The sequence below is a fragment of the Medicago sativa genome, chromosome 1 (genome assembly GCF_051527215.1).
Source record: "Medicago sativa cultivar Bolivia chromosome 1, Bolivia_mono, whole genome shotgun sequence".
In the NCBI taxonomy this organism is placed as follows: domain Eukaryota; kingdom Viridiplantae; phylum Streptophyta; class Magnoliopsida; order Fabales; family Fabaceae; genus Medicago; species Medicago sativa.
In genome coordinates, this window is record NC_140749.1 from 73,420,768 (window position 1) to 73,559,155 (window position 138,388).

Here is a 138,388-nt window from a genome sequence, read left to right on the forward strand (position 1 = left end):
AGAATGATGTTCTTGTTGCTGTTAATTCTTAATCTCCATTAGAGAGCAGAAGTCTCACATAAAAGAACCTGAAAAGAAACAGGAGGAGTTCATGATGTCAGTCTCTGAAGCAGCCAGGCCTTTTCTGGGAGCAAGAACCGACAGATTTGTGTATGAGATTCAACTATTTCTTGCTTCAGGATTGAATATTGAAGCTTATGATGCGGTTTATATTCAACGATTAGGATGGAGCTCACCCGGGGAAAACACTGAAGTTTCTCAAAATGAATTGGTTGATCGCACTACTGTGATTCCATACCTGTACATATTTGATGATGACTCTGATGGAACTGAGTAGATTCCTGTTTGTTTTATTTTTCTCATTTGTTTGTTGTAATCCTCGAATGGCGTGGTAGTAAATTTTACATATACGAAAGAGCGATATAATGGGTTTGGATCCTCTCTAGTTATAGTACAGTTCCCCATCCAAGGACCAGAAGTTGTTTACATATACTTTTAATGGGTTGGTTATGTAGCAATAATTTTCACTTTCTTGATCTTATGGAGTTCCAAGTTCTAACAAACAATATTGCTGGAGGATTCATTTTCCGCTATTGAATATTTAAAGCCTGATTCTTTAAGCTTTTACCAGCTAGCTAACAATATTTGCTTAGAGGCTAACTTAGATTTTGGACTTATTTCAACTTCACAAAATTGGCTTATGAAATGAGAATTGTCTGAGCTTTACTAACTAACTATAGATAAGCCATATCTCTGTTGGAACGTTAAATGAATAAATTACATGTACAAAACGCAATAAAGAATGATATGTAAAAAAAAACTAAGTCTTTGGAAAATGAAAATAGTGTAAATGAGTAAAAAGTTAAAATGAATGCAATAAAGAATAATATGGAGAAAAAAAAACGCAATATCTTTGTTGGATACACAGCAGGACAAAACAATTGGAAGGTGACTGTGCCACTGACTTTTGGATTGGCCAATCAAAATTTGATGTTTGGCTATCCTCAAAACTCAATCACACGGGCAGTGAAACTTGTACCGAGAAGAGAAGCTCCTTAATCAATCATTGCAAGTTTGTAACCCACAAAACAAGGGAAGAGGCACTGCTGTTATCATCTGTGGGTGGTTGAAAACGTAATACAGTAGACATGGAAACAGCCTCAGAATATGGAGCATTCATGGAGAAATTTATTTTACCACCAACTTCTTCTTCCCCTGATCTTCCTCTGAATTCACTCACCTTTGCAGTCAAAGACATGTAAGTAAGCTGTATAACTTTCTTAAGATTCTCAGTATCAAAATTTTCCTGACCTCAAAGTTTACTCATATTTCATTAACTCATGTATTTGAATCCATGTATTTTGAACTCGATGGAAGTTTTTGTTTGCTTTTGTCAAACAGATTTGATGTGAAAGGGTATGTAGCTGGATTCGGGAATCCTGATTGGGCAAGGACTCATCAGGCTGCTACTTCTACTGCTCCAACAGTTTTGGCTGTCCTGAGTGCAGGTGCCACTTGTGTTGGTAAAACTGTCATGGATGAAATGGCTTACAGGTTTGGTTTTTTCTTTCTTTTTTTCTTTTTCTGTTGGTCAATTTTTTCACTCAGTCTAAAGAATGGTTGAATTTTATAATCTTTGAGCATTATTTTTCATTTTCTAAGGGACATCTTTTAACTCTAAATGACATTTAATGCAAAACAAATGATGATTTATGCTCACTGTCATACTTCTATAAATTGTGACTTTCTTGTCTAAATCAAGTTGGAAGTTGTACAACTAATTCTGACTGAAGAAGTAGGTTATGTTATAAGGACAGGCTCTTCTAAATGTATTTGTTTCTGAATAATGCCACTAAAAGGTGTATCTAATCTTTAAATTTCTAAGTTAAAACTATGATTACCTTTAAATCTAATCACAAGGGTGGATACATCTATACTTGCTCATTTTACTTATAAGCTTATCTGTAGGTATTTTTTATTAGGTAAAATATGAACCGAAGAGTAGTTGTATCTTTTGGCGTTGGGCATGTGCATATGTTAAAAATGTTACTTCTGTTAATTGTATAACACGGTACTCTGCTCTGGCAGTATAAACGGAGAAAATATACACTATGGCACGCCTAGAAATCCTTGTGCAGAAGACCGAGTACCTGGAGGATCTTCTAGTGGCTCTGCTGTTGCAGTTGGTGCAAAGCTTGTGGATTTCTCTCTAGGTCAGCAATTCATCCATTTCATTAGTTGTTTTGAGCACCACTCAGTTAATAATCGGAAGTATTATGTTTTTCCTTTAAATGTAGGATACTCTTCTGCTCCGTGGGATTAATAATCTTTAGTTTTTGTTAAAATCATAGGGACTGATACAGGAGGAAGTGTAAGAGTTCCTGCATCATATTGTGGGATTTTAGGATTTCGTCCTTCTCATGGCAGAATCTCCAAATCAGGAGTTGTTCCAATGGCACAGAGTTTTGATACTGTTGGTAATAATCCACAATTTTGGTGGCTCTATTAAATCTCTTTTTTTGGGTGAATTCGTTGTTCTAGAGGTATGGAGAATAACGGTCACACAGTAACATTGACAGCTATATAATAGTACTTTTCATATATTTTATTTTAAAACATAGAAGAATTGTTCCTAATGACATCAATTTAGATATTCTCTTGATGAATTTAAAAGTTAGTTTCTGTTTCTCTTAAATGTATGTATTTTTCCTTCGAAAATGTAGCCTCACAAGTTGTTGAGCCCTTGTTCTCTAAATTGATATTCTTATTCTCATATTCAATCTAGGATGGTTTGCTAGGGATCCAAAGATTTTAAGTGCAGTTGGACATGTACTTTTGCAATCGCCACCCATCACACCCATTAGACCTACTCAGATTATCATTGCAGAGGATTGTTTTCAGCTTTCAAGTGTTCCTTTCAATGTAGTTTCACAAATTGTCATCAAAGCAATACAGAAGTTGTATGGAGGTAAATGCTTGATCATATGTTTATTTTATTAATATCAATTCAGTGTAATTATATGATATTTATAAAACAAAATTTGAATGTTTCATCTCCATAATGATGTTTGATATGTATTTGGAACAATTTATTTTACTGCTAATTTTCGTTGCTGTATACACTACTGCAGATGGTGTATTAAGGCATGAAATCCTTGGTGAATACGTGAAGGCCAAAGTTCCGGGTTTGAAGCATTTCATGAGTGAAGAGAAAACAGACGAAGTATACAACATTCCATCACTGGCTGCACTTTCAAGTGCCATGCGATTGCTTCAGAGGTATAGCTCACTGCTCCATCCCTACTTCAGCAAAGATGACTTTTATTCTTCTAGTGATTGTTGATGTTTCCTTTAGTTTAAGTCCTTGATTTTTTACTATCTGTGACATAGGTATGAATTTAAGAATAACCATGGTGAATGGATCAATGCAGTCAAACCTGATTTAGGTCCGGGAATTTCGGAACGCGTATCAGATGCCATACGCACAACAGAGGAGAATATTGATATCTGTCATTCTATAATAAGGGAGTTGCGTGATGCTCTTACTTCTCTTCTTGGGGTATTTTTCTCTCTCACACACACCTTAATCATGCAAAGAAGCAGATTTTTTGAATCCTCAAGACATACTGATAAACAACAGATTTAACAAGATGTAACATATCATTGCTCTTGATACAAATTCACTTCTTAGTCTTCAATCTCACTTTTGGTGTATATATTTGAGTCTCTTTCAGTTTACACATTTATTTCAAGAAGTCTATTCATTTGTCAAATTAAAAATCACACCATACCTTTTGTTTTTGGTATCTAGCACATAAGCTTGTTTGTAACAATACACTTCTACATATGAAGATTGTAGGTTCACACAAAGAATCTCCTTTATGCAACCATTTTCACGATAAAAATTAGGGTTAATTATGTTTCTAGTCCCTATAAAATAGCGACCTTGTAAGTTTAGTCCCTACTTAATTTTAATAGTATTTTTAGTCCCTATAAAAAAAATTTACTTATAATTTTAGTCCCTGCTAAAACAAAGTTTGATTAATTATCCTTAAACTCTTAAATTTTTGAACGATTTTTTTGAGACAAGATTAGAACACTATGAAAGGTTCGTTTACTAAAATTTAGAATTTTCTGACATGAAATGAATTAAATATGAATTTTTTAAAACGACAAAAATTAAAGATAAAAAGTAATAAAATCTGGATGTAGAAATCAAGTTTTGCGATAATTTTTTGCGGACGAACTTTTAGTAATGTTCTAAACATGTCTGCAAAAAATTGTTCAAAAATTTAAGAATTTAAGCATAAATTAAACAAATTTGAATTGAGTAGGGACTAATACTCAGTGCAGAAAAACAAAATTAGGGACTAAAAATGCTATTAAAATTAAGTAGGGACTAAACTTACAAGATCGCTATTTTATAGGGACTAGAAACATAATTAACCCTAAAAATTATAGTAGGATTGTCATCAGTAAGTTAGTCATAGTATACCTTCTTCAAAAAGTTATCTTCATACTACTTATGAAGAATTTGAAACAACCATTCTTTGTCTTCAACTCATTCTTACAGTTTATGTGAAAATTTCAGGATTTTGGCGTTCTCATGATCCCCACAGTTCCAGGTCCTCCACCTAAACTACAAACAAACTCATCAGACTTGGAAATTTTTCGCGCTAGGGCTTTTAGCCTTCTGTCAATTGTTGGAGTTTCTGGATTTTGTCAGGTTGTTCCTATGCGTGTTTGTGAAACACTTAGACTCCTATTTCTTCATTATTTAAGTATGACCTTTTTTTCTCAACACTTTGCAGGTAAGCATACCATTAGGGATGCATAATGATCTCCCTGCATCAGTTTCTCTGGTGGCCAGGAATGGTGCAGATGAATTCTTGCTTCACCTTGTGGAGAGTATTTATGGTAACATTGAAAAATAGGAACCAGCAAAGCTGACAAGATGATTAAATTACTTTTTTTATTACTGCAAGGGAAGTAATTGTAAGCAAATTTTTATACTCAAATTGAAGTGAAGAAGTTTTTTGAAGTCTGGAAAACATTTGAGCAAAAGACATCTTTTAGTCACTCATTTTTTGTGTGCATGTTTGACCAATCAATTTTGTGACTTCTTAATGTGAGTGTCAAGAATTGCATAGCCAAATTATAGAAGGATGAGAGAGAGAGAGTAAAATATGATTGGATGAAGATGAATATATGACATGTCTTGATATGAACAAGAGGTGTCAGCTCAATGATTTATAACTTAATTTTATAAGTTCAAGAAACAGAGTTTGAATCCCATTTGATGACATTAATTTTATAAGTTCAAGAAACAGAGTTTGAATCCCATTTGATGACATCAGAGATAATCGAACCTGAGACTTTGAAGAGAAGCACACTCGCAGGTCTCAAGTCGATACCACTGAGTCAACCCAAGTGGGTTAAGATGTAACATATGTTAACCTTGTATATATTCCACGACAAGAGTCAATTCAACAAGTTTTTTGATCTTAATACATGATGATCTGCATATACTTTTACATACATTTCTCCAAAAATACATATTATAGGTTTCTACATTAAACACATACTCCTCCCAAACCCCATCTCTAGCAGCTCAGAGGGGCTAAGAGAGTTACACATTTTGTACCATAATACACTACTACTCTACTGTTGTTTCTCCACTCATATAATAATATCACTGAGTCTTCAACCATTCACCACGGTTCCACCTGAAAAACATATTAATCTTAATCAGTAAACTTCTCCAATTAATTAATGTAAACATCAGAAGCAAGAATTTAAGCATGTTAATTACCATTGGGGTGAAGGACTTGTCCAGTAAAATAAGAGGAACATTGGTTGGAGGCAAGAAAGACATAGGATGGAGCAACCTCAATAGGCTGACCAGCTCTTTTCATAGGCACTTGACCACCAAATTGAGCAGTTTCTTCCTCCTTAAAAGATGCTGGTATTAATGGTGTCCATATGGGCCCAGGTGCCACTCCATTGACCCTTATACCCTTGCTTACCAGCTGAAGTGATAGTCCCCTTGTAAAAGCCACAATTGCACCTTTGGTAGATGTATAGTCTAATAGCTTTGCATTTCCTTTGTATGCATTCACTGATGTTGTGTTTATAATGCTGCTCCCTTCCTTCATGTGCTTCAGTGCATGCCTGCACATATATGGTACAATTATATATACTTGATGTTTACCGATGAATAAGCAACGTCGTAGATACTATGGATTAATCGAATATAACCACATGTGTTGGACACGTAACATAACTTTTATCAGAAGTGTCAGTGCTACAGAGGTACTGACCTTGTCATGAAGAAATATGAGAAGATATTTGTTCTGAACACCCTCTCTAGCCTTGACTCATCAATCTCCTCAACTGATGAGCACTCATATTGCTCAGCAGCATTGTTAACAAGAATATCAATATGGCCATAAGCATTAACAATCTCATCAACCACTCTCTTGCAATTCTCATCAAAACCCAAATCAGCTGCTACAGCCATTGGATCCTTAGCATCAGCACTCTTTGCATTCCTTATCATTTCTAGTGTGTCCTTAGCATCCTTGTCTTCATCACCCTTTACATATGTAAATGCAACCGTAGCACCTTCTAAGGAAAATAAATTGCATACTGCTCGTCCAATTCCAGAGTCACCTCCTGTTATTACAGCTACCTTACCCTGAAGTTTAACACAAGAAAAATAACATGTATAAACAAATTAATTAATCGTTTGTGTACATGTATTTATGCATAAACTATTTTTGTAAAAAATATAAGAAATAATTTGATACAGGTTATTTTTCTAAGTTATTATGGATTTTTTTTATTAGAAGTTGTCCCGGACATATCATAAGTTTCTTATATAAACACTCTCAAATAATTTTAACTCAAATAAATCAATCCAAATATTGTAAATAATAGATAAATAAATCAACATCAACCCAATGGTGATACTCAAACTTACTATTAAAATAGGTCTATGAACCTTGTCATATATATTAAATCAAACAAATAACTGTTTTGATACTCAAAATTATAAGCATCAAATATAAAATCCTCAAATTGAAAAAGAAATATTTTAAATTAAGAATGATTTTCACATTTTGTAAACAAGATGACTCAATTGTATAATTTTTTTAATTTGGAACAAAATGGTGATTCAATATAACTATATGAATTGGTTGGTATGGAAAAAAAGGTGACAAATGAAGGTGAATATATATACTTGAAGTTTGTTTGATGGCTTGTAGTCAGGGCAAGTAAATTGAGGCAGCGGATCCATAACATGTTCCTTCCCAGGCTGTGTCTCTTGCTTTTGTGGGGGGAATTTCTGTTCACCTGAAGCCATTCTTACAAACAAGTTTTTTGGTGAAGATATTGAGGGGATTTTCTGAGTTGATGGAAAAATTGGAAGAAATTGAGTCTTGTTTTTGGGAGGCAAATTACACAAAGTGGAAATGGTTATTAGTGATCTTGATGATGAACAAAGTGTGCGGTTAAACGTATACTGCGTAGTGAGACACTTGAACATATTGCACGTGTAGCATAGTACTTAATTAGTTATGACATGCAAATCAAAGAAGTTCTTATAAGGATATGAATATGCCACGTGGTAGACATTGGCAAAGAGGTGTTGACGTGTCGTGTGGTTCGCATGTAAAGTGGACTATATACATGTGTGTAGAAACAAAGGTTTGGTCTTGGGTGCATAATTCAACTTTTTTAGGGTATATTTCAATTTTTTGTAGTTGATAAATACATCTTTATAGATATTATCAGTGCAATGATAATTCTTATGCTATCTTTTGCCGGTCCAAATATATAGTTTATATGGACTACACAAATAGGACATATTAACCGAAAATGTGTCCCTCCGAAAAAATGAAAATGTGGCATTATATTGATCTCACGTCAATGCTACGTGATTGGGATCAACTTAATTCTTCTTGAGGGCTAATTTGTCAATAATTGCCTAAAAATTTGATGATTATTGTCGTTGCACAATTACAATTATTGACAAATTTACCCATAACATTTTAAAAATGTTATAGGCTAAATTAGTCTTTAGTAAGTTGATATAGGACAAACTATATTTGTCATGTCACAACCTCTAATGACATAAGTTAGAAGAAGAACCATTTTGAATGAACACATTTTCATAAATGTGTTAATTTGTCAATTTTAAAAGATTGAGGTGGGTATATAATATAGATGTAAGTTAAGTTAGTTCTCACAAGATTTAGCTTAAATAGGTTTTAATTGCTAAAAATTTGAAGACTTTCTCTAATCTTTTGCCTGTTATATGTTAGAGTCATTGTTACAAGAAAGAGGAATGTGAATTTTTACTTCCAAAAATTGACTTCAGTCATATTGGAATTTCATCATATATGTTTACTAAATGAAATAATTTTAAAATGCATGATCCTTATCTGTCGGCACCGGATTTCCTAGGAGCAAGAATAATATTAGCATAAAAGCCCCTCTAGGCTCTAGTTACAAGCAAAGTATCCATAAAGTGAAGAGTATCTCCCTCTAATGAGAAAGCATAATTTAAGATCAAGGAAAGAGTACTCCCTCCCACCACACCTTTACTTAATTACTATATTTCTCAATACTTCTCCGTATGAATAATTTATAACTTCACTAAAATATATTTTGCTGAGTTCATCATTTTATTCTTTTTCCATTCTCCACACCAAAGTTTTTTTTCCACCACTGGGTTATATATATATAATGTGTGATGATTGTCTTTCACATTCATGTATGATCATATTGTAGTTGCATATATAGGCCCTTATTGAGAGGGTATTCTTCACTCCAGTCCAACAAGTTCTATTAATTTTACCCCATTTTGTATTCTACTACCATGTCCTCCTTCAAACATGGTCTTGGTCTCTACCTTCTTCTACTTGTCTTTTACCACAACCTCCTTACAAGTCCGGTGACTTGTGCCTGCGGAGGTAATACACTACAGTGTCATGCTTGTTTAATTAATTACTAGTTTAGTCCTTTAAATTTACAAAATAGCAATTTAATCTCTTAAATTAAACAATGTTGGTCAATATAATCTTTTTTTTTTTTTTAATTTAACACCGCAATTTTAAAAGTTATATTATGCGCTTGTCGTCATGCAGTAGAAGATTGATCAAATCAATGTTAATATTTTTCATTAGTATTAATGAATGTTCACTAAAGAGATATATATCGATGGAACGACTAAATTGATAAGGTTTCTTAATTTAAGGAACTTTTACTATTTGGTAAATTTGATGTGCTAAATTGATAGATGTTTGTAATTTCTAGGACAAAAATTTCATTTACCAAAAAATAAACTAGCTTATATACATTCTAAATATAATGTCTAATACCTCTCCAAAAAAATAATATAAACTCTAATATGTGTGTATTTTCTATCTATTTTCCATGCAGAGAAGGAGAAGGATCTACTTCATGACATCAACACTTACAGAAAAGTTCTAAACCTTCCTGTCCTAGAGAAAACCGACAAGTCGTCATGTTTAGCTAACAAAATTGCAAATGATCTAGAACATAAACACTGTGCAGAATTTCATAACTATTACCCTAATATACCTGGTAAAAACCCGACAATTCCTAACTTCGAAAAGAGTGTTGGGAAGTGTAAGATCAACATCAATACCACAAAAGATGGGGTCATTATGCCAATGTGTGTGCCTAAATTGGACCAAGATGATTTGTTTTCTAATTATACTAAAAATAGTCACTTTACAAAGTATTTAAATAATTCAAAGTATATTATAGCAGGGGTTGGTTCTGAAGATGATTGGATGGTTCTTATTATTAGCACTAACACAACTTCTGGAAATTTTTCTTCTGCTAATTCTTTGCTTGTTGGAGCTTGGAAGGGTCAATGGTTGTTGATGACTACATTATTCCTGAGTGTGTTTGTTTTTATGTTCAACTAAATTTATTGTTCTTTTGTGTTTTGTTTCTTGTGTGCTACATTTGATGGAATTTTCTTTTGATTCACATATATTTCTTTGTTATTGGGACACGATTTTTCTTTTTTGTATTTCATTGTATATTGGATTTGGAGTGTTCTTTATTATTATTTTTTTGGGCAAGGATTTGTCAATTTATACCATTTTGTAAATCTGTTGATTCATATCTGCTATCGCAAATATCAATGTACTTGTAAGGGGTCGTAAAATATTGAGATCAGGATTTGCTTGTTAATATTTGAAAATTATAAATTGTAATCCCATGGTTGATGATATAAGTATATCTGAGAATTTTTTAATTTACATCTAGGTGAAATATATTTTGTCAAAAAATCTTAGTGAAATGCATGTGATCAGGAGATTATGACTTCACTTCAACCAAACACATTAGGATTGTTTGATCTTGATTGAACAGTTCAATTTTTATATTCAAATTTGAGATTAACTAAAAATTACCTGTCTAGATTTGTCGACTACAGTCAAACTTCACTAATACAAATCCCATCTGAACACAAATCGAATTGTTATTGTTTCAGTTTCTTGTCCCTAGTTACTTCTCTCATACTAATTGTCATTTATGTAGCAAATGTCAAATGAAATAGGTGAGGGTTTTATTTTTTCACTTTTAATCCTGTCTATCTATATTATTCTTAAACTGTTATTGTAGCTCGCTATGTATTACTCCCTCCGTTTCAAAATGAGTGTCGCTTTAGCCAAAAAAAATTGTTTCAAAATGAGTGTCGCTTTGAGTTTCCAATGCAATAATAAGTTTTTCTTTTCAATTATACCCTCCAATTAATACTCTGCACACTACTTCCAAAGTATTACTTTTAAAACTAACCAATAGTTAATAAGGATAATTTGGTAAAATAACCATCCTCTTTCTCTTAATCGTTGCATTTCTTAATATGTGTGTAAACACCTAAAACGACACTCATTTTGAAACGGAGGGAGTAATAAAGATGGACGAATTAATAAAATCAATCAATATTTAAAAGTTTTTTTAGCAAGTTTAAAATCTAGGGTCATGCTAACTTGTACCTTTAGGATACATGTTAAGAATTCAAATATTTATTATGAAAAATTAATTCTTAACTTGTTGAGAAATAAATAGACACAATTTCCAATACATAATTTCTATTTTTGATATCTTAACATGTGTCTTAAGGACACAAATTAAGATTTCCCCAAAAACTAATATAGATTTTTTTTTTTAAAATCGCACATTCAGTATCTTAAAAGTTTAAAGTTATATTTTCAATATAAAAAATGTTTTTTTTCTTTCTAAAACTCGGTATCCGATAAAAAAGCATGTGAATTTCGGTGACTTAGGTTTTATCATATTGATGAAAGTTTTAGTGTTTAGCCATAGATCACTAGATACAAATTATAGCATATCATCAGTAACAAAGAAGGAACAGGAAATTGTGTACCTTTGAATTAGGTTGATGAAGGATAAACGTAGACAACTCCGACAACTATGAGAGGGATAACTACCCTCATTCCGTCTAGCTCTAGGTTTTCACCATGACATTCAGCATAATTAACCGTCTGATGGGATGACGAATAAATAGCTAAACGGCTGAGGGCAGGGACCTCTCATTGGGCTTATCTAAATGGTCCAACCCATCACGGTCCATTTAGTAACAATAGCCCAATCACTCAAATTCATCAACTAATTAATGTTTAACACAATAGACCATAATTTATAATATAATATTAACTTATAATAATTGATTATTGTCAATCCATAATTGATTAATTAAATAATTAATCCAACAGTATCCCACTTGGATGACAATACTCAATTACTAAAAGAATTCAAAATTTCACTTGTCATAAAGAATTTGGTCAAAGCACTAATAAATCAAAAGAGAAGTGAGCTTTAATGCTGCAGAAATTGAATCCGATAGGAAAACAAATCATACATATCAAAGATTCATTTTTCTAACAAATGATGATTTTATAGTGACACGTTTGAATTAAAAAGAATGTGTCACTAAAGAATAGCCCAAGCATTTTAAAAAATGCTATAACAAACTCCCACTAACCCAAAATAACATAGACTTGATCAAATCATTATGAGTTACAATACTCATATATATAAGTCTGTGGTTAGTGGTTCTGCCAATGAGTTTTCAATATTACAGAAGTCCTATATCCACATAGGTATAAGAATAATAATTACTTATAGGGATAGCCTATTAAGAGAATGTAATTACATTTAATCAAAATCGATAAATGTTCTTTGACATTCAATTAATCTGAGTTTTAGAAAAAATGTGACTATGAAAAACCATAAAGAAATAGGAAATTCAAGAATCTCCAAAATGGATTAACATAGACACTTAGATTAAAGAAAAATAAGATGTGGATTAATGTGGTCACTAAAATATCAATACTGAACGAACATTTATGATTACGTTAGATTATAAGTACTACAAGAACACAATATCATACTCAATAGGAGTATTGATATTATAAATTGTACTTATTCAACAATTAATACTCTGTACTTATTATACATTGTGCTCAGTTTTTTTCTTACTTAGTGACTAACGTATTTTTTATTCTTTTTTTTTTCTTTGTCAAAAAGAATAAAAAATACAACTTGGAATTAGAACTCATTAAAATAGTAAAATATATAACTTGTTTCTAATGTTTGGAAATTAAGCTGAAGCTATTAAACGTTTAGTTGCATTTTTTTTTTTGACAAAAACAAAACGATATTCATTCATTCAAATCGATAGAGTACATCAAATACAAACATCGCTAAAAACTTAAAGGGTGAATCTGCGAACAAACTCACAACACCCAAATTAATAGCATAAAACGGCAAAATGCCTTCCAAAAATATGATAAAACCTAAGTCACTGAAATTCACATGCTTCCGAATCTGCAACGTTGACGCCCAAATCATTTGTTGAATTTGTAATTGACTGATGCCGATCTTTCAATTGGAACTAAACGAACACCGCGACAAGACGCGAAATCAAACGCCACACAAGACGACGAACCACACAACGCCGCACTTAGACGACGAAATCACAAAAAAAACACAAAAGAAGAAACTTGATCTATGTGAAAACCACTTATTTAGATTGAAAGAAAAGAGAAAAAAGATGTAGAGGGGGTGATTCTAGGTCAAAAAATGATCTAAAACCACCCCTCAACGATGAATGAAGGGGAAAGAAAGTTTAGAGAGAAGTTGGAGTTTCTCTCACTAGAAAGGTTAGAACCGAATAGTTTGAAAGAGAGGCAAGGTTGTGATCGTTTAGTTGCATTTTGTTTCTTGTTTGATAAAATTTTAAAAGAGGAAAGCAAATATTCAGAAAGCTTTGATCCTCCACATGATCGGAATATGACGGGTCGGTCGGATTTTGCTTAAATTAATAAGGTATACAATGGATCATTTACAATGTTGGTCTACGTTAGACATTTTAATAAGTTAAAATTAACATAATATGTCCAAACAAAACAGATGTTTTATTAATGAGGGGACCAAAACAAAACTCCAAAATTATTTAGAGGATCAAATATGCAATTTAGTATTTTTTTTAGGCTAAAATATGGTTTTGGTCCCTGCAAATATGCCTCGTTTTGGTTTTAGTCTCTGGTAAAAAAAAAATTTGTTTTTGGTCCCTACAAAATTTTTTGTTTTTTAAAATAGTCTCTGACCCCATTTTTGTGATGATTTGCATACATGACACATGATGACTGAACCCATTTTGTAGTTTTTGGTCCCTGCAAAATATTTTGTTTTTTTAAAAAGGTCCCTGCAAAAATTTTTGTTTTTGAAAATAGTCCCTCCAGGGACTATTTTCAAAAACAAAATTTTTTGCAAGGACCAAAAACAAATTTTTTTTTACCAGGGACTAAAACCAAAACGAGACATATTTGCAGGGACTAAAACCATATTTTAGCATTTTTTTTACACAGTCATCCAATTAAATTGTATTATAGCCACATTCAGCATGGTTTTTGCTAAATTTCCTCTCTCCCCTTACAGTTGTTTTTTCAGCGTTCTTCTGTTACTCACAAAGCATCCCACTTCTCCAACCTTCTCCACTTCATTGTTTTTCAACCCTTCCCGTTTCTATGTTCTCAATAATTCCCTGGTATAACATAGTTTCTGCACTTTTTTTACACAAAAAGTTTAACAATCTGGTGCTGCATTGCATCTACGTTGAAATTTTTGTTGAAATGTGAGATCTAGAGGGAGAATGTGGGATGAGGCAGCTTCCAAGTATTATTTTAATTTAATAATATAATAATTATAACATGGCAAAATGGATAAATTTGATTGGTTGGCTGTGTAAAGCATGCATTACACTATCAGGCACATGCATCATGTGCACTCTTCATGATCAATGTGTAAATAGATAATTGAGTAACTTCCTTGTTTCTTTTTAGACTCTATTAAATAAATTACTTTTTTTGTTGCAGATAATTGCATTCTATTCACTAATTCAACCATGTCCTCCTTCAAACATGGTCTTGGTCTCTACCTTATTCTACTTGTCTTTTCCCACAGCCTGCTTACAAGTCCAGTTGCCAATGCATGGTTTGGCCGCCGAGGTAATACAAATTTATTCATGTCATGTTGCATCTGATTTGCTATTACATCTGGTTTATACCGTCAAACTTATTGAATTTATTTTAAAGATAACTTAGTCTAATGTACTTAGCATTGATGGAAAGTTTACAAGTGATTGAATGGTTGATTTTTTCTTTACAAAAGAAAAAATTAGTTTGTTTTTAGAAAATATTATTTTTTTGTTACTTTTCTTATATGAAATGCCTCAATTTAATTTTAGGTTTCTGGTGGATACCTTGGTGGGGATGGGGGGATAAGGAGAATGATCTACTTCATGACATCAACATTTACAGAAAAGTTCACAACCTCCCTATCTTTGAGGAAAGCTACGATGCATCTTGTTTAGCCTTCAAATTTGCATATGATCTAAAAGACAAACATTGTGAAGACTTTCATGATTTTCATCCTAGCAGAAACCCCAACATTCCAAATTTCCAAAAGAGTGTTTGGAAATGTGACATCACCATGAACACCACAAAAGATTGGGTCCTTATGCCAGTTTGTGTGCCTGGATTGCATGAAGATGATTTGTTTTCTAATTACACTAGACATAGTCACTTTACCCGGTATTTGAATAATTCCAAGTATACAACAGCAGCGGTTGGTTTTGGTGGTGATTGGAATGTTCTTATAATTAGCACCAAAACAACTTTCGTAGATACCAACACAACTTCCGTAGATTTTTCTTCTGCTAGTTATTTGTTTGATGGTGCTTTGAAGGGTCATTGGCTAGTGATGATGGCTACATTCTTGAGTGTGTTTGTTTTTCTATTCAACTAAACTAATTGTTATTTTCTGTTATATTTCTTGTATGCTTCATTTGGTGGAATTTTCTTTTCCTTTTTATTCACTTATGTTTTTTGATATTGGGACAAGTTTTTAGTTGCATTTTTTTTTATATTAAATTTGGAGTGTTCTATTATTTTGTCAAGTTGTTGATTTAGGATTTGTTGTCGCAAATAGCAATATGCTTGTAATGGATCATGAATATTGAGATTGAAATTTGACTATATCATATGCTCTTGTTAAGTGAATGACTCACATTACTACATGCTTTAAAAATTCAAATTCGACTAATGGTACGACTAAGTTTTCGATTTTATTAACCCACTTGAGTTGGCTTGATGGTGTCGGTTGGGACCTTGGGGTGTGCTCCGCTTAAGGTCTCAGGTTTGATTCTCACCCCAGTGCCAATTTCAATGGGCTAGTTTAGCTTCTTCAATTTTTTTAATCAAAAAACGTTAATAAATTAGCAGTTATGTCAATTTCTAGGAATTGAACTATGGACCTTCTAATTAGAACTCATTAAGCATACCTGAGAAAGATGGAGGACTCTGGAGGAAGTATGAGGGTTCAAGCCTCCAAGTTTGGTCATAGATGATGGATATTGCCACAAACACAGTTGGTTATGTTTTGGATTTGAACTAAAGTCATGACCACTTAATATCTCTTTATGGTGTCTATTCCATTGTAAACCACAAACCTGCATCAGCATGAGGCACGATACTTTTCAAATAATTGGAAGCAACTATCATTCAGCAAGAAAATATAATGGATGCATCTTTCCAAATGACAAAATAGTGTTTTTTTTTTGGTGAATAGGAATTATTAATCCTTACCTGAGTTTGGTATCTATGCTGCAAATGTTGGTTCCCTTTTCTACATTCCACAACTTAATACAACTATCGTCTGTGCCGCCTCCAGAAGCAAGCACAGCTGAGTCATAAGGGCACCAAGCAAGAGCTTTGACTGCAGCACAATGGTCCTTAAAACACTGCAAGAAACTTGATGAGTTCATCTTATTTGCGTCCGACACATAGATGTGATTTTCATTGCCACCACTTGCCAATAAATTGCCACTTTTCGGCCATTTTAAACTTCAAACTTCTGCTTTGTGTGCTTATGAGAATGCTTAAGGTACAAATGAACTTAAATGATCTCAAAATAAAATCATATTACATCAATTTCTGCCTTCTTCCTCAGAGAAACCGGAATTCACGTAATTATGGAAAAACAAAACTTTGCTAAGTAGCGGACATCATGTTCACATAAAGAAATTCAGTATTTCGAATTGATAAAAGTTGGTGCAATTGATCTTTACAAAAAACTATATTACGAAAACTTCTTATTTTACTGATTTGATGGTATGAACATTTCTATTTAGATTTGCTCCTCACCAACTTTTGAAGGATACAAATCACATAATTAAAGAGAAATCTACAAAGATTGACAACCAATATAACTTTCAATTCCAGATCAAAATTGTGTCGTTTACAGAAACACTTTTCCTTGAATTGTTGATCCAAAAATAACTGACAATCCAATACAAACAATGAAGTTACATTCACAATCCATTCTAGATGCAGAGCCGTAAAACTGAATAACTAAACCCAAAAAAGCACGGATAAGTTGACCAGTTGCAGAAAGTGAACAAACCAAAATAAGTACCAAGCTTCAATCTAAAGAACCGATAAAAAACAAAGCAAACACAATACATATACATATACAAAATAGTGAAAAAGAGAATGAGAACCACAGTGGAGGCTAGCGTTTCATAAAATACTAATAACCTTCAATTCCAATAGGAAAGTTGAGATGCTCGTGTAAAAGGTGCAAATTCCAATAGTAAAATAGAAATCTTGATAAATCTTTTTCAAGTTTAAGTTCATCAAAGTGAGGTTGACTACTCATAAATATTTATCAGGGATGATGACATAGAAACATTCATTTAATATATCAAATGCAGAAAAATGTCTCTTATAATTAGATGATAATATGTGCAAATGTGTCTGCTTATATTTTACAAGTATTGGCAACATTTGGTTCAACAATTTTCATCCTTGTTAATTTATCTGTTTCTCTCCTTCTAGTTATCATTCAAAAAGGTTTAAGAAGAAAGAACATCATCGTCAAAATCATTTGAAAAAGTAGTTTTTAAATGGTGAAGACAGAATTATAGAGATATGGATACCAAAAAGAGAATCATAATTATACTTAAAAAATGTCATGACAAAAGAAAACCTAAAAACTGCGTACAATTAAAAAATAATCCTAAGGTTTGTCTAAGATCTTCTGGATGAAACTAGTAAGGTTCTTGATAACATCAGTTGTATCCACATGTCTCTGATTTGATGTTTCCATAAACTCTTGTTGCCGCTGAACAATTTTTAAGAGTTCCTTCCCTTGTGACTACAGCAGAAGATCTAGAAGTTGTAGGACGATCAAACTGAAGAAGTTCCTTAGGAATACCAAATGAAGATGCAACAGATTCTCCAGACTGAAGAAATTCTTTTCTATTTACATCATCATCTAATACCTTAGATTTCTTGGAAGGCACTTGATTACTTAAAGGTGCTGATCTCTTCTTTGACTCAGGAGCAGTGATGGCAGTAGTTTCCTGTGCTATTTCTTCTTCCATCTTCTTCATATACTCCTTTACTATATCTTTGTTGTCCTCGTCGTAATCTTCATAGCGAACAGTTGGAGATATGTAATTTGGATTTGCTCTGAGAAAATCTTCAGCTATAATTTTACGGTACTCCAATATGACTTCTTCATTGTCTTCTGGAAAAATGACAGACAATAGAGGCGATGTACCAATGGGTGGAAGTTCATCAATTGATGTTCTTCTGGTCACTCTCCGAGTAGAATCAGATGCAACACTCTTTTTCCCCTTTCTATTTTTCGTTGTTGGTGTGGCAGAAGCTTCTCTTCGTTTTACTTCATCTTCTTCTTTAAGAAGTTTTTCCACAACATCACGTGAACGAACTTTCAACCTTGCCAAAGTTATTTGGTTAAAAAGTGGACCAAAAGAGGGTTTTAAGGCTTGTACGATACTGAAGTCTTTGGATCTTTGAAGACTATCAATGATTCCAAAAGTTTCTAGACAACCAGAAATCACTCTTCCAAGAGGGATAGTCTTAACCTTTCCAGATCGTGAGGACCAATAAGCTCTCTTCAAAAAATCAAGTATCAACTCAGGAAGATTGATACTTATCTTTTTGGCAAAGTGCCACATGATAAACTTGTAGCTCCGAGTTACTATTTTGGAAGAATTTCTTAGAGGTAAGATACATCCAGAGATAATTTTATATAGAACCTTGTATTCCGGATTCAAGTCCGAATAACTCTTTCCGTTTGGCTTCTCGAAAATTATTCCTTGAAGTTCCTCTTTGATTTCTTCCTCATTCCATTCATCAGAAAACTTTACACCTTCAGCATAACACTTAATAACCTGTGGCAAATATTCCAAAGAGATTATAGCCACCTTTCCTTGAACATAACCACAGATGCTCCCATTATCAACCCTTGCACTCATCCAAAATTCTTTTACAAGCTCGGTGTAGATAGGTTTCTTTTCTGCACAGAAGTATTCCATCCAACCCATATCCACAAAATTTTCTCTGAAATCAAATTCATTTGCAGCAAGATCATATAAGTCAACCCTTGGTTCCAGTAGAACTTCTAGTTCTTCAAATTCCATATTAGTAGTTGTTTGTGGACTTCACACGATACTTTTCTATGAACTTATGTATTGTGGAAGAAAGGGTTTGGCAAAGTTGTTTGTTCCTTCACCCGCAAACACTCTCTATAATATATAAGTAGTTGTTGGTGGAAGTAATTGTTGGTATTTTTCACGCGTATCAGTATGTATATCTTTTATGGATTTAAATCAAGCCTATTTTTCGGTCACTCGATCTCTTTAATTTTGTTTCAAATCTTTTTTAAAATCTATTTAATTTTGTTTCATATCTTTTTTAAAATCTCTTCAAATTTGTTTCATATCTTTTTTAAAATATCAATTATATAATATAAGAAAAACAACAAGCAAGCTTATCTTTCTTAACTTAATTTAGGGTCGTTAAAATATAGGGTTTAGGCCTTAAAATTTTAGCTCGGTTTTTTTTAAGGCTTTTTATCCTTATGGTAAATACCCTACTAGGGGAAGCTCGTAGAAGCCACAAGTAATCTGTTTGGCCCGCATAACTTTTTTTTGTTGACAAATTGGCCGGCATAACTTAAAATGCTAAATATATAAATTTGTACTCCCTCCATTCTTTTTTTAAGTGTCGTTCTAGTGCGGATTTTTCGTTCCTATTTAACTGTCGTTTTGGTATTTTAAGGGTATGATTTGTCAACTATACCATTTGTCAATTACTCTTATCTTTTTCAATAAAACTAATTAATGCTATATATTTGAAAAACTAAAGTTTGTTTTTTAAAACAGTTTGTTTCTTGTTATCTTAAAATTTAAACAAAATTTTATTACATATAATAATGGTTCCGTGAATAGTTAAAATTCTATAAATAAGATGAGTAGTAGTTGTTAAAATTTTCAAGTGCAACTGCAAAGTAAAAGAACAAATTTGAGAGAAAAATAAAATAAAAGATGTCATGAATGTTCAAAATGACGAAAGAATGGAAGGCTCATTGAAAATTGACTTAAATTAATTAAAGAGGTGTGTACAATATTTAGAAAATTGTCAATTGTTTGTTATGAGAGAGCGTGTGAAAAAAAAGGAATTTGTTGGATAAAAAGATAGTAACTAACAAATATTTGTTACGAAAGAAATATAACATATTAAATATATTGTAAAGAGAAAGTGTGTGCAAAAAAATAGAAATATATTGGTGGATTAAAATAAGGGTATAATAGAAAGAAAAAGTCTAAAAATACACTTCGCTATTTTGGTGTTAATATTCCAAAACGACCCTTAAAAAGGAATGGAGGGAGTAACAAATATCTCTCTCAAAACACAGAAAGAAGTAACAAATATCTATCAACCTATGATTTAAATCAAAATCTCTGTTCCAATAAATTAGTATCAACTATGATGTTATATATTCCTATGCCCTAAAACTTTTTGTTCCTCTTATTCGGCTCAACTATTTATCATATTACTAGACCATTGACCCGTGCTAACGCACGGGTCATATCGAAGGTAATATTTGACGGTAATAGGTAACAAAAGAGTTTAGTTGAAGGTCAAAATATTAAGAAGCATATACATTGGTACTGTACCATAACATAATATTTTCATGACATCGTTCTTGGTACTATAACATAACATAATATTTTAGAAAGTAAATATTTGACATTAAATGAAAAACTGTAGAGGGAAATTAGGCGAGTGAATTAGGTTAAAATCAGGTTTAATTTTGCGAGACGGGTTAAGATTTATAAGTAAGAGAAAAAATAGGACTTAATTTTCGCATGAAATTAGAAACATAATTTGATTGTAGATAAACATTAATGCAAAAGTGTGGAGGGAAATTAGGCGAGAGAATTAGGTTAAAATTGGGTTTAATTTTGCGAGACGGGTTAAGATTTATAAGTAAGAGAAAATTGTCAGGGGCTTAGTGGTGAAATTGTTGAGAAAAAGCCATTAAGACCCGGGTTCAAATCCCTGCAAAGGCTCTTTTCAATAAAGATTTTTTAGATTAATTGGGTGGAGAAATGAGGGAAATTTTGAGATTAAAATTAGGGTTTAATTAGGGTTAAGGATAGCTTGACGGGTTAACATTTATAAATAAGAGATAAGAGATTTAATGATTTGTTTAAAAGGGCGATTGATATTGGATATCAATCAATGGAAGCAAAATTAAATCAAGAAAATTGTCAGTGAGAAAGGAAAGAAATTTTGAGATTAAAATTAAGGTTTAATTAGGGTTAAGAATAGCTTGACAGGTTAACATTTACTAGACTTTTGACCCGTACGACGCACGGGTCTTGTCGACTATAATAAAGACCAATGAATAATCTTTAACCCGTAAGATCATGGGGTCGATCAATAAATGCAAATAGCAAATATAATCTTTAACCCGTAACATCATGGGTTGATGATCAATAAACGCAAATTAGATTATTAGAGATACAATATTACAATCAAATTTGTCTTACTATGTCCTTCAATGACACTTGAATCTTATCAAATTTTACATTTTAGTTTTGAAAAACTAATCATTTAAAAACAGTTATTTTATTTTATCACAATATATTATTGGGGCATTATCTTCTCATTTTTTTTTTAAAAAAAATTAAAAAGAAAAAAGATAAAAAGAATACAATACTATTATATTGTTGCACGGGTCAATTTTATTTATTACTTTTATAGTTAAACATCAAAAATTGACTTGTAATAATTGTTTTAAATTACTACTTAACATGAAAAACAAAGTCACTTCAATTAATAGAATTTCTAAATTACACGTACAACTTTAAAAATAATAATTACACTTTGATATTTACTAAAAGTAATAATATTTTTTTTCCAACCAAATACATATCATATCTGTATATATCATAGAATTTAATAATAGAAGAGATGAAATTAGGGTAGCCGAGTTTGCATGGAAATTAGGGTATCCTTATTTATTAATTTTGTTAAGTCATCAGCAACTAAACCTAATATTTTCCCTCCTAATACTAACCCTAATTTTTTTAGGTTTTGTTATTTTTACGTTTTGTTACATCCTTATTTATCTTTATTTATTAATTTTGTTAAGTCTGCAGCAATTTAACCTAATTTTTTCCCCCTCATTTGCAAATTAGGTTTGTAATTATTTAACCTAACAAATTCCATCTAAAAAAAAATGCATCCCACCAATTTCATTCCTACCCTCTTGCCTTTTTTTTTGAAGCAAATATTTTCTACACTTTTAGGTTTGCAATTATTTAACCTAACAAATTCCATCTAAAAAAAATGCATGGCACCAATTTTATACCTATCATCTTGCCTTTTTTTTACAATATTTTGTACACTTTTTTTTTTTGAAGGAAATATTTTGTACACTTATCCTTATTTATTAATTTTGTTAGGTATGCAGCAATTTAACCTAATATTTTCCCGCTCATTTGTTGTATTAGGTTAGCAGTAATTTAACCTAACAAATTCCATCTAAAAAAATGCATTGCACCAATTTCATTCTTATCCTCTTGCCTTTTTTTGACAATATTTTGTACACTTTTTTTTAAGGAAATATTTTGTACACTTATCCTTATTTATTAATTTTGTTAGGTCTGCAGCACTTTAACCTAATATTTTCCCGCTCATTTGTTGTATTAGGTTAGCAGTAATTTAACCTAACAAATTTCATCTTACGGGTTTATTGATCTAATTTGTGTTTATTGATCGACCTATAATCTTACGGGTTAAAGATTATTCATTGATCTCTATTATAGTCAACAAGACCCGTGCGTCGCATGGGTCAAAAGTCTAGTTAATTTTGTTAAGTCTGCAGTAACTAAACCTAATATTTTCCCTCCTAATACTAACCCTAATTTTTTTAGGTTTTGTTATTTTTACGTTTTGTTACATCCCTCAAATATATCCTTATATCCTTATTTATTAATATTAACCCTAATTTTTTTAGGTTTTGTTATTTTTACGTTTTGTTACATCCCTCAATTATATCTTTATATCCTTATTTATTAATTTTGTTAAGTCTGCAGCAACTAAATCTAATATTTTCCCTCCTACTACTAACCCTAATTTTTTTAGGTTTTGTTATTTTTACGTTTTGTTACATCCCTCAAATATATTCTTATCCTTATTTATTAATTTTGTTAAGTCTGCAACAACTAAACATAATATTTTCCCTCCTAATACTAACCCTAATTTTTTTAGGTTTTGTTATTTTTACGTTTTGTTACATCCCTCAAATATTTTAACAAGCAACAAATTTTACTACTAGGAAGGGATTTACAATTTATGTAAATTTGTTTCTGTCATATCTAATTGTTTTGGATTTTTTCGTTCTTCTATTCTATTGTAGTTTATGTATAAGTTATTCAACTTACCATCAATCTAATTTATTCGGCCATGTAAATTTGTTTCTGTCATATCTAATTGTTTTGGATTTTTTCGTTCTTCTATTCTTATATAGTTTATGTATAAGTTATTCAACTTACCATCAATCTAATTTATTCGGCCATAATTATGTTAGTTGTTTTGGGAGTTAAACATATTACTATAACAAGCAGTGGTAGGATGATTTACAGTAGGATAATGATAATTTACAAGGAAAATTATCATTAAAACTAAGTGCACAATATAAATGACATAAATATAGAATCATGACAGATATTTTAAACTTACATACAGAACTGATAGGAATCAAAATACATTTGCTTTGTTTCAGTAATTTATAATTTGTGTGGTGTTTTTGCCAAAATCTCTTTCGTTAAAAAATTATGGATTGCTGCTCAATGTCGCTAAAAATATTTTGAATCAATTGCACAATCTGTTTTTATAGTTGTATTTAAAATTATGACATTAAAATTATAAGTTGGGATTGTACTGTAAAATTTTGCTTTTGTCTACTACATTTATAATGTCCTAAAAATATTATTAACAGATGACAATGAGGACTGTATTAACACCACTTCAAATGTAGTGTATAAGGAGATTTTTCAAAATGGGTGAATAACCATTGTATGTTCTTAATTCTTTTATTATCTATGTAATGGATCATATCACAATATATTAGCTTCTCCATTTTTTATGATCGGGCGGTAGCATGGGTAAAAGTTCTAGTTCTATTTGTAAACGTATTAAATAAGTGTACAACAACTTGTCAAAAAAAAGTCTACAAAAACAATAGATATATATACAAATGATGACACAACATGATAGGAAAGAAAAGCGAGGAGAAATAGTAGGGATTGCTGCATTTTAGAGGAAATTTGTTAGGTTAAATGGGTGCGCTGCATTTTTTTAGATGGAATTTGTTAGGTTAAATTGCTGCTAACCTATGCAGCATTTTAGAGGGAAATTATTAGGTTAAGTTGCTGCAGACCTAACAAAATTAATAAATAAGAATAAATTTTTTGAGAGAAACACGGTTTAGGGCTTGGGATATATAGCCAAGTTTACATGGAGATTAGGGTTAGTAAACGTATTAAATAAGTGTAGAAAATATTGTCAAAAAAAGGCAACAGGATATGAATGAAATTGGTGCGATGCATTTTTTTAGTATTAAATAAGTGTACAAAATAAATATTGTCAAAAAAAAAGACAAGAGGATAGAAATGAAATTGGTGCAATGCATTTTTTTTTAGATGAAATTTGTTAGGTTAAATTACTGCTAACCTAATACAGCAAATGAGTGGGAAAATATTAGGTTAAATTGTTGCAGACCTAACAAAATTAATAAATAAGAATAAATAAGAGATAACTAACGTTTTGTTCCCTAAGATTATAAATAAGACCATCCCTCTTTTTATTGGAGTAATAGTCTCATAATTAGTTACTGTGGCCTATCGTGTAGATGTAACAAACTTTAGTTTTTCTCTCAATATATACTGATGTACTCTTGGTTCATAATAATATATATTGAATAACCTTTATTCACACCTAACATCCCTTTCTATACTTTTGCCCTTACTCTCACGCACATAAATTCATCAGATATCTGAGTCCATTCTCTTCCTTCAATTTTTCACCGTGTGGCCTAAAGCACTAATCTTGCAAGCACTTCGTGAGACCGTAGAGTTTTCGTGCTAGGAAGAAAAACACGTAAGGTAAGGAAAGGTTTTAAATTAGATGAATTAAAGGAGTTTTTGTTGTTCTAAAGGAAATCTTGATTTTGATGTTCATATTTGAGCCATGTGTGAATTTTCTCATGTCTAAATACTGAAAGTTGAACTTTAATGTATTCATGTGGAAAATATGATTTTTGCATGCAATAAGTGACGAAAGTTTTAATCTCAAAAAACTTTATACATGCAGTGTCGTGTCTCCAAGACTTTTGAGGCGGCCTTAGGCTAAATTTCTTAAGAGAGTACTTGATAATATAACATGAGCACCATGTATTCGATATTCCTCTTGCTTTATGATTACTGCGGCTAACACACTGACTAATGAATAATTGAATTACTTATTTTGCAGATAATTGAATTCTATTCACTAATTCAACCATGTCCTCTTTCAAACATGGTCTTGGTCTCTACCTTCTTCTACTTGTCTTTTCCCACAGCCTGCTTACAAGTCCAATGGCCTATGCCAGGTATGGCCGACGACGAGGTAATACAAACTTATTCATCTCATCTTGCATCTGGTTTATACGGTCAAACTTATTTTTGTGTTACTTTTCTTATATGAAACACCTCAATATATTTAATTTTCATTGTAGGCTACTGGTTCATACCATTGACACATAGACATAGGAGGAGGTATGATCCAGATGATGATCTACTTCATGATATCAACACTTACAGAAAAGCTCTCAACCTCCCTATCCTTGAGAAAAACTACAAGGCATCTTGTTTAGCCAACAAAATTGCATATGATCTAGAAGATAAGCATTGTGAATACTTTCATGATTTTCATCCTTTACCCGGTATCAACCCCGACATTCCAAACTTTCAAAAGAGTGTTAAGAAAAGTGACATCAATATCAACACCACAAGAGATGGGGTCGTTATGCCAGTTTGTGTGCCCGAAATGCACGAAGATGATTTGTTTTCTAATTACACTAAAAATAGTCGCTTTACACCATATTTGAATAATTCCAAGTATACAATAGCAGGGGTTGGTCATGATCTTGATAAGATGGTTCTTATAATTGGTACCAACACAGCTTCTGGAGATTTTTCTTCTGCTAGTTATTTGCTTGATGGTGCTTCAAACGGACGTCATTGGCTACTGATGATGACTGCATTCTTGAGTTTGTTTGTTTTTTTGTTCAACTAAACTGAATATGTTATTTTCTGTTCCGTTTCTCATACACTTCATGTAGTGGAATTTTCCTTTCCTTTTTATTCACTTACACTTATTTACTATTGGACAAGTTTTTGTTTTTGTTTTTGGTATATTGGATTTGGAGTGTTCTATTATTTTATCAAGTTGTTGATTCATGATTTGCTATCGCAAATAGTACACTTGTAAAGGACTTGAATATTGAGATTAAGATTTGATTGTTAATATTTTGAAGGTAAATTATAAGTTCTATGCATTAATGTGGGATTTTCTTATAGTAGTTTACAATTTACATCTTAGTGAAATACAGGGTGTGTTGTTTCTTGTCTGTCTATCTATACACATAAATTGAGTTGTTATTAAATTATTGTTTTTTTTTTTTTTTTTAAGTTGTAGGTCCCTATTTGAGTGTTTATGTCTTCTAAGTTGTGAAGCCCCGATACTTCAAAATGGATGACGTACCGTATCCCCTGCGTATCTTGCACCGATACCTGCCCGATACTTCCCGATACGTATCCGGAGAGTATCCAAATATTAAATTTTATTTTTTTAAAAAATAATTATCCGATACTTCCAGATACATCCCGATACGCACGGATACTTGTGTTTTTTATATTATTTTGATTTCTGTTTTTTTTTTATAAAAAAATAAGAATAAAAACATTATATTACTATAATATATATACATTTCATTTATCTTTCTTTGGTGCCAGTACGACCCACACCACACCACACAAACTATTGCATCTTCCCCTTTCTAAAAAATTAGGGTTTCAACTTTTTCTTCCAAAGTGGTCTCCGTCCACTTTGGCCACCGTTGAACTGCTCGGCCATTTTCTTGTCAAGGAAAGAAGATGGATATAAGAAAGGACAATCAAGAATGTGGGATATTAGTAGAGATGCGCATGAACCGCTTGATGATGTTGGAATTAAGTTAGCAGAGTTGTCTTTGGATGAACCGGATTTGGAAGCTGATTTGTATCTTGATGATGGGAATGGAGGAGAGGAGATGTAAAAGTTAGTTACATGTTAGTGTTAACTCTTAGCACTGATGGGTTCTTTTTTGGATATAGTGCTTCTTTTTTGAATCGATATAGTATAACACTAACAATGTTCCTTTTGGATATAGTGTAGCATTGATGTATAACACTAATGATGCTCTTTTTGGTATATATTGCATATGTAATTGACTAATGACCACTCTCTTAATCGTCAATATTATTTATATTTATGTTAATGTGCTACGAGCCTGGTTTCTTGTGTTTGTTAATATATTTGCATATTAAAAAAATGGTTATAATTATATTGTACATTTAATTATATAATTTTTTTTACTAACGTATCCCAGCCGTATCGTATCTTGATTTTTGAAATTTTTCCGTATCTGCGTATCGGTGCAGTATCGTATCCGTATCGTATCTCGTATCTGGGCTTCACAGACATAATTTTTGGATTATATTTATAGTAACTTATAACCTTGTATAATTAAAAAGGATCGTGCTATTTGTAGCGAAGAAAAAGCTCCCGAACACATCACGAATAAAATACAACCATTAGATTGTTTGTCATTTGACTAAAAACATGGCTTGATGAGAGTAAAAGGGATCCTCCGCCAATGTTCCGCAAATCGAATGTTAACTCTCTCCAAGTTTACCGAGTTTACGTTTTTAGGTACCAAAATCATGTTAACTCGGAGGTAAACTCGATTTCTGGTAAAATCGGAAGGTTTGACGAGTTTGACCGAGTTAACACTCGGTAAACACGTGTAAACTCGACCGAGTTTACCGAGTTTACATCTAAAAAAAATTGCCCTTTTTTGGGCCCATTTTTTTCAAAACCCAATTCCGTTTCTACAAGCCCAAAGACTGAATAGTTACCTTTACAGTAACACGTTCCTGAAATGAAACGTTTCTTTTTCTTTCTTCTCTGAGTTCTCAAACCATGAACAGGGGAGCACATACCAGTTAGGGTTGCAATTCTGGCAGTGAAAATTCAGTTTTTGATGCCGATGATTGTGACGTCGGTTATGGTTGCAGTGGTGGTGTTTGTTGACCTTCTGAAGAAATTAACTAGTTTATTTTTTAGGGATAATTATATTGACCTCCCTTAAGGTTTTTTGAAATGTAACACACACCCCCTCTATTTTTAAAAAAGGCACTAACCTCCCCTTAACACCAATTCTGTTATAACACCAATTCTGTCAACAAACCTTAAGGGAGGTTAATACAATTTTCCCTATTTTTTATATAGTTTTATTAACAACTTTAGGAACTTGTGAAACTTGCTTTTTTGGATGGTTTTATGGATGACTTAAACTTAGAGACTTATGAAACTTATGATTCTGTGCGTTAATTCTTGTATTGTGATGCTAACTTGAGCATAACATTTTATTATGGTAGTTTGATATAATTTGCCTTTGTAATTAAGTCATCTTTTGCACTATTGACCTATTTACAATATTATATTAGCTTATATATGTCATCTATTCTATTCTTCTATACTATATATAAAGAAAACTATCCCTTTCAGCACTTTTGAGTTGGTTTTTTCTTTCCAAAAATACCCTCAATTTTCAATACAAATAACACATGTAACAAATAGATAAGAATAAATTTAAATATTAAAACAAATGTAACAAATACGATATGAATATATATTTTTTTGTTTTTTTTCCTTTATCATTTAAAAAGTGTAACAAACTAGATGAGTATATTTATTCTTACTTTTTCATCATTCCACTTATACCTTTAAACAACTTTTTCTATAATAAATTGTTGTTGGTGTCATTAAAAAAAGAATTTAGATTATGTTTTTGTTATATTGTATTATTGTCGGTGTCGTTGAAATAGATAATCATGGTTAATTTGATTTTATAACTTGAACGCAACAAACATTTATATTTTTTTAGTTTTAATCAAAATCAAAATTTCATAAAAAAAACACCGTTCATAATTTTCAAACGTTAGCGTAATAAAAAGAGTGGAAAGACGGGCACGTGAGTGTCCGTCTTTTCGCTAGTGCGTATAATAAATTTTATATAATTTTAATTTTAGGTAAACTTGTACGAGTTCTCGAGTCGAGTTTACCTAGGCAAAACGAGTTGAGGTAAACTCTCGAGTTGTAAAACTTTGCGCCTATCTATACACATAAATCGAGTTGTTATTAAATTATTGTTTAATTTTTTAAAGTTGTAGGTCCCTATTTGAGTCTTTATGTCGTCTAGACATATTTTTTGAGATTATATTTATAGTGACTTATAACCTCGTATAATTAAAAAGGGCCATGTTATTTACAAAGGAAAAACAACACATCACGAATGAAATACAACCATTAGATTGTTTGTCATTTGACTAAAAACATGGCTTGATGAGAGTAAAGGGACCCGCTACCAATGCATGTTGCTTGTCGTGATGCGATACATATCTTTATCCAATTAAAAATGATACGTTACATAATCGTCGTTTATAACTTATATTTTTTTGGTTTTTTTATAAGTTAATTCAAATAGTTTATGAGTCCGTTTGTTACGGATTAAATAAAAGTGAGTTTGATATAAAATAATTTAGAGATTATTTTTCAGAGATTTTATGAGAAATCGGAATCTATTTTGTGTTTGTTTACCTTAATAAAAATCATTTTTTAAAAACAAATAATTTAGTTTGTTTGGATACAACTATATAAAAGGAATTTTTCTTACAAAATTAGTTCAATCTTTTGAATCATATTTTCTCTCTCCTCTAAAAAAAATCTATTTTCTGAAAAACTATACTAAACTGCTTCTCATTTGAAGCCGTTTTTAACTTTTTTTTGGATTCTGATATTTTTTTTTAAAGATGTAACAAATGGATGCAATACTTGCAAAAGTGATTAGTTTTTAAAAAAAAAATGATTTTTTTCTTAAAAATACTATAACAAACGGGCTCTATAACTTATCATTTTTTTCTCAATTTTATCAATATAACTTAATTGGAAAAAAAATAAATATTTATTAAATATATATTTTTTTATGTCATTTCATAATTATAAATTAGTTAAACCGTTTATTTATCAAATACTATACACTTATATTCATTAAATCGACATCTATGGAGATGTAAACAAATATGATTGGTCACATTCTTATAATCCCATCTTTTATTTTTGATGATAATAACCTCATATTTACTACTATGTACTTATCTTTTGATCCATGACCAATAATCTGCATTTTTTTTTTGTTAAAAAATTAAAAGTAATATATACAGTCCACAGGGATGAAATTAATAAATTTACTTTTATCTGGACAAATAATATGAAAGCTGTAGTGGACTGGTTGTTCCATTCAATCAAATGAAATCAAAGCATTCATGTAAATCTATTTAAATTCTATTTTATGATTATCACTCACATTGATTCATTCATAAAAAAAATATAAAATGCGCAGTGGTGCCATCACACATTAAAGTTAGCATTAACATTTAACACTAGATCTATCATTAAAAAAAAACATTTCTCACAAAAAAATAAAATAAACGCTATTCGCACCGAAAGCCATAACCGAGAGAGAAAGAGAAAGCTCGAATCTCTCAGCTATGGCGGAAGATGAAGAAGACGATGAAAGCTTCGGTGACTTCTGGATTTTTTTTGGTATATTGTATGAATGTGTATGAATTTTGTATGAATATTGACAGAACATAACAACATACTCTCTATAGTTGGAACAAATATTGTACACTAATGAGATAAAAGTCAAAAGAATATTTACATTGATTAGGCATAATTAGTTTTCCCATTATGCAATTGTAATTCCTGTATATATTACATGTTGATAATCAATAAAGATCATCGAAATATTTTCCTATATGGTATCATCAGCTAGGTTTTCGATCAGCCTTCTCTCCTAGCCACCACTCAAATTCTTCCGCACCACTCAAATTATCCCTCACCTGCAGCCATGGCAGCCACAACATCTGAAGCAGCAACCCAACAACCCAAATTCCACACTGCTTTTGGAATCACCAACGTGAAATCCATCATTCCAATCACGTTGGATAACGATTCAAGCCTCTATCTCTCATGGTCTGCGATGTTTCAAGTTCAAGCTTGTGTTCATAACGTGCTTGATCATATCATCCCTCCCACCGATGAAAAAGAAAAACAAACAGCAGAAGCAACAAAGAAAAATGATCCCGGTCTTTGGAAACGTCTCGACGCGGTCGTTTTGCAGTGGATGTATGCCACCGTAACCCAGGATATTCTCAGCTCCATCCTGGTAATCAATGATACTGCTGAAAGTTGTTGGAAAAGAATTGCTGCTATGTTTCAAGATAACAAGCATTCGAGAGCAGTCCACCTCGAACATCAATTCGCCAACACGCACCTGGAAGATTTCCCGTCAACAAAAGCATATTGCAATCGCCTGAAACTCCTTGCAGATCAACTCTCAAATGTTGATTCTCCCGTCAACAACACTCGCCTTGTGTTGAAGATGATTTCTGGACTGACAGATTCGTATGCAGGTTTCGTTACATACATTCAGCAACACGATCCCTTGCCGACGTTTAAAACGGCGAAATCCCGATTGGAATTAGAAGAATCCACCATGATTCAACGTGTTGCACGCGAATCCGGCAACCAATCATCTCCGACAGCCTTACTCATGAAATCAGAAGATGCGAAATCATCTCCCTCTGCCTCTCCTGCCAATCCCGTGCAATACCCTCCCAACAACAACAACAACAACAATCGCGGCAACAACAACAATCGGGGTAGAAACAGTAACCGCGGTAACAATGGGAAGAACTCTGGTAGAGGTGGTCGTAGTAACAACGGTGGCGGTGGCTCGGGTGGATCTCAGAACTACGGCGGTGGAGGACGTGGTCAGTATCCTCAATGGCAGCAACAATTTCCTTGGCAACAACAATGGCAACAATACCCTTGGGCTCCTCCTCCATGCCCTTACCCATCTTATTGGGCTAAACCCAATGCTGGCCCAAAACATCAACAATCTGGTATTCTTGGACCAAAACCCCAACCTGCTGCTTTTACTGCTACTGGACCAAGCCCGACAGATATTGAAGCGGCTCTTCACACTCTTCATCTTGCTCAGCCTGACCCATCCTGGTATATGGACACTGGAGCAACATCTCACATGACATCTACAAATGGTAATCTCTCATCTTATTTTAATTTGAGCAAAAATAATAGTATTATCGTAGGAAATGGCCATTCTGTTCCGATTCATGGTTTTGGAAATGCTAACTTATCTCCCCCTCATCCTCCACTAGCTTTATCAAATGTCCTTCATGCACCAAAATTAATTAAAAATTTAATTTCCGTTCGTAAATTCACTACCGATAACCATGTTTCTGTTGAATTTGATCTGTTTGGTTTTTCTGTGAAGGATTTTCAGACGGGGATGGTTCTAATGAGATGTGAGAGTCAAGGCCAACTATATCCTATCACCAACATAACCAAAAATAAGACTGTTTTTCCTTCCGAGTTTGCAGCTTTATCTACTTCTGTTTGGCACGACCGTTTGGGTCACCCAGGAGCATCTATTTTAGATTCTCTTAGGAAAAATAAAATGATTGATTGTATTCCTAATTCAAAAATAAATTCAACTTTTTGTCATTCTTGTCCTCTTGGTAAACATGTTAAAATGCCATTTATTGACTCACATAACTCTACTTTTATGCCATTTGATATATTACATAGTGATGTATAGACATCTCCCGTATTGAGTACTTCCGATCATAAATATTATGTGCTCTATTTGGATGACTATTCAAATTTCTTGTGGACTTTCCCAATTTCACACAAATCGCAAGTTTTTTCAACTTTTGAAAATTTAAGAGCATATATTAAAACTCAATTTCATCGGGAAGTGAAAAATATTCAGTGTGATAATGGTAGAGAATATGTCAATGGTCCCTTTCAAAAACTCTGTGAAGCAAATGGAATTTCATTTCGTTTCTCGTGTCCTCATACTTCTTCTCAAAATGGCAAAGCTGAAAGAAAAATCCGTTCTATTAATAATATAATTCGGACTTTACTCATTCATGCTTCTTTACCGCCAAATTTTTGGCACCATGCTCTACAAATGGCAACTTATCTACTGAACATTTTACCAAATAAAAAGTTGAAATATCAATCACCTCTCAAAATTCTTTTTCAAAAAGATCCATCTTACACTCATCTACGAATTTTCGGTTGTTTATGTTACCCTCTTTTTCCATCAACCACTATAAATAAACTCCAATCTCATTCCACCCCATGTGTCTTCTTAGGATATCCTTCAAATCATCGTGGGTACAAATGCTATGACTTATCACTAAATAAAATCATTGTTTGTCGCCATGTCATATTTGATGAATCATAATATCCTTTTTCAAAGCTGCATACTCTCAATCCAACCAATTATCAATTTCTTGATGATGAAGTGTCACCTTACATAAACCACTTTATCACACAAACTACCCCAGGTCCAAGGACACCAAACATCACTCAACAAAACCCTCAACCACCTGCTCAACTAGGACCGGCCCCAACTTCCCCCGTGTTTCGGTCACAATCCCAACCTGACCAAACACACCAAACTGAAATACCTACATCAGACCAACCGGCCCAAACTTTGCCTTCCACATCTACTCCACCAAATATACCACCTCTTGCTATTTACCAATCTACCGTTAGTTCTGACAACAAACCAGTTACGAGGAGCCAACATGGCATTTTCAAACCAAACCAAAAATACATCAATCTCCACACCGAAGTCACAAAATCTCCTCTCCCTCGTAACCCTGTTTTAGCACTAAAAGACCCGAATTGGAAAATGGCTATGGATGATGAATACAATGCTCTAATTCAAAATAAGACATGGGATTTAGTGCCCCGTCCACCTGATGCAAATGTTATTCGTTCTATGTGGATTTTTAGGCATAAAGAAAAATCTGATGGTTCTTTTGAGAGGCATAAAGCCCGACTTGTAGGTAACAGTGCAGGTCAACAGGTTGGCATAGATTGTGGAGAGACCTTTAGTCCGGTTGTCAAACCAGCCACCATCCGAACAGTACTCAGTATTTCCTTATCTAAAGCATGGCAAATTCATCAGTTAGACGTCAAGAATGCTTTTCTACATGGTGAACTCAAAGAAACAGTGTATATGCATCAACCTTTGGGCTTTAAGGATCCAAATCTTCCTCATCATGTCTGTCGTCTGCGAAAATCTTTGTATGGGCTCAAGCAAGCTCCAAGAGCGTGGTACAAACGCTTTGCAGATTATGTATATTCTATCGGATTTTCTCAAAGCAAGTCAGACAACTCTCTTTTCATCTACCGGAAAGATACACACATGGCCTATCTTCTTCTTTATGTGGACGACATCATTCTCACTGCGTCTTCTGATGATCTTCGCAAGTATATAATATCACGACTCAGCTCTGAATTTGCTATGAAGGACTTGGGACCGCTAAGTTATTTTTTGGGTATTGCAGTTACTCGACATGATGGTGGGTTGTTCTTATCTCAGAAAAAGTATGCAGATGAAATTCTTGAGCGAGCAGGCATGTCATCATGCAAATCATGTCCCACTCCGGTAGACACTAAACCGAAGCTTAGCGCCAAGACTAGCACTCCCTATGAAGACCCATCATTATACCGTAGCCTTGCCGGTGCTCTACAATACCTCACTTTCACAAGACCCGACATCACATATGCGGTACAACATATATGTCTTTTTATGCATGACCCTATGGACGATCACATGCACTCTCTTCGACGCATTTTGCGTTACATTCAGGGAACTAGTCACTATGGTTTACATCTCTATCCATCATCTACTACATCGTTGATCTCTTACACAGATGCTGATTGGGGAGGATGTCCCGACACTAGACGCTCTACCTTCGGTTATTGTGTTTTTCTTGGAGACAACTTACTATCATGGTCGTCCAAACGTCAACCCACATTGTCTCGATCTAGTGCTGAAGCTGAATATCGTGGAGTTGCCAATGTCGTCTCTGAGTCATGCTGGTTACGTAACCTACTTCTCGAACTACATTGTCCGATACACAAAGCTACTATGGTGTACTGTGATAACGTTAGTGCCATATATCTTTCTGGTAATCCTGTTCAACATCAACGTACAAAACACATCGAGATAGACATTCACTTTGTACGTGAGAAAGTAGCTCGTGGTCAGATACGCGTCTTGCATGTTCCCTCGCGTTATCAAATTGCGGATATATTCACCAAGGGTCTTCCCCTAATACTCTTTCAAGATTTCCGAGACAGTTTAAACGTACGCCAACCTCCCGCTTCAACTGCGGGGGTGTGACAGAACATAACAACATACTCTCTATAGTTGGAACAAATATTGTACACTAATGAGATAAAAGTCAAAAGAATATTTACATTGATTAGGCATAATTAGGCATAATTAGTTTTCCCATTATGCAATTGTAATTCCTGTATATATTACATGTTGATAATCAATAAAGATCATCGAAATATTTTCCTATAAATATGAAGAAGTGGTGGAAGGAAGAAGATGAAGAAAGAAAAAAAAATTGGTGTTGGTGGTTCATTGTTGTATACAATAGACATCCAATCGAATGGTTAAAATCATATCAAAAATATTAGACATTCAAAAACTAACGAAGATGACCAAAAAAGGTAACGGAAGAAGACATAAGGGACCAATTTGAAACGTTTTTTAGTTAGGGGACCATTTTGAAAAAAAGAATTAAGTTAAGGGACCAAATGATGTATTAAACCTATTTTATTTAATATTAAAAAGTAAATTATATAATAGTTGCAAGAGTAATATTTAAGCGATCAACATTGGATTTTCAACAAAAACCATTTTTTACTGAAAAAAAAACATATAGTGATTGGATTTACTATAAATAATAATTGAATTTGAATTTGCTTGATTGTAGCATACAGTGATTAAAAAAATGTTCGCTTTTTTATAATTTATAATTAAATTAATTACTTCAATCTTTTAAAATTATATAATTATGAATGAGTGTATAAATTATTGTTAAAATTTAATGATAGAGTTATTGTTGGGACCCAATTAATAATTGTTTTGAGGTGCCGAGTTTGAGAGATTGTATGTTTATTAAGTATTAATTATGAAATAAATGACGTGTATCCTTGGCACCCGTTTAAGTACCCAATTGGAGTGTTGTGTTGTGGATGGAAAGAGAGAGAATGTGTGCGAACAAAAATAGAAACATACTGATGACTTAAAATGGGGGTATAATCGGAAAAAAAAATACTAAAAAAATCCACTTCTTTTAATTTAAGTCTACGGGGGATGTATTTGATTAGGATTCTAAGAGATTTTAAAAGACTTTTTAATTATGAAAAAGTCTTGTGGTATTCAATCAAGACTCTTTGCAATTTAAAAAAAGTCTTGTGGTATTCAATCAAGATTCTTTGTCATTTTAAAAAAGTCTTGAGGTATTCGATCAAGACTTTTCATCACTTAAAAAAAGTCTCATGGTATTCAAAATCATTCAAATTTCAAAGGATTGTTTAATAAATTAGATTTTGATGGATTTTGTGAGATTGTCTAGTGAAATTTTAACAAAAAAAAAGTCTTTCATGAAGACATAAGATTTCTTGGGATTGTTTTTTTTAAAAGTTTTTACTATCTCTTTCTTATCACTCTCTTCCTTCTCTCTTCTCCCTTCCCTCTCCTCTCTTTTCTCCCTCCCTCTCTCTCTCTCTCTCCCCCTTCTCTTTTGTCTCTCTCTCTTCTCTCTCTCTCCCTCTCTCTCCTCTCTCTCCTCTCTCTCTCTCTCTCTTCTTCCTCTATCTTCTCTATTTTCTCCCTTCTCTCCTTCCTCTCTTCCCCCTCTCTCTATCTCTCATAAAAATAAAATAAAAAATAAGAGCATGTATTCAAAATATTATGATAGAGAGTGTGTTGTAATCATTTCTTTTCAATGAGTCCTTAAAAATTCATAAAATCTTTTGAAATCTTATAAATCCATAAAATCCTTTAAAATCTTATGATGTAAATCCATTGAAATCCAAATTGAAAATCCTGATTGTCTTTTAAAATCATGAAAGTCATTAAAATCCTACAAAATCTTTTAAAATCTTTGAGACTTTTTTAAGCAAAAGTTGCCCTTCAAAATCCTAATCCAATACACCCCCCTACTATTCTAAAATGACACTTAAAAAAACGGATGAAGTGTAAGATTTTTTTGGTCTGAATTTTTCATTATTCTAGATTATACCCTTAAACAATTTTGCTTTTTACCGCGCTAACATGTATGTATATTTTATTATGTTGTTTGTATAATTTTGATTGAAATTTTAAAATTTTAATATTAATGGAAATTATTCTTACATCGATTTATCTACAAATTATTGTCAAAGCATATAACAAAATTATTTATCAATTCGGCGTATTTTGGTATGTCTGTATATATAAAAAAAAAAATTAACGATCATTTTCTTATTGATTACATATTTCTAGTGACATATGGCATATACTTGATCTAGTTTGTTACATTTTTTTTAAGGATAAAGGAAAAAGAATTGGACATCTACTCATATCGTGTTTGTTACACGATATATTTTGTGTGGTAACAAAAAAAATTGCGTTTGTTACATTTTTTTTAATATTTGAATTCACTCTCATCTATTATCTTTTTAAAATGATAAGGAAAAAAATTGGACATATACAATTTGCTTTAATATTTAAATTTACTCTTATCTATTTGTTATAAGTGTTATTTGCATTGAAAGTTGAGGGTAATTTTGAAAGTAGAAAAAATATATATTATATTATTTTTGAGGGGATATTTGTTATATTATTGATAAAAGATAATTATATTATTGATAAAAGATAATTATAGTTTGTTATTTTTTTTTGAGAGGATAGTTTTTTTTGTGGTGGCCGGGGTTTGAACTCCAGATCTTGCATATATTATGTTTTGTCCCTACAACTGAGCTAAGCTCACGAGAACAATTTTGAGAGGATAGTTTGTTATTATTTAAAAGTCACGGACATCTATAAACATATAATTTAAATAAAAAAAATTAGTTTGTTATTCTTTAATTTTTTTAAATTTAAATCAAAATTTATGTTCCTATAAATTAGTATCAAACATCCAATCATATGCCCTAAAACTTTTTGTTCCTTTTTATTTTTCTTTTTTGACAAACAAACTTTTTATTCCTCTTATTCGGCTCAAATATTTATCATAATATAACAAACTTTTTTCTTTTTTAATAAATATTATAACTAACTTTTTTTTCCTAAGATTATAATTATAAATAAGACTGTCCTCTTTTGCCCTTACTCTCACGCACATAAAGTCATCAAATATTTTTGAGTCCATTCTCTTCCTTCAATTTTTCTCCGTGTGGCCTAAAGTTCTTTTTCTCTTGCAAGCACTTCGTGAGACAGTAGAGTTTTCGTGCTAGGAAAAAAACCGTTTAAGGTAAGAAAAGACTCTAAATTAGATGAATTAGAGGAGTTTTTGTTGTTCCACAGGAAATCTTGATTTTGATGTTCATATATGAGCGATGTGTGAATTTTCTCATGTCTAAATACTAAAAGTTGAACTTTAATGTATTCATGTGGAAAATATGATTTTTATGCAATAAGTGATGAAGGTTTTAATCCCAGAGAACTTTATACATGCAGTGTCGTGTCTCTTTTGAGGCCTTAGGGTAAATTTCTTAAGAAGTCATTGGCATTAATTAATTTTTCGAATTTTCTTTAATTTTTGAAAATCAGGGGCTTATACTCTTTGTTTGATATATATTCTTATTGATACTATGGATAAACATATAAATATAATAGATACTAAAAAGTAAATGGAAGGAAAAAAACCGATGAAAATATAGAACCTAGTAATGGATAGAATTGCATATGAAATACACGACAAGTTCATGTTTGTTATCTTGCTCGAGAATTCACTTCAAATTATGATATGAATATGAAGATATATATATGCTCGAGTGAATAAATTGATATGTGAAGGGGCATGTTATAATATGAAGTAATTTTTATTTTTAGATTCAGTATATTTGTAATATGAATCTGTGTCTTATGATCTTGGTGAATATTGAATACAAAATGGGACAACAGGAAGCTGGGGTTTTAATTTTGGTGTTTGTCATTATTCCTCTTGCTTTGTGAATATAGCTAACATACTGACTAATATGCACCATCAATTTAAACTCTATTGAATAACTTCCTTTATTTATTTATTTATTTTGCAGATAATTGCATTCTACTCATTAATTCAACCATGTCCTCCTTCAAACATGGTTTTGGTCTCTACCTTCTTCTACTTGTCTTTTCCCACAGCCTGCTTACGAATCCAGTGGCCTATGCCTGGTTTGGCCTCGGAGGTAATTAATACAAACTTATTCATGTCATGTTGCATTTGGTTTATACGGTCAGACTTACTGAATTTATTCTAGTTTAATGCACTTAGCATTAATGTAAAGTTTACAAGCTATCGATTGCTATGTTTATATTATTTGATTTAGAAATTACTATAAGTTATTCTCCTTTCCGATTAGGCTCCAATGATTTCTTTCAAATTCTAGAGTCCATAAGCATAATAACATCTTCTATGCAACCAAGTAATCAACTTTCTGGATGTAATCCTCATCCTAATCTCATAAAAAAATACATTTTTTTTATTTCTTTTAAAAAAAATCAGTTTGTTTTTAGAAAAAAACTATATTTTTGTGTTACTTTTCTTATATGAAATGCATCAATTTAATTTTTGTTGTAGGCTTTGGGTTCATACCATTCATACCTAGCGGAGGGCATGTTACAAAATATGATATGCTTCATGGCATCAACACTTATAGAAAAACTCTCAACCTCCCTATTCTTGAGGAAAGCTACAAGGCATCTTGTTTAGCCATGAAAATTGCATATGATCTAGAAGATAAGCATTGCGAAGACTTTCATGATTTTTATCCTTTACCTGGTATCAACTCCAAAATTCCAAACTTCCAAAGGAGTGTTAAGAAATGTGACATCAACATCAACACCACAAGAGATGGGATCATTATGCCAGTTTGTGTGTCCAAAATGCGCGAAGCTGATTTGATTTCTAGTTACACTAAAAATAGTCGCTTTACACCATATTTGAATAATTCCAAGTATACAATAGCAGGAGTTGGTCTTGATCTTCATAAGATGGTTCTTATAATTGGTACCAACACAACTTTTGGAGATTTTTCTTATGCTAGTTATTTGTTTAATGGTGCTTCAAAGGGTCATTGTCTACCAATGATGACTGCATTCTTGAGTTTGTTTGTTTTTTTGTTCATCTAAACTGAATGCAATTTCATTATATATATATATATATTGAAATGTAACCAAAAATATATATATTGAATAAACTTATATTTATTTGCTATTGGTCGAGTTTTTATTTTTTTATATTGGATTTGGAGTGTTCTATTATTTTGTCAAGTTGTTGATTCATGATTTGCTATCGCGAAAAGCCCTATGCATTAATGTGGGATTTTTTTAAAGTATAGTTTACAATTTACATCTTAGGCTTTGTTTGCGAGTTGATTCAGGATTTGCTATCGTGAAAAGCCCTATGCATTAATGTGGGATTTTTTTAAAGTATAGTTTACAATTTACATCTTATGCTTTGTTTGCGAGTTTTGAAGGGAATGAAAGGAAAGGCTAAAGAGGGGAGGGGAAGGGAAGGGAGGGAAGGGAGAAAGGAAGGAAAACATTCCTCTTGTTTGGGAGTTAAAGAAACCAACAAGGAAAGGAGATTGAGGGCTTATGTTATAATTTTACTATTTTACCCTTTTTTTCTCTTAAAATCAATACATTGTGTTATACTTTGTAATTTATGTTTGTAATTTATTCAAAACAACTTATCTCATAAAAAACAAATTATTACGATCTATTTAAAAAACAGCTTATTTATAAATATAAAAAAAACTTATTATGATCTCTTTTTAAAAAACAACTTATTCAAAACAACTTATTTATACAAAACAACTTATTACGATCTCTTTTCAAAAAACAACTTATTCAAAAAAACTTATTTATACAAAACAACTTATTACAATCTCTTTTTCAAAAAATAGCTTATTCAAAACAGCTTATTTATACAAAACAACTTATTACTATCTCTTTTTCAAAAAACAACTTATTCAAAACAACTTATTTATACAAAAAAACTTATTAGGATCTCTTTTTCAAAAAATAGCTTATTCAAAACAGCTTATTTATAAAAAATAAAAAAAAACAACTTGTTACTATCTCTTTTTCAAAAACAGCTTATTCAAAACAACTTATTTATACAAAATAACTTATTAAGGTCTCTTTTCAAAAAACAACTTATTCAAAACAGCTTATTTATACAAAATAACTTATTACAATCTCTTTTTCAGAAAAAAAACTTATTCAAAACAGCTTATTTATGCAAAAAAACTTATTACGACCTCTATTTAAAAAACAACTTATTCAAAACAGCTTATCTTATGAAAAGCAATTTATTACGATCTCTTTTCAAAAAATAGCTTATTCAAAATAACTTATTACGATATTTTTTCAAAAAACAGCTTATTTATCCAAAACAGCTTATTATGATCTCTTTTCAAAAAACAGCTTATTCAAAACAACTTATTTATACAAAAACAACTTATTACGATCTCTTTTTCAAAAACAAAATAAATTAAAGAAAATTTAAATATTAAAATAAAAGTGGAACAAACTAGTATACTTACATTTTCATTATTCCAATTATATCCTTAAACAACAACTTTCTCTATAATAAAGATTGTTGCTGGTGTCATTAAAAAACAAAAGAATTTAGATTATATTTTTTTGTTATATTGTTGGTGTCATTGAAATAGATAATCATGATTAGTTTGGTTTGTTATAACTTGAAAGCAACAAACATTTATATTTTTAGTTTTAATCAAAATCAAAATGTCATAAAAAAAATCTTTCATAATTTTCAAACGTTATGGCAATAAAAAAAGCAGAAAGATAGTTACATGAGGTGCCCCTCTTTTCGCTAGTTCTTGTAGTAGCATCTATGTCTAACGCCATATTTTATTTTTTATGATAAAGCTAACCTCATATTGACTAGTGACTATGTAACTTACCTTTTGATCCATGACAAATAATCTGCACCTGTTTTCGTTAAAAATTTAAAAGTAATATATACAGTCCACGAGGATGAAACAAATAAATTTACTTTTATCTGGACAAATAATATGAAAGCTGTATGTAGTGGACTAGTTGTTCCATTCAATCAAATGAAATCAAAGTATTCATGTAAATCTATTTTATGATTATCACTCACATTGATTCATTCATAAAAAATATAAAATGTGTAGTGGTGCCATCACACATCAAAGTTAGCATTAACATTTGCCACTAAGATCTATCATTCAAATAGAAAAAAACATTTCTCACAAAAAAAAAAAAAAAACAAAAAAAAGCGCTATTCGCACCGAAAGATAGTAGCCATAACCGAGAGAGAAAAAAAGCTCGAATCTCTCAGCTATGGCGGAAGAGGAAGAAGACGATGAAAGCTTCGGTGACTTCAAATTCGCTTCCTTTCCAAATCAACAATTCTCTTCTACCTCCGTTGATTGGGGAGGTTTCGTCAATGGCGGGACTTCTTCAAAACCCTTTGATCCATTCACAGTTTCATCGGATCCCATTCAGAAACGTGTAAACGAAACCAACGGTGTTTCTGTTGAAGCAAACAAAGCTCGTGGTGCTATTCCTCTTTCAATCTTCGGTGAGGAAGATGATGAACCTGTTGTTTCTGCTTCTTCCAATGATTTTTTCTCGAATAAAAGTAACGGTGGTGGTGCTGTGAAAAATGGATCTGATTTGAATGGTGGTGTTGGAATTAGTGATTTGATTTCCAATTTATATTATCAGAAGCCAAAGGTTGATTCTCAAAATGGATCGGTTTTGAATTCGATATCAAATGTTGCTGCTACCAATCCAAAGATTAATGGACTGGAGAACTCGAATGCGAATGATTTGAATCAGGATGAGGACGAGGATGAGGATGATGATGATGATGGATGGGAATTCAAGTCTGCAGAATGGGAAGCTGGAAACAATAACTTGAATGTTAAGGTAAATTGGTTGAAGCTGAATTGATTGATGGAAAGTATATAAATTTAGCGTTTATATTAAGTTTGATTGATTTGTGCTCTTGTGACTTCAAATAATGTGGATGCATATTTTTTATGATTTGTTAAATGGAAACTAGCGTTTCCTTGAGCATAGTTAGTTGGTAGAGACACTGCAATATGCAGGGTCCTTAAAGGGAAAACTTTTAGCCACTAGCTAATTGACAAAAAAAAAATGGAAACTAGTTTTAGGAAAGCTTTGCATTGTTCTTCATATTCATGTAATTAATTTTCATTTGGAGGAAAAAGGACTAGTTAATTAAATTGTAGTGAAATGAGAAGAAAAGGGTTGGAAAGAAATGCAAGTGGGTGTTGATCAATTCACTGTCTGGATAAACAACTCGACTAATCCTTAGTGGAAAAGCAATTATCATTTAAGCACTTATATTTGAGCTAATTATATATTCAGACATAAAGTATGGTTAAATTGATTTCATGTAAGTTATACGCCGTTTTCTTAAGCTATTATGAAGAGCTTATCGAAATTAGCTAAAAATAGCTCATGGACATGTCAGAAGATGTTTTACTCCAACTCTCTCAAACACAATGTTAAGTACTTATGACAGTAAATAAGTCCATGTTCGTAAGTCAATCCAAATGCAGCCCTATAAATGCTTTATGCTTTACTTTTTGTGCTGGTGTAGTAACATTTATGTTTTAGTAATATATGAGGAAGCTATGCTTTTAGGCAAGAGATTCATTTCAGGATTCATCACAGTAACACTTGTTTGCTTAATTATACAGACCTTTTGTTTTTTATCGTAATGGGTTTCATTTAACTAATAATCTGTGTTTATTTTTAAAGGTTGAAGCGCCAAAGCATGGTAATAGTGTGGTTGGTGTTGGTGCTTTGTTGGATTCATCCCCTGGAATTTCTGACAAAGTTGGTGAGTGGCACTTGGGGTTTGAATTCAGTCCTATTTCTGCATCTCACAGCCCGCAGCCAGGTCCGAAAAGTGAATCAAATGAAACTGGAGCTGGGTTTAATATGTTCAACCAAACTTTTGGGAAGTTAGTGAATGCACATTCATGGCCAGGATCAAATCAAACTTTGGTTGGTTCTTTTAAGTTTTAACATAGTTTCCTCATTTTATGCAACATTGTTCAGATTATCAAGGAATACACATTAACACAATCTGATTGTGAATTTTTGGTATTAGGAAGCACCAAAAAAGGATAATTTATTTCCCACTGATATAGAGGCATTCAATGGTAATGGTGGAGCTTCACATAGTACTATTGACCCATCTCTTGCATCACAATCTCATCAATCTAACGGGCGGGGCTTTGGCTTTGATTTCAATTCTAGTTCCAAGGGTGAAGACAGTCTATTTTCAGAGTCATACTTCAAAACCGGAAACAATCACGCCGAAATCAACAAAAGCAATTCCTCCCCAACCAATACAAATGTTGATTTAGTTGTCAATCTGTTTGAATCAAAGGATGCAGACACAGAAATAGGAATAAAACATGAGGTACTAAATCAATTTGATGTCATATTTTATATATCGTAGGGATTGTCTTGGTTTGATTTTTTAAAAGAGGACATTCCATCTTGAGTTCTTAAACTTTGCTTGTGTATCTACTGAATTTTTTTTTTTTTTTTATGAATCAATCTTATGGCACATTCTTTTGTCGAATTGTCAAATAGTCTTCATACTTTTTAAACATATTGCGCGTGCTACTGTTCTTTCTATTTCCAGAAGCCGCTAATAACTTCAGAGGATCGTAGGGAAGCCTTGCCTCTGTCAATTTTTGGCGATGATATTCCCGATACAAATGAACATTCTAAGTCTCAAGATTTGTCTCCCTATGCACCAGTATCTCCAATGCAGAACAACTTTAATAGTCCTGGTTCCAACTTATCTATCAATGACTTGATATGGACTTTATATAGTCAAACTGAAAAAAAAACTTCTCCTGATGTGACACCAAAAGCAAGTGAAAACGACATACATGTCTCCCCCGAATTATCAGGCTCCAATTTGGATAACAGTGATGATTTTGATGATGATTTTGGGGACTTTAAGGATGCTTCACCTGAAACCCAATTCGCCCAGGAATCTGCACAAAACACTTCTTTTAATCATCCTACAGAATTCAATGAGGATGGATTGCAGACTTCCTTGGAAGTTTTAAATTCTGATTTGATCAATGACGATGATGATTTTGAAGATGATTCGTGGGAATTTAAGGATGCTATATCTGGAACAAGTACTCAAGATCAAGCATCTACTATAGATCACAGAGATTTATTGACGCAGTTATCAACCAAATTAGAACAGTCTGATTGTATGGAGTTTTTTAGCAAATTGAAGGATGAGTTGTGCAATAATGTCCTGTTCCATCTTCAGAACCTCAAGGTAGGTAATCTTTTGTGTTCTTTCTTTCATAAAAATTGGATAATACTTACTGGCACTGAAATTATTCACAAACATATATTCTTAGAAAGCTCAAGATGTTGCGGCTCTTTCGGGTGAAGATGCAAAAGTAAAAGCTCTTGAGGTGGAAATTCAGGTCAGTATATGTACCGGTTTATGGTTATCAAATTTTGTGTCTAATATTTTTTGTTAGGGCTATTTATTTTCCCCTAACAATTGCAACTCTACAACCTTGGGAAGGGGATAGGGGAATAGAGCTTTCTCCATGAGAGAATTGGAAAATCTCAAGGTAGATTTCTCAGGATTTTAGCACGAAATCTACCAGAACCCCAAGCCTAGTGTGGTATGGTTGTGACTTGTGTTTGTCGTTTCAAAGGCCTATGTTAAAAGTTAATGCTTGAAGCCATTAGTTAATGTTGTTGTGAAATTGGTCTTCTGCTTGTTATATGTGTGTGCATTTCTGTTATTACCTAAATTTATATGCTAATTATGGTTTATAGGTGAATCAGCCTTGTTCCTACTAATCTTATCTTTTACAGGAATCTTCTGAGATACTGCATCAGCATCATATGAGCGTACCTGTTGAATATCTCTCAGAAAATTATTCGCCGAGAAATGTGAACTTTGATGAGCTTCTTAAAGTTTTGAAGGAGCCAAAGTTCCTACCTCTTGAATCAGAATACCAACTAGCATCAAGGTTGTCTATGGTACGTATAATTTTGAAAATATTTTGTTGTATTTTCAAGTTTTATTCTTTTGTGTGGGTAAATATGTAGTATTGTGTGAATTACTGTCGGAGTTTAATAGTTATATACTAAACATAACTGATTTTAGGGTAAGTAATGATATTTTTGAGCTCTTAAGGTTAATTGAATGTATAAGCGTTATATTTTTCTTGTTGTATTTTATCGATACCCTTCTTTCTTACTGGACCATTTAGCTTGACAGCACTTGTTATTGCATGATCATATTTGCATTTGGTAGGCCGGGACGGATATAAAATCTGCCATGGAACTCTTGAAAGATGCAGTATCAACATTAAGAATTCTGCAGTTGGGATCAGGGGAAGAACAATCTAATTATCTTACTATATGGTCCAAGATTGCCTTTGTTTGTTCTCAAGAGCTGAAACATGGTGCTTATATCTGGAAGGAAGCGGTACAAAAGAATGTCCATGACCAGTTATTATCTATCCCAAAAGGTAAGCCACTTGATAAAATCATGCCCAGTCATGTGCTGCTGTGCTGCTTATGGAGTATGAATTAACTTCTTCCTTTTTCTGCGGTCCTGGGTTGACATAGGTGTTCAGTATATCTATGCACTTGGAGAAATTTATAGAGTGGCAGAAATTGTTGGAGCTTCGGCAAAACTTCACAAACCATGGATGTTGTCAGGTTCCATAGATTGTACAAGTTTATTTTCCCTTTTGAACGAGTGTAATAGCCTATGGTTGGCTTCAGGACTTGAAGAAGCACTTTCTAGTATATCAAATCACAATAACTTTGACGCGGATGGCATCTCAAGGGAATTAGTTGAATCCATTAAGTACATTCATGAATTTGATGAGCATGCACTTCAGAGCTATGTCATCTCAGGAGAAGAAACTGTGTGCCAGTTGTCAGCCTTGCCTGCTGGTTGCATACCAGGTATTTGTTCAATAAGCTTAGCTGTCTTTGAAACCCCATTGATAAAATATGTCTTGAAAGTTATGTTTTTAATAGGAAATATTTTTTCAATGTAACGAAGTGTTAACGTGTCTATCAATGACGAGAACAATGTAAATTTTCCATACATTTTTCGACAAGTATTGATGCATGGAATTAGAATATCTCTTCAACTTGACTCCTTTGGCCATCTGCCGTATAGTAGAGATTTGACCTGGGGGAGTAAACTATCAAAACACCTCTAATATATAAGGTGGAACAAAATAAGTTGGAATGGGTCTTTCTGCATTATGTACTAATAGTTGAATGTTGAACACCAATTTACATATGATTTAGTATCTATTTGGATCGATAGCTCAGAGGCTATGCTTTTTATTAAGGGAAGTGGGAAATGATGTGATGTTTTTCATCTTTTCATTTAAAAACGGATAGCGAAAATCTCAATTACCTAGCATCCTGTTCAGCCTGTAATCTTTTGTCTTCTCTGATTTTTATTCATCAGGGCTAAATTTGGCAACATGGAACGGGAAGCCCTACTTCGTCAATCTCGCAAACTTGTGGGTCAATCTAATAAGTTCGGATCCTCCCCAGTGATACCTGACAATTCAATCAAGTCTTTTAAAACACGGAGATTCTTTCAGTAGATTTTTCAGTGTGTAGTTAAAAAAAATTACACTCTAAGAAAAATCGATGTGAGATTGTGGCAGGATTCTTTTTTGTTTTGTTTTGTTGGGGTGAGGTGCATTGGCAGCTGTCGTTAACATGAAAGTAGATCGTTGTGGGGGACGAAAGTTGTATGGTTGCAGTGCTCTGGAGTCTGATCATGCAAAGTCACCAATTAAGTTAATTCTTTCTTCGATAGGTACCATTTTTTAAGTGGAAGCATTGAAACAATAGCCGGCTGTTACAAGTGTAAAATGTATTACTAGTGATTACAAAGAACTATACTACATAGAGTAGAATTCTGGATACGATCCAGTTTTGCAGAGGGAATGATACTGTTTGTTTGTCAAATTATGTTGTTATTTGTAAAGCAACTGGGATTCTTCCCTCAACCATATTTTGTAATACTAGTATTTTGGCATGATTTTATTTAATAATATAAATAATTTGATTGATTTAAATGTGTAACAAACTGTCTCCATTGTGCAGTACCTTGGCTCAATTTGGGAGTTTGGAAGGGAAATGAGGAGAGGGCTTTGGGGGTGAGAGTAGAGGAAATCTCTCCTCCCCTTGTGAATCAAAAATATATATGCAACTAAAATCACTTCTCTCCACTCCGATCTTTTGAACCAAATGTATAAATAATTAAATTTCTCCTTTTCCCTTCATTAAAATCTCTTCTTTCCCATAAATGTTTGGTGAAATAGGTCAAACGAATTAACGCTAAAAAAAAAAAAATATTTAGTAGACAAATTGGAAATTGCTCTATGCGTCCATTTAACTGTCCGCACGCAACAAATCAACTATCATTTTTGAAATTGTTGGTGTCACCTCAACAAAGTTGACATACTCCGTGGCATTTGCTTATTAGAGAAGTTAAAAAAATTGTTTATTACATATAGCTTAATTTCTTAAGTGTCCTTGACTGACATAAACCTTGCTTTAATGAATGCAACTGGACTTGTCTTTCCATCTTCCTTGAATTTGTTTTGCTGATTTCACATTGACAAAAATGTTGAGGTTATACACAAACAATATGTATTGAAAGACCGATAAGAAGGGGTCTTAAAATAGTGGAAAAAAATGTGTGTTACTTTGCTGATAAGAAGAAGAAGAATTTATTTCTGAGACATCAGTGTTTGTTTTATTTTTATACTTACTAGTGACAAATACTTCTTCGATGTGTTTCTCATATTTATCACAAATCAATAGTATATATATAAAGTAAGGATTTTTATGCCACATGTCACTTCCACATTCATTCTCAATATTTTTATTATTTTTTCTATTTTTAAAAATCAATATTGTATTTAACATAAATATCTCAACAACATTTTGATCTTATCCACTCAATATTTTCTTTAATTTTTTTTTGAATTTCTAATCATTTATGTAGCAGAAATATCTCAACAAACTACACATAATACTTTCAACAAAGTTTACATGTATGATCATATTTTATGATTAAAAGACTTCAATTTGTTTATTTGTTTTTAGGAAAAGAAACTTCAACTAATTATTACTAATCTTTTAGCACTGTATCATCCAATTAGTTTTTATGTTTGAGGAAAAAAAGGGTTCAATTAGTTTTTATTTTTGATAAAAAAAAAAGGTTCGATTAGTTATTATGTTATCTTTTAGCAACATATTCTAATGCAAATGTTAATTATAAATAAATAAATTTTTGTTAATCGCATATTTACATATTTTAAGCACAAGCAGAAACTCCAAACCTTCTTTTCATCTTTTATTTTTCCTTTTTCAGGTTTGCCAAACACCAATTTTATTCCCTTGCAATCGATTTTTTTCTCATACGCATGGACCACGAAACAAACCCATGACCACATGTTTAAATGGACCCAAAACTCTTACCACTTGGACTAATTCATTATTGATTTTGTTACACTTTTTATTCTTGCATTGGACATTCATCTCATCATTTATATATATATATATATATATATATATATATATATATATTACTATTTAATATCTAACCCGGGCAACGCCGGGTCTCTAAACTAGTACTTATCAATGACAAAAAAAAAATTATATTTTCCAATGACAAATACTCGTCTTATGTTTTATTTTCTTTCTATTAGTAAAAAATAATAAAAACAATGAAAAATATCTATCTCATATTAATTTTTATATTTATTATATTTGACAAATTCTTATCCACAGTAGCTTGGGGTGCAAGAATGATGTAACTTTGGGTGCAAGATTGCATTTTTTTATTTAAGAGGCCCAAACCAAGCCCATTGTTCAAAACCCTAAATCTGCATATAGCCTCTTTTCCTCTTCACTACACTCCATCGATCTCACTGTAATAACTCTAATCTTCCACTCTCCGATTACACTCGTTTTCATCTTCGCTAGACGTTTGTGTAACCCTAAAAACATGTTGGACATCAATCTCTTCCGTGTAGAAAAGGGTCACAACCCTGAAATCATCCGTGAATCTCAACGCCGTCGTTTTGCCAGCGTCGAAGTAGTTGACGAAGTTATCAATCTCGACAAAGAATGGCGAAAACGTAATCATTTCTTCCTCCTCTCTTCATCTTCTGTTTACAAATTTCAATGTCATTAACCTAATCATGTTTTGCTTATTTTAGGTCAATTCGAGTTTGAGAATCTCCGTAAAGAAGTCAACAAAATCAACAAGGAAGTTTCCAAACTCAAGCGAGTAAGCATATCACTATTTTAATTTTTTTCTTTTCTTTTCGATTTTTGCATTGTTGATTTTGTTTCTGTGTGTGTTAGGGTGGTGAAGATGCAACCGAGTTTATTTCTAAATCTGAGGAGATTAAGAAAAAGATTGCTGAAAAAGAGGTTGAGGCTCAGGAAACTCTAAACCTCTTGAATTCTAAATTGGAAACCATTGGAAACCTCGTTCATGATTCTGTTCCCATCAGCAATGATGAGGTTTGTTTTATTTACAATTCTATTGATTTTTTTTTTTTGATAATGTAGTGTTTGTATTGAAATTCATGGGATAATATATGTTTTAGGCAAACAATCTTGTTGTCCGAACATGGGGTGAGAAAAGAGATGAACCGAAGCTCAAGAATCATGTGGATTTAGTTGACTTGCTTGAGATAGCTGATTTGAAGAAAGGTTTGAACTTATTCATATATTCAAATTCAACTATTCAAGTCACATTGTTTATTTACTTACTTTAATATTTTGTGAGATTTGGAATGTGATTCTGGGTCAGGATGTGGCAATCCTCTTGTTTTTGTAATCACAGTAGCTATTTGTTTTCGTGGTAGCTAGTCTTTTTTTGGTGTCACGAGAAGCTAACAATTGTTGTTTTCAAATTCAATGTATGGTGGGGTTAAGGGACCTCAAAAAACAAAAACGTTGTTCCCTTTTACCCAACACTTTTCTTTTAGTTGTCCGCTTCCTTAATTGTTTCATGTGTGTTATAGGTTAGCTGTTGCACCTATTCATGATTTGTACAATAGCTTTCCGCCACTATCCCGAATCTGGACACTGTCAAGTATTTTGATATAATTAACATGTTGCTTGATGCCTTAAAATATAATGTAAAAGTGTATAATTTCTTTTAGTTAATTGTGCATCATCATTTTCACTGTATTTGTGTTTCCCAGCTGAAGCTTTTTATGTTAGTCACCTATGGAACACTGTTGTGTTTCAACTGCAGTAGATAAGGCTTTCAATAGTTTCTACATTTCTGGTCATATACCTATTTTGAATGTATCTAATATTTTGTCATGTTATTTGATGCATGATAGGAGCCGATGTTGCTGGAGGTAGAGGTTTCTATCTCAAAGGAGATGGTGTTTTTCTTAACCAAGCTCTAATCATGTTTGGGCTTAATTTTTTGGCGGAAAGGGGATATACTGCATTACATACTCCATTCTTCATCAAGAAAGACGTAATGTCCAAGTGTGCTCAACTAGCCCAATTTGATGAAGAACTTTACAAGGTAAAATTATCAAGTTCACTCCATTATTGATCTAGGTGTCCTTATAAGAATTCAATTATAAGACATGTTAGTGATGCCTCGGTATATAGTTGATATTTTTTTAGATTCTTATTACAACCTTATAATTTGTTTTTTAGATTCTTATGTTTTATCTTTTTAATGTGCCAAACTGCAAATAACATTATTGTAGTGTTTCTTTTTTCTGTTGATTGGTTTTCATTACCACGACAAAGATAGCTTCTTTGTTTCATTATATTGCCATTTTTCAATTTTTCCAAAGGAATGATTTCCTCACTTAACTTTATAACAAGAAGCATACTGGCATGGTGCAATGGTGGCATTTTTGTATTATACTCTTTCTGGTATCCATTTTAAGCAGAAGCATCTAATTTCACACTTACTAAGAAATTTGGTTAAGTGCAAGTAATTTTCTCGATCTCGTAATATTTTTTTTTTTGTGTGTGTGTGTGCATCCTAAGAAGCAATTTCGATGAAAAAATGTTCCATGAGAATAAGAGTCATTGAAAAATGAAACTTAGGGCTATTTTAGGAATGCCATCATTATTAATTATAGTGAAAGAAGTTTTTATTTTTTTGTGGCAATTGAATTTGAATACTTTATATATTTAATGCTTACATTCGAGACTGGAGGGAGTTAAAGATTATTGAATATACTGTCTGAAATTAAAACTACATAACAAGCTATTATCCCCCCAATCTTTTTCCTCTGATTTGAGCTTATCTAAGGATTTTCTTTTCTTCTTTAGGTAACCGGGGAAGGAGATGATAAGTATCTGATTGCAACAGCAGAACAGCCTCTGTGTGCATATCATTCAGACGAATGGATCCATCCTACCCGTCTACCCCTAAGGTAACTTGAATTTAGTTACATGTTTAATATTAAAATTGGATAATTGTTTTTTAATCTTGGGAACATGCTTGCTGTAGGTATGCTGGATATTCATCTTGCTTTCGTAAAGAAGCTGGATCTCATGGTCGGGATACTTTAGGAATCTTCCGAGTTCACCAGTTCGAGAAGGTGGAGCAGTTTTGCATGACTACCCCAAATGATAATGATTCAGGGGACATGCATGAGGAAATGCTCAAAAACTCTGAGGACTTCTACAAAGCGGTATGACAACTTCCTTCATAATCTTCCCTCCATTAAGAGATGGAGGTGTTGTTGTATATTATATTATATAATATAGTTTTGGTATGGTTATTGAATCCCAGTGTTAAATTAATCTAAAGGATTAACCCACTGTTATGTCTTTGACATGCCAAACATGTCTAACCAAAGGAATGTTTAATGCATCTTTTTATTTTTTGTAAATTTTGATATATATGATTAGTTCCTATCTTCTGTATTGGTTACTCATACATTTGTAATACAAATTTTGTATTACATCACTTGGTCGTTTTCAACCCAAATCAATAACTTTATTTGCCCTCTTTTTTTTTTTTTTTTTTTTTTATTTTCTTCTCTTATGTAATTGCATTTTATTTATTGTAGCTGAACATTCCCTATCAAATTGTTTCCATCGTATCTGGAGCTTTGAACGATGCCGCAGCTAAGAAGTATGATCTAGAAGCATGGTTTCCAGCTTCTAAAACATACCGGGAGTTGGTGTCCTGTTCAAATTGTACAGACTACCAAGCCCGTAAATTAGAAATTCGATACGGACAGAAGAAGGTCAGTATACCTAAGTTCAATATTGTTGGCTTTATTATTTAGTATTATTTGCTAAGTGTTGAGTTAAGAAGTTATTCTAAAGAGAGGGGGATCAGTATGCCCAAGTTCTTCATATATGTTGAACCTCGTTATATCAATTTATATAACCCATTCTTCTGGAAATTTCTAAATTCTTTCTTTTTCTGCTGACTGGTCTTTTATTGAAATTTTACTTTGCAGAATAGTAAATTTTATCCTTGTTTAAATTTTTTTGGAATAATTGTCAGTGATGGCGGTGCTTACTTCTATTTTGATGACTAATATTTACTTTGCAGAAGAGTAAATTTTATTCTTGTTAAATATTTTTAGAATAATTTAGTTTGTGATGGTGGTGCTTACTTCAGTTTAGAAGACCAATATATTCTGCAGTTAAACTCTGATGGCTTTATTATTAGTATTATTCGCTAACTGTTGGGTCAAAAGTTATTCTAGAGAGAGGAGGGGAGAGATGATTCCCTGTATATGTTAGAATCTCGGAATATCAGTTTATATAACCCATTCTTCCTGAAATTTCTAAATTCTTCCTTCTCTGCTGACTGGTCTTTTATTGAAATTTTACTTTGCAGATGAGTAATTTTATCCTTGTTTAATATTCTTAGAATAACTGTCATTGATGGTGGGTTAACATCTGTTTAGAAGACTAATTTAGTCTTCATTTAGACTCATAGCTTAAAGTGTGTCAATGATTGCCATGTTTTTACTTGAGCAATATGTTCTTTTGGCTAACTGAATTCAACGCTATTTAAAGACTGTAGTTTCATAATTTTTTTAACTGTTAGGCTTTGCCCTTTTATCCTGTTGCAGAGCAATGAGCAGTTGAAGCAATATGTTCATTTGTTGAACTCCACTCTCACGGCTACTGAAAGGACCATTTGCTGCATACTAGAGAACAACCAGAAGGAGGATGGAGTAGAGATACCAGAAGTCCTTAGGCCATTCATGTTTGGAAAAACTTTCCTGCCATTCAAGAACCAACCGAACAATGAAGCCAAAGGGAAGAAATCGAAGGCCTAATTTGAATTTTTTTTTTTTTTTTAGTCAATGATATTTTAGAAGAAATTGTTCAGAATTGTAGGCCATGACCGCTGTTATTCCTCCATCATAACCTGTTTGTGCAGAAAAGACATACAACGTATTTTGTAACTCATCAAACCTTGTGTTAAATTCACTCTGTTGTGGTGGCTTATACATTTTAAAAGATTAAGATTCTGGATCAGATGTCCAGTTTTGGTTGAAAAGTTCTGTGACAAAAATTGGCAAAGCATGTTTATTTTTGTTGCTTGAAAAGTGAGATTTGAGTGTATTCAGTGCAAGGGAGTCCTGGTTTATGGGATTAAAATTCTGAAGTCTATTGGTTTCTATCTTGCAGGGCGTTGAAACATGTTCCATATAACCAAGCTGGTCATGTTCCATTTAATCGAGCTGGTCATGTTCTAAGTTCAATTACGAATTTCATTGGAAAGAAGAATGCAGTCTGGAAAATTGGGTCTAGAATATTCAATGTTTTGTAGTAGGGAGGGAATGCGGTGGTTTTATTTGGTGGCTATTTTCTGGCTGGTTTTTTACGCATTTTTTTACAACTATGAATAAGATTGATTTTACCCTAAAGCTTTACATTTTCTGATCTGAATCTTAATATTCTTCTATGCTGTCAAAGACTTTGTTTTTAAAGGATACTAGTTTAGAGCCCCGGCGTTGCCCAGGGTTAGATTTTAAATAAGTTTGTGTGCATGCATAATAATATCATAGATTGTGTAAGTATATTAAATTGAATTTATTTAAATTTAGAATTATAATAATATCTTGAAAATAAATATAAATGGTGAGATAAATGTCTAATGCAAGAATAAAAAGTGTAACAAAATCAATAATGAATTAGTCCAACTGATAAGAGTTTTGGGCCCCTTTAAACACGTGCTTGTTTCTTGGCTCATGCATATGAGGAAAAAAAAAAATCGATTGAAAGGGAAGAACTCACCTTTTGTGCCCCACCAATTCCAGATGGAGATTGGTCATCTCTAATGATGATGGAATTTGTGAACCTATATCATGGTTACCCAAAAAAAAGTATAACGAATAAATAGACAAAAGACATATAAATTAAGGGTAAATTAAGGGTATTTTTGAAAAGAAAAATACAATCTAAAAAAGTGCTGAAATGGATAGTTTTCTTTATATATATATATATATATATATATATATAGATATTTCATTTGATTTATTTTATAGATTTTCTTGAAGAAGATATTGCATTTGAGGTAACATTTTTTTGTTTAAAGAAAATGCTTGTAATATTCCATTAATAATTAAAGAGCTATTATTTTTATTTTTTTTTGGTACAGAAAAGAGGATTATGCCCAAAGAAAATTAAGAAATTAAACGAACATTCCTAGGCATGCAAACTCTGGAAATGTCCTCAAACAAAATACTCTGCAGCTCCCTTGAAGGGACCTCTAAAACAATGGGAACAAAAGAATATTGTGTAAGACTATACGCAGCTAACCAGTTTGCACTTCTGTTTCCTTCACGCAAGGTATGATTTATTTGAACCTCCCCAGGAAGTTCAATGAGATCTCGAATTCGACGAATCAAAACGAGGATAGCCCCATTAATCTTGCAATTTCCTGTCACCATGTCCACTAGCAGCTTGGAGTCGCTTTCCACAATGAGTTGCGAAAAACCTTGTCTTCTGGCTATCCTTAAGCCTTCATACATGCCCCACATCTCAGCAAAAAGAGCATCACATGTTCCAATCTTCCGAACATAACCTTTTAGCCACTGACCGTTGGAGTCTCGAATAAGGCCCCCACAACCTGCGATGTCCATTGACTCCTTATAAGCCCCATCACAATTCAGTTTCACCCAATCTCCATGTGGTCTCTTCCAGCCGATGTAGATAGTGTCAAAATTTTGTGACACTTGTGGTAGGTGAGGATGTTCGCCCCTTCCAATGGCTTGGACAAGTTCAAAAATGATACGAATAGGATCAATAGGCCGATGAAAGTCCTCCTCAAAGATAGATTTGTTCCTCCACTTCCAGAGATTCCAACATGTCACTAGAAAGATAGATCGCCATTCCTCCTCATGTGATATGTGCTTCTCATGGGTGAGGTTATTGAAGATCCAGTCCCTGCAATTCAAAGAAAAGAAATTAGTAATATGATTAGATGCCACTAACCTGATCCAAACCTGGGTTGCGTAAACACAGTCACGAAAAACATGGATAATTTATTCGGGAGAATCAAGTTCAATTCTTAGTTAGGTTATGCTTATTTCACGGTCGTTAGGGCCTCCATCTCATTTGACCCGGAGGGATTAAAGATGAATATTATTTGGTTATGGTGATCATCACTAAATTTGAAGTTAGACAACAAACAATACTTATACTTGAATTTATACTTCATTTAATTAATAATTAATGTTTATTGTACCTTTATCTACGAGATATCATAGTCTTGTTTGGTGGACAAGATAAAAGGCATAACATGATGTTGCATCATAGGTTCCAGGGCCGGCCTAAGGGTCAAGCAACTCAAGCAAGGGTTTTAGGCCTCAAATTTTGAATGAAAAAAAAAGCCTTTAAAAAATTAATTTAGTTATAAGTATATTATATGACAGATAAATTACAGATATTTGCATAACTTAACTGATTATCAAAAAGGTCTCAATTACTCTTGGTCATAAATTCAATTTTTGGTCTCCACAAAATTAATTTTATATAAATATTTTGTTAAAACAAATAATTTTAAAGGCCACATTAAAATTTTTGCTTTAGGCCTCTTAATCTGTTAGGTCGGCCAAATAAATTCATAGTGCCTCAATCCATTGTTTGATGATACATCATGATATCATAATTCATAAGTTAATTTTGAAACTTATCCATTTGTTATTTATGTATTTATAATTCATATCCTGAATATGAGTTAGGTTTATCCTTATAAACTATTTTTTTTATATTAGATAAAAAATTAAATACTTAATTTACTGAATTTAGAATATTTGAAAGTAAAATTATTATTAAAAAAATAATTTATAATAGTAATAATCAACTGAAGCAAAAAATATTTTCCCAAATGATTTTCCAATTCCAAGTAATTATCAATTAATTTACAACAAAAAAATAGCGAATTATATGGTGAAGTAGGGTGCAAGACAAGAAATAAGTGACAAATATATAAAACCCATCACCGTAATCAAAACTCTCAAACAGTCAAACGGCACCGTCTAGTTCACACTTCACAAACACAGTAAGATTTAGGGTTCTTCTTTTCCCTTCGTTTTCGCTTCGTTACATCGCAATCTCACTCTTATTCGTTTTTCGATTCTAGTTTTTCTTCTTTCTGCATCATCAATGGCGAGAGGTGTACCTAACACAGTTAACCCACACGCTCGTACCGGAGTTCGTATCGTCGTTGCAGGTGACCAAGGAACCGGTAAATCAAGTCTCATCAGCACCGCTTCCACCGAGAATTTCCGTCCCAATGTTGCTCCCGTTTTGCCTCCTACTACGCTAGCTGTTGATCTTTATCCTGATCGTGTTCCTATCACCATCATCGATACTTCTTCTCGGTAAGAAAATTTCACGTTCTTCTTTAGATTCCTTCATTAGCAACTTAATCACGTTTTTTAATTTTTAATAATTGACGCATGAATTGGAATCGATTAGGCTAAAGCACTGGTGTTTTGATTTTTCAAAAGAATTAAAACTGAGAATTGGAGTTACTTTTTGTATTATTACAGCTTATTTGCAGCTTATATCACAATAATTGTTAGATTGTTTTTGTATTTGCTAAAGTTATGTTTACAAGCTATATTGGAAAACTTATGAAAATAAGCCAGAAAAAAGCTTGTGAAAATTGTCATAAGCTGTTTTCATAAATTCTATAAGTTTGCACAAACTATTTCAATAGCAAAAGAAAAAATAACTGTTAAATTGTTCTCGTATATGCCATAGAATGTTTTTACTTTTTACAAGCTATATTGTAGAACTTATGAACTTAAGCCGAAAAAAAGCTTGTGAAAACTGTCGTAAGCTGTTTTCACAAATTCTTTGCTCACGCTATTTTTATAGCAAAAGATAAAATAATTGTTAAATTGTGTTTTGTATATGTTATAAGTTGTTTTTACAAGCTATATTGGAGCTTATGAACATAAGTTGAAAAAAGCTTATGAAAATTATAATAAGCTGTTTTCATAAATTCTTTAAGATTGCATTTGCTATTTTTACAGCGAAAGATAAAATAACTGTTGAATTGTTTTTGTATATGCTTGCTATAAGTTGTTTTTACTCGCTATATCGGAGCTTATGAAAATAAGTTAAAAAAAGCTTATGAAAATTTTCATAAGCTGTATTCATAAATTCTATAAGCTTGCACAAGCTATTTTTATAGCAAAAGATAAAATGATAGTTAATTTAATTGTGTATATGCTACAAGTTGTTTTTACAAGGTATGTTGTAGAACTAATGACAATAAGTTGAAAAAGCTTATCAAAATTGTCATGAGTTTTCATAAATTCTCCGAAACAGTCACGCAAAACTTATGCCATTAGATAAGCTTAAATAAGCCAATCCAAACAGGCCCTAAATCTGTAACATAATTTGGAGTTGATGTTTGAGACCATTTTGGTTTTTGAGTTGTTTGTTGATCAATATAGTCATATTATGTTAAGTTTTTATTTATTTATTGAATTATGTTTATGTTATATATTTGCCTAATAAGAGAATACATAAAAGCTTACACTGCAATATGCATTTCATGCTTATTTTTTTTTTTTTTTTTATCTATATGTTATCGCCAAGGAAGTGTTTACCCTAATCTGAATGTTAACCATTTTACTTTATTGTTCCTGTGCTTATTATTGTTATTCTTTTTGCAGTGTTGCGGACAGCGATCGAGTTGCTGAAGAACTACAGCGGGCTGACACCGTTGTCCTCACTTATGCATGTGATAGACCCGAGACACTTGAAAATTTAAGTACATTTTGGCTCCCTCACCTCCGCAACTTAGAGGTTATGATCTCTCCTGTTATTGTTTTTGTGTCTTAAGTATTCTATACTCATTGCAATTCCTTTAGCCCCCCTCCCCCCTTCCCTAAATGAATAAATAGAATAAAAGAGGGACAAAATTAATATGCTACAAGAATGGAAGGGGAAAACTTGATATAGATAGGTATAAACTGTTAAACCAGTTACACTCATCTTTTATGTAAGAACATCTATTCATATATACTTGTTTGTATACAGATGCTAATTGTACAACTTAATTTAAATTCACATTAAATGCTTGTATTTTCATTTTCAGAGAGAATTAATGCTTGACATAAATATTTGACTGAATTTCATTAACAGGTGAATGTTCCAGTTATAGTGGTCGGTTGCAAGCTGGATTTGCGAGATGAAAATCAGCAGGTGAGCCTAGAACAGGTGATGTCGCCAATAATGCAACAGTTCCGCGAGATTGAAACTTGCATTGAGTGTTCAGCATCTAGGCTTATCCAGGTATCTTTCATTCATACTATTGCAATCAGATTCCTCCTTTGTTGAAATGTTATTTCGGTGCTGCAATTATGTCTTTCATACAATTGTAATTGAATTTTCTTTCTGAAGGTCCCTGAAGTTTTCTACTATGCACAAAAGGCTGTTCTTCATCCAACAGCTCCTTTATTTGATCAAGAAACACAAACTCTAAAGCCTCGATGTGTGCGGGCTTTGAAGCGGATTTTTATTCTCTGCGACTCAGACGGAGATGGTGCACTAAGCGATGCTGAACTGAACGATTTTCAGGTTTGACTTTTTCCTTCTCATATTGAATGTCAAAATTGTGGCTTGCTTATTATCCAAGTATTATAACATGACACGTTTATTATGTGAGTATTATGACATGTCACCTTTATTATCTTTGTATTATGACATGACACCTTTATTATCGTAGGTTAACCTTTGTATAAGATTTGTGAAAAATCTAACCAAACTATCTACAGGTTAGATGTTTCAATGCTCCTCTGCAACCAGCAGAAATTGTGGGTGTAAAGAAGGTTGTGCAAGATAAATTGTCTGAAGGTGTTAACGAACGAGGACTTACTTTGACGGGATTTCTATTTCTTCATGCCCTTTTCATAGAAAAAGGGCGTCTTGAGACTACATGGACTGTGCTCAGAAAGTTTGGATATAATGATGAAATCAAGCTTGCTGATGATGCAATTCCAACTTTGAAGCGCACTCCTGATCAGGTGTTTTTTTATTCTCTTTTTTCTAGTTGAATCTTGGCCTTGTGAATTATGCTCTTTATACGTTATACCTGTTTTGTGTTCAATTTGTTGACAACTTGGATCTTATATCTTACTCTATTCTCTTTGGATTTAATGTTTGCAGAGTGTTGAATTGACACATGAAGCAATTGATTTCTTGAAGACAACTTTTGAATCATTTGATGCTGATTTGGTATGTCCTTTTGCGCATGTGACCCTGAATAATTTTACTTTTCTTGCTGCTCCCCAATCATTTTCAGACATTTTCTCTACTGACTTTATCGCTGCACAGTTTGCAAATTAACCACATATTTTCCTTCATCTAGGATGGGATGTTGCGTCCCCGTGAACTTGAAGAATTGTTTTCCACTGCCCCGGAAAGGTAGATTGCTTTCCTAATATTATGACACGGAATCTTCTGTTGGGTAATTTTTCAAATGTACACACGACAGGGTGTGTTTTATATAATATACTTCTGAGTCTTTGCTTCTTCACTGTTTAAGTCCAGCTATGACATAATTTACATGTGAGGACCCTTGGCAATGTTATTTGATATTTTACAATTTTAAATTGCAGTCCCTGGATCGGAAATCTATATGAGGATGCTGTTGAAAGAAATGCATTTGGAGGACTATCGCTTGATGCATTTTTGTCCGAGGTGCACGAGTCTTCTATTTTTGTCTCTAGTCCCTCTTCCTTGCATTTTTGTTGAACAATGTTCATAGAAGAGTGGTGGGCTTCCATGGTTAATTTTATCACTCAATTTAAGTAGTGTTTTTAGAATCAAGGTTGCCTCAGATTTACATGATGTTTGTCTGGTCTGTGTATCTTTTCAATGCATGTACGATTTATTTGCATCACCATTGACTTTTTTAAGATATATATGTTCGTATAAGAGTGGTGGGCTTCTATGGATGGTTTTATCACTCAATTTAAATTGTGTTATGGAATCAATGTTGCCTAAGTTTCGCATTTATTTGCATAACCATTGATATTTTAAGATATATTTTTTGAACAATGTCTGTAGAAGAGTCGCGGGTTTCTATGGAAAGTTTTATCACTCTATTTAAATAGTGTTTGAGAATCAAGATTGCTTCAGTTTTACATGATGTATGACTGTATGTATGGTCTGTGTATCTTTTCAATGCATATAACATTTATTTGTATCACAATTGATATTTTAAAGAGAAATTATATGTTTTCTGGACAGTGGGCACTCATGACACTTCTAAACCCGGCCTTCAGTGTGGAGAATCTAATATACATAGGGTTCCCTGGTGAACCATTATCTGCTGTCCGTGTGACTAGGAAGCGACGCGTAGATCGCAAGAAACAAAATTCAGAAAGAAATGTATTGCAGTGCTTCGTTTTTGGGCCTAGAAAGTCCGGAAAATCCGCAATATTGAATTCTTTCATTGGAAGGTATTTTCGTTTTGTACCTAGAAGACTCCTGATAATATAGATTTAATTATCCGGCATCATGTCTTATTGCTGTTGAATTCATACTGCAGGCCATATTCTGAAGCTTATAATCCAACCAACGAGGATCGTTATGCTGTGAATGTTGTTGATATATCTAGGGTAAATGTTGTTGATATTTCTAGGGTACAATAATTACTTGGCTGGCATTTGATAATAACTTCTTACTGTGACAGGAAGACATTTAATTTATTTCACTTTTTGCCGCACCAGAGTCTTCATTTTTTTTGTCAATCTTTGTATTTATATCTCAAAATTCATGATTTTATTGTTTTGTTTGCAGGAAAACAGAAAATATCTCGTGTTGAAAGAGATTCCAGAAGGTGAAGTTGCAAGTCTGGTGGCCGACAAGGAGTCTTTGGCCTCATGTGACATTGCAGTTTTTGTCCATGATAGGTGACCGTTGATATTAAATATTTTGGTGCCTGTGGTGTATATAAATTTGAATATTGCCACTCGTTTCTTTGAATTTTTAGTTCATAAGCATATTTTCCTAAAATAACGTTAGGCTGAATACCACAATTTCGGGGTTGATTTTTCAAACTCATGATGGTGAAAACCCCCTCCAGTCTCGTTTATAAGCAAAAAAAAAACCTAATTTCACACTAGTTTTACAGTTTTTGTTAAATGTAACAAAAACATTAATTGTACTTCAAGGAAAATAAATTAGTGATGGAAGATGTTCCAAGGAAATAAAAGAGTTATTGGAAAATAAAAACTATAAATTTAGGGATGTTTCAGTGAAGATGTTATTCAACATGGGTGGAAGTAAATAAATTTGCTGATATTTTAGTGCATCAAACATGCGTGTTTGCCTATAAATTTGCTTATAAGTTAACTGTAATTTAATGTTCATGTGATCTGGACCATAAGCAACTCATACTAAGTACCTGGAAAAAATTTGGTTGTATAAAGCTTAGCTGATTAAAAATTTATTTTAGGTCTGACGAGTCTTCATGGAGGGTATCATATGATCTCTTGGTACAGATTGCTGGTCATGGAGAAAATACTGGCTATGAGGTGCCCTGTCTTATAGTTGCAGCTAAGGATGATCTGGATCCATTTGCATTGGCTATACAAGAGTCAACTAGGGTATTTTTCGTTAACTTATTAATTTGCATGATCATATACATAATTGTTGGATGTTTAGATAAATAGAGATTTAATGCGGCGAATGGACACATTTTGGAACTATGATTTCATCCAAAATTTTCTGATATGCAATAATTATATTATATAGCATGTAGTAGTCTATGTATATATGCTTTAATCTTTAAATTGAAATTTGATTAAGCTGATTGAAAACTAGTTCTATTTTTCTTGTTTCACTTTTTTTATATTGTGATGTTTTGAATTTTTGACATTTTTTTTTTCGCATTTCCATTTTACTGCTGTATGCCATCTTTGAATGGCAGTTTTATGCTATTAACTATGATTTTGGAAATATTGCTATACCTGTTTCAAGCAGAAGTTTTATTTGGCTCTACAAATCATCTGGGATTTATTAACTTTGATTTGCCTTTACAATTAGACAGTTTCCACTCTTATTACAACACTTTCATGTGCATTAGTATAGGTTCGTGTTCTGATATATGTTCAATTAAAATCTGTTAGTTGCAGACTTGTAGCTAGAAACCTGATATTGTTTTATGTCGTTGTTTGCATTTGATCCTATTATATTTGGAAAGTTACATTTTTCAACGTTTTCTACTGACTTGCAAGCATAGAGTGAAGAGAATACTGTCTTTTCCATCTATGGGTATCATCTACAATCAATGATGTGCCAATAAGCACAGCTGAGTGTTAGAATAGATTGTTAGGAGAAATGTTGTATTCTCATGTCTTCCTTGGCATATATAATCACGGCATATCTTCCTTGTCAAGAAAAAGAGCCGTCTTTACAATTAGACAATTTGCACTCTTATTACAACACTTTCATGCGCATTTAGTATAGGTCCGTGTTCTATCTATGCTTAATTAATCTGTTAGTTGCAGATTTGTAGCTAAAAACCTGGTACTCTTGGAGTTCATTTTGTGTCTTTGTTTGCATTTGATCCATATATATTTGGAAGCTACTGACTTGCAAGCTATGAAGCACGGATATGGACACAGACACTGACATGCCGACATCGCTAATAATTTGAGAAAATCACATATTTCAGTGTAATTATAAGTGTCGGTGTCGGACATGACACATGTCCGACACGAGGACATGCCTAATGCCAGGAGTGTCCGTGCTTCATAGCTTGCAAGCAAAGGTAAAGAGTGAAGAGAATACTGTTAGCTTTTCCATTTATGGGTATCATCTACAAGGAATGATGTACTGATAAGCATAGCTGAGTGTTAGAGGAGATTGTCAGGAAAAATGATGTGTTCTTATGCCTTCCATAGCATATATAATCATGGCATATGTGATTTCTTGATGGTGAAGTTTTTTAAACAACTTATCTTCGGACATGGCAATGTGTTTTGTAGGTTAGTCAGGACATGGGAGTAGAGGCTCCTATACCAATCAGTGTGAAGTTAGGGGATTTCAACAGTTTATTCCGCCGAATTGTAACTGCTGCTGAGCATCCTCATTTAAGCATTCCAGAAACTGAAGCTGGAAAGACCCGCAAGCAGATTAACAAGATCTTATCGCGATCTCTTTTGTGTGTTTCAGGTATATCAGTTTTCAGATTGATTTGTTAGTTGTTCATTAATTTTCATTTAACTTCATATGTTAAAGCTGTTCAGTCTTGTATGCTAACTAATAAAAGTAGCCTATTTAACCTACTTAAATTTTGGGTGACATGGTTTAATTTGTTTATGTGTTCTCTCTTTTGGTTTCATAGTTCATTTTGATTTTGCAATGATCTGTCATTTATAACCTTGAGGTGTTATGCAACTGAAGTGGTGGCTATTTGTGTTTCAGTTAAGCTTGTTTTGTTTCTATTGTGTTGATGATGGAGGACTTTTTCTGAAATCGTCGTTATTCTGATTCACCTTGCTGGTTTTGTTTCATTTTTTTTTTATTTCTTGTTGGGTAGAGATGGTTAGGTAGGGCCAATGAATTATCAACAAAATCAACTGGTAGCAAATGAATAAATAAATGGCTGTTAACAAGCCCCTACTTTTACTTCATCTTTTGACTAGTTTTGTTCTGGAGTTCCAAATACTTCAAATTTAAGTCACAAGAAAATATAACTGTGGGTTTTGTTTAATAATTTTATTAATGCATTATATTGCAGTTGGAACGGCAGTGGCGGTTGTTGGGATCGGTGCTTACAGGATATATGCTGCAAGGAAGAGTGCATCTGGTTAAATGGCAAAGGCTTTGTGCATGGGTCGTGATATATACCTTGATCTGGATTTAGTCTGCTCTTTGGCTAAAGGCTTTAACATTAAAGGCTTTTTTAAGCCATCTGCAATAGAGTTTGCAATATTTTTTATAACTATCACCACCTTAAGTTTAATTTTTTATCAAGGTTGAATTAGGTTAGCACAAGTTTTATACACAAATTATTGGATGCTTCATCTTTTTATTAGTCAGGGCCTTCATGGTGATATATTATATAATAACGTGTTATACTGTTAAAATGAAAGCATCTTCTTTGCATTTACCTTTACCTGAGGTTGACGTTGAAATGCATCCTTGAAGCTTATATTTTTTTTCTTTCTAAAACGTATTTTTTTTCCTCCCTTCAAATGGGTGTGATGACTGATGACTAATATTATACTCCCTCTGTCTCAGTATTATTGACGTTTTAGAAAATAAAAAAGGTAGCAAAATATTAGCCGTTTTGTGTTTTCTATGCATAATTAAATTTGGCTGCAATTATGTTGACAATGTTTATACCACCCTTGTAGTTAATGCCTTATCGCGACTTTTAATCTTTCCAAGAATTTAACTATAACTAAATGTGACTTTAAATAATGATAAAAATAAGGGAAATGTTAACTTGTGCCCTCAAGGCAAAAGTTAATGAGTCAAATGTAGAAACATTTTATTGAAATTCGTGTATTGCATTTAATTTGTTAACTTTTAATTAGTTGAATGCACAACTATTAATGAAATATTTCTATTTTAGGATTGCTTAACATGTGCCCTTAGGGCATAAGTTAACATGACCCTAAAAATAAATAGTGAGGTTAGTTTAGCAAAATTAATATATTTGTTGACTAATATTACATTTCTTAATTTGCGTGTAAAAACCTTAAACGACTATTATTTAGAGACGTAGGGAGGAGTATTTTCACGGCTAAGATTCAATGAAATAGCAACTTTCCAATGCTCTAACTGTTTCTAACCACCTTCATCTTCTTTTTCCTCCATTAACCTCTAAAACTTGCAACATAGAAATCAATTGTTGTGCTAATACAAGAGACTCAATGAGAGTAATTGATTTAGTTTGATATTTTTTGAATTAATAATAAAGTCAATCAATTTAATATTTGTTGAGACAGTATTAATTATAAATAAAATTTGTTAATTAAATTTTCAAAGTAGTACTATATGAGATCTTTTCACAATTTAATATTTGTTGAGACAATATTAATTATAAATAAAAGTTTGTTAATTAAATTTTCAAAGTAGTAATATAATGAGATCTTTTCATCAAGTTAAACTTCATATTTTTGAAAGTCCGAGACAATTGCTTTTATAACCTTACCCTTGGAGCACCACTAATAGTTTTAATAATCCGGCGACTAGTTTGCAATATTTTCCAGCCGCATATTTGCATGCATCACCCTATAAATATTGGATTTATGGTTGTACAATTTTCTTTTAAAAAACTAAACAATTTAGGTGACCAACTAACAAAATATTAGCGCAGATATCATTTATCACTCAATTGGCATGGGACTAATCTCTATCAGTAGTTGACACTTCAGTATATCCTGTCTATTGATTGTTAGATGCAAAGGATCAGTCACTAAACAATGTTACCTCACCTCTTAACTTACCCTCATCTAAAATCCAAATCACATATCTAAAACATGATTAATTAATATAAATATGTTACAAAACTTTCACAAATTAATGCAAAACTAATCTGCAACTAAATGGCCTCTAAACCCCCTTCTATTACTTTTCTCATTCTCATGTTTTTCTCAATAACCCTCACACTCTTTGTACTTTTAATGAAGCCTAAAAGTGTCACCAACAACATATTCCAATTGGACAAAAGAAAGCCACCTTGGTTTAATGTCATAGAAAAAAACATTGATAACAAGAGGATTAAGGTAGGTGTAGTTAATATTAATCCAAGATTGAAATTTGATGATATTGGTATTTATGAACAACTAAATGCACTTTATCCACATGCAGAAACAGTGTCTATTGATTTTGATCATGTTGATGAGAATTTGAAATGGAAAGACTTATTCCCAACATGGATTGATGAAGATGAGAAATATGGTCATCCAAAGTGCAATGATTTGCCAATGCCAATTTGGGAGAGTTATAGAGATGTGAATGTGGTAGTTGCAAGAGTTCCATGTGAGAAAGGGATTAAGGATGTTTTCGGGTTGCAAGTTAATTTGGTGGTGGCTAATTTGGTAGTGGAAAGTGGATGGGTGATGAAGTTGGATTCTTATCAACCTGTTTATGTTGTATTTATTGGTCCATGCAGTCCTATGATAGAAATTTTCAGATGTGATGATTTATTGTTTCATGAATCAGGTGAGTATTGGGTGTATAAGCCTGATTTGGTGAGCCTTAGACACAAAATGCTCATGCCTGTTGGTACTTGTCAGCTTGCTCCAGGTTATGCTGAAAAAGGTAGGTTTTATTAATTTGTATGGTATAAAATCAATCATTGAAATCACATTTAATTAGGTGTAATTTCCTCTAAAAATTATGAATATAAGAAAAGGAGTAACATATTTTGGTGATGTGTATATTCTGTACAGGTAAAGAGGTGTGGAGAGGCAATTATATATCACAATCACCAACAATAATGAAATACTACACCATACATGTCCCAAATCTAGCTTATGTGACAGTCCTTCACTCATCAGAAGCTTATGTTTGTGGCGCAATAGCTCTAGCACAAAGCATCCTCAGAAACAATAACAACAACTACTACACAATAGACCTCCTCCTCCTTGCTGATGATTCAATTGGTCACAAGTCGATAAAGGGTCTAAAATCCGCAGGATGGAAGATCAAACGCATTCAACGTATCTTAAATCCATTTGCGAAAAAAGGTACATATAACGAGTGGAACTATAGTAAGCTACGCATATGGCAACTCACTATGTATGACAAAATCATCTTCCTAGATTCTGATCTTCTAGTACTAAAAAATATTGATCATTTCTTCGCATACCCTCAATTATCGGCTGCTCCTAACGACTTCACATTTTTTAATTCGGGGTTGATGGTCATTGAGCCTTCCATGTGCATGTTTGAGGAGTTGATGAACAAGACTTTGAAGGTGAAATCTTATAATGGAGGTGACCAAGGTTTTTTGAACGAGGTATTCACTTGGTGGCATAGGTTGCCAACAAAGGTTAATTATTTAAAAAGTTTTGAAGGAAATAATAATAATAATAATAATAATGATGATGAGATTATTCATGAGGATTTATATGTGATGCATTATTTGGGTTTGAAGCCATGGATGTGTTATAGAGATTATGATTGTAATTGGGACATGAGAGAATTACATGTTTTTGCGAGTGATTTGGCTCACAAAATGTGGTGGAAGGTTTATGATACTATGCCACAAGAGTTGCAAGCATATTGTGGGTTTACACAAAAGATGGATGAGAGGATATTGCAACGGAGGAAAAGAGCAAGAAATGCTAATTTGAGTGATGGGCATTGGAAGATTAAGGTTATGGATCCTAGAAGAAAGCGTTATTTTGATGTGAATTAGAATTTTAGAAGCCTAAATTTATGTGGTTATTTTATGACCAAACTTGTTGTTTTTGGTAAGAAATTTAGCATTGCGAGAAACAAATACTAATGTATTGCACTCTTATTCATTTTTGCTCTTTTTAGAAATGATCATGAACTTTTTCTCTTCACTTGCACTATTTTCATCCATATATGTTAAATTTCAGTGTTAGTTTCTAATTGTCATAATTTAAATTCGTAGACTCTACTTCTATTTTTTATTTTTAGCTCAAGATTACACTTTCATATTTATAATTCTAAAACTATAAATACAAAGAGATAGGGAAACTAGAGATGATGTCATTGCATGAGGCAAAATCTTGTGCATAGATATAACTTCTGAAAGAGATAGATACAAGTGAAAAATTAGACTCATTTTAGTAAGTTCGTTTATTAAAATAGGTCTCACTAATCTTTCATTTGTGTCTATCTTTCTCATAAATTGACAATAAATAAAAGATAGATAAACTTAGGTAAATCAAACTCTTGAAGCCACCTTAAGACTGGTTTTGAGAAATTATCCCCACAAGGTAATTTTCTAATTCTATACTTCAAGTCTTCAATCAATGTACTTAATAAATTTTGTTTTTAACTCCATAAAACGTAGTTGTTGCACATCAAAATCTTTTTAAATTAATAACTTTTGTTTTTAACTCCATAAAACGTAGTTGTTGCACGTCAAAAATCTTTTTAAATGAATGTAGAAAATTGTAACAGATTAATTGGTGCGAATTTATTTTCATCTTTCTAAAATTTACCACCTTTTTAACATCAAATACACATAGTAATGCGCACATTGATTTTTCTGATAGTAATCTTTATTTACTTCTAAACTAATGATTAGAAAAATAGATTATTAGATCAATAGGCATTTTTTTTACAGTATAGCCAATAAAAAAATCACAGTTAGGATTAGACCAAAAGATAAAAATGTGGGCAAATTGTAACCCTCAGAACCGTGGAAGTTTAGTTCATTTATGTACATCTTGTTTTTAAGCGTAAATAATTTAAGTTTATCTTTTGTAATGAATTTAGTATTATATTATTTTGTAGAAGTTTATAGTACTATTTTTCTTCAGAAATGATGCTTTAGATAGAAATCCGTTATGTGGTTGAAAATAGGTAAGAATCCAATAAAAGTTGACAGCTGTGTCGCAAACTCGTTTATTTTATACCACAAAAATAAATTTGCAAATTAGGGTTTTTATTATCCGATTGACATTTTACATAAAACAAGCTCTTTGTATAAATTTCTTTAAATAACTAACGTCAATAATTTTGAAAAAAAATATATGAATAGAGGGTAAATTAAATTCATTCTTTGGTTTCACTTTTAGATGTTTTAAAAGTGTTTTTTAGTTTTCGTTAGTTTTAATAAGTACATTGCATTATATTTGTATGGATTAGGATTAAAAAAAAAATCTCAACTCTATAAAATTATGTTTGATATTTTGTTGAGGAATCAATTTTCAAGCTAAAACAATTATACTTAAAAGTATTATTTATAAAAAAAAAATCTAAAATTAATTGTAATATATAAATTTATAATTCAACTCATTTTTATATGGATGAATTTAAAACAAAACTTAAAGTACAATCATTTTTAGTCAAGGTCAATTTTACCTAATCAATTATCGTACAAGCCTAACCAAACATATGATTAAACTAGAATTTAGGATTTCAAGTAAAAACAAAGAAGGCAGTAAACTGAGGACAATAATTGGGTGCCATTAATGGCACCATGCCATTAATGGCACCATGCCATTAAATCCTGGCCATTGATGGCATCCAACACACACATCACACACACATTTGGGACAATGTTTGATCCTGATCTAATGGTATGGTGCCATTAATGACACCAAAGTGCCATCCGTAAACTGAAGCAATCTAGTAGCTGATTTAACATTATTAAATTATATTAGTTGTAAAAAATAGAAAATAAAAACAGTAACAGTATGGTACTAAACAATACTACATATACCTATGTGGGCAACGTTGTTTGTGAGAGACAAAATCGGGTGGCACTTTGGTGACATTAATGTCACCGTGCCATTGCATCTGGACCACACATTGTCATTGCCATTGCATCTGAATCACACAACACATCTAATGTCACCCAATGTGTGGCCCGGATTTAATGTCACCGTGACATTAATGTCACACAAGTATTTTCCGACAAAATCCACGTGATTCTTCTTACACCAAAATCAAATTTGATCTCTGTCTCTTTTCAATCTAGTGCTAGCAAACCGACACAAACATTAATATCTATCTACCTACAAGTCGTGTTCACTGACTAAAATAGAAACACTCAAGTCACACACTACACTAAGTCAAGAACACAAGATAAGAAAAGAAGAAAGAACAACCTTATTGCATTGTTCATGAACTAATAACAAGTGTTTTGTGTTAGATTTTTCATTGTGATAAAGTTATGGCAACTTTACAAGGAAAAACAATACTAGATTCTGGTTGGTTTGCAGCTAGGTTCAATGATGTTCATTTCACTGGTACACAGCTCACTACTACTAACCCTCCTTCTGGTCCCACTTTACCATGGATGGAAGCTCAAGTGCCTGGCACGTGCGTAATCTCTTTTACACTCTTTCTGTATCTGCAACATGCAATGCTGCATCATTTGTGAAATCTTGCTTATTGTTGATTGATTGAGATTAACTAGTGTTCTTTATTTTGATTTGATTTTGACAGTGTTCTTGCTACATTGGTGAAGAATAAAGTTGTGCCGGATCCATTTTATGGATTGGGAAATGAGGCTATTTTGGATATTGCTGATGCTGGAAGAGATTATTACACTTTCTGGTTCTTTACAGCTTTTCAATGTAAATTGGTAGGATTTCTCCTCTCTCTTATTAACATTTGATTTCATTAGTTTTGCTCAGTGTGGTTTTGATTTCAAATATGATGCTTTGAAAGTCCGTGGAATTGGATTGATTTTTCAATATAGAGAAACATTTCTATATCAAAATGTCGTTTATGGTTTGATGGTTTTTTTCTTTGAACTATGGTGGATGCTGCTAATTACTCGACCCTTTACAGTCTAAAAATCAGCATTGTGATCTGAACTTCCGCGGAATCAATTACTCTGCTGATGTTTATTTGAACGGGCACAAAATCGTACTCCCGAAAGGAATGTTTCGTAGGCATTCTCTTGATGTTACTAATATTCTTCATCCAGATGGTAATAACCTGCTTGCTGTTCTCGTTCACCCTCCGGATCATCCTGGGAGTATACCCCCTCAGGGAGGACAAGGAGGAGATCATGAGGTAAACAATTAAATTGATAATCCAATCCATTAACATTCGTTTACGTGAAATGAATGTATCATATATCGATTAAAATGATTGATGACTTTTGAGATCTGTCATTCCTGTTTTTTCTTCCAATTGTGTAGATAGGGAAGGATGTGGCAACACAATACGTTCAAGGTTGGGATTGGATGGCTCCTATAAGGTGACATTGCTATAACTTTTGTGGTAACATATTAGTATTCTAGCAATCTCCTAATCATTCTAATATCAACTATGAATAAAAGAATTTGATACTTGTAAGTAATTAAATAACAACAATGTTTACTCCTCCTCTTGACAACATGGAGACAATTTTACTTTTTCAATGATTTTCACTCTAAATGCAAATTGATGTGAAAGAGGACATGATGTTTAGACTGGAAAATCAAAATAAGTAGAAGCGCATTATTACCAGTATATCATATCACACTGATGTTTATTTAGTATTTGTTGTCTAAATTTCCTTTCTGACTTAAATATGCCGTTCTATGCTCAATGAAGAAAAAAGCAAATGAAACAAAATATAGGGCATTTTTCGGCTATTTTGTTTAGTTTCTGAATGAAAAGCAATATAAGGAAACTTTATCAATAACTGATGCAAGTGTTGAATTTGATTGCAGAGATAGGAATACAGGAATTTGGGATGAGGTTTCCATTTTTATCAGTGGGGTAAGTTGCATGAACTACTTTAGTCCTTCCAAATTATCTAGTTTATTTTTTTCCATACACTTAAAGTATAAGCCATTTGGACTGATTTCAAAGTCTTTCTTTCCTCTTCCTCATCCTTATCTTTTCAATTTACAGTCTTTGCCCTTTACCCCGAAAGAGAAGAGTTTCAACTTGTCATCTGTTCTTATGTAATTCATGATTAAACATTACCAAACTCCTCTAGTCTAGATCCAACAATGTGTTACCATTGCGAGACATAAGTTGGGAACTGTTATATGTGAAAAATAAAACCAGAATATTACAGGGACATAAGAGAACCATCCGAATTGCTTTATTAATTGTGCTTTCAATTTATTCCATAAATTTTAAAATTTTGAACAGCCATTTATATTTTTATAGTTGATGATACTTCCAGAAGTTCTTTGGTACGATGATTCTGGTGTCTGTGTTTGGTGCAGCCAGTAAAAATAATCGATCCCCACTTGGTGTCATCGTTTTTTGACAATTATAAGAGAGTATATTTGCATGCCACAACTGAGTTAGAAAACCGAAGCTCCTGGACTGCTGAGTGCTCTTTGAGTATCCATGTCACAACAGAACTTGAGGGGAGCATTCACTTGGTAGAGCAGCTTCAAACTCAAAATATTTCAGTTCCAGCAAAATCACGGGTGCCATATACATTTCCCGAGGTCAGTGGCAACATTTATTCTGCCAAAGACCTTGATCCATTGTCTAAATGCATCCTACTTTTAAAACATGAGAAGAACTTTATTTTTAATTTTTTTATAAAAAACAAAGTCGTACCGAGTAAGAAACTTTTATTTCTTAGCTCCCTGTCTTGGTATATTTATCATCTGTTGGTATCATGATTTGTTCTTGGACTGCTTTTGTGAAAACTTGTCTGTATTGCTTATGCCACATTTCTTTTCACTTGTTTTCTTATGTTGAGAAAATGTGCAATCCTGGACTGACAGTATTTTGTATCTTCATTTTACTATTTATCCTATTAACTTGCATGGTTAGGGGTTTAAGATTTAACTCTTACTTTGAAGTTGTCTGCATTGACAGCTTTTTTTCTACAAGCCCGATTTATGGTGGCCCAATGGAATGGGAAAGCAATCTTTGTATAATGTCGCTATTGACATTGCTGTTAAAGGATTTGGTGAGTCTGATTCGTGGAGTCATTACTTTGGATTCCGCAAAATTGAGAGCCATATTGATGATGCCACAGGTGGAAGGTATGGTGTTTTGTAATATTCAACTTTTTCCTCACTAAAATTCAAGCTTTAAACTGTTTTTGTAACTGTTTTCCTGCATGTATTTTGTTTCGTAGGTTGTTCAAAGTCAATGGGGAACCAATTTTTATACGAGGGGGTAACTGGATATTGTCGGATGGCCTACTTCGGCTTTCAAAGAAGAGATATAGTACAGATATCAAGTTTCACGCAGATATGAATTTTAACATGATACGTTGCTGGGGTGGTGGACTGGCTGAAAGGCCAGAGTTTTATCATTATTGTGACTATTATGGCCTTCTGGTACTACGCTCTGACTCTTGCTTATATGTGCCGCTTAATATTGTTTTCCTTGTTATAATTTGTTGTGTGTTTACTGCATAATGCTCATGAAGTTCAATTTTGTTTCATGATTTTTCCTGATTTTAATTTTATAGGTATGGCAAGAGTTCTGGATTACTGGGGATTGTGATGGACGTGGTGACCCGGTATCAAATCCACAAGGTCCACTAGACCATGACCTTTTCTTGTTTTGTGCAAGAGACACTGTCAAGCTTCTTAGAAACCATCCCAGTCTTGCCCTCTGGGTGGGTGGAAATGAACAAACTCCACCCCATGATATAAACGATGCTTTGAAAAACGATCTGAAACTTCATCCTTATTTTGAACAAGTCGAAAATAAAGAGAAACCTGTAGGTGGCTTATCCCCGAAGTTGGGGGATCCTAGCCAGTATCTTGACGGCACACGGATTTATATAGAAGGATCTTTATGGAGTGGGTTTGCAGATGGGAAGGGAGGCTTCACCGATGGACCTTATGAAATTCAAAATCCTGAAGATTTCTTCAAGGATAGTTTTTACCAACATGGATTCAACCCTGAAGTTGGTTCTGTAGGAATTCCAGTTGCTGCTACCATAAGAGCAACAATGCCATCAGAAGGATGGCAGATACCTCTGTTTAAGAAAGTTTCCAATGGCTATGTAGAAGAAGTTCCAAATCCTATATGGAAATACCATAAATACATTCCATATTCAAAGCCAACCAAGGTTCATGATCAGATTCAGCTTTATGGTGCTGTAAAAGATCTTGATGATTTTTGTTTGAAGGTAACAGAAAAGAAATCTCTATCCAGGATGTTACTCGTGATGCATTTTAATTGCTCCTAAATTTGATGTCCTATTGTTGATTTGTATGGTTTTTTATACTCTTATCTTAGGCTCAACTTGCAAACTTCATACAATATAGAGCCCTTTTGGAAGGATGGACTTCTCGCATGTGGAGCAAATATACAGGTGTATTGATTTGGAAGACACAAAATCCTTGGACTGGTCTGAGAGGTCAATTTTATGATCATCTACATGACCAAACAGCAGGTTTCTATGGTTGTCGATGTGCTGCCGAGCCAATTCATGCACAGCTTAATTTGGCTACATATTTTATAGAGGTTAGTGTCTGAATTAAACTTCTACTTTTATGAGTTGGGATGAAATTACAAACATCATTGTATACTATGTGTGAAATATATTTGACTCCATAAAGTAAAAACTCAGAGAGGAAGCCAAAATTATCAAGACAAAAGGATTACAAGTATATTGAAGTGAATATTGAAATAATCACAATTTTCTGTGCAATTATTTTTTATGGTCCAGTTATGCTTAGTTTCTTGAAGGCTCTGTATAATTCTATTTTTTCTTTCTTTCTTAAAAACAGGTTATTAATACTACATCTGAAGAATTGTCTAATGTAGCTGTTGAAGTTTCAGTATGGGATCTTGAAGGAACATCTCCATATTACAAAACGCATGAAAATATCTCTTTCTTGCCCAAAAAAGTAACACCTATTGCTGAGATGAAGTATCCAAAGTCGAAAAATCCTAAGCCGGTCTACTTTCTTCTTCTGAAACTGTACGACAAGTCAGACTATAGAATTTTATCTAGAAACTTTTATTGGTTGCATCTTCCTGGTGGGGATTACAAGTTATTGGAGCCATATAGGAAGAAGAAAATACCTCTTAAGATAACATCCGAGGTTTTCATTGAAGGATCCACATACAAACTCCAAATGCATGTGCACAACACATCTAAAATACCGGACTCTAAAAGTTTAACATCTGAACGCGGTTCAATAGCTACACTAAGGGATAATTGCTTTGTTACAAACTCACCGGAAACTGTACACAACGGGGCAGGAAAAGAACAAGAGGTCGGTTGGTTTAAGAAGATGCACAAGCACTTTGCTGGGAAAAGTGATGATGGTTTGAAGGTTTCTGAAATTAATGGACATGATATAGGTGTTGCTTTCTTTCTACATTTTTCTGTTCATGCTTCAAGTGGGGACCACAAAGAGGGAGAAGACACAAGAATTCTCCCGGTTCATTACTCAGATAACTATTTTTCACTGGTGCCTGGAGAGACCACGACTATTAAAATATCTTTTGAGGCTCCTCAGGGTGTCGCTCCTCGAGTGACTCTAAATGGCTGGAATTACCATGGACAAACGATCCACAAGGCTCTTTAGGGATGTAACAGGCAACCTTGATTACTTTAAACGCATCACAGAGAGCTTCATGAGTTTTGTTTCTTTTCAAGTTTTCATATGTCACGGATAAATAATACCATGTAACTTTTATGTTTCCATTGTTTTGTTTTTCAATTGGTGGAATAAAAAGGAAGGGTGAGATTTATACCACGGAACGTTTCCTTTCATTTCTAAAGCATGCTAAAAGCAAGTAGTCTCTTTCTTACTTGTGTCCTATATAGCGGAACATATCACAAGATTAATACATGCATTATAGTATATGATACAAGCTGTAAGGTTTCTAAAATTAATTTGAAGAAACACAAATTTTCATGAATCACGAATGAGAACAAATGTGAAAGAGCACCATCAATCAAGAATCATCACATAGACTTCATGAAACGGTTAACCGAAGAGAAAACGCCTGCCGCTTTGTCAAACAGACTTTGTCCTTGCTCTGGTTTCTGTTCTTCGTTGTTGCCAAATAACATCTGCGCAACATAGGCAGTATATGAATGCCAAGTGATCTAGCAAATTTGCTGTTGATGTTTCTATTAAAAAAAAGGAAGAATAATGGCTATCCCAACTATAACGATATATACATAGAAAATGGTTTTATAAGTAATATCTAGCAAGGTATTGAAGACGAAGGTACTAACCTCAATATCTTCAGTATCAGGACGGTTGGCATATTCTTTTGCAAGCAAATATCTATTTGGCTTATCCTTGTCATCACTGAACACTTTCCACAATCTGAAAACCAGAAAATAGACAAGAAATAATAGATGGTTTGAGCTTTACAATTTATATTTCATGCAGACAATTATCGCAAGTCAAAATCATTTACAGACGGTCCAACTATGTGCGAATTTCACGGATTTGATCCACTTTTAAATCCAACAGTGATTTTTCTTATGCTTGTTTTTGGGTGATCTAGGGTTATACTATGCAGAGTTAACCATGGATGCAGACTATAATGCAGAGTTAACCATGGATGCAGACTATCTGAAAATTACGAGCAAGGATTGTTTGTTATTCATGTATATAATAATCCTTATGGTAGGGGAGGGGAAAAAGGCCTTACTCCGGATAACACCGAAATACTGCACCAAATGGCATAGGTCGCATATGATAGACAGTTGTAAAAGTGCTGTACATCAAATGATATAAGTTAGTAGTCTGGATTAATCAGAATAAACCAATTATTCAAAATAAAATGTATTCAGAAAGCATAAGAAATGAATTCTTATTCAATGAACAATAAGTTACTAACTTGAAGTGAACCTCAGAATTTATCTATTGCTAGCTACTCTGTTATATAACTTAAAAAGACATAAACAAATGTATGATTGTCCGAAAAGAGAAGAAATAACAAAAACAAATGTATGATTGTCTGAAATTTAGGAAGTGAATGATACCATTATGCACCTGGTTAACAGTTGAAAAACTATATACCTACCCAAACGTGCATTTGCAACTTGAAACCAAACATATCTAAAGTCTTTTGGAAAGAAATAGCTTGGAAAGCATACCTTAAAAAGTATTGCCTTAACTGCCGTACATTATATCCGACCCCGACATCTTTGCTATACAGGCGTGGATTCCACATGATAAGGGGCCTTGGCTGTAAATATATGAATAGTTTGTATGAAAATTATAAATATTAAAACACAAGAATGCATGGAAATTTCTAAACTTGATGCAAAGTGAATATCTTGCAGTCTATTTTGCTCTCAAGAATGACAAATATGAGAAATATCATTAGTTCTGAAACCCTTGTCATTTATATTTTTTTAACTCTATTCTTATGTGGGTCACTGAATTAGAATCAATGACACATATAAAAAGCTTTCACATTTCTATCATGATGAGGAAATTCCATCAAGTTGTCACATGGCTGTTTAAATTTCAGATATCACAAGAATCTCCAACAGAAAATGGTTCCGTTAAAGATAGAACAGAGCTCGGAGACTTACTGGATCATCGGAGAGAGTAGATGCAATTTTCTCTACATATTCTAACATTTGATGATCAGGAACAATCATAACCACCATCTCATCACCACTGTCTACAAGCTTTCGATCACTTAAGCTGAAAAAACCGAACAAATAACTGTACATGTTATAACTATAGCATGACAATAAATACAATGCAAATAAAAATATACAGGACAGAATTGTATCAGCATGGCCATCAAATTCTCAAGTGAAACGAAAAAGGAAGAATTCAGTGGTTAGAAGTATAGTCCGCAGCTATTTTGTCAGAGTAAACAACAAAAGAAAACATAAAGCATTAATCAATGTGGTGGCAGTCACCTTGCAAAACAAAACAAAGCATCTTTCCACCGATATTTTAGAAGAGCTGCAGCACCGGCATCTGGAAATACGGCTTTAACTTTCTAACAATCAAAGTCATGAAACTTAGCAACTGAGTTTCAACTTATACAATATATGTATTAACATACACATCATAAAACCAAATTACTCCCTCCGTTCCTTTATAATTGTCACTTTTGCATAAAATTTTTGTTTCTAAATAACTGTCGTTTTCAAAGTTCAAAGTATCATTAAATGTGGTTTTACCTATATTACCCCTATATATTTATTGCAGAGAGAGAAATGTATGAAATGAAGTATTAAATGATTAAGGTTATTATAGGAAAAAGATAAATTGTTATATCAAAAGTAATAAAAGTATTTGTTGTCTTGGTTTGTGTAAAAAGTCAAAATGTGACAATTAAAAAGGAACAGAGGGAGTATCTCTTATTACAAATTAACTTTCTAACAATCAAACTCATCCAAATTATCTCTTATTACCCCTAATTTTTTATCAGTAGGGTCCATTTTTAATATAAGATCAGGGCCTCCAATTTGATTGGGATGACGCAGCACCCCACTAACCTGACATTTAGTTTCTTGAATAAGTGTATCCAAGAAAAGCCTTGACAATTCCCAGAGCTCCAACTGTGCGCCTTCATCGTCTAAGAATTCGAGTTGAGGAATTAAAAGTTCAACCTGTAATTAAGATGGTTGTTAAAAATTGAGTGGAAGCGGCATGAAGTGAAAGAAAAAGATATATTGGAAGTAGTTGGAACATACAATGGCTCTCATCCCTCCTGAAGATACAAATGATGCGGTAGCCTGACTTGATTGTATTACTGCACCTTCCAAGTCTGGAGGTAAACAACTGAAACATACATAACAGATTTCAAATAAATATTAGTAAAATTGATTGTATGAAGATTGTAAAGTAGTAGTAATACTAATACCTGTCGGTTTCGTCTTTATCTTGTGTAATGATAGTTTCTAGTGAGGATGATGAAGGAGGTTCAGGTTCACCTTGGAATTTCTCAAACTTGGCGCCAAGTTTGGAGGTGGAGGTGGAGGTTGAAGAGCGAAGGGAAATTCTTCCATTGGAAAATTGAGGATGGGAAAATGGAGTGGGTGAGGGTGAGGGAGAGAGTGTTGTTGAGTGGAACTGGATGTTGCAGCAAGTTAAGCTCCGACAACTCATTTTCTCTTTACCTCTTTCTTACCCCCGACGAAGAAGGGCCGTGGATAATAATTATTCATTAATTATTATTTTAGTATGCTATTTTTTCTCTTTCGGACAAATATTATCCTTATTTGAAAGAATTTTTCTTACAATAAGTCATTTAAAAAAATACTAGCTACGTCCCTATATATAAGACCATTTTGCTAAAATCACGGGAATTAAGAAAGTGGATATTTATATTAAAGTTGTTTGTGATTACTATTGTTTTTACAATTTTATCCTTAAGAGAGAGAGTTAGTTTATGTTTTCCACATGCTATTTATTTCTGATTGAAGAAAAAATGTATAATAAATAAGGGTATGGATGTAAAGAAATAATTAATGTAGTTGAAAATAGCAAATAGATCTTATAAAAAGGGACAAAAAAAATTCTCAAAAGGGTCTTCTAATTAGAGACTAAGTTAGTAATAATAATCAAATTACACCCATATAACACTTACATCAATTCATTCCTAAACCTTTAAAAAAAAATCAATTCATTCCTAAAAATAAAACTCTTCCATCATTTCTTTAATATTTTTTTGCTAGAAAATTCTTCAAATTTTATTTTAAAAAAAGTGAATTATGGATATAGACATCCTAAAAAAATCGAATTTTTTGAAATAGATTAGTCAATGTTTGAATGCAAATATTCAACTATTTGTATATGATTTTTTTTCCCATGTAACCGAATGTTTTGATCACTCCTACAAAAAATGGATGTTAAAATGTGTTTAATTTTGTTTGGTTGATTTACATTGTAACAAAGCAAAAGAAAACAAAACAAAAATAAAATTAAACACTAAATAACTAGTTTGTCTTTTAAAAGGAGAGACTCTAAACCAACTAGAGGACGAACCCAGTGAAATGAGAAAACGAAAAGGGCACTAGCCATAAAGTCAACGCATATTTTTCGCTCCCTCAAAATGTGAACTAAATTGATAGTCTCATGGTGCAAGGCTTCGAAGATTTAACAGAGAAGCATACACATGAAAACTTGCATTTGGCACATCGTGAATAAGGTCTACCACTTCCAAACAATCACCATCAAATATAATGTTTGTACAACTAGATCATAACAAGTTGCAATCCCAAATTGAATAGCACCGATTTCAACCAAGAGTGCATCACCATCATTCGTAAAGTGAGAGAACCTCGATATCCAACTGCCATCAAGGTAACAAACTACTCAACTAGCGCCTAGACGAAAAATGTCTTCAAGAAAACCGCCATCCACATTTGATGAGACCCTCAGGAGATGGTTTCCAATGCGCTAAAATCCAGTCCATAGATGTATCATATCACACAGGTCGGCAACAAGTAATGAACATGAGATGGTTTCAAATGCACTAAAATTCAGTCCATAAATGTATTATTTCTCTAGCACCAAGTCTGCCATAAACTTGCAAGAAATAAGATTGATAAAAAAAAAAACCACATGTCATTTGCTTAACTCAAACTGTGGCATTTGTTAGGGAGAAGAAATTTATTTGTCCTCCAATTCCCAAGTGAAGCCAAAGCTTCTTGAAATGAGGCCAATCAAGTAAGCAGTGTAAGTGGTCTTCTATAAGGGATGAGCAACGGGTGTAGCTGCCATGTTTCAGCAGTGTTGACTGTCGACATGCATTTGTTGGAAGAGAGTTATGTGAACAGAGCGAAGTAAAATGTTATATCTTTGTAGGAACTTTGAACCGCCAAATCCATCTCATATCACGGTTAGGATCTGAACCTCTTTGTTGATGGACAAGTCAAAAGTAACCACTTGAGCAAGTATAAGTCCCCAGTTGTACAAATTTTTAAGTCCACTCATCATTTAGAGGAGTATCCAAAACCGTAAGAGGTGTTATTTGTCAAGTAGCTTGAACAAGATTAGGTGACATCATCGTTACCAAGCTTTTTAAGTCTCAACCACCATCCTTACACATGTAATTCAATTTGAGCTTTGTATTACTTATGTTCACAAAGTGTATTAATTGCCATAGAGGGCCAAGTTTAGTCCTATTCTCATACAAAAATGAAGTTTCACCGGCTCTATACGCACCTCATGGCTTATACCCATGAGAAAAATTGCGTTTAATTCCAACTGAGTTGGTTTAAAAAATAAAAATAAAAATGCTAACAACAACAAAGAATCAAATCAAACCCAACAAAGAATCCAACCTAGAACATCCTAACCCAGGAGGCGTAAAAACTACAAAGTACAGTTTCACATTCCTTAACTACATTCCCAAGCACATTTAAATGATCTAAAATACTCCCTTAGTTTATGTTTTCAACATACTATTTATTGTTGATTGAAGAAAAAGATGTATGATAAATAAGGGTATACGAGTAAAGAAATAATTAATGTAGTTGAAAATAACAAAGGGGTCTTATAAAAAGGGACTAAATTTTTTTTAAAAGGGTCTTATAATTAGGGACAGAGGTAGTAAAATAAAACAAGATAAGGTAATTTCATCTCCTGAAAATGTTGGGGGTGTGAGTATATATGTGGGGTTTGACTAATAACTCCCGTTTACAAATAGTCAAACGCCCCGAGCCCAATGCATGATTAAAGCCCCATACCCGATATAGAAGTTGAAAATCGCAGTGCACACGCTCCCGTCGAATTTAATTGAATATAGCCGTTACTCACTTTTTCCTTTCAAACCTTGTAACCACAATTCAAATTTACGAATTTTGTAATCACAATTCAAGAAGAGTTACTTCACATCTTCACCACCAAACAAAAAAAAAACTCTGTTTCTCTTCTCTGAGAAAATTTTCACAAATCTTCGCTTTCATCTTTCAGATTCTTCTTCTTCTTCCTTCCGAAACACCATGGAAATGAACGGTACGTTAGTTTACTCTTTACTTCCCTCACAATTCATTCGTTAATTTTCACTGATTTTTGATGATACAAATCATCGTTCCTTGTAGATCAAAGCGTTCAAATTCAAATGCTCGCTGAGAAATTTCAACTCTTCGTACGTGATTGCGAACTCAAGCAATCCCCAAACGCTATCCCCTCTGGTAAGTTCTTGATTCAATTCTTTTTAATTCAATTATTTTTCATAAACCCTAATTACTAATTATTGCTACATTTGATGATTAATTGATGTTATTTTAAATATAATCAGATAATGATGAATCAAAGAAAGTAAATGAAAACTCTGATTCGGTGGATGAAAACAGTATGTCTAATGGAATTCATGAGAATTCGTCGGATCTGGGTCATACGCTTCCCATTCTGAAGAAAGTCTTTGATTTGAGTACCAAAGTTCAGGTGAATAATCATAAGGCAACTTGATCCTGTGTTTTTTAATTTTTTCAGTAAACTTATTAGGGTTTTGTTTTGTGTTTTTCACAATTTTAGTTTATTTTGTGAATTTTTCTTGCATTAGGATTTGAAGAAGGAGCATTTAGCGTTATCTGATCATGTGAAAACCGCGACTGAATCCTTTACAAGCCTCGAAGTTTTGAACTCTATTCAGCTTCTCGGTATGGTTCTCGTTGAAAACCGAAATAAAATTGTCAATTGAATGTTCTTTTTATTGGCTAGTTTGAGTTACAGTATTATAGGTTTTTCGGGTTTTTAATAATTGTTATCTAATACTAGGTTCTGAATATGAACTCTTGAAAAGAAAGTATCTGGATGAATCCTCTGAGCGCAGGCGGCTTTACAATGAAATAATTGAACTCAAGGGTAATATAAGGGTTTTCTGCAGATGCAGACCTTTAAGTGAAAGTGAAAAGGCAAATGGGTTTACATCTGTTGTCAATTTCGAATCCACTCTTGAGAATGAGCTTCAAGTCATCTCCTCAGACTCTTCAAAGAAGCCGTTTAAATTTGATCATGTATTTAAGCCAGAAGATAACCAAGGTATAATAGGTGTTACAACTTTTGATATTGTTGCATTGAATTATATCTTTTTCATTCTTGAAGCTGATCGAATGTGTGTATTATTTTATTATGATGCAGAGGCTGTTTTTTCTCAAACTAAACCTATTGCTACATCAGTATTGGATGGCTTTAATGTCTGTATATTTGCTTACGGACAAACCGGAACTGGTAAAACATTTACAATGGAGGGAACACCGGAAGAGAGGGGTGTTAACTACAGAACACTTGAAGAATTATTTAGGATATCTGAAGAGAGAAAGGGTGTAATGAAGTATGAGTTAAATGTTAGTATGTTGGAGGTTTATAATGAGAAGATAAGAGATCTTCTAGTGGAAAATTCTGCCCAGCCTACTAAGAAGTGAGTCCTTAGTTCTTCTTCTCTAATTGGCATTGTAGTTTTTAGTTCCTTTATTTCAAATTTTAAAATAGATAGCTATTTCATATGATCTTAATAAAAAAAAAAATCTGAGAATGCCGATTAGATCTTGCTTTGCTTGATAATGAGTTTGTAAGAAAATGGACATTATTATAGTTTCATTTCACGGTTCTAAGTATGATGTATGACTTGCATTATTATACTTTCATTTTGATGTATTGTTTCTTGAGAAATATCACTGACGAGGAAAACAAATTTCAACTTAAGATTGGAGATAAAGCAAGCTGCAGAAGGGACACAAGAAGTCCCTGGACTTGTTGAAGCTCGTGTTCATGGAACAGAAGATGTGTGGGAATTGCTCAAGACTGGAAACAGAGTCAGATCTGTTGGATCCACCTCTGCTAATGAGCTTAGCAGCCGTTCCCATTGGTATGTAATGATTCTTACCAGCCTTAGTACATAATTCTTTATCTCAACGAAAACATTGATCTAGGAAGAAGTTATTGCATACTATAGGTAATGAAAATGTGGTGTTTTTTCATGCAGCTTGTTGCGAGTAACAGTCGTCGGTGAGAATTTAATCAATGGCCAGAAAACAAAGAGCCACCTTTGGCTAGTAGACTTAGCAGGTAGCGAGCGTGTGGGAAAAACTGAAGCTGAGGGAGAAAGACTAAAGGAATCTCAATTCATAAACAAGTCTCTTTCGGCACTTGGTGATGTTATTTCTGCCCTTGCATCCAAAGCATCCCACATCCCTTACAGGTAATTTTGTTTTCGTTTGTTGAGTACATTCTTGCAGAATGGTCCTTCATGTCATTAACATTTGTATCTTCTGTTTGAGACAGAAACTCGAAGCTCACTCATATACTACAGAGCTCTTTAGGTGAGGTTTCATTTCAGAATTATAAATGACATGTCCCTATGTGATTTGAAATGCACTGCTACAACATGTGCTTTATACTGGTAGCTAATAATATTTGTCCTGGGATTGAAATGCAGGAGGAGATTGTAAAACATTAATGTTTGTCCAAGTAAGTCCAAGCTCAGCGGACTTAGGAGAGACCCTGTGTTCACTGAATTTTGCCACTCGTGTCCGTGGAATTGAGAGCGGCCCAGCTCGCAAACAAGTAGACCTCGGTGAGCTGTTCAAGTACAAGCAAATGGTAAGCTAAAGTATAATTGTGCTTTCAATAAGAATAACCATGTTTTTCTTTAACTGTTACTAAAACTCATAAGTTTTTGTCATAATAAAAGGCAGAAAAGGCCAAACATGACGAAAAGGAAACAAAGAAATTGCAGGATAGCCTACAAACTATACAACTTAGACTTGCTGCGAGAGAATACCATTGTAAAAGCCTTCAGGAAAAGGTATAAATGCAAATTTAAAGGTTTCATTTTGCTTCCCATAAGTGAAACTGTTAGGTTTACCTTCATAATCACATATGTATCATACTCATCCAACTCTGAAATGAAATAATTGTGACAGGTACGGGACCTGGAGAATCAAATAGCAGAAGAAAGAAAAACTAGACTAAAGCAAGAAAGTAGATCACTTGCTGCTGTTTCATCTCAACAACCTCCATCGTATAAATACTCATCAGCTCATAAAACCATGACAGATAAGAAACCACCACTGAATCCTTCAAATCTGAGAATGCCCCTTAGAAGGATAACCAATTTCTTGCCTCCACCATCTCCTATACCACCAAAGAGATACACCCATCAAATGAATGGAAAGGAAAATTCTGCCAGAAGGACTTCAATGACAACAAATACTGAAGGTCTTCAAAGACCAAGAAGCAGGGCTTCCATTGCCATGAGACCACCTGTACAATCAACAACGCAGATCCTTAAACCAAGGAGGAGGGTCTCCATTGCTACACTCCGTCCTGAGCCAACATCTGAAATTACTACTCCACTCCGTACCTCAACTTCAAGGTTTGCCGGTGGAAGCAGTGTATCAGCAGCCATAAGGAGCCAGAGGGGTCGGTATTCAAATTTGTTCGCCCCATTGCCAGCGATTAGACCAACATCGGTTGATACAACACCAATGTCAGCTAGGGGCAGCAGTAAGTTTATGGGCAGTCCAGTACATGCACAAGGAGGTTCGCGGATGGGTAGGCATCCAACTGCGATTGCATTGCCAAGGAGATCTTTAGTTTGGAGTCCTCTCAGGCTGAGAGAAATGAAAAGTAGCCACCGAAAATCATCACTCTTGCCATCTAAACTGCAATAGACCTTGTTAAGGAGTTCTTTAGTTTGTGGAGTCCTCTCAGGCTGAGAGATGAAAAACAAACACCTGAAAATTATTACTCTTGCCACCTAAACTGCAATAGAGACCTTGTTTTATCAATGCGTGCGTGCATATATTTTGTTCTGACTCATTAATCAATTCATGTTCAATTAACCTTTTTTCTTTATAAATTGAAGGATTTATTTGAAGTAGTTTGATATCTTGTTATGATCGTCGGTTCAATTTCTAAAGCTGTATGATATCTGATTCTTTTGCTATTTCAACTCCTGTTTGGGTTGTTGGATCAAATGATGTTAAGAGTATTTATTGATCTGCATATATAGTGAAGTGAACCACTTAGGTGTGTAACTATTTTTCGTGATATTATGATGTTCTACATATATACAAGATATATCCTTCTATATTCAAGATATCCTTCTATAAGATATCTTCTACATACATACGAGATATCCTTCTACATTCAAGATATCCTTCTATAAGATATCTTCTACACACATACAAGATATCCATCTATAATTTATACACATATTCACACTTCCTAGTTCGGATTAACATTCAAAAGTTAACTTAATTTGTATCAAAGGCTAAATATAAATACTATTAATTTTTAAATTCAAATTCAAATTATCAATACTTAGTTGTTAGAAGAAATGTAAAGTAGTGAGGAAATTGAAGTATTGTACCTCTTATCTTTATGTTCTTCCCACGTTTTTTAAGGTTGTAGAAATGGTTGTATACACTCTCATCCTAACTTCTAAACCATTGAAAACGTTAAATTTTAACCGTAACTATTTGTAAAGACACACAAAGTGTTGTGATTTGTAGATATTATTATTAACTTTTTATACTGATAATGCATAAGAACTTAATCTCAAATAATTAAATTTACTTATATTTGATAATGATTACCATCTCAAATAATTAAATTCTTCGGTGTGCTGTACTTTTGCTTTTTTTCCCAACTAAAATCCTGCTTTCTGATAAAAATTTAATTAGAAAGTTTTATTTTATGACAATTGGTAATATGTTTCTCAAGTAACTATATAAAAATAGGGTAAAATTACTCTCATCATCCCTTAATTTTATTTCAGATAACGATTTCGTCCTTTGTTTTTTTTTTCCACGTCACTTTTGTCATTTTAATCAATTTACATATGGATTTTCAAGATTCAAAACTATGATTTTATTTCAATATGAACTCATAATATTCAAATCTTTGGTCTTTCACTTACATTTTCATATGAATTTTAAATTGATGCTTGAAAGTTTATATGCAAACGGATCAAAATGCTAAAATGACGTGAAAAAAAAGATAAATAACAAAATCGTTGTTTGAAATTAAATTAAATTAAATTAAAGGACGAAAAATGTAATTTTGCCATAAAAATATTGTCTATTCAATTCTTTAAAATATAAAAATTATTCTACTTTTAAGTTTCTAAACATGGCATATAGATTACTCTTTATTTTTTAAATATTAACAAGTGTCCTAAGAACATTGTTTAAACATAAAAAATAATAATTTTTACATTGAAAATTATATAGTTATGATTTTTACATTTGTTTGACTTTTATTTTTATGGCAAAATTCATTTTTATGAGTTCTTTAAATAATGTATTTAGGACACTTTCATGTTTTCTTTCTAAACATGTGCATATAGAAGTCAACTAGGGTCCCGACTCCCAACTAAAGGAAAAATATAGCCGTTGCACTTGTCTCTGGAGGGTAGATTAGACATTTGATTCACTCGACCGACCGTTGAAAAAACAAACCGTTACTCATACACTTGGTGTGTTTCTTTCTTTGACATCAACACAACACAACACTTGCCAAACTCTGAAACCAAAAGCAAAACAGGTTTGGGGTCCGTGTTCCCGTCTCTGTTAGAGAGAGAGAGAGAGAGAGAGAGAGAGAGAGTTCAGACCCACCTTGTGAAGATGGTTGCGAGAACCCCACCAAAGCTTAAGAGAACTTTAGCTGCTCTGAATCCTGTTCTCATTAGAGAAACACTCAACAAGGTACTAATCAATTAGTGATCTTCATTAATGACAGATCAAATTCAAACTTTTGTTCTTTTTTTCCTTGATTAATGTAAAATGTTTCTTTTTGGGTCTTTGAAGGTGGATCAATGCATGGCTCGGCTGCAAGAACTTCAGAACACTGCAACTGGTGGAAACAAGGTTGTGTCAGGGGTCAATCTTAGCCCACGAAGTACCATAGGTTATCTCAAAACTAGTCTCAGGTGCAAGCAAGAATCACTCAGGTACTTTTTCTTTTCTTCATGGCTCACGATTCATGACCATATTTTAGTTTAATTTTTGTTTACTTTTTACTAATTTTTGTGTTTTGTTACCATTCTCTGAAGGGTCAAGAATGGTGCCACAAGGAAATCTCCTGTGGGAAAGTTTCCCTCTACGCCAAACACAGGTCAGTTTCTCTTGCAAAATCCGAAGTAAATTTAATTCCAAACTTTCACTTGAACATTATTTAACATGGATGCTTCTAATCGAAGATGTGTAAGGTGTCTGACTCTGACATGTGTCCGCATTCGACTTAATTATTTCATTTTCTCAAATTACTGGTGTTGATGTTGTGTCTGTGTTAGTGCTTCATAGTCTTAATCTGGTTTTAAATTGTGATTTCGGTCACGGTTGCCTGCTGATACATGATATTTTGAGAAATTATGAATAAATCTAGACTTCAAAGAAATCCTTATAAATTGTGTCTGACTTATATAGTTAGTTACAAAACACAATTTAGAATCATAGATCTTAGAAAATGTGAGTGTTATTACTTATTAGGCTCTTTAATTAGTTAATGATAAGACTTTCCTATTCACCTGTGAACCCTTATATTTATACAGGTGAATGGAGGCGAATGTCGTTGCCTGCAATGCTTGTAGGAGAAACTCTTGGAGAAATTTTACAGGCTAGTCAATTTGCAAGAGAAATTGTTTCAGCAGTTGGTGACAAAACTCCCTCCAAAGATGACCCAAAAACACCAATGTCTCAAAGGCCAAGCAAGAAAATAAACCTCGAAAACACACAACTTAAGTCTAGAAGGAAGAAGGAGAAACAAACTAAACTACACAATGACGGTTCTCCCTCACTTCAAAGAGCTCGTTCCAGAATCACTTTTAAGGTTTCTCCTCCAAAAGTTAAAGAATTTGATAGAGAAAGCAACAAGTATTTGTCTTCGGCGAATAGGGTATCTCCAAGGAATAGGCCATGGGCTAAAAAAACTGTACTTTTCCCCAACCCTTTGTTCAAGTCAACTCAATGTTCTTCATCACAGTCACAGCAACAGCAGTTTTGCAAAACAAGGTCTCCTATTATTTCAAGAAATAGAGGACCAACAACACCACACAAGTTTTTGATTAAATCTCCACCTTCAAACTCCAAAGTCAAGATCAAAAGCACTACAACTGTGTCTATTTCACCCACAAGACTTGCAAGTTTGAGCAAGAATTCTCCAAAAAGATCGACTGCGGCTAAATTCCGTCGATCTTTCTCTCCTTCGAGACTAGCTACCAGGTTAGTTTCACCATTAAGGAGCAAGAAAACTGCACAGAAAAGTGATGGAATTGTAAGTGGACTGAAACAGCGCCCAGTATCAACAGTTCAATTCCCTTCTAGTAGAAGAATTTAAGGACATATAGACCTTGATTGTATTTTGTCACTATGGTTTCTCAATGTCCATAATTGTTGTATTCTTGTGAGATTTTGTTGTTGTTGAGGACTTCTCCTTGTGTCCATAGCATTCTTTGTTCTGTATTCTGTTCAACAAAAAATATAAAGGTGGTTCTCAGATGCAAATCTTGTGAGCATGCAATGTTGCCAAATCATAAGCATACATTTCATTTGTCATATAAAATCTATGGATTGCACCTCTCAAAAAATAAAAATAAATCGATGGGTTGCAATTAAAATGGTACCAACTGCATAAAATGGTACCAACTGCAATATGTATTCTTTCACCATATATACCAACTATGGATTTTATGGAAACAAAAAATAATGTTTGGATGTTGCTGCCCAGGATCGAACTGGAGACCTTTAGTGTGTAAGACTAACGTGATAACCACTACACCACAGCAACTTTGATGACAATTTACCAGCTATGATAATTTGTGACTCTCACTTATTTAATTTAACTTCACATATTTATAATGATTTAATTTATTATCATAAAAGTTTATTTATATAATAAGATTTTTAATTAAAGTTATATAGATTAATTATGATCAACAATTATCTTGGTCAAACTCAAAATGCAAATTTGGTCCCGTTTTTAATTGCGCATTTATTGTCTCCATTTTAGAAATTTTAATTGAACCATGATTTTGACTCTAATTTGATGAAGTTAAATTCATTCTCAACCACTTATCATTTCAATTGATCTTCTTTTAACTCTATATGGTTGGTCACGACTAAATTTAACATCCGGTTTGGAAGAATTTCATCAATTAGGATTTTTATTTTCATGTCATCTCACCTAATTTATCATCGTGTCATCCAATTGGACGGTAAAAATCGTGAATTTGTTAAAACTTCTTAAACTAGATTTCAAAGTTGGCAATTAGAAATGAGGTCTAAAATTTGAGGTTTGAGTAAAATATGGGATAAAAAATTACATTTAAGTTTAGAGTAACCCTTACTTGGTCACAATCTCAAATTTGGACGCAAAAATGATAAAAAGATAAAGAAAAAATGAATTAAATAATATATAATTTTAAAATAATAAATTCATGCATGTTCAAATTATTTATATTTGCGATTGTACCCAATCTGTAGATATGCATAATTTGATTAATTTTTTTATTTGTAATTGTATTCAGTCAAGTAATTTGTTTTTAGAAAATAGTATTTTTAATTACAATGAAAATTCCTATCACAACTATTTTATGGTACAGCACAACTTTTTAATTAATTGTCGAAAAAACAAAGTTTTTAATTAATTTGGTTTAATAATAAGAATAATACTGTTATTCAAAGAAAATGTAATAATTTGTCCAAAAAAAAAATGTACTGTAATAATAATTAAAAATATCTATAGTTCTATACCCATTTTATCAAAAGAAAAAAGAAAATCTAAATCCACGCGTATAAGATTCGTGGACGATTTTGGTCCGAAGGTTCATCTTCTTCCTCTCCACCTACCTCCATTCTGAATGGGTTGTTGTTGCGATGAAGACGACGGTGACATTCTCCGCCATCTCATGAATTCTTCTTCTTCTTTTTCATCCACCTCAACCCCACCACCAACACCTCCTCCTCCCACTTCAACAGTAATCTCACCAATGAATTCTCATTTCTCCGCACTTTCCTCCACCGACACCCTCCAAATCATCTTCCAGAACCTTCCCATCCCCGATCTCGCACGTGCGAGTTGCGTCTGCCGAGTCTGGAACTCGGTAGCCTCACAAAGGGAGATGGTAACCAGAGCTTTCTTAGCACCGTGGAAATTGAAGGACGTAGTTGGAAACCCGATTTCTAGAAGCTTCTGGAGAGATAATTCACTTGCTAAATTCGCAATCTCGCATCGTATTGTGCGTGGTGATAGTGTTGCTAGTCTCGCCGTTAAGTACTCCGTTCAGGTCCGTTTGGGTTTATTACTTTGTTTCAGAAATTGAAATGCATAATTTTTTGTTGTTGTTGATAATTGTGCTTTTGAAAATGATGACAATGAAATTATGGAATCATCTCTCTCTGAAATTCAAGATTATGTTTGAATATAGTTCATATGAGATGGTTTTATATGTATAAATCACATAATATATGTGTTGGTGTCATGTCCGTGTCGGACACGACACATGTCTAATTCCGCGATAAAAGAGCTCTGTTTCCAAACAGATTTGTCCATCCGTAATGGAGATAACATTGGTGGGAATATAGGCCGATGACACGCCTAATGCGAGGAGTGACCATGCTTCATAGATTGGTGCGGCAAACAGTAGAAATGCATAACCTTAGAGATTTCTGTGCTTTACAGTCAGGACTAAATTAATCGTTCCTTGTTGACTACTGTACTGTGATCAAATATGTTAGGGATATCATTTTAAAATGTTTTTAATTTCATGGACCAAATTTCCCTGTCACTGCAATATCAGGTTTTAGGATTAAAATTTTGATTAGCTCAAATCAAATTGTTAACATCTACTTGTTGTGTATAATTTAGCATTTTCCTATTAAGAATTTATAAACTAGTTGATCTTTTTCTGACTATTTTTACTGTAAGCACTAAGCTATATTTTCATTGTTCTGTGCCTGGTTTTTTCTGTTTAATACTTTTGATAAAGTTGAATGATAAATTTTTTGATGTTTCGACAGGTGATGGACATAAAACGATTGAACAACATGATGAGCGATCATGGTATATACTCAAGGGAAAGGTTATTAATTCCTATTAGTAATCCCGATATTCTTGTTAAAAGAACTTGCTTTATTGAGCTGGATGTTAATGCGAAACGAGAAGTTGCAGTGTTGTATCCGGATGATGTACCTGACATAAAGAGTAGCTATGTATCAAACAGAATATCCTCAGAAGAAACCAACAAAAAGGTGCTTGATTCCTTGAAGAGAAGCATGCAAGTTGATAGTGAAACTGCTCAATACTACTGGTCTGTTTCAAACGGTGATCCTCGTGCTGCTCTTGCTGAATTTTCCGCGGACCTTCAGTGGGGCAGGCAAGTAGGTCACTCCTAGTCTTTGGAAGGTTAATTCAATTTCAACCCATGTTTGGGATAATCAAAGAAGTTTGGTGATATGCAAATGGATGATGATAAATAATCATGTTGGGTAAGGCTAGTCTCTACTTTAATCTACTATTATTTAGCTCCTCTCCATCGGAGACTTGAGACTGGAGTAAGTAATTTCTTGTTATGGTATATATATAGTTCAACTACTAATGTGGTGATATGTGTTCAGAATTTGCGTGACATGCAATTGTTTACAAGTATATTTATACAAGAAGACAATGTATTATTGTTAAAGCGGCAATTGAAACTGTATGTTTAGTAGAATCAGTACAGAAATATTTGATTTAGTTCACCCTTTACACTTCTGAGCGTCTTCGTTTTTAGCACTACAGATCAGAATTAATACCAAGAATAAATTGTTCAAAAAAGCAATGGATACGATGAAACATTATCAATATATCTTGTCCTAACTCTTACCCCAAGTATCATATTATGATAATGTAGAATTTAATCTAATCAGAAGCTTAGTGAATAAGATTATCCTGTGACTTTAAAGATAAGGATTTGTGGCGAATCAGAATCTATTTATGAAAGAAAAATTTGATATTCTGTTTTCATCTTGTCTTTTTGGAATAATTTAGAATTACTTTACTGCTTTTGATAAGTTTGTTTTATGCTGTCGGTTGCAAGAACCTTAGGATTCAGAATGGTGAATTGGTGATGATGTTCTCTTACATCCTCCAATTGCAAACTTTATTTAATGATTTCAAGCCAAGAGAAATGCTAGAAACATACTTTTTCTAACACTCTCTTCAACATTTTTTATGCACAACAGTGCTGAATTCCAATTCTTTCATGTTTCTGGATTCGTAGGCTTTGAAAACTTTGGAGCTTCGCTAACCATTTTGTTCTTTGATTTGCACCTTTTAACAGTGCAACTATGAAGGGGTACTCTACTCTTCAATTTTAGATATTAGAGTTGAGACCGAGAGATATGCCAAGAAGTGTTTTTGGTGTATACTTCAATCGGAGTTGTAGGATACGTAGGGTGTCAATTTTTTTTGGCTTATTGTGAAGTTAATTTAGAGTACCTCAATATTATCCCAGCAATTAATTTATGGTATGCATTCTATGATAGCATTTGACATAAGGATTGGGAATCTGGGATTGGTAAAAGAAAATCATTTGACATAAGAGAAAGTCTTGATTTGGTCACATAAATATGGGCACGCCATTAAGGTACACAAAAAAATACGTTTAAATTTAATTATTTAAAAATAGGTATCATTTAATTTTAATGATACAAACAAGTATTTTCCTTGTCATGAAGGCTAATGAAACGATGCATTTTTATGATATTGGTTTCACGTTTCCAAATGGAAGCAAAATATATTGAACAATTAGAAGTACACTAAACAGATAGAGCCAAACCCAAGTGAAATTGAATAATCGTTCGTGAGTTAGGAGGCACCATGACCCTTGGGAATGAAAGTTGACTACTTGTTGGATCTTCAGGAATGAAAGCTGAGCTGACTACTTGTTGGTGGCAGCGTAAATGTAACTACTCCAGAATCAGTGCCAGTGGTACAAATAATCACATTTGACTCTTTCATGTGAAAATTACACTTGAAAGAAACCATTTCTAAAAATAGGACCCTTTTGAAACCTTCCCTTATCCTATTTTTATGGGGTCATTTTAGTGTATTATTAAAAAAACAGAGTAAAGACCTATTTTAATTTCCGACAAAACGTGCAGGTCTAAATTAGTCCTCAACAAAAAAAGGGGATCTAATTTAGTCCCTTACAAAATTAAACCGAGACAAGTTATTCTCCGAAACTGTTTCTATTATTTAACTGATTTTGACAAATTATTCTCCAAAACGGTTTCTATCTCATGATAATTTTGATAATTTAATTCCATTGTTGATTGCATTAGATAAAGAACAATTTTTGTTTCTCTTTATAAAAGATAAAGAACATCATTATTTTTTAAAGAGCCTAGAACAATGTAGATCACAATCTCCGATTCTCCGTAAAATAAAGAGTATCACATGACTATATGAGAATAATAAGATTAAGAATGTCGTAAAGAGCCAAACTTGGAATGGAAGTAAGATGTCAACATCAATGTATACATACAGTGGTGTTGTTACTTTAATTGCTAATTAAAATATATAAAAAAAGTATGTAATAAAAAAATACATTGTCCTCAACAAATTAAATATATATTCTACAATTGTCGTCCTCATTGAATTATCCATTCATTATCAATGTTGTTGAAATTAAAATGATGGTTTCAATGGCGAGTGATGATGACACCTATGTCAACGACGAGTAGTTTGGTGGAGGAAGATTTTGTGGGTTTTTTGATTGAGAGAGTTTAGGGTTAGAGAGAAAATATATGGAGAATGAAATCTTAAAATTGAATTGGTTTGAGCCTCTTTGGGATAATGGTAGACTGTAATATCAACTAAAAAAAAATCTTCTCGTGTTTAAAACCAGAAGTGTAAAATTATTATGTTCATTGATTGGCATGCGCTACATGTCACTACAAGGTCACATAGGAGAAGTAAGTTGCAACAGTGAAGGGTGAATTATAAAGTTGAGGGGTTGCAGTGGCATCCCCCGGCTGTGCATGAGTGTTAGGAAGACTGTTTTTTCACCCTCTTTTAATACTTACATTTTTATTATCTTAGTCTCACACTTTAGATATAAGTTTCATGTAAAATTCTGTATTAAGAATTTTTTTAGTGGCCGGGTTTAAACCCGGACCTTACATATATTATGCATTGTTCATACTAACTGAGCTAAGCTCACTCCAACTAAATTTTAATTGAGCGAAAAACAAACTAAATTACTATCGTTTACGTGATAAAAAATAAAACGCTTTAATCATTCATAAAAAATCAACAAGTAATAATAACACTTTAATCTATATGTGTAAAAAAAAAAGGTAATCTCTGATTTTCTAAAATATGTAAACAGAGCTCATTATTTTGTTTATTTTTTGTCGGGTAGCCTAGTGGATAGAATTCACCTTTTTCAAGGTGAATAAGTGGGGTGTTCAGGGATCGAACTCCGGCTCTGGCATATAACAATGCATGACGCTGCCAGCTGAGTTATGCTCACGGGACATAGAACTCATTATTTAGGTATACTAACATTATTATTTTTTTTTTTAAATTCTTCATATATCTCTCAATTTGTTAAATTATAATATTCTTTTTAAAAAACATTATATTCTTTCACTCTTTCTATCTATAAAAAGCAAAGTAGAGTGGGTTGCTTTTTACAATTCATTCCCTTCCCAAGCATTTAACACTTAACATCGCTGTTTCTTTGTTACTCTGCCATTTGTTTCCAAGGTTACTGTTTTAGTTTTTGCTGCTTCTCTTTGAAAATGTTGCACAACATTCTCAATGCTATCACCGGAGAGAAAAACAACCGCCGCCAAGTTGAAGGGACGGTTGTGCTGATGAAGAAAAGTGTGTTAGACTTCAATGACTTTACTGCCTCCATGCTTGATGGTCTTCATGAGTTTGTGGGAAAAGGAGTTTCTCTTCAGCTTGTTAGTGCTGTTAACACTGATTCAGGTTACTTTATTTCATTCCTATTTTCTCTGTTATCTTTATGCTTCTTGTTCTCTGTTTTTGCATGTTACTGAACTATATTGTTCTTTATGGAAGGAAAAAAAAGCTATTATACTGTTTTCTTTTGTTTCTGTCAAAAAGAAAAACACAAGTAAATCACGACCTCTAATTTAATTTATTTTTTTTGTTATAGATTTGACTAACTTTATTACTTAATATATTTTTTTTTGTTAATATTTATAATTTAGGTTTAGTGTCCGACACATTTAAAATAAGATTTTCTTTGTATTGATAAAAAAGATTTTCTTTGTTGTAGAAAACTTATAGAAAATAAAGAATAAAATAAATATACTTAATACAGATCACACTATTTTAATAATTTTTCAAAACATTATTTTTAAAAAAAATTCTATACAGATCCCATTATTTAGATTTTGTTTTTTTTTTTTTGAAGGAAGATTTTGTTAAATATTTTAACATATTTTTAAAGAGATGTTATTTTTTTTTCATTTTTTATATGATTTATTTTCTTTGTTCTCCAAAAAAAATTAATCGAAAAAAAGTAAATCCTGACATCTTTTTTTTTTTTTGTGGTGGTGGATGGGGTTTGAATCTCAGACCTTGCATATATTATGCATTGTCCATACCAACTGAGCTAAGCTCACGAGGACATCCTGACGTCTAATTTAAGTAGTTTTTTCCTCTTAATTTAAATAAATTTTTTATTAATTAATTTAAAGTTTTGACTAACATGCACAAGGAAATTGGTTTTGAAGCATACACAAGTTAATTTCCATCGTTGTATCAATAAATCTTGTACAATAGTCCTCTTCATATATATTTTTAATTTATTAATAAAATTATTAATTCAATGGGGAAAATAACTCTGTTGTGCATTGTAGACTTAACCTTAATTTAAATAATCGAACTCTAAGTTTTTAACTCTGTGTAATATTTCCTTCAAAAAAAAAAAAAAACTCTGTGTAATAGAGAAAATGTTTTCTTATAACTTTTTAGGGTTAATTAAGTAAATGATCTTTATAAATATTAAGAATTTTGTTTTTAATCCATATAAAAAAATCACACTTTTTAATCAATGAAAAATTTCTGTCAGTATTTTCAGTCTCTGTGAAATATTTTATCGGTACTTTTGGTCCCTAAGAATGTTTAAGAAAATTGTTACAAGAGCTAAAAAATGTGATTTGTTCTATAGGTGCATTTTTGGAAGTGTAGAGGGTCTGTTTATTTATTTGTTAGAATGATCCAAGAAGAGTGTCTATTTATTTGCTATTTTTTACGAGATTCTAGTAGTGTGTCAAACATGAGTAGTTTCACACCAGCAAGCAGATATGGCAAACAGTAGAGAAAGTGGACCTAAGATGAGGAACAAAAATGGTATACGCTCACATGGTATAAGATAATGAGTGATGTCACTGACCAATTTTAGGACTATCAATTTTGTAAATTTTTTAACGCTCATGTCAATTTTGTAAAAATAAAAATGTAAAAGTTGAACCAATGAAGACATTACTTCACTGATCGATGTAATTGAATTCTGATGAAATTAGTTATAATAATAATTAATATAATTCTTAATATGCTAGAATAATGTATTTAGTAAACGCGAAATTGTGGGGCATTTTAAGTATTTTTACTGCCCAGTTTGAAATATATTATTACTTATTTTGTGGTCTTGAAAAAAATAGTTAGTTGTCCCTCCCTCATTCATCCACCATAAAACCGTCCAACTACCTTTTTAGCAAAAAAACAAAACAGAATACAGGAAATAGACAATGAAATAAATACTGAAGTTGTTTGTGAACTGAGTCATGATGTTGACTGAAGGAAATAATTTATTGGAAGAAAAAGTTGTCACTGCAGTACTTTCACAAATTTACGTTTTTAGATTATGCCCCTCACTTTATTTTTTTATTTTTGGTACAATATTATCTAAATCTATATTGAATACTTTATCTAAAATTCAAACATATACCTCTCTGTCTTACGTGTGTGTTGACTTGATTATTAATTGGTGTTTTGATTAGTTAACTGTAGATTAGGCAGTAACAATTGGAAATTATCTATAATCTATGATGTTAAATTAAAAACTATCAGGAGGAAAGTGAAACTTCTACTTTGGTCTTTGGCATCTAAAATGTGAATGATATTCTGATAAATAACTAACTTAATATTTGTAGGGAATGGATTGAAGGGGAAACTTGGGAAACCTGCTAACTTAGATTGGAGTGCCGCATCAAAACCTCTTTCAACCGGAGAATCAACCTTCAAGGTTACATTTGATTGGGATGAAGAGATAGGAACACCAGGAGCATTTTTAATTAGGAATAATCATGACAATGAGTTCTACCTCAAAAGCTTGACACTTAAAGGTGTTCCTGGTCAAGATGTTATCCACTTTGTCTGCAACTCTTGGGTATATCCTGCTAAAAAATACGAAAAAGATCGCATTTTCTTCTCCAACAAGGTATAACTACGAAAACAACTTTAAGTAATAGTGACTATATTATAACGATACCTTTGAAAAGTATGTTACATGCTAACATGTTTTGTAATTTCTATTTTCTGTAGACATATCTTCCAAGTGAAACACCGACAACACTACTTAAGTACAGAGAAGAAGAGCTAGAGACTTTAAGAGGTGATGGAAAAGGTCAGCTTGAAAAGTGGGATAGGGTTTATGATTATGCACGCTACAATGATTTGGGAAATCCTGATAAAGGTCTTGAACATTCTCGTCCTATTCTTGGAGGGTCTGCTGAATATCCTTACCCTCGTAGGGGAAGAACTGGTAGAGAACCTGCCAAATCAGGTTAGGCTTCTATATTTATTGTTTTGTTTTTCATTTATGTCTTTATTTTTTTTGAATATTTTATAATTGAGAAGTTAGCGGAACCTAAAGTTTGGCTTTCTAGAATCAAACTAATAAAATTGCATGATAGTATATTTCAAATTTGCATTGACAAATGTACACTGCCTTAATAATTGAGCCTATCAAGCTATGTGGTGTTGTTAGACAAGGTAGTACATCTTGAGTTATATGGTTAATTACTCAATTCTCAATTGTTTGACCTCTGTTATGTCTAATCTAATGAATCTCATGTTACAATGAAATTAACTCTAAAAGCACTTTTAATTTGACCTTTTGAGCTTAAGACATGCAATTTAACTCAGTAGGCTTAAACCACTCTTTTTCTAATATGGAGTTATTAATGGATATGGTTGTTATCTCGCAGACCCTAACTATGAGAGTAGGCTGGACCTTGAGATGAGCTTAAAGATCTATGTTCCCAGGGATGAAAAATTTGGTCACTTGAAGATGTCGGATTTTCTTGCTTATGCACTAAAATCTATAGTTCAAGTTCTCAAACCTGAACTTGAATCTCTATTTGATAGCACCCCTAATGAGTTTGACAGCTTTGACGATGTGCTCAAACTCTATGAAAGTGGGATTGATGTGCCTGAAGGCTTACTTAAGGATGTTAGGGAGAACATCCATGGGGAGATACTTAAGGAAATCTTGAGAACTGATGGGGAAAAGCTCCTCAAATTTCCACTGCCCCAAGTGATTGCAGGTACTATATACATGGACACTTCTAACTCATCATGTTATCTTAGAAACTAGAATATAGAAAATCATGTATTTTGTAAAATCATGATTTATTGAATACTAATGCTCTTAATGATGTGGATCTAATTTTGGAGTAGCCGATAAATCTGCATGGAGAACTGATGAAGAATTCGCTAGGGAGATGCTGGCTGGTATAAATCCTGTCATGATTTGTAGTCTCCAAGTAAGTTTGCATGTTTATTATTTTATTAATGATTGGATTCATCAAATGAGTTAGACCTCTCTTTTAATTATTGAATTAAATTTTCTAAAACATTTTAAGATCAATATCATATCTTAATGAAGAATGGACTATAATTTCATTTTTCACATTTTCCCCTAAATAACTGCAGGAGTTCCCACCAAAAAGCAAGCTAGATCACAAAGTCTATGGTGATCAATCCAGTAAAATAACTAAAGAACACATTGAAAGTAATCTGGACGGGCTCACTGTGGATGAGGTAATTTTGTGAAAGCTTCAATTTAGTTCTTTCTTCTACTTGATGTCAAGACTCAAGATGCATGGTATTTATTTATTTTTGTTTGAATAGGCAATTCGAGCAAAGAAGTTGTTCATATTAGATCACCACGACACACTGATGCCATACTTAAGGAAGATAAATTCAACCTCAACAAAGACATATGCTAGCAGGACTATTTTGTTCTTGCAAGAGAATGGAACTTTAAAGCTACTAGCCATTGAGTTGAGTTTGCCACATTCAGAGGGAGATCAATATGGTGCCGTTAGTAAGGTTTACTTGCCTGCGGAGAAAGGTGTTGAAAATTCTATTTGGCAATTAGCCAAAGCTTATGTTGCAGTAGTTGACTCGGGGTATCATCAACTTATTAGCCACTGGTATGAAGAAACTCAAATTTCAGTAGTGGATACAGATTTTCTCAACAAATTGCAAAATTATGTGCTAACTAGCAGCAAAAAACCTTTAACAAGCACCACATATTTCTTATGTACTATAACCAGCACTAATTTAATTATGTGCACGAGTTAATAAGTATAAGATGTAACTATTATATCAGTAACCGTACGAACATTAGAGAACCTCCCATTTAAGTCAGTTTCCTAAATCAATACCATACCAAACACAATCTTAATAAGTTCGTACATTTTTGCAATTAACTTTTGATTCTTACATGTATGGCAGGTTGCATACTCATGCCGTCGTAGAGCCATTCATCATAGCTTCAAATAGGCATCTTAGCGTGCTTCACCCTATTTATAAGCTATTACATCCTCACTTTCGTGACACCATGAATATAAATGGACTTGCAAGGCAGATCCTCATCAATGCCGGTGGTGCTCTAGAGTCTACTGTTTTCCCATCAAAATATTCTATGGAGTTTTCATCCTTTCTTTATAAGGATTGGTCTTTCCCTGAACAAGCACTGCCTGAAGATCTTCTCAAGAGGTAAAAAAACCAATTTTGCAAAAGACCATTGCAAAAAAAATATATATATATATGGTTTATATCATGTTAAATTATGATAATAACTTTTCCAAAATAAGTATAACCGTAATAACTTGGATTGTATCATGTTAAATCATATGTGAAATGAATATTGGTGTTGATCAATTGCTTCATCTCTTCAAATTTCAGAGGAATGGCTGTTAAGGACTCAACTTCGCCATACGGTCTTCGATTATTAATCGAGGATTACCCTTATGCAGTTGACGGTCTGGAGATTTGGTTTGCCATCAAGACATGGGTTAAAGACTACTGCTCCATTTACTACAAGGATGAGGACTCAATCAGGAAAGACTCGGAACTTCAATCTTGGTGGAAGGAAATAAAGGAAGAGGGTCATGGTGACAAGAAAGATGAGCCTTGGTGGCCAAAGATGCATACTCTCGAAGAGCTGATTGAAACTTGCACTATTATTATATGGATTGCTTCAGCTCTCCATGCCGCAGTCAACTTTGGACAATATCCATATGGCGGCTATCCACCGAGTCGTCCTTCTATGAGCCGACGACTCATGCCTGAAAAAGGTACCCAAGAGTACAATGAACTTTTGGAAAATCCTGACAAAGCTTTTCTGAAAACAATCACTTCACAGTTTCAAGCTGTTCTTGGTCTTTCACTTGTGGAAATATTGTCTAGGCATGCTAGTGATGAGGTCTACCTTGGACAGAGAGACACTCCAGATTGGACTTCTGACGTAAAGGCACTGGAGGCTTTTGAGAAGTTTGGCAATAAACTTGTTGAAATTGAGAAAAGGATTGGGATAATGAACGATGATGAGAAACTGAAAAACAGGTTTGGTCCTGTTAAGATGCCATACACTTTGCTTAAACCTACTAGTGAAGGTGGACTAACTGGTATGGGGATTCCTAATAGCATCTCAATTTGATATGGCTAAGGGTCTTTTCTTTAGTTATTTTCTTTGTTAAACAATAATAGTGGTGGTTACTGGTTATCTTCATTATGGTGTGCTAAAACTTGCTATAGAATATCATACTATTTTCCTTACTTCAGTGAATATTGAGTCGCTATTTGAGTTCAGCAGTATAACTTCTAACATCTATTTTACTTATCTGGTTGATGAGTATGTACAATGACCCTTTTGAAATACATTGACGATGAGACAGAATATCTAACCTTTATTTTAGCTTGGTTTGCTTTTAAAAAATGATGTGAGAGGAGGAATTGGATTAAAAGAAATGAAAACACAGAAAATGAAAGATAAAATTATTAGAGATATTAGCAGTTGGTGCTTAGTCTCGGCAGTCTCAATCATAGAACTCAGTAGTTCGACCTCGGACTTCAAAGAACGAAACTCGATTTCAATGTGATTAGTACTATCATTTTCTTCCAATCTTTCAGCTTCCATTTCTAAATTACCATCAAGTGAGTTCGTGCGTGTTCTAGACTGGTCTAACTCTAAAGCTGCAGAGTGTATCCAAGCCAGCTTTTGCAGCATCAGCTCTTAAGAATTCTACAGTTCTTTTCGATGCCTCACAAAGTGTCGTTCACCAAAGGTTGAACCTGATTTGACTCTGTGCAAGCTTGGAGCTGGTTTTTCATGTTGCTCACAAGAGAAAGTGATTTTGATAACTTGTGCTTCAAGTTTTGTAGTCTGATGAGTCTGCTATTTGAGTATGTGCTTTCTCATTGAACCTTGCTTATAAAAAAAACATTGAACCTTTGGCTTCTTGCTTATTGCATGATCCAGACACATTCAGTTGGTCTCTACCCTTCTTTGAATCCTCTTTAGGTAGAAGATTTTGAATTTCTAGTTCATGTATTCTGCTAAGGAGTTTCCTAATGGGCGCCAGGTGCTTAGGTGATCTATGGCTATGACTTTGGAATTTCTATCTAGAGGTGGGAATAAGTCAAGCCGCTCGATAGGGCTAAAAACTAAGGTTCTTGCCTACTTAAAACTTGGTTTGGCCTAACTCATTTGGTGGTTGATACTTTTTTTTTTTAAATAAAATTAGTAGTTGGTACTTACTAAGAAGTAAATGTTTATGCCTATGTAATCACTAAATATCTCATTTCATAAAAAAATATTTAATATGCATGCACCAATAATGTAAAATTATTTAACACATGCATCAACGCAAATTATACCACATAGATATTTCTTGTGATTTGATGGAAAAGTTATTTTACGATGTATAAAAATTAATCTCTAAAAAAATTATTATACCTCTTATTAAAAAATATTCTTTTTAAATTTTATTGGGTAAAAAGTGTGAGGAAAGAAAATAATTTAGATATTAAATTACATTAATAGTATGTTGTCTTAAAAAATTGCAAATAAAAGAGTATTGCTAACCGGTGCCCCCAGACACTAGTTTAGGAATCCTCAAATAGAAATTTTGTATTGAAAATGTGAGTTTTTACTTTTGATGAAGTAATGATTACACTACATTTTTTTATAAAAACTTATTTGTTTTGGGTGCTTAACCAATGCTCCTTGGACACTCATTAGCATTCTCTGTTTTTTTTTTAATTGTGGCCCGTGGGTATCTCCGGATGAAATTCATCACAATTATGAGACTTGTGTTTAGCTGGTGCACTTGTAGAAAAAACAAATTAATATTTCAACTACTCGTCAATATTTTTAAACAAACTACTCGTCAGTTAATTGATACATCGCAGAGATGATGATAATGATATTCGTATTGTCGGATATCCATGCGCGTTAGCAAATTAGTAAAATTATAAAAAATAAAATAAAATAAGGTGATTTCCTATATATAATCTACCAGGCATGAAAGAAACCTTAACCTAATATTCTAATTTATTTTAGGCTTAATTGCAGTTTTAGCCCCCTAACTTTTCCAAAGTTGCGATTTTGGCCCCCTAAGAAAAAAAACTACAAAACCGCCCCCTATATTTTGCAACTGTGGCAGTTTTGGCCCCCAAGACCAATTTTGACTCGGTCTACGCTGACGTGGCACCCTAAGTGAGGTGCCACGTGTCATTTTTTTTGCCTTGGGGGGCCAAAACTACTACAGTTGTAAAACTTAGGGGGCGGTTTTGTAGTTTTTTTTAGGGGGCCAAAATCGCAACTTTGAGAAAGTTAGGGGGTTAAAACTGCAGTTAAGCCTTTATTTTATTGTTTGATTAGTAAATTTGATGCCATAGTGAGAGCACAATGTATCAATATTGTTATAAGTTTATATTTATTTGTTGTGTCAAAATGGGAGGAAGAAACAAATTTAGGTTGATTTAGTTGACAAAGAGTTAGTTCATGCCTGCAAGGATGTGAGATTAGTGTCAATGTAATGACTTCGTTAGTGGATAACTTGTAAGTATATAGTGCTCCATTAATATTGAGACCTATTTCAACCTTGAGATTCAACTTACCTAAACTTTCTTTAAATTCCCGCGAATACCTTAAAATATGTTAGATACTCGTCTAACAAAAAGTATCCACATGCACAAATAGTAGTTATAAGGGGTGGGCAAAAATATCCAAAAACCAAACCGGTTAACTGAACCGAACCAAACGAAAATTAACTGAACCATTACAGTGGTTATTGAACCGAACCGTTATTTTAAAATCAGTTCATTAACCGAACCGAACCAAACTCAATTAACTGAACCGAACCGAACCGAACCGAACCATTGGTTATATGTTCTTCGGCTTGCTGTAGGTACCTAGCCTTGTGAGATGATAGGCGAACACTCCATGAAAAGTCCATACTTATGGCTCTAAGGTATGCTCTTGGGTCTTCATGTCACTTAATTTCTCGTACCCTAACCATGCCTTCTCAAGCAATACATTTTATCTCTTTTATGTGTATAAAAAATGTTGGGGTGAACAAATAGAGAGCTACTCTATCTGTGGAGTGTGGATGACCATGTGTCTGCTGTTGCACCATTTTGAGGCTCTAAGGTATGCTCTTGGGTCTTCATGTCACTTAATTTCTCGTACCCTAACCATGCCTTCTCAAGCAATACATTTTATCTCTTTTATGTGTATAAAAAATGTTGGGGTGAACAAATAGAGAGCTACTCTATCTGTGGAGTGTGGATGACCATGTGTCTGCTGTTGCACCATTTTGAATTTGTGCATCCATTGCCCAAAAAGAATTTCCATGGAACAAATAGATAGTGTCTGTGGTATTACGCTAATTAGTAGACGAGTGGATTAATGGTGTAAGGGTAGGAAATTGAAATCTTGGGTGAAGGAGAGAGCCACGATCCAAACAACCAGTCTAAGTGCAGAATCCTTCCCACAAACAAACTCAATCAAGAACATAGTGAAAACTCTCATCACCACCATTATTCACAAACAAACATTTATCAATGGATTACACTTAATATAATCATAATGTTTGAATACCCTGCAATTAAATTTAAAAAGGACAAAAAAACACAATTAAATTCGTAAAAGGATAAAAAAAATACATTTTGGTTTAAAATTTAATTCTTAAAAGGATAAAAAAAAATACATGTAACCAAAAAATTTTGGTTTTAGTTCGGTTCGGTTCAGTTAATAGGCAAGCAAACGGTTAACCGAACCATAACTTCGGTTCAGTTCGGTTAGTTCCAAACCTTAAACAGTTCGGTTATTCCGAACCATTTCAAAATTTCGGTTCGGTTAATATGGTTAACCGAACCATACCCACCCTAGTAGTTATTGCTACAAGTGCAAACAACTAACTTATTTTTTTTTTTTGAAATAAACAACTAACTTATTTTTTTTTTGAACTTAAACAACTAACTTATTTGTTCACTGATAATTTTACCATATACTAACTTATTTATTTATCATCGAACTTATCAACTATAAGTTATAAATTCTTTTTTTTTAAAAAAAACTATAGGTTATAAATTGGTTTATCAATATCAAAAAAACTATAGGTTATAAATTGGTTTATCAATATCAATTTGTTATCAAACAAAGTCTAAGTGTAGAAATAATTCACACCATCCCCGTGAGCTTAGCTCAGTTGGTAGAGATATTGCATATTATATGCAGGGACCAGAGTTCGAACCCCGGACACTCCACTTCACCACAATTAAATTGTGTGAGCTATAACCACTATGCTACTTGAAAAAAATAAAAAATAATTCACACCATAATGCATATCAAACTTAGAACAATAACAAGAATCTTATAAAATAAGAAATCATCATTTCAAATAAAACCATGTGATACAATCAGTGATCCTCTTTAATCTTACCACCAAAAAATACTTTCCCATGGTGGAAAACAATTTCTCATTCCCATGCTAAATGCCACCCTAGAAGTATTCATTTTTGAGACGAATACGAGGCGATATCAGCAATACGCAAAATTTAGGGTAAATATTTACAAGAATCTTTTTTAAAATTTCAAATATAATCCCATGCAACCGAGCATTCAGTTACATCCAACAACGTCTATAACCTGAACCGTTGATATGAACAACGCACACACGCGTTCATCGATCGACACTACAATCCAAATCCATATTCGATCAACGATGCACAATGACGTAAACACTCAAAAAATCTGATTGGGTAGAACACCTTTATATTCAAGTTTCGCGGCAACGCTTCTTTTCTCTATTCCCTATCTCTCTCTTTCTCTCTCTCTCTCTAAACCCTTTCTCTTGTTTTCTCTCTCCTCGCCGTGAATCGATTTAACCTACAATCAGTAACAGCCGCGGAATCACTTTCACTCTTGGATCTGTAAGCTACTAGGGTTAATTTCGAAATTCATTGCATAATTTACGTTATAATATCTTGTTAATTAATTTGATTCAATTTGTTTTATTCTCTCTCATTTTGTTTTCCTCATTTTCTTCATAATGTTGTCAAATTAAGCTCTTCGATGCTGATTCTACTTTACTCATGCTGTTATTTGTTTTTCACTGTGTTGTGTACTAGATTCGACTTTTTTAATTTTTTTTTAAAATTGATTTTGAGGTGAGTGAGGGTTATTGTTTTACGGTTTTTTTCTTGATGATTTGGGAAAATTGTTGAATCTGATGCGATTGTGAGAAGTTTTGTGGTGAAGCTGTGTAGTTTTGTTGCTGATTGATTTTATTTTATTTTTTAAAATTTTGAAGCGATTCAAATTGTTGTTTATTGTTTCAGTTTTGAAGTGTTTGAGGTGAATGGAAAAAGCACTTGATTCGACGTCTTTAATTTTTCTGTTTTTAAATTAATTTTGAGGTGAATGAGGGTTATTGTTGTGTTTTTATTTTTATTTTTTTATGATTTGATTTTTGGGAAATACGAAGAAAATTGTTGAATCTGGTGCAATTGTGAATCGAAATGTTGTTTGTTGTTTTAGATTCGAAGTGTTTGAGGTGCATCAGAAAAGTGTTATGCTGGATTTTAGTATTTAAGATTTGGAGTGGGTTTATTAATTTAACTGTTACTCATGTGTTTGCTTTTGATTTATCTACCTCTTTCTGTCGATATTATGAGTACTGTTTGTTGATGCACTTGAATCTTTGGTCTCTAGCTGTTTTTCCGTTTATGTAAGATCTATAGCATGTGTGTAACTTTTGTCATTTGAAAACGACGTTTAGCATGTGTGTAACTTTTGTCGTTTGAAGATGACATTTGATCATGACGTTTGATCGACAAATTAAACAAGACAAAGTAACACATGTTCTATTTTTATACCATATATGATGCATTTTTAAAAACAGAATAGAATGTGACACAGGGTTAAAAATATGCTGCATTTTAGTTCCACTTTTTGAAGAGAATTAATGTTAACGATTGGACTTCGCCTCTATACATACCACTGACCTAAGCCTTCATGTTAATTACATAGTATTCTTTAAGAGAAATTTATGTGTTATTTTTTATTATGCAATATTGATCAGTAGCTCACTAGCTGAATTTTAACGAAACTTATATTGCTGTTTGTGACTATTTCTTTTTGTTTCAGTATACTAAAGGATCAATGGCACCGACAAGGAAATCTAGAAGTGTGAATAAGCGGTTTAAAAATACAAATGATATTTCTCCTGAGAAAGATGGAGCTGGCTCAAGTAAAAACAAGCAACGGGTATATCTATTTGATAGCGTTTTTTGATTTCGAAACATGAAGTAACATGGTGCATAATAAAATACAGCACTGCATCCTGCATGGTATTGTATTGCAATAATAGTTTCTAAAAGAGTTTTAGTGGTAGCTCTTGGCAAATAATATTGATGTCAGTATTAGTGTAGGTCACTAGATACATTTTATTATCTTTTAAACTATGTTGCATCGGTACAGGAATTTGGCATCTGTTACATCACAATACACAAATTCAATTTTTTTAAAAGTTAAGATATTATTATGTCGATATGTATTGCATAAAATACATTAATTTATCAAAGTTTGCTACTTTACCCGATAACTTTGAAGAAAACCTGACAAGAGCCATTTATGTTTTGAGAGAGGAAATTCGGGAGAATGGACTTGGATTTGAGTCTTTCTGTTTTGGATTTTTAAAATGACATGATTTCATGGGTTTTTGGGTATTACACCAAACAAAGGATAAACCTCAAATACAAAACCAAGTGCATCATACCTGTATTTCTATTGGCTATGAATACATGGTAAAAAAATCACCAATTTGGAGTATCCATGCATCATGCATATTAATTGCTGTCCATTATAGTATGCGCTGAGCATGAACAAGATTTAATCTCCTGTTTAAACCTCACATTTTGAATCCTGTTCAATACACAGAAGAAGAAGTTGTCTAATAAATTGGGATCTCAGTGGAGCAAGGGGGAACTAGAGCGATTCTATGAAGCATACAGAAAGCATGGTAAAGATTGGAAGAAGGTGTGCTTTTGTTTTGGTGTTGTTTTCTCTCTATCTTGCTCTTTCATTTCGAAACTTGAGGACATTTTGGGTTTCTCTTTCATCTTCATATCATTACCACTACCATTTTAATTTACAATGCTTGTTATTATTCTCTTTCATATTGATTTATTTAAATTTCCAGGTGGCTGCCGCTGTACGTAATAGATCCATTGAAATGGTGGAAGCTCTTTACAATATGAATCGGGTAAATCAATACTATAGTAACTTATTTTGTAGTCTTGTCTCACGAGCCGTATTGTATGCATTATGCCTTTAGGTTTAGAAATTAGGTATTGTCTGGGTGCATGTATTTTTTTTCCTTAAGTGATTTGGCTTAGAAAAATTAGATGACACTATTGTATGCATTAATGGATATCGAGCCATCATGAACTGAATTATTAATGCTGTGTAGATCTCTTGCGTTAAGTGCCATTGAAACCATTATTTGTGATTAACAGGCATATCTATCTCTACCAGAGGGGACAGCTTCTGTTGTAGGCCTCATTGCAATGATGACAGATCATTATAATGTCCTGGTAAGGTCAACATTATTTTTTCGCTGTGGTGTAGGTCTTCCTTTTTTCCTTAACAAAATTTCTAAACAGCTTTTGGTCTGGAAATATCTTTTAGAAAAGCAAAATATTTTCATAAAGAAGGGTGAACATATTCTGTTGAGAACTAAAATTAATATGTTATCTTGTTCTTTGCCCCGATGGTCAGACCTCACTTCTGCAGTATAGTTTTTCCATCTCTATTTCCTCAGCAACTATCCTGACATTATAAATGATGTAGTTCATGCTTACACTTGGATTTACATATCTCTTATGTTTGTTGAAATGGGTTGGTTTCTGGGGAAGTTGTATTCTTCTGAATTGAGATTTACTTTTCTGTACCTGACATCGACAGGAAGAGAGTGATAGTGAAAGGGAGAGCAATGATGCACCAGGATCTCGAAAACCTGTGAAACGAAAGCGTGAAAAACTTCAGCTTAATGTCTCAAAGGATCCTGTCCAGTCTCAGTCTGTTACTTCCAGTGATGGTTGCCTCTCTCTACTGAAGAAAAGACGCATTGATGGTAAGATACATGTCGTAGTCTCACTACTCTTTTTTTTTCCTCATCAGGGAATTGGGTTTTTGGTTTGCCTTTAATTTGTGTATAGTTAGTGCTCAGTTTACTGCAGTCATGCAATACAAAAACAATGCTTAGTTGGCTGCTGTTAGTAAAGCTGCACAGTCAGTTTTTTTTGGGTACAAAGCTGCACAGTCAGTTAGTTATGGTCTAGAATATTCTAATGACAGTAATTTGCAAAGTTAGTGGCAACTATTATAATTTATTAGAGAACTTGACAGTGTAAACAGACTAACAGAGTTATTATAACCTTCAGCCTGTGTTTGTACAGCTGTTTGTACTGCAGTCATTTCAGATTAAATTCAGTATCATTTTGTTTTCAAAATTGAGATTCTCAAATTCTTTCAAACTCAGTTCTCTAATAATACCTTTTCCACCCAAAACTTCAGATTATACATTACTTTTTCAATTTAGTCTGGTATTTCACAGCGATCTTCATCATATATTAGTTGCCTTTGTCCAGATTTGTTATTGTGAACTGTTAGTTGTGCTTGTATTCCTGGTAACATATTTTTCATACTGTGTAAGATATTCTGCACTGGATTGTAGTATTGATGGCTATTCAATTAATCAGGTCTGCAGCCTCGTGCTGTTGGAAAAAGGACACCACGAGTCCCAGTTTACCACTCTCAAAAGAAAGATGATAGGGAGAATTATGTTTCGCCTAACAAAAGAAGCTTGAAGTCTACTGTTGATGGTAATGATGACGAAGTTGAACATGTAGCTTTTGCATTAAGCAGGGCTTCACAAAGAGGAGGCTCTCCCCTAGTTTCTCAGACACCACATAGGAGAGGAGAACAGAAGTTCTCTCCTGCTCAGAGCCGGGATAGAATGGTATTCAACTGTGCTGCCATTATATAGTGTTTGTTGGCTATATTTTTACTTCAAAATGAGTAAATGTTCTGAATGTGTGAATAAGTGCAATATTGATGGCTATATTATTACTTGCTTATGTTTGATATATATATTTTTTATTTTTTTTGTAATTTTTCAACTAGCGCCAAATGTCAGAGACAGCTCGTGCCAAGTTTCTCGATGCTTCTGTGGATGGAGAGTTTTTGGAAGGTAGTCTTGAAAGCAGGGGAGCTGAAAATGGAGAATATGTTAGAGATACTAGTTCCTTGATGGATATGGAAGGAACGAGCACTGCTGGAGTTCCTAAGGGAGGAAAATTTTACAGAAAGAAAGAAAGAGTGGAAAATGTTGGAAATTATCAGCTTGATGACGGAGGAGAAGCATGCAGCGGCACTGAAGAAGGACTAAGTTTTAATTCTTTGAAGGAAAATAATATGGAGGTAACTAACGAAAAGCTTGAGCAATTCTCCCCAACAAGTCAGCGGAAAAGAAACAAAAAACTCCTCTTTGGAGGTAATTCTGTCAATAGGGATGTCTTTGGAGGTAATTCCTTTTCCTGCCTTAACCTTAGGCCATAATTAATGTAATAATGGTTTGACTTTTGCAAAAAAATAATCTTTCATTTACTTTCACATCTCTCTTAATTGATATTATTCTATTACTTTATAAACAGATGAAATCCACGCCTTGGATGCTTTGCAAACTTTGGCCGATCTATCTCTAATGATGCCGTCTTCTGAAGTAGAATCTGGTAAGAATAAATTTTTTGATATATTTTACTGTGTCTTAGAATTGGGGTTGGGTCTAACACAACCCTACAAAACCACTTATAAACACATTTTCATGCCATATCTTATCCAAAACGGGACCTCTCAACACACACACACACGCACACACACACACACACACACACACACAAAACTAGACATCTGGAGTGTGGGCCGATAGGGAGTGGCTCAGTGGATGTTGGATAGGGCTCTAATACCATCTTTGATTTTGGGTTGTGCTTAACACTACCCTACAAAGCCGGCTTGCAATGCGAGGACTGTCCACCACTTATAAACACATTTTCATGCCATATCTTATCCAAAACGGGACCTCTCAACACACACACACGCACACACATACACACACACCCCCCAAAACTAAACCTCTCAATGCGAGGACTGTCCACCACTTATAAACACATTTTCATGCCATATCTTATCCAAAACGGGACCTCTCAACACACACACACGCACACGCACACGCACACACACACCCCCCAAAACTAGACATCTGGAGTGTGGGCTGATAGGGAGTGGCTCAGTGGATGTTGGATAGGGCTCTAATACCATCTTTGATTTTGGGTTGTGCTTAACACTACCCTACAAAGCCAGCTTGTAAGGTGAGAAGTTTCCACCACTTATAAACACATCATCAAGCCACATCTCATCCAATATGGGACTTCTCAACATAACTGTAGGTTTTGTCAAAAAAAAAAAAACATAACTGTAGGTGAGACACAAATACAGAGAGAGGGGGGAGAGGGAGAGAGAGAGAGAGAGAGAGAAAGCAATAACAGTCAAAATTCTTTTAATTGATTATTCAACTTTTCCTTGCCCGTCTAGAATCACGTCTCCAGTTGAAGGGAGAAAGAATGATGGTTGATAAAGATGATAAGTCTGCTTTACCCGAATCAACATCAACAAGCCATAGGAGAAATAAAGTTAAAATTCGTGCGGTCGACACTTCAACGTCCAAAAAATCTAAACTCAAGGATATAGCAAATGATACCAATGCTCTCTCTGAATCAAAAGAACAGCTTCCATTTGCTGATAAGATATGGAAGAGAAAGCAAAAGTCCACTGTGTCAAAGGCAAGTATAGTTTATTCCCTAATTGTTATATCCCGCACATTTTGTGTTGTGTTTGGTCTGCTTATTATTTCTCAAAAGTAATATTTCTTTTACTCAACAAGCATTTCTCTTGCAATGAATACTTGTTTATTGATACAAAAAAAAAAAAATAGAGGACAGAATTTTACAAACTAGAACAGAAACTACATCATTAGGTATACAAACTAGTATTAGAAGATGATATGAAAATAATTTAAATATCTTTCTCGATATTAGAATATCATTGATTATCTCTTAGGATTAGTCTTCCTATTTCTTAGTTATTATTATCATGATTTATTTCCCTATATTATTAGAATCAGGAGTCTCTTATTAGTGGGAATTTTTCCCACTGTAAGAATTTTCAAGGAGATTATGGGGTGGATGCATAGGTTCCATGCTTATATATGCAACGCCACAGCCATCACCTACATTTTGTGGAAACAGTAGTTTGTTCCTAAAATACTGTAAATCTTAGTTACAGAGTGTTTGGGCGCACATTCGTTAAGTGGTTATAATTGACCATTGTGATTTGTTGATATAGGTATATAGTTTGTCCTTTGTTGTTGGTTGAACCACATTCGGTTCCCTGTCTCTCTTCGCTCTATTCTTTGATCATTTACTGTTTATGTTAAACTCAAGAGTTCAAACACAATTAGGATTCTGATTGTAATTCATCATTATTTCTCAAGCAATTCAAATCACCTTATTCAACTACATTATATAGTATGTGTCCAAATGTCGTTATCTTCTCATTTTCGATATATTTGGAGTGTAGTTATAAGTTATTACATACTTATTAAAGCTGTTTCACGTTCTCTGTAGGCTGTAGATGATGAGAAAAAAACGGTGATTAAAGGAAAATACACCGATCAAGTTTTTGCCTCACCAAAACAAATAAAGACGGTCAAACCTTCTGAGGTTTTACTGCGTGCTGATCAGAAAGGTTTAGCAGTATCAACTTCTGAAATTCCACTTTTAAGTGAAGTTAGTTCACCAACTAAACAAAGAAGTAGACGCAAGATGATTTTTCAGAGACCATCCATGCGTAAAGAGAAGTCTTATGAGAATGTATTGAAAAGTCAACCTAATAAGCACTCTACCCAAAAGGTTCAAGCTTTTTCATAATTCAATTTGACTCTGCATTCTAAAGCTTTGAGGGGATTCAAGGTTTCTTATTTTTTGAAAGTATTATAATTTTCTTTGTAACTTGCAGGAAAAGCTTTCTAGCTGTTTGTCATCTTATTTGGTTCGCAGATGGTTTACTTTTGAATGGTTTTATAGTGCACTTGATTATCCATGGTTTGCCAAAAGAGAATTTGTGGAGTACTTAAATCATGTTGGACTAGGGAATATCCCAAGGCTAACTCGTGTTGAGTGGAGTGTCATAAAAAGGTTCAAAATTCAATTGTAGTTGCTATAATTTTCTGCTTAACCATGTGAATGTTAAAGTATGTGATTGTAAAGGACCTACTTGACATTGCAGTGCTGTACTTGTTTCTGCAGTTCCCTTGGCAAACCACGCAGGTTTTCGGAACACTTTTTACATGAAGAAAGACAAAAACTTGAACAGTATCGAGAATCAGTGAGGAAACATTATTCTGAGCTGCGGACTGGTATAAGAGATGGACTTCCAACAGATTTGGCAAGACCATTATATGTTGGACAACGTGTAATTGCCATTCACCCCAAAACAAGAGAGATTCATGATGGTAGCGTGCTTACAGTTGACCATGACAAGTGCAGAATTCAGTTCGATCGTCCCCAGTTAGGAGTTGAATTCATCACGGTATTATGATTTATTATATGGCATTTTTTGAATATTTTTTTAGCAATTCTTCAAGATGTAGTTTAAAACCTATGATCAAAATCAGCTCCATTAACATATATATACAATCTTTACATGTCACATGCTTAATATTGTAATTTACATGTCACATGCTTAATATTGTAATAATAGTAAACAATAAGAAGTGGTGCCTTGTGCTATTCTTCTATGCACGGTATCCAGAGAAAGGTCTGACCCATTCTTGGTTTATAGTAGCTGGCATTACCTTGCATTTGCTAGAGGTTAATTCCAACACTCTAATCTGTGGCCTCTTGGTTACTCGTTAGAAACTCAAAGCATTGTGTCACGGTTTCCTTTCCTCATTTTTTTTGTCTCATTTAATGCAATTTCTTTGATAAACGACCTTTATATGCAACATACTAAAAACAAACAATCTAAAGCTTTAAATATTTTTTCTTTTAATTGAAGAAAATTAGCATGGTATTTTTAAAATTTGATAACAATTTCCATATTTTCTTGCTTTTGATGAGTGGGGTTTTTTGTTCAGGACATTGATTGCATGCCTTTGAATCCATTAGATAATATGCCCGAAGCTTTGAGGAGGCAGATTGGTGCCAGAAAAGCCTCTTTTACGAGTATAGAACCACATATTAATGGAAATTCAAGTTTTGGGGGATGTGAAATGCATGCTTCACCTGTGAAGGTACGCCCCTCTTCAAGTGCTTTAGTTAAGCAAGGAAAGGTTAGATTGCTAACAATTATCAAAATGTTTTTAATATTATGCCACAGAATTTCGTTTTGGTGCTTATGCTTTTATTTTAAAATAACCTATACATTGTAGTTACTATTTTTAATTACTGACTAAGTTTTGTTCCTTTCCTTTTGCCTAATGGACAAGCCTTGACATACATTTTCATTGTTTTGCACTGCTATGATTAACTGGATGAATTTAACTACCCAATCAAGTTATCTGACTTCCTAAGGCTTTGTTTGGGAGTTTGGAGGGGAATGAATAAGAGGCTTAGAGGATTAAGTAGGAGGAAAGGGGAAGGGAGAGTAATCCCCCCACCTTTTGTGGAGGTTTCTTTTTCTTCATTGGATCAAAACCCTCCAATATGGAGGATCTCAAAAAATACATTAAGGGATGACTTTGGAGAGTTTTGGAGGGTTTTGATTTAATTTTCAAATCCTTCCCGTCTTTGCAATACTCTCAAATGAAAGAAAATCATAGATATTCTCTTCCCATCCTCCCCCAAAACACTATTCTAAATAAGGTGACACAGTGAAAGATTTCCCTTCATTTCTATGCATCCTTTTGCTTCTAAAGCCCTTTCCCTCCTGACTTCCAAATAAAGACTAAAGAAATGCATTAAAGGTCTAGTAGTGGTTCTCTTGAATCTTCCATCGCTTTCACATGGTTTATTAATCCTAATTTTCACTGTCATGGCAATGTTAATGACGATACATAAATATATTAGGTTTTCTACAAATAATTCTAATTACATAATTTCTTTAAAATTTTCAGGTGGATGCTAACCACGTCACTTCCCAGGCCAATATTGGTAACCTCTGTGCTCAAGCTGCCTCTGCTCAACCGTGTAAAGTGATGCAACATCAATCTAAAGAAGCTGATATACATGCACTTTCTGAATTAAAGCGTGCTCTAGATAAAAAGGTTCTTTCTTTACATTTTATACACATGCACTTTCTGAATTAGATCATGCTCTAGATAAAAAGGTTTTTTCCTTACATTTTATCCTCCCAAATTAATACTTTTTTATGCAGTTCTTTTGGAAAATGTTTTACTTTCCGTTTTCATTTACCCTTTTCATCTTGATGATTTCTAAATCTTAATGGGATTTATCTATCTTTATTTGTAAATTTTCCTTGGTTAGATATGGCCTTGTTCTTACTTTTTCCAGCTGCTCTTACAGGATACACTATTAGCAGAGCTTCGAAATGCTAATAATGGCATATTGGAAAACCAAAATGGCATAGAATGTTTAAAAGATTCTGAAGGTTTCAAGAAGCATTATGCCACGGTACTTGTAGAGCTAAAGGAAGCCAGTGGACAGGCATGTGGCTTCCTTTGATTATTAATGTCATTACAACATTCTGCAGTAACCTTGAAGCAACATTTGATTGGGTTATATTTTACAGGTTTCTGATACCATGCTTCAATTGAGGCAACGCAATACCTATACGGAAACCTCTCTGCCACCATGGATGAAGCCCAAAGCAAATTTTGATGGCCATGATGACCTTCCTAGTATGTCGGATAGTTCTATGACACAAGAGTCTAGGTCAACTGTCATTGAAATCATTAAAGGATCCAGGCTACAGGCACATGCAATGCTGGATGCTGCATTTCAGGTATGGATGCTCTGTGGATCTTATGCCCCTCCGGTTTTGCAGTCAGTCATTATGACTTATACATAAATGGTCTTTTCACATCTTGTTTCCTCCCTATTTCGGTGACCTGGGAGCATTTTTCTGTTCTTTTATCCTAGCAAATTATTCTCATTGTTCATGATCCGGTATTTACTTATTATCATGAGCACTGATGCTTGTTTGTTTAGTTGCAAAGCTTAGAACGGTCGCAGTAGACATAGAGCTCTAGCTGTAGTGTGTCGCATTACTCCTTGAACACCATGCAATTATGTCCAGCTAAAGAACCTTTGACATATTTTTATGCTATAAATCAGGCATGGTCTCAAGCTACAAAGGAAGGTAAAGATGCTATTACGAAGATTGGGCAGGCATTGGATTCTATTGATTATCAGCAGTTGTCCACCAAGTACAGGTTGCCTGTGATAAGGTCTCAAGATCAAGTGAATGGCAGTTATTATCATGCTAATCAGTCGACTTGCAGAGCATCAGAGCCTTTACTTAACGATGCATCTGGTCCGAAACTGCACAAAGATTCTGACGAAGTTGAGATTGAAATACCATTTGAGCTCATCACTTCATGTGTGGCTACATTAACCATGATTCAGGTAATTAAAGACATGTCAAACTTGGCCTATTTCACAACTTCCCATTCGATTGTAAAGTTAATGTTTTCCTTGGCATACTCTTCAAAAAGAGTTTTGAACAGCACATCTTTGGGGGCGTGCACCTATTTTAAATGGTGAACTGGTGCATCATGATACTGATGAAAATAAGAATTTTTTTAGTGACGTTTTTGTCCTCTTCCCCATTCTTGAATATACATCATATATTGGTATGCATTGTTGAATCAATCTTGCTTTCCAAAATTAATCTTTTTATTGTTTAACTTGCAGAGTTGTACTGAACGGCAATACCCTCCAGCTGATGTGGCTCAGATATTAGATTCTGCCGTTACCAGCCTGCAACCGTGCGATACTCGAAACCTTCCTATTTACAGAGAAATTCAAATGTGCATGGGAAGAATAAAGACCCAGATTTTAGCTCTCATCCCTACTTAGAATTATATCTTCTCTCCAGAATTTTTAGTTGTATAGAGGATGCTAAACCATTTAGTTTGTATCACATAGGTGCTCCTTGCCCCTTACTTAATCTGTAATTTTTTATTAAAAAATTAAGTATTTAATATGTTAAAAACCCAAAAGCTGTTGATTAATAACGGCAATATTAAGGGCTTGTAGAATCCAAGAGCTACTGAATAGGAGCTGGCACATACCGGTTATCTATCTACCCTTTGTGTGAAGGCTACATAATTGTTGATTGACTAGCAAACTTTAGCTGTCTTACCATCAATTCGTGAAATTTTCTTGTTTTGGATTTCCTTTCTAAAGAGCTGCATAGTCTCCTCTTTGATGACATTATTAATGTCTAGGAAGGGTGCATTTAGGTGTTTTTTTTTTTTTTTTAATTCAACTTTTGCCCTTTTTGTAACAAAAAAATATATCTAATGTTACTTTTATTCTATTTATTTTTAAAGTCTTTGGGTCACTCATGTTTGCATATTTGATTTTACAATGCCATTTTGCTTTGTCATTATGGAACTTGGTTTTGCTCTATAATCAATATTAATAGTAACTTAAACTCAATTAAGTATGTTTTAGATGTTAGTAATAAAGGTTGAAGCCTTCAGCTCAAAATTGTCATCATTGCAACTATTCTTAAAATTGTCGATGTGATCTGGATCAACGTGAATAACCAAATATTCAATGACATGAGCCAAATATTCTTAGGTGGAATGGTGTTCCTTCTATTATAAGGAAAGACTTTTAATTAAAAATAGACTTGGTCTTCCCTGTTTTAAGTTTTGTTAGATCATTTTGAGGGTTTTGGTTAGTGTTCCCCTCTTTTATTTTCCTTTTTTTCTTATTATATTATTGTGACGACTTATTATTTTTTTTTTTTTTTTGAGGGAAAGTGATGACTTATCTTGTTAGGCACATTTTTTGTTTAATTTTTCTTAAAGAATAAAGTTGATGTCATATTTTTGTAGAAGTTTTTAATGTTTAACATGCCAATAATCATGTAGATTGACTAATGATCCACTAACCTGATCAATAACAAAGGGCATTGATCGGGTCAATCAATGATCCGGTTGTTAAAATACTAATGCATCATGAGTTTAAACAAGAGGGAGGTTGGGTAACTCAACTAATCTGAGTTAAGGAGTAAGAGGTCCAACAACGATAAGAAAAAAAACTAGTCTGATTATTTTATTTCACATACAACTGGAAAATGAATTCCAATTTATGTTGATCTTTTTAAGAGTGTGTTCTCTCTACAAGTAATAATATCCGTTAGATTAATTAAAAAAACATATTTTACTAAAGATAATAAATCAAAAGTCAATTTGTCAAAAAAATATCAAAAACCAAAAACAATTGCGATTAAAGATAAGATAAATATCACCAAGATTAATTTATTTCTTAATAATAATCAACCGCAAATAAAATAGATAACTAGAGTACCCTCCTTCCAATTTCATCCTAAAGAAAGTGACCATTAAACATAGTTTTTCAAAGCTGCCAAAACAGTTTTCTTCCCATTCCAAACTAAACTAACCCAACAATAATTTGAACACATCACCTATGGAAATGATCCCTTGCACACTCCTGCAGGCAGACTTCACCACCACAACCTCTCCAACACCTGTATTTTAATTTTAATGTATGAAGATAATAATAATTAGTACATATATAATTATATATTGTTGTTCTTGCTCAGGTAAAGGAATTTTTATGTACTACATATATAGATATAGTCTTATAGATATAGCAACATTTGGATAAAGGAAAAAAATTATAAAGATAGTACCAGAATTAGCAAAGCGTTCCATCACCACATGCAATGGATCGGACCTTAAACACGTTGGAAGTATAAGTCCGTAAGGACATTTTCCAATTTGTCTCAAATTCAATGCCTGCGGCACAAAAAAACTTCATATTTTAGTCTATACAATTGTGAGTTTTCGGGTTCAAACCCGATAAATATATTTAGTCTAACAATATTAGCATTGTTAGGCCTTACGGAAAAAGAAAAAAAAAAGACTTAATTTCACCTTATACTAATTGAAATTTAACATTTTATCTGCCTTCACTTTATATTCAATTTAAATTTTTTGTTAAAAAAATTGAAATTTTAGATTTAAGATTCAAACACAAGTTTATACAAATATATAACCATGTTTCATTAGTTCATTATGGTACTTCATACAACTTGTATAATAAAATCATGTATAAATTTAATGCTATTGGTTGAAGCTTCCTTAATCAACAAGTAATGTAGAGAGGAAAAGAGAATTACCTGAGAGATACTAAAATTATCCAGGCTTATCCTAGCATACATTTCACATCTAGCCAATGCAGTAAGATCACTGTGAAGAAAATAGTAATACATAAATAAGCTTGCAAAATGTCTAGCTGTTCTTAGCACAAGGAGGAAAAAGAGTTTCTAAACCTTCTTGAATATACATCATATAATGAACCAGAATCATCCACAATTGGTATTGAGCTAACTTCAGCTGCAAAATGAAGTAAACATGAGATAACAAAAGATAGAGAATAATCAATGTCAATAATACATTTTGCTTCTAACATGGATATCACTACATTCAATGTCTAAACAAAAAAGAGACTTGGCTACTTTTTTGAAAAAGAAAAATGATCACCTTGATTCATTAGAGCGATAGCAGCACTAAGAGAAGCATTTGGCCTTAGCGTTGCAATTGGCTGTTTATTGGATTCCCCCACTTTTGGCGCCCATCTACCCAAAGGTATTGAACCGATCGGTATTTGAAGAACCGGCAAAGAACCATAATCGTTCTTGAAACGCTTGCATATACCTGAAAATTAACTCCGTACATTAGTTCCAAACCATTTATACGCATAGCCAATAAATGTGAAAGCTTACATTTTAGTATTTCTGAGCGAGAAGTCATATGTAGCAGCTGAGGAGTTGAGCCGTCCTCGGAAGAAGAATGCATAATAGCAACTACTGGCACCTTGCATTGCAAAAATTTTAAAGCGATGTCTTCTAGTCTCTCAAAAGGCCTAGCCTGCAGATTAAAAATAAATATAAAATGAAATACTATAAAATCATAAATAATTAAAGTAAATTTTCTACTTAAAATTGGGAAATTGATTTGACACGCAAAATTTTTCTCATATGTGTTAAGGAGCTTACATCAACAAAACTCCAAGGATATGCTTTCCCATTACTATCAGTTCCACATTGCTGTAATTTTCTCTCTATCCATGCTGCTAAAGTATGTTTCTCAAGTCCTTCATCAGTAAAAGTGGATCGATGACTCTCCGGCTGAAATTAAGCATGTTAGATGACTCACATAATTTACAAAACCATGCATATGTTTAAAAGTTAGGAAACCAATCATTGGTGTTAATAGAGATTAGCTTGGCAATAATTGTATGAGTTGCACACTCAATTGCTTATTTATTGTTTGATTATATAAAATCGATATGAAACAAAGAGATTTAGCATCGGGTGCAGGTTTTATAGAAAAAACTTTCCAGTGACAAAACAAACCATGGCATTTGTGAAGGACCAGAAACACCATCAGCAGAGGCACCATTGGGAAAATAGAATAAAAGATAAGGTCTGTTAGATAAATTAGGGACTTTTGGTCCTATGCAATGTCAAATATAGGACAGAAATAACTACTGGATGAAAGCCAAAAAGATCATAAGGGAAATTGATGCAAGAACCTACAATGAGGAAAGGAAAATAAAGAGAGGATACCAAATAAAGGATGGGTACAACCTGTATACCATTTGTTTTTACAAAATCTATATACATAGAAACAGAGATTATTTTAATATAATACGGGTTAACATTTGACCCCTTATTTATAGCTTGACTACAATCAATCAATGGAGTGATCAAGGATCTACTCAGGATCTAATCAGTAGCCTAAATGCTATCTAAGAATGAGGAATCATCACAAGACCATATCTTCTACTATAAGTGAATATTCCAATAATGTATTGAAGTATAACAATTGATCAATCACGATAATATGCATGATCATGATACCAGACATACCATATAAATATATATCCAAAATGGAAGAACTATAAATCATTTTTCAAGAAGAAAAAAGCATCAATGATAGCTAAAAGGTACATATTTCAAGGCTTGATCTTCCCAAATAAATATCTCTAATATTTAATACAAGCCCAAATAGTTTTACTAGAACCTACTACATAAAATGATTGATTTTTAGCCTAAAATAATGATAATAGAATTCAATGGTGATGACAAAAATTTCAAATCAAATTAACATAACTAATTAATTATGCCTAAATGGTAAAAAATATTTAGCATAAATCAACTTGGCATCTGCCTTGTAATTTCTTTTAACTTCACATGGACTTAGGTCTCAATGAAGCTACTATGTCATACAATTTTCCTTTTTCAACCATTTTTGCCAATTGTTCAGTTTTCATTCAATTATATTTACCAAAATTTCTACAAACCTCTTTCAGTGCTTGAATAATGTCCGGTGCACTAAGCACTCCAACAAACTTGCACTTCCTAGAATCCCACACAGGAGCCAAAGATACTTCCTGAAAGCATATATTAAGTTAAAATATATATTGAACACAAGGTAAAAGGCAGCATCAGATTTAACATACATTGCATGTGCATGGATGTGTGCTTAAGAGAAAGATGAATAACACCTCATGTAAATAGTGTAATGAGGGAAGGGAGAACATACCTGTTCATATAGAATATGCAATGCTTGCTGAAGTGATAAATCTATATTCAAGACAAATACCTGAAATTATCTTAAGCAAATTAGCTCCACCAAAAATCAGATAAATTGCTATTGATTGGAAACATTGAAAAGACAAAGGAGAGAGGGGTATCAAACCTTGCCAGACTCCGGAAGCAAATGAGAAGCAGTATTCGATGACATAAATTTATATATGTGATAGCGCGAGACATGCAGAGCAAACTCTGGTGTCCTAGGAAAAACTCCCTGGAAAAGCTCCAAGGTTAAGCTACTTTCTTTTATGCAGCATAAATTTCAATACTATAAGGATTATGAAATCAAATTTAATTGACACTCATTTGATAAGAGAATATAAGAATAATCAGGATGATATTTTTCAAAGCAAGTATAAATATGTATAAGATTTAAAATTTCTAGCATCATTTTTTCAATAAAAGAAGAATTTTTAGGAGGGAGAGTTTACATACAAACTCACCAAAACAATCATCAATTGAATAAGGCTATCTAATCCCTTTCACCGATTAATTTTTTTAAAATGTTATGTCATTACGCTTCTTCTATTACTTCAGATTCCGAAACTCCCTATATATATTTTTTAGTTCTTTTAAACATTAAATGTAGTTTTGAACATGAGAAGTTTACCAATTACAAGACTATAAATGCATGCACATATGCTACCTGGAGAAAATAACACACCATTTTGACGATAATGTTAATCATTACTATCATTGTTGACCTATATATATAACACACTTAAGAATCCTTTCCAAGCAAAATATATGCAACAAACCAAGGGGGCATAGATGGGAAGTGAGAAAAAAACATACCATGTGTCTAGTGACATTAATATTTTCAAGCTGCAGATGGGATCTACTAGGCATCCCATGTAACATATATGGTTCTGCCACCGAAATAGTGTTCACTGTGGCGGTGAACCCGTTTATAAATGGCTGCTGCTCATCATGCCGCCACACACCATCCACACAAAACTGATACTGCACACAAATTAACATGAATCAAATATCCCTCTCATATTATGCAATTTTTAGAAGCATTTCAGTTTTTCCATGAAATGTTTGATATTGTGCCAAATGAGTAGATTCAAATTTAAATACCGATACATTAATAACTGTGAGAGGCCAGAATGTGAATGCATCATTAAAAAATTAAATAACAAATCTACAGTAGATTATATGTACTTTAATGACGATTGTTTATGCTGTTGTATGTAATGAACATCTTGTACACATAATTGAATCTGTACATAGCAAATATGTGATATAAGATAGCTTTTATCTTAATGAAAGTTTATTTACAATAGGACATAACAAGAACAAATTCTACTAACTGCCCTTTGAAAATTGCTCTTTAGACTTCCAAAATTTCTCTAGGGGATCCCGAAATGACCTTTATACTCCCAACAACAGTTAACTGTCTGCCGTCACACTAGTGGCACTTAAGTGTCGTTGCGTTCTGCCTTATATCAGAACGACAACTCACACTCCAACACTTCTTAAAAAAAAAACAAACTTTCCTCCCTATAAACCAATCTCCGTCCAAACCAACCTCCATCCATTTGTTGTAAACCACAACAAATGAAATGACCAAGATACAAACATTGCATGTAAAGCAATAGAAAAGGATAAATGTTAGTACAGATCCAGAAATTATAGTACAAAAACACAATTATTTATATTGTTTTGATGTTGTTTCAAGATGTAATGAAAGAGTTGAAAAGGAAGTTGTTTCAAGAGATTATTTTGAACTTGATCCTACTGCCCTGCCAATATAAAGCAGGACAGCAAGATCAATTTTAAAACAACCTCTTGAAACAACTTCCTTTTCAGCTCTTTCATTACACCTTGAAACAACATCAAAACAATATAAATAATTGTGTTTTTTTTTTTTTTACTATAATTTTCCGATTTGTATTAACATTTATCTTTTTCTATTGTTTTACATGCAATGATTGTATCTAGATCGTTGCACTTGTTCTAGTTTACAAGCACATGCTTCCTTTACCCTTTCTTTCCTCTTCCCCCAAGCAATATGAGAAAACAAACTAAATGATCCCATCCCCTCTATGATCTCCAAAGAGAGAAAAATGGTATTCTGATCAAGGTTAAAGATTATTGACTAAACGTAAAGCACATTGATGTATAAATATTTCAAACATTAGTAGTTTTTTTTCTTCCTCAGATTTTAAAAATTCATATAGAGGCCAAATACCGTATGAAATCCTGGAGTCAAGTAGCAAACAACTTGAAATCCAGTCGGGCGGCCTTCAATTCGAGACATTGGTAAATTTGTTGACCATCTGTGCATACACAAAAATAACATAATATTAAGTGATATTAAGCAATAAACAAAAAATAACAACAAAAATGCTATCAAAACGAATCAAAGGTGACAACAACAACAACATACATCTACCATGTTGAATAAACTATACAATCAACAAATAAATAACATGATTAAGCTAATTCTAGTATGCAATAAACAACAAAAAAAAAACTTACCAAAAGGAAACAAAGTGACAGCAACATACATATCTACCAATACCATGCTGAATAATCCATACTCAAATAATTTTCTAGAACAGGTACTCAAAACTTTTTATCATTTTTAGAAGAAAAAAAATTCTTTCAAATTATCATTTTTTTTAAGAAAGTTGTGACAAACATGCTCTAATTCTAATAAAAAAATTGACAATTGAAGTTGTTACCCAGTGAAAGAACCGCATAGAAACGCGGTTTCACCTCCATGAGGCCAAACAAACAAGTGAGGAATGGAAAAAGGTTGAGGATCAGGTACTGGTACATCACTACTACTTCCATTTCCTCCTCTACCTGCAGCTGATGAACCTGACATTTCAATCTCAAATCACAAACAATTGAACAATTGAAGCAACCTTTGATTACTAGCTAGTAGCAAGAACTTAAATGCTTTGTAAAATAATGTAGCAAGTAGTGTGACAAAGTTCATATTTATATTAATTTAGGCAGGAGAAAGAAAACGTAAAAAGTATAAAGTTTGCATTGTGAACTGTGCTATGGTAATGATTACAAAATTATCAATCAAGTGAATGAAAATGAGACGTAGGAATCAAAATGTTGTAGAGTTTTAGAAAACGGAAGAATAAAAAGAAGAATAATACAAATGAAAACAGGAAAAGCGCTTAACCGTATATGGATGCATGCTACTGTGAACTGTCTCTAACTCAAGTTTCTTGTTGTTTGGCATAGCACTAAAATGAGTTGTTTTCTTTGTCTTTGTGCAAACTGATTCTGGGGTTTTCCAGTGGGTACTAAAAGATGATGAGCTTTTGTTTTGTAAGTGGACATGGTTTTTTCTCTTTCTTTTGTGAACCGAGTATCTCCGCATGCAACCACAAATATTAGTAATGTCCTAGTCTGGTAGGAATGTAACGAATGACGACCTATGAAGCCCAGATACATGATACGATACAGATACGATATGACATCGATACGTCGATATGGGAAAATTTTAAAATTCAAGATACAATACAGCTTGGATACTTCAATAAAAAAATTAAATTTAAACTACATGTTAAAATTCAAAATACAAAATATGGACTAAAACTCAAAAGCAAAAAAATTGGCGCAGAACCTAGACCAAAGAGACATAGAAAAACGATGAGGCACAACAATGAAATTATCTTCACACAACAATCAACAATATCATCGTTCTCAAACAAACAAAGAGACACAAGACAGACGGCGGCAACAATATAAATATAAATGTAAGTAATATTGATAATAAAGAAAGCGACAATTAGTCAATTACATATATATCCTAAATTAAAAACATCATTACTTAGTCAATTACATATATACCAAATATAATAGAAACATCAGGTAGCCAGCACATATCGGTTTTCCACCGCCTATCACTCGTATCTCAGATATATCTGAAAAGTATCGGATAATTGTTTTTTAAATAAATAAAATTTAATCTTCGTATACTCTCCTGATACGTATCGGGAAGTATCGAACATGTATTAGGATACACATGGGATACAGTACGTCATTCATTTTGAAGTATCTGGACTTCATAGATGGCAACACTCCTCCTCAAGAGAGTTTAACATTGCCACATTCTCATGTTTTGATTCGAACCGACCTCTGATTATGTAGATAGGGATTCTTTATCATCGCATCCAAGTGTTTTTGGGTTCAAATTTCATCACTAATTAATCTCATTCTAAGCAGAAAAATATTTATAAAACAATATAGACTATAATATGAACTAAGTACATCATTTATTTCATTTATTCAATGAAACCTTAAAAAAAATCTTCTCTTATATTTAAAACGAGATGGAATACTTTTTTAAGAACGAACTATAACGGCCAAATATACCCTCAAATTTGGTATCATTATTCATTGCACACAAAACCATGAATGTCATACTAAATTTATTGAGTATTAGAAGAACACGATTTTAGGATTCTAAAGCAGCCACTAATAATCTCGTTCTAAGCATGACATTCAAATTTTGTGTGTGGTGAAAAATTGATACCAAATTTAACGGTATATTGGTAAATTAATTGTACTCCAGTAGGTAAATACCCTTTGCTCCTTAGTTTTTAAATAAAAAAAAAAAAAATCAAATGTATTTGAACCAAATACTCTTTGCTCCTTAGTTTTCACATTTTTTTAAGATATTGTTCGGTAAATATTTGTCTTAAGGAATCTTTTTCAGCTTAACCGTGATTAGTAGATATTTGACTTTACACAAAATTTGTAACAATAAATTGTGTAGTACCATATGATATATAGAAATGTAAATCCACGAATTGTAACAATAATTTTTCAACTTAACCGTTCAATATTCGTGTGAGTATCTGTTAAACTAGTAATCCACGAATTTTGAGGTACTCATTAAATAACAGGTAGTTAAAATATCTATATACTTTATCCGTGAATATCTTTTAAGGTATCCACCCCGAACCTATGACGGATTTTATTTGTTAATGTACACATGTAGGTTTTGTTTTGCCATCCCTAATGATATATAGCCACTTTTGAACATTTTTATATAAAATTTATAATATTTGACATTAAAATTTTTAGTGAGTTTTTATACCAACAATTATACAATATTTGATTTATTTCAATTGTACATTCCAAAATATAATTATAATATATTTATAATTTTGTATTTATTATGAAAGGTTAAATAAGTTTTCATTCCTAAAATTATAGCAAATTTTAGATTTACTCCTTAAAAATAAAAATGGGATTTTTTTTTGAATTAAAAAAAGGGATATTTTTATCCTCTCAAAAAAAATTCTTTGATTTTTGGTCCATATATAATGACAAGTTTATGTTCGTATATATGTCAATGTGATGACCCGTTTTATCTTCAAGGCGTGTTTAGACTATGTCAATCTATTATCAATCTATTATCATGTTCAAGAAAATGTTAAAATTATATTCAATAGGAACAAAAAATGAAACAAAAAGTTTTGTGAGTGTGAAAATATTTTGTTTTTATTTTTAGGGACTATAATCAAAATTCGTTATATTTTTAGGGACATAAGTTTTATATAACTCTATTATTAATTATTGTGGCGGCTCATTGATCCGGCAAGGCACTTAAAATTTAAAAAAAAATAGAAGAATGTAATCGTTATTTTTATTAAGTGAGTAAATTTAATTTAATTTAGGACAATACATAATATATGCAAGGTCTGGGGTTCAAACTCCGGCCACCACAAAAAAAAAAAAGATAAATTATATTTAATCGTTATCACTCAAATATGTCTATGCTTTTCACGTAAATGCTAGTCATGATTTTAAATGGACAAAGATTATTTGGAATAAAGCCTTACCTCCTTCCAAATCTCTCTTGATATCGAGATCAATTCATAATAGATCGAGTGCCTGCAGATGAGAGCTTGATAAGAAGGGGTTGCAATCACCCCTCAATCTATAACTTGTACAGCAAGCAAGCAGATTCTTCTCATCATCGGTTTTTACAATGCCATTTTGCTTTGTCATTATAGAACTGGTTTTGCTCTATAATCAATATTAATAGCAACTTAAACTCAATTATGGATGTTTTAAATGTTAGTAATAAGGTTGGAGCCTTCAACTCAAAATTGTCATCGTTGCAGCTATTCTTAAAACTGTCAATGTGATATGGATCAACATGAATAACCAAATATTCAATGACTTGAGACCTAATTGGAGCACAATCATTTCTATGATAATTGCAAATGTATAATTGTATGGTGATCACATTGCTCTTTCCACATGCCCCTCAATGATAGGATTTAAAGTATTAAAAGTTGTCAATGTTAACACTCATCATTCTAAGGCTCCAAGAATCAAAGAAGTCGTATGACAACATCCCATTTTTGTTGGTTGAAGTGTAACACAAATGGTACTGCTTTGGAAAACCCTAGCTCAATTGCTTGCGAGAGAATTTTCAGAAACAATAGGGGAGCTAATCTTGGTAGTTTTGCAATCAATTTGCAGCGATGTTTTCTATTAAACATGCCTTTGACAGAGCATGAAACCATCTTTTGATTAATAATGATTCAAAGTTAGCTACCTCAACCATCAAGTCACCTCATAACGTTCCTTCGTAGCTAAGGAACAAATGGAAGAATTGTCTTCGTAGAATCAAAAACATGATTTTTATGATCACTCACATGTTTCAATAGAGAATTTATTGTGCAAATATGATAGTTAATCTAAGTTTATTTTTACAAAATTATATTTGGTGGAATGACGTTCCTTCTGTTATAAGGAAAGAGTTTTCTAAAAATAGACTTGGTCTTCCCTATCCTAAGTTTTGTTAGATCTTTTTTACGTGTTTGGCTACTGTCCACCTCTTTTTTTTTTTTTTTTTATTATATTATGGTAACGACTTATCTTGCTAGGCACATTTTTTTTTTAAAGAATAAAGTTGATGTCATGTTTTTATAGAAGTTTTTCATGTTGAACATGCCAATAATCATGTAGTTTGACTAATGATCCATTGATTGACCAGTAACTCGGGGGATTGATTGAGTCGATCAAGATCCGAGTGTTGAAATATGGATGCATCACGAGTTTAAACAACAGGAGGGTTGGATAGCTCAACTAGTTTGAGTTAAGAGGAGGTCCAGAGTTCGGATCTTGACAACGAGAAAAAACAATAACAATTAACATACCGACATTTACCGTTAAAAAATTGAGTTTAAACAATTATCTTAGGTCATAATAGAGAAGGCTTAAACGCACTTTTTCCCCCTTAAGTTTACAAAAGTAGCGATTTTGGCCCCCTTTTAAAAAAAATGGCAAAAGATACCCCTTATGTTTAGCCCCTTTTGCAAAACACCAATTTTGACTTGGTCAATCCTATGTGTCACGCCACTCAGCATGAAAAGTTGCCAGCTGTGTATATTTTGAATTAAAAATAAAATAAAAATCCACATGTTTATCAATTGAATTAAAAAAAGAGAAATGATATTTTGACAACCACTTTTTGACAACTTTTTGACAACTTTCTCTCTCATACTCACATGATGTTGTTATCCTCTCTCTTCCTTTTTCTCCCTCCATTGTTTTTGACCAATAAGAAGTGTGAAAAACAAGGTTGTCAACAAAGTTGTCATCAAATGGATGTCAAAATATCATTACTCTTAAAAAAATGAGAAAGGAAAGGAAAGAAATGAAGTTGCACGTGAGAGGAAAAAAAGGAAAAGAAAAATATGAACACACACCACCACCTCTCTCTCCCTCACCTTCATCTCTCTCACTCTTGATTGTCTTTCTCATCTTCATCCTTATTCTTCTTCTTCTTCTTCACATAATCATCTTCATAAAATTATCAATTTAAGGAAAACCCATAAATCAAATATCTAACACACAAACAATTCCAGATTCAGGTTACCTCAAAAAATATTAAAGTTTGATTTTGGTAAAATTTTCCAGAAATCCCACCTCCAAATATGTGGATCTGTGTTGATCTGAGTTTATGAAGATTTTAAAAGGAAATAAAATAATACCGAAACGCAAGGATCCAAGAAGAATGATTCAAACTGGTGAATGTGAATTGGAATGATTGAAACTGGTGAATGTGAATTAGAATGATTGAGATCCAAGAAGAGCAAGCTTCTTCTTCTCCCAAAATATGAATTTTCACTTTTTTTCTCAATTTTAAAAATTGGAGTTTATAGACTTAGTTAATTTTTTCTGTTTTAATTAATTTATACAAAAAGAATTGGAAGTTGTTGGGTTTTATCAATTGTTGGGTTAAGAGCATGAAGGAGATTGATGATGAATGAAGGGAAGAAGAAGATACCTCACGTCAAAATTAATTAATTTTTTTTGTTTTCTAATTACACACATGGATTTTTCTTTCTTATTTTAATTTAAAAAATACACAGCTGGCAGCTTTTTAAGTTATGTGGCATCACACATAGGATTGACCAAGTCAAAATTGATGTTTTGCAAAAGGGGCTAAATATGAGAGGTGTCTTTTGCCATTTTTTTTTAAAGGGGGTCAAAATCGCTACTTTTGTAAACTTAGGGGGTAAAAGTGAGTTTAAGCGAATAGAGAATGATTTTACCAAGAAAAAAAAATAGAGAATGATTTTATATTTTCTTAAACAATTTAATAAACTATTGATTACTATATATTAAGAAAAAAGACAAGGGTACCCAACCTCACCATTTGAAATGGGAGGTTCTAAAGGACCTATGAATTTCGACCAAAGTTCAAACTCGTCATTTGGAATGGAGATGTTCTACTATGTTAACGATCGTATGACTTAGTGTGGGTTTAGCCACATCAAATTATTGCCCTTATTCCCCTTCAGATACAAACACAATAACATCACACACGCGCTTCTCTTCTTGTTTTAGAATTGGGAATTGTCAATTGGTTACGTGCAAACTTATCACTTTATAGATTTAGAGGTTAACATATGAACGTATTTTGATCCATGCAAGCGATCCCAGGGTAATTATTTTTTTGAATGAAGGGTAAAACTTGATTGTTGTTGACTTTTGATTGAATTTTATGTTCTTTAAAAAAAAGGCTAAATTGCATGGGTGCTCCTTTAAGTTTGATTGTAATAGATTGATCTTTAAGTTGTTTTAGTCACACCTAAGTCTTTTTTTTTTTGGTAGTGATACCTAAGTCTTTTAAGTTTGAGGTTTGTAACAGATTGATCCTTTAAATTATTTTTGGTCACGCATTAGTCATTTAAGTTTGTAAACGTTTTTAATTTAGCCCTTCTGCCACATCATCGTTTTTGTAACTTTAAGTTATCAAAAGAACTAAATTGAAAACATTTACAAACTTAAAAGACTTATGTGTGACTAAAATAACTTAAATATCAGTCTATTACAAACCTCAAATTTAAAAGACTTATGTATAACCAAAATAACTTAAAATCAATGAGTTGCAAACCTCAATTTTAAAGGAGCTAATGCAATCCGTTGACAAAATTTATTATCTTAATTAATTAACTCGAAAGAAAAATGAAAAGGGACTCGTAAAAAAGAAGAACCGCGAGTCACAACGAAAAACCCTGCGCTCCCTCTTTCCATCGTCGTCGTAGACCGTCGTCACCACCGTTGTCTTGCTGTCGCCGGGAATCATTACCTTTGCACCTAAATCACTCCGGCAATGGCTGATTTTCAGACCTCTACCCACCGATCGAAGTGGATCTTCTCTCCTCAAAAATTGGTTGAGAAATACACAGCTGCCAATAAGAGAGCCAAACAAACCCTAGACACCTGTGGAGCTACTCTAATGGAAGTTGATGTTGACGGCTCTTTGACATATCCTCAACCCCACCCCAATGCTAACGATAATGGTCAACATTTATTCTCAAATTTCATTCTCTATTTTTCAGTTTTTTTTTTTTTTTCTTTTCAAATTATTTTGTTCACAAGAGTTGTGTTGTGTTTCATGTCAGGTGAAAAGCATTCTCGGATAAAACCTCTTAGTATTGAAGAAGAACAAAGTATAAAGGTATTTTATGAAAACAAGCTACAAGAAGTGTGTAACAATTTTCACTTCCCTCATAAGATCCAGGTATGCAATCTCTTCTCTTCCCTCATAATTATGGCAACACTGTTTGTTTTTCCGTAATCAATATTTTGAAATAGTTTATGTTACACAGGCAACAGCCCTCATCTTTTTTAAAAGGTTCTATCTGCAATGGTCTGTTATGGAACATCAACCAAAAAATATAATGTAAGATTTGCTTGATGTACTATACTTGTTTTTTTTTGCAAAATTAAGTAGGGATTCAGACTCATTGGTTGTTATGGTGAACTCATATCTAGTTTATTAGTTGTTTGAAAATGTTGGAATTGGTTAGGTTATTGTACCTGATGTACTGCTGAGAGATGGATTGGTTATTGGTTTTCTCGTTTCATTAATCTTTTTATCCCTTGGAAATGATTACTTATTTTCATTGATATCATTTGTTTGATTAGGTTTGTGGTCGTTGTTGGTTATAAATATATATATATTGTATTTATTATATTATTTTATTTATTTGTTAGGATCCTAGATTCTTTAGATAGCTTATTCAATTTTGATTTGATCCTGATATTATGCGATTGTGTTTGCTCTACCTCTTGTATGTATGTACTTGTATATCTCTTATGAATGATGAGAGAAATATTGCGTTTGATTTATTCATTAGCTTCTCAGTAACTCAGAGGAAACCTTTGTACAGGTTGACCTGCATATATGCTGCTTGTAAGATAGAAGAAAATCATGTATCGGCTGAGGAGCTTGGTAAAGGGATTTCACAAGATCATCAAATGATTCTCAATAATGAGATGATAGTTTATCAGGCACGGAAAGGCCTCGTATATCAAATTGTTCTAGTTTTTTTTTTTTATTATATCGTTTTATTTTATTTTTAACCCATCAATGACAATAAACCCTGGTTATGCAGAGTCTGGATTTTGATCTTATTGTTTATGCTCCATATCGCTCAGTTGAAGGTTTTACAGATTCTATGGAGGTTCGTCTAGTTGGCTGTGTGGAATTCTTTTTAAACGTCTACAATTTCGTGCATTTCAAAATAAATCTTTTGCTTTCTCTCATTTTATTTTTCGGTTAATAATCCCATGAACTGTCTACCGTTAACACAATTTTTAATGATTTTATGGTGAACTGAAATTTGTGACTATGGTCATTGATAGGAATTTTGCAATTCTGGTGAGGAGGAGCTTCAAAAACTCAAGGTACTAATCTTTTTTTCCTGCATAATAATCAGGCTGAGCACAATGATGTGGTCATTAGTGGATGGAATTTCTTTGGCTTATGGTTTTACATATAGGAGGGTTCTCCAGTACCATTCCTCAATTTTTTAACAATTAGTGGTCATTACTTAATATTTGTCCAGGATTGAGATCGTTTCAAGCTTTTGGAACTGTAGGCAATCTCAACCATAAAAATCTTTTACTCTATAAGTGACGTGATTGCATTTTAATCCGTTGCATTGAGAACTGCACACATGTAGTTTCTTTCTAGAATGTAGACGAGCTCATTCTCTTCATCCATGTATCTTGTCTACTTGTAACATAATGCAAACTTTATGTTTCAATTGAATGCAATAAGTAACAGAATGTACCAATGCCCTCTTGAACATAAAGGGCGCTGTAGCATCCTCTACCTCTCTGTGCGCGCACCCACACATGCGCGCAAACTACATATCAAGTGAGAGGTGCAGGAGTCAATACTCATTCAATCCTATGTGAATGATCAAAATTAAAATTTCACTTCTCATGCTCTCATTCAATACCTTCCTATATATATATATATATATATATATATATATATATATAGTAAGCATTCATGTAATGTAATACTTATTTCCTCAATTCCCTTCCCTCTTATGAAGCAATATTTTCTATCTGTTCAACTCCTATTCTTCTCCAAGTATAAAGAAATAGCTAACTGTTTCATCATACTTTTTCTCCTGCTGTATAGGCTTTGCAAAACACAGCAAGACTGGAAGTTGATAAAATGATGCTTACAGATGCACCACTCTTATTTCCTCCTGGACAGGTATTCTCAGAATAGTCTGTAAATTTTTAATTCCATTGTTAGATTTAATATTCTTGTGACAAGAATAGTTTGTATCTTCCTGATGCAGTTGGCCTTGGCTGCTCTGCGTACCTCAAATGCACTCCATACAGTTGTTGATTTTGACAGGTACTTGTTTCACATGTTTCTTTGTGATAATTACCCTCAGACCCGAAAACAGTTTCCATTAGCTGTTATTTGTTTCATAATCATGTGACAACAAAATGACCTGCGGGGGTTTGGATTTTAGTATATTCTTCGACCCAGATTAATGTGTCTACTCCTACACTTGCACTTGCAGTTTTCTGAGCAGAATTTTTTCCCATCAGAATTCTACGCACACAATGACTGAGCTTCTTGAATCGTTGGATGCAATTGATTCTTGGGTAATTGTTTCTCATCCTAGTAGATGTCGCTCAACTGAATTATTGAAGTGTAATTCCAAATTTCCATGTTTTATTAGCTTGGTAATGTGGTTTTATTCTGTTTACATGGACCAATGTGGCTTCGGCTATATATGCAGGTTAGAAAATACAGAAGTCCTTCAGAGAAGGAATTGAAGCACATCAACCGGAAACTGAAGTCTTGTTGGGGCCATAGCTCTCATGACGAGTACTTCCTTTACCCTTTTACGTAGAATTGCCTGTTTGAGAGGGATTTTCGTGTTATTATATAATAATTTTGTATTGCTTAACAGGGGAAAGAAGAGGGAAAAGAAATCAAAGCACAAGTCCAGAAAGAGCTCAAATGAAGCACACAACACATAGTCTCTTCTCTAGTTTTATATTCCGTTTAATTGAGGCACTCATCTGAGTTTTGTAAGGGATTTTTTTTTTTTTTTGGGGGGGGGGGGGGGGGGGGGGTTTCCATTGAATATGAAGGATGGTATGTTGAAGAGGTTGTTTTCTTGATTTTATTGAACACACACCGACATAATGGACAGACCTTGTCCGTTTAGTTGGAGGAAAGATGTAACTTAAAACATTTGTTGTATGTGGAGAGGAGGGGAGCAAAATTCCTCTTGAGCCAATTTTAGCACACAGTCAAAAGTGATAATTCTTTTGGATACAGAAAATATTTGTTTAAAATTTCGACTTTTTTTTTAATACATTGCATAGGTGACAACAGTAAATTTACACATTCTCTTCATTAAAATTCTTCTCTTGTCGTACCAAAAACAACACATAAAATCACTTCCCTCCCCTCTCATCGGTTGAGTCAACTGGACCCAAGTGGATAGGTAACATTTCCCTCACTATAGGTGTACAAGAGAATTAGTGATTGACCAAGAATCTTTGGAAAACTCCTGCAAAAGCTTACTATCGAGTCTGATTTTGCAATGTTTGCTGCTTCGCATAGGTCTCTCAATTGCCTTTTGTATGACATTTACACCCCAAGGAACTAGTTCATATTTAGAATATGGTTTTTGATGATGCTGTTCATATTCCTTGCTTATGGTGTTTCTAAAGTGCTTCTGTGGTTTGCCATTGCCGCATTTCTCTTTTCTAGATGATCAAATTGACATACTACAGATCCTTTCTCCTATTGTTTCAATTTCAATTTCAAGTTCTGCAACATGTTATATTAGCTAGCCAATGTCATTCACTTACCTTACCAAATTAAGTACTGTATACGGTATACTATTCTACACGTGTGTTGTACTTTTCCCCCTCTTTTAACAATGGATCATCTTTGCTAAAAAAAAAAAAAAAACCATGGAAGTGTGCGTGTACGAGGGAATAAAATGTGAATTTCCATCACTGTTGAGGGCATCGGCTGAGTAGGATTTTGTAAAACATAACTATAAATCAACATTCTTTTACATGATTGCATTTGATGAAAATTTAAAGCAAAGTGAATGAAATTTGGAAAATGTACTTGAGTATATGGAACTGGCTTGGAGACAAGATTTCAAGCTCTTTTAAGTGAAAAGTGATTTTGAAACTCAAATTGACATAGCCGTAACATGGTGTGTTAAACAATGGAAGCTCGCCCATAATAGTGCAACAGATTTAGAAGCTCTTAGATTTGAAT

The 138,388-nt window shown here is 33.1% G+C and overlaps 20 protein-coding genes, 1 long non-coding RNA gene, 1 other non-coding gene and 1 pseudogene across 32 annotated transcripts in view; 18 read left to right on the forward strand and 5 right to left on the reverse strand.

Annotated features, from left to right (window-relative positions):
- LOC146957217 (RING/U-box superfamily protein) overlaps positions 1-576 on the forward strand; it is a 2,559-nt gene extending 1,983 nt beyond the window's left edge. For both annotated transcript variants that reach the window (XM_085741183.1, XM_085741182.1), the window contains exon 6: positions 43-576. In XM_085741183.1, coding sequence (XP_085597309.1) covers positions 43-337 — 295 coding nt within the window. In that variant the 3' untranslated portion in view covers positions 338-576. The remainder of the gene's footprint in view (positions 1-42) is intronic.
- Positions 577-1,035: 459 nt separating this feature from the next.
- On the forward strand, positions 1,036-5,064 carry AMI1 (amidase 1). Its single transcript, XM_085741180.1, has 9 exons — positions 1,036-1,258; positions 1,402-1,554; positions 2,089-2,213; positions 2,352-2,477; positions 2,786-2,968; positions 3,132-3,279; positions 3,391-3,559; positions 4,592-4,726; positions 4,812-5,064. The coding sequence occupies exons 1-9, from the start codon at positions 1,149-1,151 to the stop codon at positions 4,932-4,934; spliced, it is 1,272 nt and encodes a 423-aa protein (XP_085597306.1). The 5' UTR covers positions 1,036-1,148; the 3' UTR covers positions 4,935-5,064.
- Positions 5,065-5,190: 126 nt separating this feature from the next.
- Positions 5,191-5,446, reverse strand: LOC146957219 (uncharacterized). The gene is made up of 2 exons (XR_015024985.1): positions 5,305-5,446; positions 5,191-5,256 (listed from the first exon to the last, which is right to left on the reverse strand). It is a non-coding gene; the product is annotated as an uncharacterized LOC146957219 (long non-coding RNA).
- A 2-nt stretch (positions 5,447-5,448) lies between these two features.
- Positions 5,449-7,580, reverse strand: LOC146957220 (glucose and ribitol dehydrogenase-like). The gene is made up of 4 exons (XM_085741181.1): positions 7,244-7,580; positions 6,321-6,697; positions 5,813-6,171; positions 5,449-5,726 (listed from the first exon to the last, which is right to left on the reverse strand). Exons 1-4 carry the CDS (start codon positions 7,547-7,549, stop codon positions 5,704-5,706), a joined length of 1,065 nt encoding a protein of 354 aa, XP_085597307.1. The 5' UTR covers positions 7,550-7,580; the 3' UTR covers positions 5,449-5,703.
- A 1,163-nt stretch (positions 7,581-8,743) lies between these two features.
- Positions 8,744-10,243, forward strand: LOC146957221 (putative GPI-anchored protein At3g06035). The gene is made up of 2 exons (XM_085741184.1): positions 8,744-8,978; positions 9,448-10,243. The coding sequence occupies exons 1-2, from the start codon at positions 8,885-8,887 to the stop codon at positions 9,960-9,962; spliced, it is 609 nt and encodes a 202-aa protein (XP_085597310.1). The 5' UTR covers positions 8,744-8,884; the 3' UTR covers positions 9,963-10,243.
- Positions 10,244-14,003: 3,760 nt separating this feature from the next.
- LOC146957222 (putative GPI-anchored protein At3g06035) lies at positions 14,004-15,624 on the forward strand. Its single transcript, XM_085724447.1, has 3 exons — positions 14,004-14,116; positions 14,445-14,576; positions 14,816-15,624. The coding sequence occupies exons 2-3, from the start codon at positions 14,474-14,476 to the stop codon at positions 15,373-15,375; spliced, it is 663 nt and encodes a 220-aa protein (XP_085580573.1). The 5' UTR covers positions 14,004-14,116; positions 14,445-14,473; the 3' UTR covers positions 15,376-15,624.
- A 9,877-nt stretch (positions 15,625-25,501) lies between these two features.
- On the forward strand, positions 25,502-26,301 carry LOC146957223 (putative GPI-anchored protein At3g06035). Of its 2 annotated transcripts, none has more exons than XM_085724611.1 (2): positions 25,502-25,602; positions 25,769-26,301. In XM_085724611.1, the coding sequence occupies exons 1-2, from the start codon at positions 25,514-25,516 to the stop codon at positions 26,286-26,288; spliced, it is 609 nt and encodes a 202-aa protein (XP_085580737.1). In that variant the 5' UTR covers positions 25,502-25,513; the 3' UTR covers positions 26,289-26,301. The 2 variants fall into 2 exon arrangements, with proteins under 2 accessions (XP_085580737.1, XP_085580669.1); XM_085724543.1 differs by having other exon boundaries at positions 25,514-25,619; positions 25,729-26,301.
- Positions 26,302-31,189: 4,888 nt separating this feature from the next.
- On the forward strand, positions 31,190-32,957 carry LOC146957224 (uncharacterized). Of its 2 annotated transcripts, none has more exons than XM_085734782.1 (2): positions 31,190-32,440; positions 32,677-32,957. In XM_085734782.1, the coding sequence occupies exons 1-2, from the start codon at positions 31,228-31,230 to the stop codon at positions 32,709-32,711; spliced, it is 1,248 nt and encodes a 415-aa protein (XP_085590908.1). In that variant the 5' UTR covers positions 31,190-31,227; the 3' UTR covers positions 32,712-32,957. The 2 variants fall into 2 exon arrangements, with proteins under 2 accessions (XP_085590908.1, XP_085590917.1); XM_085734791.1 differs by having other exon boundaries at positions 31,198-32,440; positions 32,686-32,957.
- A 6,574-nt stretch (positions 32,958-39,531) lies between these two features.
- Positions 39,532-40,685, forward strand: LOC146957225 (putative GPI-anchored protein At3g06035; annotated as a pseudogene). The gene is made up of 2 exons (XR_015018187.1): positions 39,532-39,659; positions 40,052-40,685. The product of XR_015018187.1 is annotated as a putative GPI-anchored protein At3g06035 (transcript).
- Positions 40,686-42,658: 1,973 nt separating this feature from the next.
- LOC146957226 (uncharacterized) lies at positions 42,659-48,620 on the forward strand. The gene is made up of 9 exons (XM_085734800.1): positions 42,659-43,401; positions 44,263-44,511; positions 44,618-44,932; positions 45,161-45,820; positions 45,906-45,974; positions 46,378-46,545; positions 46,823-47,039; positions 47,140-47,484; positions 48,005-48,620. The coding sequence occupies exons 1-9, from the start codon at positions 42,811-42,813 to the stop codon at positions 48,094-48,096; spliced, it is 2,706 nt and encodes a 901-aa protein (XP_085590926.1). The 5' UTR covers positions 42,659-42,810; the 3' UTR covers positions 48,097-48,620.
- A 1,859-nt stretch (positions 48,621-50,479) lies between these two features.
- Positions 50,480-55,457, forward strand: LOC146957227 (seryl-tRNA synthetase / serine-tRNA ligase). 2 transcript variants are annotated; one of them, XM_085734818.1, is made up of 10 exons: positions 50,480-50,699; positions 50,781-50,851; positions 50,929-51,090; positions 51,177-51,282; positions 51,924-52,117; positions 52,885-52,988; positions 53,066-53,249; positions 53,631-53,810; positions 54,654-54,859; positions 55,246-55,457. In XM_085734818.1, the coding sequence occupies exons 1-10, from the start codon at positions 50,567-50,569 to the stop codon at positions 55,358-55,360; spliced, it is 1,455 nt and encodes a 484-aa protein (XP_085590944.1). In that variant the 5' UTR covers positions 50,480-50,566; the 3' UTR covers positions 55,361-55,457. The 2 variants fall into 2 exon arrangements, with proteins under 2 accessions (XP_085590944.1, XP_085590939.1); XM_085734813.1 differs by lacking the exon at positions 55,246-55,457 and having other exon boundaries at positions 54,654-55,087.
- A 2,596-nt stretch (positions 55,458-58,053) lies between these two features.
- Positions 58,054-66,160, forward strand: MIRO1 (MIRO-related GTP-ase 1). The gene is made up of 16 exons (XM_085734828.1): positions 58,054-58,096; positions 58,178-58,418; positions 59,727-59,859; positions 60,199-60,348; positions 60,457-60,633; positions 60,831-61,079; positions 61,222-61,290; positions 61,424-61,479; positions 61,674-61,755; positions 62,308-62,519; positions 62,609-62,678; positions 62,860-62,972; positions 63,518-63,668; positions 65,052-65,238; positions 65,807-65,880; positions 65,920-66,160. Exons 2-15 carry the CDS (start codon positions 58,201-58,203, stop codon positions 65,878-65,880), a joined length of 1,941 nt encoding a protein of 646 aa, XP_085590954.1. The 5' UTR covers positions 58,054-58,096; positions 58,178-58,200; the 3' UTR covers positions 65,920-66,160.
- A 1,438-nt stretch (positions 66,161-67,598) lies between these two features.
- Positions 67,599-69,593, forward strand: PGSIP4 (plant glycogenin-like starch initiation protein 4). The gene is made up of 2 exons (XM_085734833.1): positions 67,599-68,340; positions 68,472-69,593. The coding sequence occupies exons 1-2, from the start codon at positions 67,623-67,625 to the stop codon at positions 69,440-69,442; spliced, it is 1,689 nt and encodes a 562-aa protein (XP_085590959.1). The 5' UTR covers positions 67,599-67,622; the 3' UTR covers positions 69,443-69,593.
- Positions 69,594-71,763: 2,170 nt separating this feature from the next.
- Positions 71,764-77,366, forward strand: LOC146957230 (mannosylglycoprotein endo-beta-mannosidase-like). Its single transcript, XM_085734845.1, has 11 exons — positions 71,764-72,048; positions 72,175-72,313; positions 72,523-72,750; positions 72,879-72,937; positions 73,395-73,443; positions 73,902-74,132; positions 74,512-74,681; positions 74,777-74,981; positions 75,116-75,784; positions 75,895-76,122; positions 76,389-77,366. Exons 1-11 carry the CDS (start codon positions 71,900-71,902, stop codon positions 77,193-77,195), a joined length of 2,934 nt encoding a protein of 977 aa, XP_085590971.1. The 5' UTR covers positions 71,764-71,899; the 3' UTR covers positions 77,196-77,366.
- On the reverse strand, positions 77,358-80,750 carry LOC146957231 (DUF1995 domain protein, putative (DUF1995)). The gene is made up of 9 exons (XM_085734852.1): positions 80,464-80,750; positions 80,294-80,381; positions 80,096-80,209; positions 79,511-79,593; positions 79,172-79,286; positions 78,728-78,819; positions 78,280-78,345; positions 77,855-77,948; positions 77,358-77,686 (listed from the first exon to the last, which is right to left on the reverse strand). The coding sequence occupies exons 1-9, from the start codon at positions 80,706-80,708 to the stop codon at positions 77,579-77,581; spliced, it is 1,005 nt and encodes a 334-aa protein (XP_085590978.1). The 5' UTR covers positions 80,709-80,750; the 3' UTR covers positions 77,358-77,578.
- Positions 80,751-83,422: 2,672 nt separating this feature from the next.
- On the forward strand, positions 83,423-87,621 carry LOC146957232 (P-loop containing nucleoside triphosphate hydrolases superfamily protein). Its single transcript, XM_085734862.1, has 12 exons — positions 83,423-83,561; positions 83,648-83,740; positions 83,848-83,993; positions 84,112-84,208; positions 84,327-84,590; positions 84,690-84,969; positions 85,255-85,416; positions 85,534-85,749; positions 85,833-85,870; positions 85,987-86,150; positions 86,242-86,355; positions 86,474-87,621. Exons 1-12 carry the CDS (start codon positions 83,549-83,551, stop codon positions 87,221-87,223), a joined length of 2,337 nt encoding a protein of 778 aa, XP_085590988.1. The 5' UTR covers positions 83,423-83,548; the 3' UTR covers positions 87,224-87,621.
- Positions 87,622-89,009: 1,388 nt separating this feature from the next.
- On the forward strand, positions 89,010-91,057 carry LOC146957233 (microtubule-binding protein TANGLED-like). Its single transcript, XM_085734868.1, has 4 exons — positions 89,010-89,260; positions 89,363-89,505; positions 89,608-89,669; positions 90,106-91,057. Exons 1-4 carry the CDS (start codon positions 89,180-89,182, stop codon positions 90,888-90,890), a joined length of 1,071 nt encoding a protein of 356 aa, XP_085590994.1. The 5' UTR covers positions 89,010-89,179; the 3' UTR covers positions 90,891-91,057.
- Positions 91,058-91,267: 210 nt separating this feature from the next.
- Positions 91,268-91,340, reverse strand: TRNAV-UAC (transfer RNA valine (anticodon UAC)). The gene has a single exon. It is a non-coding gene; the product is annotated as a tRNA-Val (tRNA).
- A 1,033-nt stretch (positions 91,341-92,373) lies between these two features.
- Positions 92,374-94,263, forward strand: LOC146957235 (peptidoglycan-binding LysM domain-containing protein). Its single transcript, XM_085734875.1, has 2 exons — positions 92,374-92,838; positions 93,572-94,263. The coding sequence occupies exons 1-2, from the start codon at positions 92,413-92,415 to the stop codon at positions 93,944-93,946; spliced, it is 801 nt and encodes a 266-aa protein (XP_085591001.1). The 5' UTR covers positions 92,374-92,412; the 3' UTR covers positions 93,947-94,263.
- Positions 94,264-97,230: 2,967 nt separating this feature from the next.
- Positions 97,231-103,676, forward strand: LOC146957236 (putative linoleate 9S-lipoxygenase 5). Its single transcript, XM_085734884.1, has 9 exons — positions 97,231-97,532; positions 99,728-100,014; positions 100,119-100,359; positions 100,784-101,122; positions 101,256-101,341; positions 101,511-101,618; positions 101,709-102,013; positions 102,318-102,581; positions 102,771-103,676. Exons 1-9 carry the CDS (start codon positions 97,340-97,342, stop codon positions 103,522-103,524), a joined length of 2,577 nt encoding a protein of 858 aa, XP_085591010.1. The 5' UTR covers positions 97,231-97,339; the 3' UTR covers positions 103,525-103,676.
- A 4,505-nt stretch (positions 103,677-108,181) lies between these two features.
- Positions 108,182-120,018, forward strand: LOC146957237 (protein ALWAYS EARLY 2-like). 4 transcript variants are annotated; one of them, XM_085734888.1, is made up of 19 exons: positions 108,182-108,305; positions 109,522-109,641; positions 110,314-110,412; positions 110,576-110,638; positions 110,892-110,969; positions 111,340-111,508; positions 112,137-112,396; positions 112,561-112,960; positions 113,091-113,168; positions 114,028-114,275; positions 115,119-115,403; positions 115,510-115,688; positions 115,800-116,082; positions 116,630-116,785; positions 117,608-117,757; positions 118,017-118,157; positions 118,243-118,455; positions 118,788-119,078; positions 119,367-120,018. In XM_085734888.1, the coding sequence occupies exons 2-19, from the start codon at positions 109,537-109,539 to the stop codon at positions 119,529-119,531; spliced, it is 3,363 nt and encodes a 1,120-aa protein (XP_085591014.1). In that variant the 5' UTR covers positions 108,182-108,305; positions 109,522-109,536; the 3' UTR covers positions 119,532-120,018. The 4 variants fall into 4 exon arrangements, with proteins under 4 accessions (XP_085591014.1, XP_085591029.1, XP_085591019.1 ...); XM_085734903.1 differs by having other exon boundaries at positions 118,017-118,124; XM_085734893.1 differs by lacking the exon at positions 108,182-108,305 and adding an exon at positions 108,719-108,791.
- A 912-nt stretch (positions 120,019-120,930) lies between these two features.
- LOC146957238 (sucrose nonfermenting 4-like protein) lies at positions 120,931-127,581 on the reverse strand. 3 transcript variants are annotated; one of them, XM_085734931.1, is made up of 14 exons: positions 127,463-127,581; positions 127,005-127,134; positions 126,509-126,596; positions 125,107-125,274; positions 124,418-124,525; positions 124,262-124,321; positions 124,020-124,109; positions 122,710-122,841; positions 122,437-122,581; positions 122,195-122,368; positions 121,984-122,047; positions 121,831-121,900; positions 121,342-121,447; positions 120,931-121,176 (listed from the first exon to the last, which is right to left on the reverse strand). In XM_085734931.1, the coding sequence occupies exons 3-14, from the start codon at positions 126,575-126,577 to the stop codon at positions 121,085-121,087; spliced, it is 1,278 nt and encodes a 425-aa protein (XP_085591057.1). In that variant the 5' UTR covers positions 126,578-126,596; positions 127,005-127,134; positions 127,463-127,581; the 3' UTR covers positions 120,931-121,084. The 3 variants fall into 3 exon arrangements, with proteins under 3 accessions (XP_085591057.1, XP_085591049.1, XP_085591042.1); XM_085734923.1 differs by having other exon boundaries at positions 127,005-127,143; XM_085734916.1 differs by having other exon boundaries at positions 127,005-127,581.
- Positions 127,582-133,784: 6,203 nt separating this feature from the next.
- On the forward strand, positions 133,785-137,429 carry CYCH;1 (cyclin H;1). Its single transcript, XM_085734942.1, has 11 exons — positions 133,785-134,120; positions 134,223-134,341; positions 134,430-134,503; positions 134,994-135,114; positions 135,219-135,287; positions 135,469-135,510; positions 136,259-136,336; positions 136,425-136,483; positions 136,656-136,740; positions 136,878-136,966; positions 137,052-137,429. The coding sequence occupies exons 1-11, from the start codon at positions 133,931-133,933 to the stop codon at positions 137,119-137,121; spliced, it is 996 nt and encodes a 331-aa protein (XP_085591068.1). The 5' UTR covers positions 133,785-133,930; the 3' UTR covers positions 137,122-137,429.
- The last annotated feature ends 959 nt before the right edge of the window (positions 137,430-138,388 follow it).

Coding starts and splice junctions, on each gene's coding strand:
- AMI1 (XM_085741180.1), top strand. CDS start 1,149: ATGGAAACAGCCTCAGAATATGGAGCATTCATGGAGAAATTTATTTTA. Junction 2,969..3,131: donor AATACAGAAGTTGTATGGAG/GTAAATGCTTGA, acceptor ACACTACTGCAG/ATGGTGTATTAAGGCATGAA. Junction 3,280..3,390: donor GCCATGCGATTGCTTCAGAG/GTATAGCTCACT, acceptor TCTGTGACATAG/GTATGAATTTAAGAATAACC.
- LOC146957220 (XM_085741181.1), bottom strand. CDS start 7,549: ATGTTCAAGTGTCTCACTACGCAGTATACGTTTAACCGCACACTTTGT. Junction 6,698..7,243: donor AGCCATCAAACAAACTTCAA/GTATATATATTC, acceptor GTTAAACTTCAG/GGTAAGGTAGCTGTAATAAC. Junction 6,172..6,320: donor TCATATTTCTTCATGACAAG/GTCAGTACCTCT, acceptor ATATATGTGCAG/GCATGCACTGAAGCACATGA.
- LOC146957221 (XM_085741184.1), top strand. CDS start 8,885: ATGTCCTCCTTCAAACATGGTCTTGGTCTCTACCTTCTTCTACTTGTC. Junction 8,979..9,447: donor GGTGACTTGTGCCTGCGGAG/GTAATACACTAC, acceptor TTTTCCATGCAG/AGAAGGAGAAGGATCTACTT.
- LOC146957222 (XM_085724447.1), top strand. CDS start 14,474: ATGTCCTCCTTCAAACATGGTCTTGGTCTCTACCTTATTCTACTTGTC. Junction 14,577..14,815: donor TGCATGGTTTGGCCGCCGAG/GTAATACAAATT, acceptor ATTTAATTTTAG/GTTTCTGGTGGATACCTTGG.
- LOC146957223 (XM_085724543.1), top strand. CDS start 25,514: ATGTCCTCTTTCAAACATGGTCTTGGTCTCTACCTTCTTCTACTTGTC. Junction 25,620..25,728: donor CAGGTATGGCCGACGACGAG/GTAATACAAACT, acceptor TTTTCATTGTAG/GCTACTGGTTCATACCATTG.
- LOC146957224 (XM_085734782.1), top strand. CDS start 31,228: ATGGCAGCCACAACATCTGAAGCAGCAACCCAACAACCCAAATTCCAC. Junction 32,441..32,676: donor TCACATGACATCTACAAATG/GTAATCTCTCAT, acceptor TTTTCTGTGAAG/GATTTTCAGACGGGGATGGT.
- LOC146957226 (XM_085734800.1), top strand. CDS start 42,811: ATGGCGGAAGAGGAAGAAGACGATGAAAGCTTCGGTGACTTCAAATTC. Junction 44,512..44,617: donor CAGGATCAAATCAAACTTTG/GTTGGTTCTTTT, acceptor TTTTGGTATTAG/GAAGCACCAAAAAAGGATAA. Junction 47,040..47,139: donor GTTATTATCTATCCCAAAAG/GTAAGCCACTTG, acceptor GGGTTGACATAG/GTGTTCAGTATATCTATGCA.
- LOC146957227 (XM_085734818.1), top strand. CDS start 50,567: ATGTTGGACATCAATCTCTTCCGTGTAGAAAAGGGTCACAACCCTGAA. Junction 52,118..52,884: donor TTGATGAAGAACTTTACAAG/GTAAAATTATCA, acceptor TTTCTTCTTTAG/GTAACCGGGGAAGGAGATGA. Junction 52,989..53,065: donor CCTACCCGTCTACCCCTAAG/GTAACTTGAATT, acceptor TGCTTGCTGTAG/GTATGCTGGATATTCATCTT.
- MIRO1 (XM_085734828.1), top strand. CDS start 58,201: ATGGCGAGAGGTGTACCTAACACAGTTAACCCACACGCTCGTACCGGA. Junction 58,419..59,726: donor ATCATCGATACTTCTTCTCG/GTAAGAAAATTT, acceptor TTCTTTTTGCAG/TGTTGCGGACAGCGATCGAG. Junction 62,973..63,517: donor GCAGTTTTTGTCCATGATAG/GTGACCGTTGAT, acceptor AATTTATTTTAG/GTCTGACGAGTCTTCATGGA.
- PGSIP4 (XM_085734833.1), top strand. CDS start 67,623: ATGGCCTCTAAACCCCCTTCTATTACTTTTCTCATTCTCATGTTTTTC. Junction 68,341..68,471: donor TCCAGGTTATGCTGAAAAAG/GTAGGTTTTATT, acceptor TATTCTGTACAG/GTAAAGAGGTGTGGAGAGGC.
- LOC146957230 (XM_085734845.1), top strand. CDS start 71,900: ATGGCAACTTTACAAGGAAAAACAATACTAGATTCTGGTTGGTTTGCA. Junction 72,314..72,522: donor CAGCTTTTCAATGTAAATTG/GTAGGATTTCTC, acceptor GACCCTTTACAG/TCTAAAAATCAGCATTGTGA. Junction 74,133..74,511: donor TGCCATATACATTTCCCGAG/GTCAGTGGCAAC, acceptor CTGCATTGACAG/CTTTTTTTCTACAAGCCCGA.
- LOC146957231 (XM_085734852.1), bottom strand. CDS start 80,708: ATGAGTTGTCGGAGCTTAACTTGCTGCAACATCCAGTTCCACTCAACA. Junction 78,346..78,727: donor TTAAGGCAATACTTTTTAAG/GTATGCTTTCCA, acceptor TTTGATGTACAG/CACTTTTACAACTGTCTATC. Junction 77,687..77,854: donor CTGATACTGAAGATATTGAG/GTTAGTACCTTC, acceptor TATGTTGCGCAG/ATGTTATTTGGCAACAACGA.
- LOC146957232 (XM_085734862.1), top strand. Junction 84,970..85,254: donor TCTGCCCAGCCTACTAAGAA/GTGAGTCCTTAG, acceptor TTTCAACTTAAG/ATTGGAGATAAAGCAAGCTG. Junction 85,750..85,832: donor GCATCCCACATCCCTTACAG/GTAATTTTGTTT, acceptor TGTTTGAGACAG/AAACTCGAAGCTCACTCATA.
- LOC146957233 (XM_085734868.1), top strand. CDS start 89,180: ATGGTTGCGAGAACCCCACCAAAGCTTAAGAGAACTTTAGCTGCTCTG. Junction 89,261..89,362: donor TTAGAGAAACACTCAACAAG/GTACTAATCAAT, acceptor GGGTCTTTGAAG/GTGGATCAATGCATGGCTCG. Junction 89,670..90,105: donor TCCCTCTACGCCAAACACAG/GTCAGTTTCTCT, acceptor ATATTTATACAG/GTGAATGGAGGCGAATGTCG.
- LOC146957235 (XM_085734875.1), top strand. CDS start 92,413: ATGGGTTGTTGTTGCGATGAAGACGACGGTGACATTCTCCGCCATCTC. Junction 92,839..93,571: donor CCGTTAAGTACTCCGTTCAG/GTCCGTTTGGGT, acceptor ATGTTTCGACAG/GTGATGGACATAAAACGATT.
- LOC146957236 (XM_085734884.1), top strand. CDS start 97,340: ATGTTGCACAACATTCTCAATGCTATCACCGGAGAGAAAAACAACCGC. Junction 101,123..101,255: donor ACTGCCCCAAGTGATTGCAG/GTACTATATACA, acceptor ATTTTGGAGTAG/CCGATAAATCTGCATGGAGA. Junction 101,619..101,708: donor ACGGGCTCACTGTGGATGAG/GTAATTTTGTGA, acceptor TTGTTTGAATAG/GCAATTCGAGCAAAGAAGTT.
- LOC146957237 (XM_085734888.1), top strand. CDS start 109,537: ATGGCACCGACAAGGAAATCTAGAAGTGTGAATAAGCGGTTTAAAAAT. Junction 118,158..118,242: donor TAAAGGAAGCCAGTGGACAG/GCATGTGGCTTC, acceptor TATATTTTACAG/GTTTCTGATACCATGCTTCA. Junction 119,079..119,366: donor CTACATTAACCATGATTCAG/GTAATTAAAGAC, acceptor TTTAACTTGCAG/AGTTGTACTGAACGGCAATA.
- LOC146957238 (XM_085734916.1), bottom strand. CDS start 127,150: ATGTCAGGTTCATCAGCTGCAGGTAGAGGAGGAAATGGAAGTAGTAGT. Junction 122,048..122,194: donor TATCGCTCTAATGAATCAAG/GTGATCATTTTT, acceptor TTCATTTTGCAG/CTGAAGTTAGCTCAATACCA. Junction 121,448..121,830: donor ATAATTTTAGTATCTCTCAG/GTAATTCTCTTT, acceptor TTTGTGCCGCAG/GCATTGAATTTGAGACAAAT.